This window comes from Scomber scombrus, chromosome 17 (assembly GCF_963691925.1).
Source record: "Scomber scombrus chromosome 17, fScoSco1.1, whole genome shotgun sequence".
NCBI lineage: Eukaryota > Metazoa > Chordata > Actinopteri > Scombriformes > Scombridae > Scomber > Scomber scombrus.
Genome location: NC_084986.1, coordinates 24,508,190 through 24,625,838, shown reverse-complemented (window position 1 = coordinate 24,625,838; position 117,649 = coordinate 24,508,190). Strand labels below are relative to the sequence as shown.

At 39.6% G+C, this 117,649-nt stretch overlaps 8 protein-coding genes across 8 annotated transcripts; 3 read left to right on the top strand and 5 right to left on the bottom strand.

Annotated features, from left to right (window-relative positions):
- The first annotated feature begins 14,127 nt into the window (after positions 1-14,127).
- On the top strand, positions 14,128-24,360 carry rmdn3 (regulator of microtubule dynamics 3). The gene is made up of 12 exons (XM_062436999.1): positions 14,128-14,689; positions 17,579-17,768; positions 18,008-18,148; positions 19,653-19,995; positions 21,235-21,337; positions 21,455-21,515; positions 21,604-21,679; positions 21,769-21,846; positions 22,416-22,514; positions 22,655-22,708; positions 22,791-22,871; positions 22,985-24,360. Exons 1-12 carry the CDS (start codon positions 14,488-14,490, stop codon positions 23,042-23,044), a joined length of 1,488 nt encoding a protein of 495 aa, XP_062292983.1. The 5' UTR covers positions 14,128-14,487; the 3' UTR covers positions 23,045-24,360.
- Positions 24,361-24,648: 288 nt separating this feature from the next.
- On the bottom strand, positions 24,649-28,814 carry rad51 (RAD51 recombinase). The gene is made up of 9 exons (XM_062437115.1): positions 28,731-28,814; positions 28,393-28,530; positions 27,821-27,938; positions 27,210-27,301; positions 26,832-26,926; positions 26,615-26,728; positions 26,370-26,499; positions 25,860-25,981; positions 24,649-25,401 (listed from the first exon to the last, which is right to left on the bottom strand). The coding sequence occupies exons 1-9, from the start codon at positions 28,812-28,814 to the stop codon at positions 25,278-25,280; spliced, it is 1,017 nt and encodes a 338-aa protein (XP_062293099.1). The 3' UTR covers positions 24,649-25,277.
- Positions 28,815-37,730: 8,916 nt separating this feature from the next.
- On the bottom strand, positions 37,731-57,817 carry cenpe (centromere protein E). The gene is made up of 54 exons (XM_062437715.1): positions 57,762-57,817; positions 56,935-57,038; positions 56,741-56,830; positions 56,526-56,644; positions 56,317-56,436; positions 55,300-55,381; positions 55,141-55,208; positions 54,996-55,070; positions 54,860-54,911; positions 54,648-54,735; positions 53,918-54,047; positions 53,661-53,780; positions 53,382-53,540; positions 53,151-53,289; positions 52,918-53,017; positions 52,052-52,364; positions 51,866-51,979; positions 51,695-51,751; positions 51,347-51,514; positions 51,171-51,245; positions 50,745-50,813; positions 50,348-50,479; positions 49,474-49,651; positions 49,192-49,346; positions 48,777-49,070; positions 48,106-48,240; positions 47,796-47,975; positions 47,463-47,579; positions 47,198-47,305; positions 46,924-47,073; positions 46,255-46,476; positions 46,068-46,160; positions 45,869-45,952; positions 45,630-45,746; positions 45,424-45,537; positions 45,141-45,314; positions 44,747-44,980; positions 44,334-44,567; positions 43,116-43,349; positions 42,739-42,960; positions 42,529-42,624; positions 42,212-42,292; positions 41,861-41,944; positions 41,571-41,768; positions 41,268-41,477; positions 40,950-41,162; positions 40,066-40,269; positions 39,797-39,973; positions 39,581-39,675; positions 39,372-39,469; positions 39,099-39,234; positions 38,845-39,006; positions 38,645-38,805; positions 37,731-37,849 (listed from the first exon to the last, which is right to left on the bottom strand). The coding sequence occupies exons 1-54, from the start codon at positions 57,815-57,817 to the stop codon at positions 37,773-37,775; spliced, it is 7,467 nt and encodes a 2,488-aa protein (XP_062293699.1). The 3' UTR covers positions 37,731-37,772.
- A 453-nt stretch (positions 57,818-58,270) lies between these two features.
- ddx51 (DEAD (Asp-Glu-Ala-Asp) box polypeptide 51) lies at positions 58,271-63,756 on the top strand. The gene is made up of 15 exons (XM_062437327.1): positions 58,271-58,409; positions 59,035-59,339; positions 59,956-60,134; positions 60,231-60,381; positions 60,528-60,673; positions 61,067-61,138; positions 61,350-61,456; positions 61,548-61,656; positions 61,754-61,893; positions 62,012-62,213; positions 62,337-62,452; positions 62,543-62,659; positions 62,863-62,964; positions 63,079-63,277; positions 63,659-63,756. Exons 1-15 carry the CDS (start codon positions 58,381-58,383, stop codon positions 63,674-63,676), a joined length of 1,992 nt encoding a protein of 663 aa, XP_062293311.1. The 5' UTR covers positions 58,271-58,380; the 3' UTR covers positions 63,677-63,756.
- Positions 63,757-64,672: 916 nt separating this feature from the next.
- Positions 64,673-66,790, bottom strand: smim8 (small integral membrane protein 8). Its single transcript, XM_062437495.1, has 2 exons — positions 66,528-66,790; positions 64,673-64,917 (listed from the first exon to the last, which is right to left on the bottom strand). The coding sequence occupies exons 1-2, from the start codon at positions 66,654-66,656 to the stop codon at positions 64,759-64,761; spliced, it is 288 nt and encodes a 95-aa protein (XP_062293479.1). The 5' UTR covers positions 66,657-66,790; the 3' UTR covers positions 64,673-64,758.
- Positions 66,791-73,748: 6,958 nt separating this feature from the next.
- gjb7 (gap junction protein beta 7) lies at positions 73,749-74,649 on the top strand. Its single transcript, XM_062437714.1, has one exon. The coding sequence runs from the start codon at positions 73,840-73,842 to the stop codon at positions 74,647-74,649; it is 810 nt and encodes a 269-aa protein (XP_062293698.1). The 5' UTR covers positions 73,749-73,839.
- A 2,018-nt stretch (positions 74,650-76,667) lies between these two features.
- Positions 76,668-101,346, bottom strand: znf292b (zinc finger protein 292b). The gene is made up of 8 exons (XM_062437401.1): positions 101,178-101,346; positions 90,283-90,437; positions 89,562-89,640; positions 89,166-89,301; positions 88,393-88,595; positions 87,232-87,368; positions 84,490-84,631; positions 76,668-83,903 (listed from the first exon to the last, which is right to left on the bottom strand). The coding sequence occupies exons 1-8, from the start codon at positions 101,340-101,342 to the stop codon at positions 77,109-77,111; spliced, it is 7,812 nt and encodes a 2,603-aa protein (XP_062293385.1). The 5' UTR covers positions 101,343-101,346; the 3' UTR covers positions 76,668-77,108.
- Positions 101,347-104,408: 3,062 nt separating this feature from the next.
- On the bottom strand, positions 104,409-105,542 carry LOC133997707 (5-hydroxytryptamine receptor 1E). The gene has a single exon (XM_062437399.1). It carries the CDS (start codon positions 105,540-105,542, stop codon positions 104,409-104,411), a length of 1,134 nt encoding a protein of 377 aa, XP_062293383.1.
- Between the last annotated feature and the right edge of the window lie 12,107 nt (positions 105,543-117,649).

Here is a 117,649-nt window from a genome sequence, read left to right as displayed (position 1 = left end):
TGAAGTTTGTCCTTCAGTCTCTCCAGATCCAGAACCCAGCGCTCCCTGGTCTGACTGTCCAGAGGCAGGATCTCTACCATCGTGTGGATCACATCTTCAGCACAGCGAACAAGTGCCTGATGAGGGGAGGGGGGGGGAGAGGATAATTAATCATTTTATCATAATAATAGATTTATTAACACACATGAGCTGCATCAGTACCATAGCAGGGGTGTGAATGGACGTCTCAAACTCCGACGCCAGCTTTCCCGCCTTTACAGCATCCTTGGCTATTTCTATGTTGTAAGGCTGGAGCTTCTCCTGAAGAAGAGTTTCAATCTGCTCAGTGATCTGGAAGCAGAAGAATACAGAGGAAACCTGATCACTGAAACATTGTTATCCTGTCATGAAGTCATTGCTATGCATATTAAAAGAGAAGCATGGTAAGTGTTAGAAATCCATGAAGGTCTCTGAGCAGGATAATCCGTCATTATAATAAATACTAAAGCTCTACAGTTGGATTTAAACTGAGCAGAACACTATGCCTTTAACAATGATACATCATTCAGACCCTGCTGACTCACCTGCAGCGCGTCCTCTCGCAGCTGGAACACCTGCAGCTGGAGACGAGCCTTACAGAAGGCCTGCTGCCACAGCAGCTCCACCTTTTCTACTGCTGCAGTTATCCTGAAAAACACACAGACTCTGCATCATCCCTTCATAGGTATCACTGAATCATTATGCCATTTTTTGCAGAGGTTTAGGCTGAATTTTTAATTATTATTAAAATGATGAATAATTGTGAATGCTGCGCTTGCTGCTGAAACATGACGTAGCATGCGGCGCAAACATAGAATTGAAGTGAATAGATCGGCCCCATTATCCGATACCCGATTTAGCTATTTAGTCAATATTGGGGCCAATATCAGATATTAATATTGGATTGGTACATCCCTGCTACAGTATGAACCACATGCAGGCAGGTGTGATTTTATATGATGGTGTTTGGTGAACAATTTCTGATTGGATACATTTTTGTATACGCCCATGAGCTCAAGATGAGACAAACTTATAAAAACGTTTACTGAAAGAAATCAAGAATTTTGATATAAAAATACTTTAAATGGGATTTTTTTCTCTCTCTCTCTCTCTATACCCCAACCGAGGCAGATGGTCGCCCACCCAGAGCCTGGTTCTGTTTCAGGTTACTTCCAGTTGAAGGGTTTTTTTCCCTTGCTGCTGTCACCAAGTGTTGCTCATGTGTGAATGTTGAGTCTCACCAAATTAAATAATAGAGTACAGTCTAGACCTGCTCTATGTATAAAGTGCCTTGGGATGACTTTTGTTGTGATTTGGCGCTATATAAATAAAGATTGACTCAATTTACTGTACAGTTCATTCTCAGTGTTTATACAGTAGAGGCTTTAAGTTTCCACATCACACTTGTGTAAGTAGAATATTGGATCAGGAGTCGTTTCCAAACTACTTGTGACATCACAAATCCTGCTTGTAGTGGTTGAGATTTAAAGTGAGAAAAAGGTTTAGAGAAATGTTGAATTACTCCTTTAAAAAGGCAGAGCACTATCACAGTCTCATTTGTTAGAGATTAGATAAATCACTCCCTCTTTAACTGTTCATCCTACAAAAATGTCATTGCTCTAAATTATATTCAGTGTTGATGACATTTGAAATGTTCTTTCAAGCCAATTCAACTTTACATCAAGACTATTCCAGAGCAGGCAGTACAAGAATGACAACATTTAAAAAGATTTAAGTAGCGTAATACGTTGGCAATAATCACAAAATCCCTACTGGTTAAACTCATGCTGGTATTGTGTAACAGATCGTTGCAACACTGCTGTATGGTATGCGTGGGAAGTGTTGAGTACAGAGGATTAAGATGAAAGTGCTTTATGTGAGCGAGCGGTGAGTACCTGCTGTGGTTGTGAAGCATGTCGAAGGCGGTGTTGGTGAAGAGGGCGGTGCCGGCCATCGCCTGGTAGCACGGCTCCTTCTCTGGGTACCGCAGCTTCTCCACCACGCTGTCACAGTGCCTCAGCAGCTCGTCCAGTCCCAGCTCCCTGCAACACACACACACACACACACAAAGTATGGTTTAGCAGGATAGACTCAGATGGACTGCAGCTAGACTGGATTCATGGTGAACCTAAACACTGCTCACTCAGGAAGTAGTCATTAGGAAAATTGGTTTCAGGTGTTTAGATTTTTCCATTTAGGAGGATCGGATCACTGGCTGCTGGAGAAAGAGTGTATTTTATGATTTCTAGTTTAACTTGTAGACATTTTTAAAAACTTTAATACCCTAAGCAACCTTAATTAATGCTAGTTCCAACAAATAGTGATTTTATTGAAAAAAGCACCAGTATAATAGTTTGATTCATACAAAGCAGAGGTGCATTTAGACAGACTAAGAGCAATGACCTCTTTGAAAAAAACTAAATAAACAATCAATATCTTAAGAAATAATCAAATGTATCATTTCACTGCAATCATACATGCCTGAAACTAAGAGGTGCACAGCATGATCTTGATTTCACTACATTTTTGGATTCTAAAATGACCACAATCAATAAATTGGTGCTGCAACTACAGTCATTATCCTGATCCTAATTAACCTGATCACTAGTTTCTTAATTAGGGAAAATCCCTGGTGCACTTTCCTTGAATCCAGTCTTCAAATTGTGATGATGTCTTTAAATTTGTGTTGTCTGGCAAACAGTCCAAAACCCCAAAATATGAAATGTATCATGATATAATTGGGAGAAGTAGTAAATCTTCACAAATGCATTTTCACTAAAAACACTAAACCAGAAACAAATCCTGCTCTTATAGAAGGAGGAGAAGAGAACAGTTGTCAGCCTGACCTCCTGAGCTGCTGGAACTTGGCTTCATTGGTGGAACAGAAGTGTTGGAGCTCGCTGAAGGTGTTGGGCAGCGGCAGCCTGGACAGAGCCTGCAGGGTGGAGATGCACGACGGCAGCCGCTGGACCACGGACAGGAACTGCTGGACGAATGCATCGATCTCCTGCAGAGACCAGCACAGAGCCACAGTCAGTCTAATGCCAAAGACTACCACAGTTATAAAGCCTGTTCATTTATCATTTATATTTACTTTTGTAATAAAATAAAAAATAAAAAATCACGTAGTACTTGTTAGGCTGCTCTAATCTAAGTTCAACTGAATTTTCTGTAATGTCTCAGCAACCACATACTAAATCTAAACCAGAGGGGGTAGGGTGGAATTTCATACACATGGGCATGCTGCCCAAGTAGAGACTATGTATGGGGAAAAACTGCTGAATGTAGGTCTACTGCAGACTGTGCTGTTGCATCCTTAATAGGGTTTCCTATAAGCAGAAATCTCCCTGGTTACAGAATACTGTCATCATGTGCCAAATGGCCCAGTTGAACATGACTGAATGTATAATCTAATAGAAAGAGGGGCTCCTTTCACTTGCTAATAAGGTCAGCTGATTACGCGAGGCATTTGCACAAGCCTCACCAAGGTAACAAACAATAGACACAGGCCGCTTGGACGGATTTCATGAATGGATTCACGAATGAAAACATCTCCTGACTGAATGAGCCGTTCGACAGCAGCGAGCTCTCCAACACAAAGAGCTCATATTTTAGTCGGAGTGAAGATTTTGTCTGCGTTCTGCCTTAAGTATTGTATGTCAGGTAAACAGCCTATATTTGGGTGCTACTTCAAAACCTTTGAATAACTGAGTGTGTGTATGTGTGTGTGTGCGTCATACACACACACACACACTCACACTCTCTACAGCTGCAGAGGATAGCAGGACAATGTTACTTTGTGTGAAGCCCTCAGTTTGTGCCATGACTGATCATAAGACTGCTTCATAAGAATCTGACTGTGAGAATTTTAGAGCTCAAAATAGTCCTTTGTCGATAAATATTGAGTTTTTTTAAACTTAAGAGAATACTGAATATTTGATAGATGTCACTAATCTGATTTTGTATGTATGTTGGACCTCATGAAAAATCATCATCATCATCATCATCATCATCATCAATATCATATTCTTATCTTCATTTTTGCAGGGTTGGACTGATGACTGCAGGGTAAGATTATTTTTATTCTACAGTACAGCATCTGTGCAGAGTTAATGCGAGCGATGATATCTGATGAATGAGCACCTTGTCATGAACAGGTGATATTCATCAAGTTGAAAAGAGCAATCGACCACAAAGTTTACCACAGATGTGTTGTACGCTCAAATAAACTAAGAACGACGTCAACAGGAATAAAATGAAGTGAAGTTCAGGAAAAAGAACACAGAAATGTTCCTCGCATGAGATGTGAGGTGTGTTTACAGCCGGAACAAACTACCTTAATGAAGGCGACCCAGCTCTGGTGACAGTAAATAAAGTATCCCCCCAGCGATGGCGTCAGCTGGCTTCGGTCGATGTAGTTGGAGAGCTCGGAGATTTCTTTCAGGAGGACTTTCTGCAAAAAAAAAAAAAAAAAAATGAAGATCAGGGTCATTCACTGAAGTCACATCTATAACCACGGTTCTGGGTGTTCAAGCGTGTGTTGTTGCATTTCACCTTGAAAGACACAGAGTAAGACTTTGATGGAGCCAGAATCTTCAGCAGCAGCTTCACAACATCCTTCTTCTTGGGCTGAAGAATGTACACCGTGTGGACGGTCTTCTTGTGCAGCTGCAAAGACGGGATGACAGAAACATCAGCGCTACCCTCAAATCATCTTTGTTATCAACAGTTAATTAAATGACTTGATATTGATGGATGAGAATTAAAGGGGTACTCTGGTCATTTCTAATATCAACTCCATAAGGTTGGGGGAGTTGTATGAGACACAATAAATAAAGTGACTAAAAAAGTAAGCAGCAGAGACTGAGATGTCCCTACTTCTAATCTCTAGTATGGGTTCATCTCCAAATACAATGGATCCTACATTTCCCATAATTCAACCAATAGCATGTGTTTGTTTGAGGCTCATGAAGGAACCTTAACTTCAGTTTTGTTCTGAGTTCTGAGTTCTATAATGACATTAGATATTTAACTACCACATAACTGAATTTTCTTTCCGGTGTGTTTTCATGTCAACATATTACAAACAAACCAAGAGGAGCAACTATGAAGTCATGTGTACTGGCAGGAACTCACTGATTGGGTACTTTAGGGAAACTCCTCCTGCATCATCAGCACCATGTGGGAAACACAAATTCCTCCAATTCCTTCCGAATTATGTAGCACATTACCGGGCCAGAGAAAATCCCCATGCTTGCATTCTGACGTACATATGATTATTATGATTATAGCATTACTATTACTAGAATGCCATTTTGGTAATGAAGTCTATTGCTTACACAGATTGCGAGATCAGTCTGAAACATTCATGATGGCGAATGGATTTATATTAGCAGTTCAGTAGCTTATGAATTCCTTAAAAAAAAAAAAAAAAAAAAAAAAAAATGTAAATCACATGTGCTATCACAGTCCTGTGGTTCGTCTGCTTTGCCCTCACACCACAAACTAAGTGCATCAGAGTCTGCTTGGAGACCAACCTCCTTCTCTGACAGTCTCAGCCTGCATGAATGAACCACACTAAATAAAAACACACAGATCTAAGCAAACTAATTAGGTGTGAAAGCATCCTAAGCTATCATCTACTCTTCAGCATCTCAGTTTTCACTACTCAGCAACAATTTATTCACTTTTTTGGGTGATGCTCTACATGCTGCACCAACTTGAACCTGAACTCTATCAGTTTTGATGTGTTAAAGAGAAAATGTGTATTTAAAAACTATCCTTAAGACAAATTCATTGATTCATATTTGGGGAAATGATGAGGACATCTGTGTCATGCATTCAGATAAAACAGAGTGGACATTATGAACTAGGATTTTCCTCATTACAGCAGTTTCTAATCACAAAAAAAATTGGGGGGAAAACATGTCGGTATTCATGCCGACCACCAACCCCCGACCGTAGAGACAATCATTTATTTTCCCTGAAACAACAAGATCTGGATGCAAAAAAATGTAACATCCCCAACATAATTGTGCTCATTTAATGTAATTTCACTGAGGCTTCTCTATTAAATAACCGAGCATGTGACCAGCCATGCATGTGACCTCTCGCCCCCCCTTTCTCCCCACACACACACACACACAGAGAAAGAGAAAGAGGAATTCCACTATGACCACCGCTGACATGACGCATTTGGTGTTGTAGCTCAGACTACAGCTCTTTAAATGCTGCATACATTTAAGCTGCAAGAAAGACTTCTACTAGTGAAGAAGGCATGTCACTGTACTGTGTGTGAGAGGACCGACTCTGACTCCTGCTCATGCATAATTCACATATAACCAACAGCAGAAATACCAAGCTGGCATTTCACAAAAGCTGCCCCTTACCTCGACTCGTGCAACATTTTAAAGATGCACCCCTGCTACAATATTACATACAAATACCAGACTTATCTTCTCTGTAGCAAAGAGGAATGCTTTCTCCAGTGACATTCTTCTCAGCTCAAATTAAAGGCTGGTGTTGGGATTTGTACTTCTCTCTTACCACAGGAAATCACATATCTAAAAAGTTGAGTTAAATCCAGCAGCGAGTGAGACATCCTTGTGTTCTGTGTGCATCATGCTGCATTTCTGGATATTAAAGTGAAGAATGTAGCAGGAACCAGCATGCAAGCTTACAGTCAAGTGCAGCTTTAAAAGAAAGGTTTCATCATTGATAACATTTAGGTTGATATGTGATGTTTTGGTGACCTATGGATTTATAATGCTGACCGTGTAATCGCAGAGTTGCATGCCATGCCCATCTCTCTCCCTTCATTTCCTGTCAGGTCTCTGCTGTCTGATTTAAAAAAAAAAGAAAAAAAAAAAAGAGCAAAAACTCCCCCTAAAATAACCTGTAATTTAACCCTTCCGTTGTCCTCGGGTCAATTTTGACCCAGGAGGACATTTAAATGAGGCCTACTGTTCAAAGTATGTATAAAACCTGGCTAAAAATGATCATTTATACCTTATGCTTTATAAACCGTCAAACTAGACCAGGTCAATTTTGACCCGTGAGCTCAAAAGTTGCACAGTCGATGAAAAGATGTAGATTCCATGTTGGTCTATCTTTTTTGGGGGAGAAGTGTCATTTATCTGCAATGTCCTCAATTTTTTTTATAGTTTTATTGTTTGAATTTTTGTCTTTATTTGACAGCAGGCAGCAAAGAGGCAGACAGGAAACAAGGGCAGAGAGAGAGAGAGAGAGAGAGAGAGAGAGAGAGAAAGAGAGAGAGAAGGGTATGACATGCAACAAAAGGTTCCTGGCTGGACTGGAACCAGGAACACTGGGGTTATGTAGCATGGTGCATGCGCACTGATCATTTGGCTACCGGGTTGCTCCGATAATCAGCAGCGTGACAGCATGTTCGCATACAGATCTAAAAACCTGGAGACTTGACAGGCTGCTATTCATGTGAACTGAAGCTCAAAAAAAACATGCCAGTGCTGACCAACACCACTGAGAGAGAGACTCAGAGAGCAGCCGGGCGTGAGGAAGCTGACAAAAGGTTCAACTGTATGCAAATGTCCTCAACAACAAATCTTCCTTGTGTGGATTCCTCAAGAAACCAAAGCAGAGGGAAACACTGACCGTCACTTTCTACATACTTCACATTTTCTCAGATAACAGTTTAATGAGCTGTACTTGAAGAAAATGCATCAAAAGACATCTGAGGAAATTAACTGTTACATCATGAGTCGGTATAGTTGCAATGGGAGACAATAACTGCCCAATAAGAGCCGAGTATTTAAATGCCATGCTCAACACAAGCGTGCCTGCTAGCTTCAGGCTCGTGACAGTGTATTAACTCCTTGTATCTGCATGAGTTAATACATCATTATCTCAGAGATAATACAGCAACAACACTGTAGGCTGTCCAGTTACAGAAGATACAAATCTACAGCAGTTTTTTTAATCTTTAAAGACAGAGGGACTAATGAGTTATTTTCTTTATGATATTATTACTTATTGGCTTTCCCATTGTTTGCATATTGCTGATTGCTGCAGATTTTTTGGGTCGATACTGATATCAGGGAGTAAAAAAAATTCCAATATCAACATATTGGCTGATAATCTTTTATGTACAGAATATATAGATAAACACATTTTTTGTAGTGATCCCAGTAATGTAATGAAGGTATGATATTTTACAGTTTAACAATAAACTTTACTGTATAAAATGACATCAGTGCACTGAAATAGTAAACTTCTGTGGGAATGCCATAATTAAAATTAACTATGAGTAAAAAAACAACACCACCACATACATATATTAGACTTGAATTAAGAAAAAGGATCAAATGTACTGCCTATGTAACTTTAAAAAATAAAAATATCGGCACATATCGGACGATGTATTCAACGATACCGATATATCTGTGATGGGTCAATATCGGCTGAGAATATCAGCTGACCGATTTATGGGTCGGGCTCTAATATTGAATTTCTTTACAGTGTAGAACAGAAGCTGCAGCGCCACCATCAGGACATGTCTTCCTGTCCCTAAACTGAATCATTCATTTTTAACTTCATGGAAAGTCCAAAATTTAAAAAAAAAAAACAAACACACTGTATTTAAAAGACTGTTGAGACAATTATTCATTTTACTGATTCATCTACAGGAATCAGTAAAATCTGAATTTGAAGTTGGTATCTTTGACTGTGGAAAAACAACATCTTCACTTCAATAATAATAGTAATCATAATAATAATAATAATACCTCCAGCAGCAGCAGAGTCTCAGCGATGAACCTGGTGATGGGAGGCGAGGCATCCCTCAGATCAGCAACCACTGACACCAAACTGTCTTTCTCCTGCTTCTTACTGTCAAGACAGAACAATTCAGCCATCAATCTATCTTATACTCTCACACACACACACATATATATATACACTATAATCCTGTTTAACTCCACATACTTCTGCAGGCATAGAAAGTAATTTATGAAGTCCACCACTTCTGCTTTGCTGAGTTGTGAGGGGAGTTTGGCTTGTCCATCCACTGGGAACACGATCAAAGGACAACCATGTTGATCAAAAGCACCTGTGGAGACAAATTAACTCAATATCAGAAGGTTCACTCTCAAAAAAAATGAAACATCTGGCATTTATTGGAAATGCCAGACGTTTATTGATAAACTTCAATAAAATTGTTTCAATCTCTTTTTTAAAATTCTTATCAATACAACCTGACAGTTAGATGATGACTTATGGACATGTTCAGAATTTTTCAGGTCTGTCTGGTTTTCTTCACTGTAATCATTCCTCCTGTTCATACTGACTATTAAAAGATCTCCTTCAAATGTGTTTTCCATGGAGGTGACCAGGGGCGGAGCTAAAGGGTGGCTTTTGGAGCTGAAGCCCAGAATGTTTTCTCAAAAAAAAAAATATATATTTTAAATTCTGGTTGAAGTCACTTTTTATGAACAGTGACTGAAACCAGTTGCTGACTGAATCTGAGTTTATAACAATTGTGATTAAATGTGAAATTTGAGACAGTGTTACAGAGTGAAAAGCAGTTAAAAATGAATGTAATATTTTTGATTCAATTCTTAATTGTTATTTATTTATTCATTTCTATATACTTAAGTCATACAAAGCAGAAAAATTAAACTTTACTCATGTAAAAAAAAAAATTGGCCCTGGCTCCTCAGATCTTGTCAAATCCTAAATCCGCCCCTGGAAGTGATGGAGGCCAAAATCCACAGTGTGTCCACACACAGTTATGTAGTGCAAAAAGATGCGTTTAAAACTTTATGTGTAGCTGAAGTTGTCCTCCATCACTTAACGTGCATTATGAAGCAAACTTCAAGTGATCAGTATGAACAGGAGGAATGATTACAACAAGAAAAACAGGTTTCAATGTTCATTTGAACACCTGTTTGTTTTAAGACAAACTGGAACAACTTGCGAACCCATCCTTTAACTTCTACTCATTGTCCAGCTGTAACACAATATGAGCCAATGTGTTGAAATATGCTTTGCGAGTTCAGAAACTCCACATTCCAGCTCAGTGACTGCAGTATAAAACACACACACACACACAGAGAGAGAGAGAGAGAGAGAGAGAGAGAGAGAGAGAGAGAGAGAGAGAAACATACAGACTAGTATTAGATGAATATCTACCAGGGAATAAAACAGCTCCGGAGTTGAGCACATGATCAGCAGGCAGCGGCGGGGAGGAGACACACTCCTGCACCGAGTCCTGGACGTCTGAAAGGTTTGGAGGGGAAATGATTATTTTTATTGAAAACACGCCAGGCAAGAATTTCCATCAGAGCCAGCTATATGACCACTGGAGGAACCGGCCCAGCAAATTCCTCACAGTCTTTCAAAAATAAAAAATAAAAGTTGTCTGATGGAGAGCAGCAGGCAGCAGCAGCAGGCAGGCAAGTGATGAACACGCCACTCTGTGTATGTTAGTGTGTGTAACATCCTCACTGTGGATCCTGCACTTGTTACCTGTGGCGTGTCGGCTCATCTTCTCCTCCTGTAGTTATGAAACAAACACTGCCTTCACGGTGCTACTGCAGTGTGTGGGAGAGCAGGACCGGGCGGACCAGCGTTGACTCTCTCCGCCATGTTTCGTCCGTTCAGCAGCGCCTGGCTGCCGGGGAAGCTGCTCCGCTCATTTATAAACTAGAGAGGGCGGAGAAAACACGGAGGAGGACGGACACAAAGTGTCCAGCCAGGTCGAATCATGAGCAGGGTCGTAGCCAGGGGTGGCTCAGTAGAGCACAAGTCCCCCCCCAAAAACAAGCAAGCACCACTATTGAAGTTTGACTAGATTTGACCACTTATTTTCAATCACTTCTATTGGTATATGATAAGAACTGGTGAGTTTTTTTAATTCAAATAAAAGTTAGTTTTTAGTGAAACTCTATTCTAAGTTTTAGAATTGATTTTAAGATTTCACTTTATGGTAATGTTTGGCAGTTTTATCTACTGAATTATTGCTTCCTCTTCCTGGTCCTGGCTCCAAAATATTTGCTCTCAGGCACTGGCCAGGGTAGCTCATTAGAGCGCAAGTCCCCCTTAAACAAGCAAGCACCACGCTGGAAAAGTTTGAAAAGATTTGACCAATTGTTTTCAATCACTTGTATTGGTTTATGAACAGGTGAGTCGATGTAATTCAAAGAACATCAACAGCAGTTAGAAGTTAGTTTTTAGTTAAACAGTAGCTTAAGTTTTAGAATTGATTTTAAGATTTCACCGTTGCCAGTTTTATCTGCTGAATTATTGCTTCCTCTTCCTGGTCCTGGCTCCAAATAATTTGCTGTCAGGGGCCCTCAGCTCTGGAACTCTCTCCCAGATGATATGTGTCTGTTAAATCATTTTAACAAGCATTTAATTAATGCATGCACACTGTTTTATTTCCAACATTCCTTACCTGTTTTATTATGATGATATTCAAATATTTGATCTTAAATTATTCTTTTTTTTTGGTATTCTTTTTACTTGTCTGGTTTTATTTACATCATTTCAGTCGTGAAATATTTGAATCCTGGTCCAATCATATAAAACTTTGCAAGTGCTATAAAGTAAATGTAACGTTTAATATTGTGACTTTATCTATTAGTTTTCAAAATACTGTATCTAAAACTAATGGAAGCAGACTATAAGATACCAACCAATTGTAAACTGTATAATGTGACTCCCCCATTAAAGCTAAAAGCTCTGAATTCCCAGAAAACAGTCTTCATCATTTCCAAAATATATCATGTTTGGATGTGTGAATGTTGTGTTGTCATCATCAGCAAAAAAAAGCAGTTATCATTCTTTTACGGAAAGTGCAAATGTCAAAACTGCACAAACCTCTCATAGTGACTGTGGGGCTCTAAGCAGACACTCAAGTCAATTATGCCTTCAAGCACTTCCTGTATGGGACCAGCTAAGGGTTGTTTATTCACTGGACAGGTCTGACTGCATTCCTCATGTGAATATCATTCTCAACCCAGAACCTTTCTTTAACTGAAATTCCCAATACTCAGTGTCAAAGTGTTCCCATTAGGCCACAGATAATCCCAAATGCAGGTGCTGACAAGGAAAAAACAAAGATTTTTTAGTTTCTGGACACTAAAGAGAAAGAGGAACATGACGAGGGAGATCGTTTCCATTGATATGGAGAGAATTCGATCATCCGAATCTGTTTTGTTGAACAGGAATCTTATGATTTATAAGGTCATCATGTTATTCAAATCAGGATGAGAGGCTGCATGCTATCTTATTATAAGACTGAGACATTTCATCCAACAGACCCTTTTTTATTGCAGTGAACACTTGGCTTCAGTGTGTCCAAACAATCTAGAGTAATATGGGTTCAAAATGTAATAAGACATACTATCATTTAACCTTAAATAGTAGATAATACACTTTACTATTTAATCCAACTTGATTATGTAACCAGATCATGTTGAGGAATATACAACTTATCATTCCAATCTTGAATGTAAGCTCCTCTTCCATTATTTGAGGATATTATCAGGCATCAAGTACATAGACATGTAAAATAATTTGGTCTGTTTCCCTTTAAATCATGTATGACGCCAAACTGATTAAACTATTCATTTTACATTTAATTATATATGCATGTTCCTCGAAAAGTATCTGGCATTTGTGTCCAATATGTTCACCTAAGCATCCATTTAATTGGATTTCTGGTAGGAGTGTAGGCTACAGTATTATCCTCATGTCTTACTGGGTGAGTGACATCATGAATATCGATGGTTACTCTGATTTATTGGAAACGATAAGAGATCCTTTATGTGTTGAGCTTTCATTTTCATTCTTTGGAACCAACAAATCAGCTTTGGGACTCACAGTTTACTCCCTGCAGGTGTCAGTCTGTCATGCCGACTGAAACTCTTCATCAATGACATTATTTTATCCGTTGGACACATTCTTGGCACGCTTCAGTTTCTGCAAATAAAAGTGATTCATTTTCATCCATTGTGTGTCTGTACATAGTATGTGGGTCAGGTTCACAGTGGAAACATGACTTAGCAGCTTTCTTCTAGAGGTTAACAGCCACTCCCAGGCATTAAGGGACATGAACTCCCTCCTGCGTATCATTTCCTCCTTGTTCATTGTGTTCATATCCAGTGGCTAACTTGTCTGTCAACTTCAAATGACTTCTGAAATATGAAATAACAAAAACATACTTTAACGCCAAAAGAAAAGAGCTATGAATACATAGCAGATAAAATGTGTCAGTAGAATTACCCACTAACTGTATTAGATTCACTAATAAAGTTGTAGAAACAGTGACTGTATTTATTTTTTTCATATCTGTGACTTTAAGAATAACATTGTTTGCTCTGTATTCCAACGACTCTGGTCTCTTTCATCTGGCAACTGACATCATTTACAAGTCATATTGATATGATGTAAATACTTTGATAAAGAGATGGACCAGTTACTGACATAACAAAGGGACTAACACACAGTATGCTCCCACAGTATTTACATGCAAGTTAATTTCATCGCTCACAGTTTGTAAAAGACAAAAAAAAATCCTCAAAGTCATTAGGATTAATCTGCTGGGAAAGTCTGTACCCACTTTTGTGCCGATCCATCCAGTGGATGAGGAAATATTTCATGAGAAGTGAAAACTTTGACCCACTGGTGGCCCTAGAGAAAAAGTCAGGGGATCACCAAAGTCAATAGGATTCACCCTCTGAAGGGCCATTAATATTTCAGTATTTAATTGTGCTTTAGTGGTGCGTATTACCAACCAAATTACCGTAATAACAGTAAATGCCACACAGACAATCTGGATGAAGCCAGCTCTGTGGGTCCTGAGCCCATTCAAAAATGAGAAATTAAGTCAAGTCAGAATGACTTACTAGCTCATCATTTTTAGTTTGTCATACATTAGCAGGTAAATGCTGACAGACTATTTCAAGTTATTATACTGATTTAGGTTATTTTATTTTCTTGACGGAAGTGCTGCCCGCTTGTCAACACGTCTTATTTTGAAAGTTTTAACCGGAAGTTATCAAGGTGATATTGATGTGACGCAGCTACGGTTTATGGTTTTATAGCATCATTGCAGCCAGTCGACTAACATCTGCAGTTCTTAGTATAACGCTAACATACTCTGCTAGCTTTAAAACGTGTCGACGAAATATATAGGAGAAGGTTCAAAAGGGACATTATAACAATTGCGTCAAGCTTTATTAAAAAAACGTCGTAGTTATTGGCTTAGTTATTAGCTGCTGAACGTCATATTAGCGGAGGGCTGATGACAGCAGGCTAACGTGCTAGCAGTAAACGTGCGTCGTGCTAACATTATTTTCTCTAATTAGTTAATTTATGGGACTTTACCATGTCGTTGGCATAATGAAAGTCAATACTAACAGTTATGTATAACGACATATAAAAGTGACGTAAGTAGCTCCGTTAAACGACGTGCGTGAGAGTGGAGACATGAACATGCCGCTCGGGAGGAACGGGTTCATAGGGCTCGCTGTGGGAGCTACAGCCGGCTTGGGTTTGATTGCCTTCATCATTTACAAAGAGATCAGCAAGAGAAGATGCCAGAGTTTGGTGATGGAGGCCAGGCCAGCCGCCTGCCTGTTTGACGGGGCTGATGGAGCCGCGCTGCTGCGGGAGACGCTGGGTGCAGAAGGTGGGTGGGTTGGCTGGATGTACTCAGCCTCACACACATGGAGGCTTGTCAGAAAGATGCATGTGTGTTTGAAACAGACAGAGAGAGAGAGAAAGAGAGAGGGGTATGACAGGTACTTTCCCTGTGTTAGTGAAGATGATGATGATGAAGCATGTGGACCCCATGGGACCTTCATAGAGGACGCTGAAGTTAGCTGGCAAATTGACAGTTTATTTGTACTTAAAAAAAAAAAAAAGTAAGAGTAAAATAGTAAAATAAAAGTAAAACTTGTGGGTGAGGTAGAACCAGGGGCGATTCTAGTATCAGACCTTCAGGGGGGCTCAGCTCCTAATGACAATGTTACATACAATGCCTTGCAAGTGTCCAAAACCCCCTGCTAAATTACTCATTTCACTGGATAACATTAATTAAATAAATAATACAATAAATATTAATACAAAGTAGAGTGGTCTACTATAATGTATAATAATTATAATGATGGTTCAGAATAAACAATCACAGATTTCTACAGAGAGGACACTGAGATAGTTAATGAACCCTCTGAGAATCACAGAACTATCCAAAGTACATTAAAGCTGTTAAAATGAAACCATTTGAACCTGTAGCATAAGCGTTTGTCCCATCTCTAACAGACGGGCTTGCAAAATAATTAAAGTTGTTTAAAATCATTTTTAGGAAAGAAAATACAATAGTAATTTATTTATTTTAGGGGTGCTTGAGCCTGACCTATACTGGATTTTTGGGGCTAATGCTGATACAGATATTAGGGAGTTAACAAATTCAGATATGATATATCGCCAAAATTCTTACAGTATATATACAAAGACAGTGTATATAAAAAGAACATTTTTGCAATGTGCTTATCAAATACTTGTGACAAAGATATGTAATGAAGGCATGATATTTTACAATGTAGCTATATTTATTGTATAAAATGACTGAAACACTAAACTTCACTGGGAATTTGATAATTATAACTGACTATAAATAATAAAACCCATACAACAAAAATATATGTATGTATTTAACTCGAATTAAGAAAAAGGATACATATACATAAAACGCTGCCTATATAATTTAGAAAGAATATTGGTGCATATCGGACAACATACACACTGATACTGATATATCTGAGAGAGGCCAACATGGGCCGATAATATCGGTTAATGATATATCAGTCTAGCTTTATTAATAATACATACAAACATTGCAAAATTAAATAAAGCAAAATAGCAAAAATAATAAGTAAAACATCTGGATTATGTACTAGAATCTTTTGTCAATAAAGCATTTTTGAGTTTCATTTTGTATCTAGGTAAAGACAGAGAATCAGATAGTAAGTGCACATTTCTATACCATCCATGCTATCTTATTGAATAGTGTCCTCCAGCTGTATGGTACATTTGTAGGAACAGGTTATTAATGTGTCTAGTTGAATAATAGTTTACCTGAGAATTACAGATACAAATGTTTTGAAACTTTCTGTTAAATCTGTACTCATGTATTTCAACTTCAAAATAAAGGTACATATTTGAAGAATATTAATATCAAAAATAGTTAGTAAATTATTCTTCCACAATGAAGTGAAACCAACGCTAAATAATGATATATAGCTGTGAATTCTGTGGTTTTCCACAACTTACACTTATGAAGAAGTGTTGACATTCTGATAAAAGCCTTAACGCTGTTCAAACCCCTTATTCAAACACAAAAAGCATGACTTCACTGATATTTCTCCATTCAGACCACATTAGACCAGGTCCAGATTAAAAACTACTCTAGTAAAATCTGGACTGGATTAACAAAGAGACTCCAGAGACTCATTAAAACCATTTAAAGATTTGTGAAACATTTATTCTATTTGCAAAATGCAAAAAAGGGTCCCCCCCCCATCCAGACCACATTATTCATTTTTAGTGGAGTCTCCTTGTTAATGTAGTCCACATTTGACATATCTTAATTTATTGGATTGTTGCCTACTGATTGGTTAGTTTTTCTGTTTTATTTGATTACTTCCTGTCATCTGTTTATTGTTATATTTCCCTAAATTGTGTTAGCCTTATTTTATGTTTTGTGTTATTTTTTCCTGTTTTGTTCTTGTTTATTTTTCTCCTTAAGTTGAGGACAGGTCTTCACCTCTCCTGTCACATCTTTACTTTTATTATCTGTATTTTATACTGTCTCATGTATGCAAATAAATCAACTGGCTGTATGTAAATGAGTGAAATGAGCCATCGGTCATCATGTCAGTGCTCCTGTCTCTGCTTAACACACTAAACCCTGACTGCTGAAATTATTGTTTTCAGTTTCAATTCATGTGCAGCAGAGAAGAGTGAAAAGTCCCCACCACAAATATCTGGTCCAAGATGATGTCATCAGATAGTGTAAGACATCAAAGGGCATCAAATTCTTAAATATGAGAGCTTAAAACTGTTAAATTTCTGCCTAAAAAGTGAGTTAAATGGTTAATAGCTTAACATAATTTTAGCACTCAATAAGAGTTGTTGAATAGCTCTTAATGTGACTCCTGGCCTGGCCTTGGATTACTGCTGGTAGGGTTGTATGGAAGTTGTTTCATTAGGATACTTCCTGTGGAGCTATTTTCTGGCATGTCCAACTGTTAGGAGACCACAGACAGACCCAGAGTTAGACCGGAGAGGTTATGTCTGTCCTGGGAACACCTAAGGACTCACCAGGAAGAGATGGAGTAGTTATCCATGTAGGTAGGGAGAAGTAAGGCTGGACTACAGATAAGCAGGAGAAAACAGATGAGTTCATGATTCTTTTAGGAGCTGGTTATGAGTATAGTTAGGCGTACAATATTGACTAAATTGCAAATAAGTCACAAACCACCTGTCTAACGTGTTGTCTCCATGGTTGGTTGTCCAGAGGCGGAGGCCCAGCAGCAGGCTCTGGCGGCGGTGGAGGCTGTGGTGCAGGGCCTGTCCCCGGAGCAGCAGCTGGAGCTCAGGAACCAGCTGGACCAGGTGCTGACCTGCGTGTCCTCGCTGCGCTCAGAGGTGGCCGAGCTGAGGGGGGGCCTGCAGGACATCGCCCTGCAGATCATCCAGGATGTCAAGTGAGTGGCACACACACACACACACACACATATCAAACGAATATATCAGGATTTCATCTTTGGTTCCACTTAACATGAAATTGGATGATTTTGAGGGGAACACACTTTTCTTTCTGAAAGTGTTCAGATGGATATTAATCTCATGTCTATGTGTTCAGTACAGCTGTTCAAAGTTCAAAAATATGTCTACTTGACCTGTTATTTGACTGACCTGTCTGTGTGTGTCTCCTTACATTCAGAAAGGGAGTAGAGGACAGCCAGCGGGTACGCAGGCGCCGTCACATCCATCGAGAACGCACCGACTCCAACAGCTCCAGCTCCATCTACTTCACTGCCAGCCAGGGTGTGGCCAGCGCGTATGAAGAGACCAGTGAAGGAGGGTATGTTACTGTGATTGTCTGTTGTCCAAAAACAATGGACCAACTTGTTCAGTTATATTTAGATAACTGTGTTTGTCTCACTTAAGAGGTGAAGAGTGAAGAATTGGTATTTTTGGAGTTTTAAAGATGTTTATTAATTTTATGCAACAGTTAAAATAATATAGGTCCATCAGAACATGACTTTTGTCATGAATGGCATGTGAGTGCAGTGGTGTTCTAACATTATAGACGGAGATAAGATCAGGCTGTGTTCCAGCTTTGATATAACAGTGTGTGTGTTTATGCTTCTTAACAAGATTCATCAGCTAGTTAGTGTTAATCTCTAAGATGATTACAGGTGGTTAAACTAATACTAAGTAACTGTCTCACTCACATTCATTCTGACTGTGTGTTCAGAATGAAAACAGCACTGCATTAAAAATACAAGGGACAGTGTGGTGGGGGGGATGTTGTTTCACTTACCAACAGGGTGATGTAATATAATCCATACCGGACTGTCTGGATTATATTACATTACTTTGAAATCTTATCAGTATCTGCTGAAACACTGCACAGAGGTTTTTAATGCTTTGACAACTCAGCAAAGTTATCATTTTATCCATCACTGGATGCTCATCAAATTAACAGAAATATGTCTTTACAAATAATCAACCAGGACTGAGTGTGTGTGTATGTGTGTTATCAGCCCTCACAGTGTGTTCTTTGGTGCTATTACATTGCAGCTTTTTTTGCTAAACAACCCAGAGTGTTTTTGCTGGAGTCTTTTGTGTTAACACTGCACAGAGCAAACACAGTGGACTCTTTGAAATGAATGAGGGGGGGGCTGTGATTCTCACAGAACATCACCCTCTTATTTTTAATCATCATAAAGCTAATCATTTTTAATACAACACACAATTATGTATTTTGGGTGAATATGATGTAATCTAGTGATGTAACCTGGGGTCATTGTGTTTTTTGGGTCTGTCAACATTGGATCCCAGCCCAAACTGTGCCCTAAATACTGTGATCTGTTTTTTTTTTTGTTTGTTTGTTTGCTTGTTTTTACCAAAGTAGTCCCTGTGAAAATGACTGTTACTGTTGCTGTTGGATTTTCAGTGCTATGAGCAACACAAACCAAACTCCATTCTCCTCCATTTTATTGGAGTAAAGGCAGAAGTCCTAGAGACAGATGGCTCTAAGCAAATAAAACTGAAAGTAACTGCATAGAGAGATGCCAAACTTTTTTGTTATTCAGATGAACTGACCCTTTATATGGCCAAACACAATTTTTCTCTAAATAATAAATCAATGTAATGTGAAATTCCAATTTAAGTAACTATAGTACATTAATAATAATAATAATAATAGTACTAATAATAATACTCTTTATTTATAGAGCTCTCAAAATCCAAGTTACAAATAGAATAGATAAACCATGCCGAAAAGAGATGAAAGCAATTCAAGGAAAAAGAAAACTCACCAAATCATTAAATAAAAGCGCATGTCGTGTGTGTGTCTTCAGGTACTCCACAGCCTACGCTGAGTCTGACTACACTGACCGAGACACTGACAAAGAGGAGGGAGAGAAAGAGCCTGAACAGGAGTCTGAGGAAGAGGAAGACCAGAGCTGCGCTACCGTCCTCACCCTCCGCCAGGAAGACTCCCAGGAAGAGGAGGTGGAGGAGGAGAGGGGGCTGGAAGAAGAGGATGAGGATGAGGATGAAGAGGAGGGGAGGCTGCAGCTGGTGACTGAAGTTCCCAGTGGGGAGCTGGCTCTCCTCCTGGCACAGAGTGACATCCTCCACACAGGAGACGCCAGCTTAAAAGCAGAGGGCTTTCAACTGCTGCTGGAAAACAGAGCAGAGGTGAGATACTACTCACTGATCACATGATGTCAAACCACCTGTCAGTTTAGATAACTGATCACTACATTCATTATGCTTGGACTGTTGATCAGAAAGAGTACGAACTGTGAAGAAATCTCCACAATCTGAGATCTGATGCATTTGTCATTATTTTTGTGTATTTTTTTATCAATAATGTAAAATATATATTCAGCCCTAGTTTAACTGTACTATCTCTCAGAGCTGCAATGATTAGTTGATTATTTGATTAAATGACAGAACGAACATGAATCTGCAATTATTTTGAATGCGAACATTGACCAATTCCAGCTTCTCTAATTGGACATTGATGCTGCATTTTAATCATTAAATAATCATCAGATCAATTGATAATGAAAGTAATCTTTAGTTGCAGGCAGCCCTAATGTCTGTTGACATGGCTTTTATTTTGAAAGATGAGTTATTCCACTGAGGAAGATAGCATGTAAACCTGTGAGCAGTGATAGTTTGTGGAGGGACCTGCAGACATGTTGTGCAGTTGTGTCGGTGTGCCTGTAGGTGTCAGTAAAGTGTCACTGAACTCTCAGTCAGTTAGAGGTTACTAGCACAATCAGAGGTTTCTGTAACTCAGCCCAAGCAGCTGTTACGGTTGTATTCCTTTTTAATGCATTATTAAAAAGCCCTTTTATTAGTAACAAAAGGACTGTTAGAGAGTAGCTGACACACACCCCAAATGTGTGTTTTATCCTGAGTTTCCAAAAGTGTTGTGTCCTCAAAACTCTTCATCAGTGCTGTGACAAAAACATGCTGACAGCAAAAAGACAAACAAGCTTCTATTTCAACACATTTTCTAACACTCACATCTGTATCAAACTGGAAACCAACACAAAATAACCAACTTATTACATCACTTCATTCATACTGTTGGTAGCACTGACAGAGGTGGACAGATGTTGCACTATGATGGTGCTCACTTTTGGATCTTAAGCACTTGTAATCCTGAAAATGTTCCACTCACACACATCCTCCCACTGCCCAGTTTTCTTTACTCTTAGCAACTGTTGCTAGGCAAAAGTTGACACTGCTAACACATACCTATATTTAATAATATGTATATATGTGCATGTAATAGTCAAAAACTACACCTGTTCTGTGTGTTGTTAAAAATGACTAATGTTTTACAGTACGTAGTGGGTTAGGTAATCTGATTACATTTAACAGTGATTCTTACCTGTTGGTTGCTTTGTGTTGTGTTCTCAGTATGGAGACAGCAGAGAGTTTCTATGGCGAATGGCTCGGGCCTACAGTGATATGTACGAGTCTGCAAAGGACAAACAAGAGAAGAAGAACTACGCACAACAAGGTAATGAACATTTTATTGGTACAGCGTTGTAGTCGGTGTGTTCAGTGTGACAGTAGAACAGAAGTGACCGACTGTATCTCCAGTACCTGTCAGTGAAGTGTGAGCTGGTGTTTGCAGGTCGAGAGGAGGCAGAGCTGGCCCTGAAGAAGAACGGCCTCAGCGCCGAGTGTCACAAATGGTAAGAAAGCCTGAAGCTGAACCCTGAGGAACACCACAGACTTACTGCTGACCTGCTGGTTATCACAGTCATATGTTTGTGTGTGCAGGTTCGCCGTGTTGACAGGACTGACCTCCCAGCATGACAGCATGCACAGCAAACTGAAGAGCAGCCACATTCTGAAGGTAACACAGCAACATTTACTACGAGTTTATTCTAATGTACAGAAGTTGTGAACAGAGGGTGATTTAAAGCTTCTTCTTCTCCCATTTAGGAACATCTGGACCGTGCCATCGCCCTCAGAGATGATGACCCCATGTGTTTCTACCTGCTGGGCAGATGGTGTTATGAGGTGAGACTGGAGATGTATTTTTTGATGAAAAGTGGCTGCATCACAATTAAAGTCACCCAATGTTGAATGCTTTTAATATGAAGCAGCAGCAGCACATGAAACATTATTATTAGCAGTAAGTTAGTACAGCTCTGAGGGAGCTCTCAGTCTGTAGGAGAGTGAACTATAAACTATGAGACTGATATCAGTGAGATCAGACACTGCTGAGTTACATGCTGCGTACTGTGAAGGGTAACAGCTTCAGCTCCTTTTTAGATGTGATTGGCTCACTCAGAAGTGGGTGTGGCATATTAAATAAACATTTGATGTTGGCCTCCACCCACACACCTCCCTCACCTATGTTGTATCAAGAGGAGGAAGGAGAGAAATTAGACCTCTACTACATTCTGTGGAGATAAATATATATTTATGTGTCATGTTTTACAGGAAAAGGAAACGGATGGATTTTTGTTACTTTAAAAAAATACTAAAATACATTTTTCACTGTCTTTAAGAAACTTTAAACATGATCATGACTGAAAGACGCGTGTGTTTCTTCACTATTAATTATTGTGCGTGTGTGTCTGCAGGTGACCACACTTGATTGGCTGGAGAAGAAGGCTGCTGCTGCTCTCTACCAGAGCCCCCCCAATTCTACCCTGCATGACGCCCTGGAGAACTTCCTCAAGGTACCACACATCCCTGCTGCTATACATTTACACTGTCAGAGCACTTTGAAAGGAAAAGCTGACTTATTATTTTTATATGTATTCTTCTAAGTGGACAAGTCATTTTCATATACTTTTTATGTGTTTGTGTGAATTTTCAGGCAGAAGAACTCAGTCCAGGTTTCTCCAAGACTGTAAGATTTTACATTGCAAAGGTAAGCAATAAGAGAGTCATTACATACAAAGAAAAGTGTATCAGTGTGTTTCCATTGTGTTACCATGTTGTTTGTCTCATAGTGTCATCAGGAGCTAGGGAACATCTCTGAGGCAACAAATTGGACGGAGCTGGCTCTGAAGATGCCCTCTAACACCAATGACGTAAGAACACACTTCACTCATCTCATTTAATCAAGCCAAACAATCATTTATGTTGCTCTCAGTACTATTATTTGCTCTTATTGTTGCCTTTTCTTTTCTTTTTTTCCCCCTAGGATGAAGAAACGAGAAAACTGGAGGCTCAGCTCCGCGTCTTAACTGGCAAAAAAATTTGAACTTATTTTCTAGTGGGATTCACGACGAAAGCACTCAGCCGATGCCACCGATTGGCCATGTCAATGCTGCCCATCTCTGATCATCCAATCAGACAAGTACTACAATTGTGGCACACTAATATCTTTTCCCTTCACTGGTGAATATCTTTGTTATACTGTCACTGTGAAATGATATTGAGTTTATTAATATTTATTTATTTTGCAGACTTTCAAATGGCTTAACTGAGTCACTAAGGAATATATATTGTATATCTAACTTTTTTTAATTGTTTGTTTGTCTTGAACTGATAATCAAGTCATTAAAACACAAGGTGGTTTTAGTTTTTCAGCACATTTGTCTTAATTGAACAGGCATATTTAAAGGGTCAGTTCAACCAAATAATTACACGTGGATTCTACTATAGTGTGTGGTTTTATTTGTGCAGGTTTCGCCTTCACCCTAAATACACTAGAGGTGGATGGGAATGAGTTTGTGCTATTTGAGTAATAGATATATTTCTACTCAGCTCTAATTGAGGCGGAGACAGATATCTCTGCGTCTAGAGAAAGATGGTAAGAGATGTGTTCATGGTCATTTGGGAGGATCAGTCCAGTTACTGTAATTAGTCGCACTGTCAGAAGAACATATCAATGAATTTAAGGGAGCAGAAGGTTGTCTAAGAGGAGATTCAACCTACAATGAGGGGGGGGTGGGACTTAGGAATTTTACATTGTGTGTGTAATGTTATTTATGCAGGAAATATGTTGGACTGTGTTGGAACGTGGAGCATGTAGTCCAGTTTGATCAGGAATGTGAGAAGAGCTTTAAGGGAGGTGAAAGAGGGAGTAGAGAACTTCACCTTCATTCTGCCGGAGATAAATGACGCTTCATTTGATGTAGATGTAGTGTTTTGATCAAAATAAGTCTTCAAATGTATTTATTTTTATTTAAAACTATAAATCATGTCATTTCCCCTATAGATTAGGAAACTGTAGTGGAGCACACACAGTACACTGACAATGTAAGGAGATTTCTGATTGGTTGTGACTGACGTGTTCAAATGTTCCTGTACTTTTTCCTTTGAGTGTGTTTTGCTGCCTTCTGATATTTGAGTGTTTTTACATTCCTGTTATTTTCTGAAGTGAAAGCTGAGATACAGTTTGTTAGATTACTTTAACGGCACTTTGTTTTCTCCATTTAATTTATTGTGTTGATTTTATTTGAGCTCACTGCTTTAAGATAAGTGTTCCTGTCAGTGGATATCATGTTTTATGAAAATGATGGCATTCCCTAATTATTCTGATCCTATGATGAAAAGTGAATATGCACTAAAGTGACACATGGATAACCTCGAATAAAACCTTTTTTCTATGTCTCTCTCTGCTTTTCAAAGTTATGTTGACATGTGACTATAAGACCAACAGCAGTTACACAGTATAAAATCACATTGATAGAAACAGAAGAGCTTTTTAATAGTAAAACAAATTGAATTTAAGCTTTGAAGCTAACAAAGACAAACAGAAAAGAGAGCAGACACTCAAACATGTCTAAACATTTGATACATTACATAAAAGAAAAGTTTTGTAAGTGTCTTAATTAGGAAAAAAATGTTTCATCCTCAGAAATCACTGAAAGATCCCAACAGTTAACAAAAAGATCTCTACCTATTTAAAACACTTTTTACATTTATATTTGTTGACCACTCAGTACATGAAACTCCTGAAGAGCACTCGCTGCACTCACCAAAGAAAAACTATGCTGACTGTTTAATTATGACTTCAATTATCATAATTCATTATAAGACAGTTTTAGTGACATGTTTAATAGTTTTTGTAACCATACAAATATTTATGAGACCTTTTTTTGAGATTGTGGATCTCATAATTATAAAGATGAATACTTTTTATAATTGTGACATACTAGGTTATAATTATGAGATAAGGATTTTATAATTATGACAAACTAAAGTCAGACCTGGAGCTTTTTTTCTTCTTTGGTGAGTGCAGTGTGCTTCTCTATGAAACGTTCCATCTTGCTGTTGAGCTCCAGGAGGTCAGATCATCTCATCCACTCTGCTTCAATCAGCATCAGTCCACATGGTGTAACTCATCACCTTCATGCCTGTGTGAACCGTCAGTCTGAGGCTTGTTTAGGGTGGAGGTGGCACATGCAGCGCTGGAGTCTGAAGGTTGAGTTATAGCAGGTGTGAAGCGAACATTTAGCACCACCTCGCTGCTTCCTGCCTCTGCTTGCTCAGTCCTTGGCGTCGCCCACTCCGTCAGCGTTAATGGCGAACATGGCTTCGGCCTCTGGCAGGCAGGGGGAGTCGTAGATTTTACAGATCCTCGTCTCTCCTCGGCCTTTCCTCAGGTACAGACTGCAAGGAAAACGCCCGTTTTAATCCTAAAGTTGTCTTGAGCGATCAAACCATGATGTCATCCACCTACAGCTGCTTTAACTCCTCACTCCCTGATCTAACTCTTACACCTGCAGTAACAGACATTTGGCCACTTGGGGGCATCAGAAACAAGCAGTAAACTCAACACTGACATATTTTCACCTTTGAAGTTGATATGTTGAACTTGTGAGAAAACAGCTGCTTTTTTTCACATCCACAAGTTACATTATCCTTCATTAGGAGTTGTGTTTCTGTCCACCTGCTGAATGTAAGTCTCATATTCACTGAAAACAACACTATGAGAGCACTGAGACTGAACCAAAACAGTAAAGTAGCAGCCGGACAGCTAAACAATGAACTGAAACTCACTGTAAAGCTCTGTGAAGTCGAGTGGAACTTCAGAGAGCACTGATATTGGACCGTGTTGTATCACTCACCGTGTAGTGGAGGCGTGAGCCAGAATGTTGCCACCGATTGGTTTCTTGGGATCTGCGGAGAACATGGCTGCCCCGTCCACCTGTGCTACCACCTGGTTGGATATCACCACGGCAACGCCAAACTGTTGTGGTAGAGGATTGAAACGAGGCAGACAAAAATGATGGTAAGAAAAAAATCAAACGCCCTGAATTATTTAGTACGAGCCACCAAAATGACATTGAATGTGACTAAATTTAAACAATGGGTCTTCATCTGGTTGCAGCTTATTAAATATGAATATTTTATGGGGTTTCTTTAGTCCTCTGACAGTAATCTGAATATATTCGTGTAATGGACGGTTGGTCAGGACAAAACAAGACATTTGAAGACATCACCTTGGACTTTGGCAACATTTCTCACCATCTTCTGACATTCCGTAGCCCAAACTATAAAACTATTAACAAATTCATCAATAATAAATATAAGTGGGAGCTTGTGACATCATCAGGCGTACAGGAGGAGTAACGTACCTCGTCTGCCAGTCTGAGCAGCATGCGCAGGAAACGTCCCAAGTGTCCCTGCCTGGCTGACAGCTCCCCTCTGCCTGAGTAGTCTGTTCTGTACAGAGCTGTGGCGCTGTCCACTATCAGCAGAGCATACCTGACACACACACACACACACACACACACACACACACAGTCAGTAGTAGTTGGGAACATGATAATTCCTCTTCATGTACTGTTTGGATGTATTTACAGTGTTTCTGCTGACTGACCTGGACTCAGCCATCATGGCGGAGGCTTGATACAGCAGCTGTGTCTGATGGTCTGTGTTGAAGGCTCGGGCGTAGGCCACATTGTCCAGAACATCGCTGCCTACCAACCCGTACCTGATAACACACACACACACAGGAAATCCAACATGTGCTGTTCAATCATCCACAGCAGTACAGGATGTGGGTGAATAAAAAAAGAAGTGCTGATCCTCCTCACCTCTCTGCCACAGCGAGGAGTCTCTCTGGTCTGAAGGTTCCCTCTGTGTCAATGTACATGGCTTTACCTTCTCCACCCCCCTGATCAATGGGTAACTGTGGACACAAGACACAGTGGAGTCTACTGAGTGTGATAATTATACATACAACCTCTTTAACTCCACAGCCACAGATATTTTTCACTTTCAAACTTTCAGACATTTTGTTCTGATCAACAGTCAACAAACCAAAGATCATCAGTTTACGGTCAGATAAAATAAATTAACTAAAACATATTCACAGAGAAGAAGCTGGACTCAGACAATTTGGACAATAATTAATCATCGAAACAGTTGGTGATTCATCTTTTGTCCATCGACGAAGTCAGTGTGGTGTGTACCTGACAAGTGACAGCCAGTGTGTGGCACAGCTGGGTCTTCCCCGTCCGAAACTCTCCAAACATCTCTGTGATGGAGCCCGTCTCGATCCCACCTGCAGGACAGACAGGAAGTCACAACCGCTCTGTCACTCCTCTGTGTAATGACTTTGTTCTCTCATTATTTGACTGGAGCTTATACAGTCAGAAACAGGAACTTTGCTTCAGTTGGTTCAGTGTGTTTCCGATGCTGTTTTTTTTCCCACAAATGAAATGAAACATACATTCATCGGCCAATTTATTAGGTACACCTGTGCAATCTAATGCAATCAAGTGATGGTGGTGTACTGAGGTGCATTATATTGAATTGTGTTCCTAATATTTTGCCCCCCTCATGTATGTTAATGGAGTGGACAAAATATTAGGAACAATAATACACCACCATCACCCACTTTGACCTCAATCATAACCATAAAGTAAAATTATCACCTTCTTAACAATGTTAACAAAAACAGATAATGTATAAACTTCATAAATGTAAAAATTATAGCAGAGCTGTTATATTGGATTACATTAGATTGCACAGGTGAACCTAATGAAGAGGCCAGCGAGTGTATATGAGTGAGTTTACGAACCCTGCAGGAGTTTGTCGAGCTCTTTGGAGCCTGTAGAGATCTGAATGATTTCGGCTCTCCTCTGGTGGAACTCTGTAGCTGTAGTGAAACCCATCGGCACCAGCTTGGCAGCTTCAGTCTGATAGAAGAAGACATCGTTTAAAACATAAAAATATATAACAGGTCATGAGAATATTGGTCTTGCTCATGTTGTAACTATTCCACCTCACATGTAGTGAGACATTTTTTAATTCTAATCATTACACATAGAATATCATCCAGGGCTCAGTTGGACGTTGTTCTCTTCTCTATGCAGAATGATGTATGAACAGTTTGTTTTCACATTATCTGCTGAAGGAGGAAAGCTTCTCTAAGCTCAGTGAAAGTCTCAGTTTCTGACATGTAGCTATGAACAGGATTTGTGACATCACAACTAGTTTGGAGCCAGTCATGGTCCAGTATGCAACTTCTACAAGTGTGATGAAGAAACTTGAACTGAGAATGCACTTCATGTTGTCCATTATTCTCCTCACAGGACCAGCAGAAGCACTTAACAGTGCATCAGAAGTGTTGAATAGCTGTTTGTCTCTCACCAGGATTTTATCAGCTTTGGCCTCACTGATGCCTTTGATGTTGAGCAGCTCCTTCTTGGGTGCGTAGGCCACCGCTTCGATAGTGTGGAAACCTGCATCCTCCAGTTTCTTGATGTCACTGGCACTGATTCCACATTGCTGCATGTGGGAAAAGAGAAAGAAAAACAGACACATATGGTGTAAGTTCAGTGGGAGAGAGGAACGCAAGATTTTTCACCTTTCAGATATTGTAGGTGTCTGTGTCATATCATTAAATATTTACAACCAGATGTGTGACAGGGAAAAAACACATGAAGTCTGATTAAAGCTGCGGGATGACTGCTTTCAGGAATACACACCTCTAGTCTGCACAAAGGCTGTGGCCCAAAGTTTTCTTCCTCCTCTACCTCTGCCTCCACTCTGGCCTCGCTCCTCATCGCCATGATCTGAGTGTAGATGACAGAGAGCAGCACATATGAAACATAGAATATGGAGAGTCAAATATTACAGTAAAAATGGACAAAACCAAATGAGCTTTTATCACCATGTTGTAGGTCAGCATAGAGCTCAGACTCTGTATCTCAGTCTGATGCTTGAATTCATGACTTTTTATGCTGAAAATTGAACTTTAGATGTATAAGATGCAACATCCACTGAAGTTATTTATTTCATAGCAAGAAAATAAAGTATTTTTAAATAGTATATAGTTTCAGTTTTTTACTACACAACAGTCTGTATATGTTGGGATTACTGTTTAAAGACCTTTCGGGAAACATATATTGACACTTTGAAAATTTAAAGGAGGAGTAAAAAAATTCTGATATTTATATATCACCAATTAATTCTATATATAAAGAATATATACATAAACATACATTTTTTTGGCAAAAAAAACAAACAAACAACAAAAAAAAACAGGCAAAGATATGTAATGAAGGCCATGATATTTTACCATTTGACAATACACTTTATTATAAAATGACAGTGGACTGAAACAGTAAACTACACTGGGAATTTAATCAATATAAATAAGTATGTATTAATAACCAAAAAACATGTAGAATTATAATGAAACTGAATTCAGAAAAAGGATCAAATATGCATTAATCAATATTGCCTAACCAATATATCAGTCGAGTTTTACTAAGTATACTTATAGTAATGGCAGAAACTTAGATAATAATAATAATAAATAGTGATCTGAAAAAAGACATGAGCTCAGATTTTAGATCCGTAAAAAAAGGACAATTCATATTAAAATGTGATAAGTTTGACATGACCTAAGCAAAGTGACTCATGTTACAGAGCAGCAGTAAGAACTTAATCAAACAGTGTTACACATCCTCAACACAAACACTGCTATCTTAGCTAGCTATCGTCAGCTGTTGTCAGGTTAGCCGTATCAAGGTAACGCCGCTGCTTCACACTGACGTTATTTTATCAACGGCGATTAGTTTTAATACACACTGACTGAAACTAACAACTTCCCAGTACGCTGATAAACCAACTCTGGTAACATTTACACAACGAACTCCGCTGATAACTATTAACAATGGCAACAAGCTTCACTGCCAGCATAGCTGCTCTGAAGCAACCGCTAACATTCAGTTAATAAACCGATGCAGCTGTTAGCTCCTTAGCATTAGCCCTGTTTACACGTCCGTTCACTATATTTCAGTTACTTCCCAACTAGCTGACAACTGCTCCATGGAAGACAGCAAGCTAACAAGTTCAATACGAGTTAATATGTTTGTCTTACTCATATACTCACATCATTTGCAAACAAAAAGTAGATATTATTACGTGACACAGTTACAGATGGAGTCTAACTTACCTGCACACTTCTTGTTTCCACAAATGTTTGATAACCAAAGCTCCCGCGTATTCTACTGATGACACGTAATGACGCTGTACGTAACGACAAGAGTCCGCCGTCCCCTGTGATTGGTCAGATTATAGATCTGTGTAAAGTAACAGTTTTTCTTAGGCTAATGGTTACGCGGACACATCAAATGATACAGCTGAGACTGACCCCACTATTAATTCAAGGAACTTTCATTCTGGACAAGAAATGCAATAATTATTGTATTAGAAAATGTTTTACAGAAAAATCATTCTCTGGACGACAAAATAAAATGATATATTAAATAAATTTGATAACATTTCAGTCACTAAACTTTGTACTATGTATATTAAATTCCCTATAGGGAGACCAGGGTTGGTTGTCACACTTTTTACTCCTGTGAGAATTGCTGATCATCAAAACATCTTTAAATCATCTTTCCTACATCAAGTGGAAGCTTCAGGTCTTCACTTTCACTTGTACAACTTATTGTAACAAGAAGTAATTAACCATCTAAGACACTCTGACACATTGTGACAACCAACCCCATCACTGTTGGTTGTCATAAGATAAGGGGTTGGTTGTCTCTATAGTTATCAATGGGGTCTCAGTAAAAAGGTTTGTTAATATTATTATTATTATTATTATTATTATTATTATTATTATTATTATTATTATTATTATTATTATTATTATTATTATCTAGTATAGGTTTTCATGCTCCATGGAAACACAGTGCTTTTTTATAGTGATTTATGGTTTTTTATGAGATAAAAAAATGGTAAGAGATGGATGATTCGATTTTGTGTTGAATAATTGACATGTGATGTTACTTTGTGATCCAATGAAAATGTCCATCAGTACATTGAAGGCTGAAAGCTTCATTTAACTGGAGGAAATATGGAGTAGAGGGTAATCTTATGTACTGTTTTAACCCTTACACACCGTTCAGGTTCAAATTTGAACCCTTTTACATGTGGGAGCTATACAGCCTATAAACATTTCTTTAAGGCAGACTTTTCCTAATGTGACCTTTAATATACAAAAAATTCATCATAATTGTATTTTTGTGCAGCTGATACACATTGTTGTATGCAAATCCGACCTGTGTTTATTTAAAAAAAAAAAAAAAAAAAAAAAAAAAAAATCAAAAATCAGCATTCCAACATGTTGTTGTATTCTTCTTTTTCTACAAAATGTTCTCCTGGACCAAAATATAGTGATTGTGAATGTCTTTTTTTCCATAGATAAACACTCTGACAGCTTCATTAAGGACTAATCAAACATGTATTAATGACTGATGGGGAATTTATGAATGTGAATTGGTGTAGAGACTAATTATGAGTCAGAATATGAACAGTGTGTGAGGGTTAACCTCTGATCATTATTGTCTTCAGGCGTCAGTATCACTACTGTTCTGTACATACTAGCATTCAACTGACACATGTTTCTGTTGATGAACTTATTATTTGAATCAAACTGTGAGTGAGTTCTCAGTCTTGTAATAAGTGTTTTTTGTCTGTAGTTTTATTGTAAACATGCTGTAGATGATCATGGAGGTCTCTACACAGTGATGAGGACATATGCACAACCTCTTCAAACTTTATTCACTGTTATTACATAGCTGCCCCCCCCCCCCCTCCTCCCCCCAGCATTACATCACTGATATTGTTTTGTTGTGTGCTTTATTTCACTGCTTCATTCAGCTGCCGTCGTCCTAAATGACTCTTACTATGTTCAGTTCAAAGATTATTTACAACCAGTGTTTTTTTATTTTATTTTTTTTAAGTTGCAAGGACAGGGAAGAAAAGAAAAAGACAAGACAAGACAAAGGAAGCTATGGAAGTATATTGCTGCCACGCCAGAAAAAGAAAAATCAGTATCAGTAAACATCAATTTTACATCAATAACTTGTGTTTTAAAGTGAAAAGTTCATTGTTATAATAATAATGATTATTATCATTATCATTATTATTATCATTATAATTATCATTATCATTTTTATCATTATCATTATCATTATCATTATCATTATTATTATAACAATATACTATTTATGTCATTAAAAATAACTTATATAGTTGTGTATAGTATTCTCATCTGGACTGTAAACTACATGCAGCAGCACAGAAGGATGAGATAAATAAATAGTATATTGTTATAATGTTGTAATAACATCAAATTAAGATTTTGTTATAACAATAAACTTTTAACGTTGTGAGGTCATGCTGATCTGTTTTTCTTTTTCTGGCGTGGCAGCAATACGTTTCCATAGCAACAGAAAAAGAAACTAGAAAAAGAAAAGACAAACATACAGAGGCGGCAACTTCTTCTCCTCCTCCTCCTCCTCCTCATTGTCTCTCGGCCTCTTTGAGCGAGCTGTTGTTGTTGCTCGTCTCCGACCTCCTCTACACACTCCTCCTCCTCCTCCTCCTCTTCATCTTTGAGCGAGCTGTTGTTGTTGCTCGTCTCCGACCTCCTCTACACACTCCTCCTCTAAAGACTCCTCCTCCTCCTCTACATACTCCTCCTCCTCCTCCTCCTCCTCCTCCTCTTCATCTTTGAGCGAGCTGTTGTTGTTGCTCGTCTCCGACCTCCTCTACACACTCCTCCTCCTCCTCTACACACTCCTCCTCCTCCTCCTCACAGGACAGCACATGAAGTTTCTTAAAACCTTCATGCACCTCCTAAAAACCTCCCCACACATGTTGTTGGCAGCAGGAGGAGGAAGAGAAGAAGTCAATTCTTTCTCTTCAACATTTTTTTCTCTCTGTCTTCTTCCGTTTGGTCCTCTTCTCCTCCTCAGGCAAATCCTCCTCTTCCACGTACACCTTCTTCTTTTCTTCATCCTCCTCCACTTCTTTCTCTCGCTCCTCCTCCTCGGTGTCGCTCTGCGTCTTTGCTGTCGCTCCTCCTGAGGGTCCTCCTTCTTCTCCTCACTGGACTCCTCCTCCTCAAAGCCTTCATCTGGTTCCTGTTCATCAAAACACTCATTAAACTTACCTTCATAATAGTTAAACTCCTGCTCCTCCTGCTCCTCTTCCTCCTCCTCGTCCTCCTCCACCAGTCTGGTCACCACGATCTGGTTGAAGGCGATTGGAGCAGACAGATGTTCCGGGCTGCTGTAAACCTGCAGTTTCAAGAGAAAAGCATCAAAATGATTATTTTCTTGTGTGTATTTGGTAGAGAGAAATGGATTTACAGTGTCAAACAGCAGCTGGATTTATAAAGTGTACCTCAGTGAAGCGGTGGGCCACCGAGCAGAGGTACGGCAGCTCCACAGTTGGTTCCTCGTCACCCTCGTCCTCCTGGCACTGCTGGTCTGCGTTGGCTTTAGAAACCACAGCAACAACCATCATGCATTAAGTTAAAGAAAAGGAGAAAAAAAGTGTGTGTGTGTGTGTGTGTTGGCACTTACAATTAAAATAGCTGGTGTCCTCCTCAGTCCTCAGCTGGGGGATGAATGGAGGCTCTTCGTCCATAAGGAACCTCCAGCAGAGACCTCTAAAAAACAGGTGAGCCTTCAACTCTCCGGCTCCTCCTGGAGAACAAGTGAGACAAACAGACGTTGTAAATCCACACAAAAAATAGTGAATGTGAGGAAACAACAAGTTTCCTATCAGCTCCCATCCTGTCTCTATCCACGTCTTCATCATTAGTGAATGTGATACTAACCTGTCCCCAGACGTATGTTCGCTTTCTTCTGAAGGAGAAGGCTGATCAGGTCCTGGGCGTCAGTTGCTAGGGCTGCTTCCCCCTCCGGCCAGACGATGTCATCTGAGAAACAACAAAAAGCACATATCAGTAATCCAATAACAGAATTCAAAGTTTAGCTCCATCATTAAAAAAAACTGAATGAAAAACATCTTAAAACAAGTTTAAAGTAAAAGAAACAAGAAATTCAACCACATGTTGCTAGATTTTCAAAGTAGGATAATGCACATTTTGAATCATCTTTTAAAATCATTTAGATCTGTTAGCTTAACTTAAATATAGAAGGGTCAATGACCTTTCCACCTTCCATGTGGTTTAGTCAAATTTAAAGTGGCTAAAATTTGAAAATAAACATGAATAACTTGCACACATTCTTTTAGGCATGATCTAACATGATAACTTTTTATATTAAATAAAGGTAATGGAATACAATTGTTCTAAATATCACATTTAATCATGTCAATCAGGAACCATCACATTTCTTAAATGAAGTCATTATTAGTATAAATCCACTTAAATACACTGTAGGTGGATAAAATATGTAATATGTATCATTCTTTTGTGGTTACACCATTTGACATTTTCAGGAGCATTCAACCTCACTTTTGGTAATAAATGGTGCAAATGTCATTTCAAATGATATAAAACCAACAAAAATACAAAATGTACATTTGAACAAACCTGATGCTGCTTTTTAAACTATTTTCAACATATTTTTTTTTGCACATCTTGACAACCCTTATTTGTCACCGACCCAGAAAGAGATGAACTGAAGTAAAGATTCTTACCTTCAATCACGTGTTGGAAGAGGTCGTCATAGTCGATTCCATCAAATGGAATATCACCCACCAGAAACTCAAAGAGGATGATGCCTAGGGCCCACCAGTCCACAGGCTTTCCATACCCCGACTCTAGTATGATCTCTGGGGCCATATAAGGAGCAGTGCCCACTGTCTGAAGGTAGGAAACACAAAATGATTAGAACAACCATCCAGGTTGGAGCTCTAATAAGCAGAGAAGAGAACGATCAAAGACTTACCTCTTTGTCCGTGAACTCCTTCACGATCCTGTTTACCGGTGCTTTCGGAACATCTTGGGCTATGTTCAGTGGACCTATTTTGGAGAGGCCAAAATCGGTCACCTTGATGTGGCCGGTGGAAGTGATCAACATGCTACAACAGAGGAAAGCAGAAACATGTCTCATGTTAGATTACACACCAAACTCTAACTCTACATGTCAGATTGATGGGACAGATTGATGATTCACTTAGCAGGTTTCAGGTCCCTGTGTATGATCCCAAAGCTGTGGAGGTATTCCAGAGCCATGGTGGTTTCTGCGATGTACATTCTGCTCATCTTCGAGGAAAAGCGCTTCCGGTTCTCCAGCAAGGAGGCACAATCCCCACCTAGAAGGACAGGAGGAGACATGTTCTCATTGTGTGTTGGGTGGGTAGCATGGATGGGATCCATAGATAATAGAGGAAAGTCAGTTTAAAGCTCATTTATCTGTTCTATCCCTGTCTAAACAAACAACCTTCTTACCTGCTACGTACTCCATGACAACACGGAGGTCTCTCTGAGTCTCAAATGCACAAAGCATTGAGACAATATAATTGTTTTCTGTATAGGAGAGGATGGCTCTCTCCACCAACACCTGCTGAATATCATCCTCCGTTCTCAGGTTCTGCCAGTTGATGACTTTCATGGCAAAAGCCTGACTTGTTTCCCTGTGGCGCACAAGGTTTACAGATCTGCACAAGAAGGAAAAGGAAACATGAGCAGCTTCTACTACTGAACATCAGCTCTGATTTAACAAGAAACTACAAGATTCTTCAGTATGACGTTTCTCTGTGTTTGGACTGAACTCTCTGTGGAGTCCAAACAGGCTGTTAGAATGTAAAGAAGTCTTACTCACCCAAAGCTGCCACTGCTGAATTGCTTAATTGTGACAAAGTCGCCCTCCTCTGGTTTTCTGGGTGGAGGGCAACACACTGAGCGGGTCTAAATCAAACACACAAAAGACACAAAATCTCTGTTATAAATGAGACAACTAAATATAATAAAGTATTCACTATAAACAAAGGGATGTGTGTGTTTCTTAAAATCAGTTTGGAAAAAAGGAACATGGTTGAAATTAAAACACCTACTTCATGGAGGAGTTTCTCCAGTTTATCCTGGAGCTCCATGAAGAACTGAGGACAGACCAGTTCTTTCTGGACAGTAGTCTCGCATTGTATAGAGAGCTCCACCAGCTGCCTCTGAATGAACTTCAGCGCATACGAAGCCTGGAGCAGTCCGCTATCACTGAACTCTGCTACTGTGTTCATTTTCACTGAGGAAGAAAGAATTTAAAATCAGGATCATTATTTCTGTTTAAAGCACCAGTTAAAAATGAAAGACTGTAAAAGTTACATGAGACGATTTGATTGGAATGAGAGCAAATTTGAAGGATTAAGCATGAAACAGAGTTTTCACGATATTAAATAAGTGAGAATGTCGCTGTTACTAAATCTGAAAATGATGATCAATAAAATACAACATGTTGGATTTAGTTAGTACAGGGTCCTTAAAACGTCTGAAAATGTTTTAAGTTTAGTTTTTGATATTCAAGGTCTAAAAATGTCTTAAAATGTCTGAAATTGTAGGAATTAAGGCATTACATTTGATTTGAGCGTAATTATATTTGTTCAGTTTACGTTATTTATCATCAATATAATTATTTTCTGATTATTTTACATAAAGAAATAAAGAAAGAAATACTTACTGCTTAAGTTTGTTATTCCAAAGAAAAGAAAATCACTAAAGTTTGTCTTTTTCAGATGTTAATTCCCTGCTACTGAACACAAACCTGACTGTCTTCTGTGGTTCAATAACTGGAATGAAGAATCATTTCAGTCGTCTGCTTACTGAAAGTTCCAAGATTCTATTATGTCATGCATTATACTGTGATGTCATGAAGGTCATTTACATATAAAGCCAGCTCATTAGCATATTTTAGAACACACACACACACACACACACACACACTAACCTTTACATTAACTTCAACTATTGACCCAAAAATCCACGTTTTACTACTGAGACACGACTTTTGACTCCAAATACACAAGCTGACCCCAATCAACTGGTCTTAAGTGTGTTTTGTGTCCCTTCAAGTAAATGAGGTCATAGCCAGCAACACATGTTACCTACTGCTGATAGAAACATGCCTTTAGCTAACGTTAATTGGACATTTTAAACAATATATATATAAAGTACTGTGCAAAACTCTTAAACCACCACTAGCTTTGTTGTTTCAGCAAAGTTTTAATGAGCATCCATATTTATGTTCAGTCTCTTTATTAAGATACAAACAGAAAATGTGTCTATGATCTTTAGCATTTTGAACGTTTTATACATATTAGCAAGCTTCCAATGAGTTAAATAACTAAAAATGTAATTGTGTAATTTGTAAATGTGTTTCAGGACTGGTAAAAGTGTTACACTGCTTGTAAATTTGACTCAGTGCTTGGTTCATGTCATTTTGTTTTATGATATGTAAAATGTTTTACAGAATGTAAATTTGGCTCATTTTGTAATGTTGTTTTGCACTTCCTGGCCACCGTACTGAACTGAGGAAAAGTTTTGTAAAACTTTGATTCATGCAAATCTACTGTAGTGGAGTCCCAGAGGACAGGAAATCACTGGTGGAAACAAAGTATCTGGACTACAGCATAAATGAAACAACAGTCAATCATTTTCTTATTACAAGCTTTATTTTTCAAACTACAACATAACATTGATAATTAAACACACTGAAAAAGACAAAAGACATATATATATAATATTGCACATGTGGAAGTCTTCACTGTTGTTTACACATTTCCTGTTGGTTTGGAGACTGAGGCCACCACTCCTGTCTGTCTCCACCCGCAGCTGCATCTGTAACACACATAAGACACTTCCATAAGACAAACAGTTTTCAAGTCAAATATAAAATATGTACAATCAGAAGAATAACAATCCCCAGCCTCAGTGGTCTACATCTCTCAGTGGCTGTGAGCTTCATTAACCAACCCGGTTTTTTCTTTTTCGTTTGCCAGTGTTAAGAAATAGTGCTTGTAATTAAGTCACATCCCAGTGTGTGTGTGTGTGTGTGTGTGTTCATTTTCACTTAGTAAAATCAGATTAACAGTATCTCAGGGAAATATTGTCATCAGCTGTGTTGTTACTTTAAAAAAAGTTCCCAGTTCATTTGTTTAGACTTCATACCTTATTATTTCAAAACTTTTTACATCTTTTAAAACCTGAATTATGACTTAGTCACTGATCATTTTGATCAATCAGCCAAGACTGTGAGTAACCACAAGCTTTTAAATATTAAAGCCAGTTTTTTGTTATATTACAAAAGATATATATATGTATACATACATACATATATGTAGAGGGAGATATAATACCTGGCCTGCACAAATTCAATTCTATTCAAATGAAAGCTCAGTGAATGGACTACTCAGTACAATGTGAAGTCAGTGGAAGAACAGTAAAGTGTCAGTACACCCATGCAGCTGTTATTAACCCCTCAGTGATTGTCTAAACACAGCAGTTACCCGTCTCTGGCTGTGTGCTATCAGGAACACAGGAAACCTCTGGTAAAAAACAAACAGCTCAGTCTTTACAGTGTTCACTATATCAAAACTACAGTTCAAAGGGGGTCAAGCTTTAGATGTAGCTCACCTGGAATGGTCCCTAGGTTGGAGTTATCAAAGAACTGTTTGGGATAGCTTCTGGACAGCAGCTCCGAGCTTCCACCTATATCAAAGAATCTGCTTTTGGGAGAGTCTTGCAGAGAGACCTTGGGAGAATCCAGCAGCTTCCTGGGAGAGTCCAGGACCTTCCTGGGAGAGTCCAGGACCTTCTTGGGAGTAACCAGAAACTTTTTGGGTGAGTTGAGGAAGTTGGAGGAGTCTGAGGTCATGGGCAAGCCCCTCTTGGTGGGTGTACAGGGTGATGGAGGCTTGTCCAGCTTGGTCTTGGTCTTCAGCTTGAAGGCTCTGCTCTTCCACTTGTTGATCTCTGCGTGCTGACTGGACACCAAGCTGCGGAGAAGGGAGCACAAGGTGTGAAGAGAAGCTCTAAATGATGCAGTTCATCACATGGACTAACAGCATTTCTACAGGTTGATGTTTACCTCTCCAGCTCGCTTATCTTCAGTTGAAGCTGTCTGACTTCATCTTCCAGTTTGGTCTTCTCCAGGTGAACGCTGCTCTTGATCAGCAGACCTCTGGGGTTAGTCAGCCTGGCATGAATGTCTTCACCCTGTAGGACTGGAGTCAACATCATGACACGGTTAATCACCATGTCCATCATTGAAAGATTCATCTCAAATATTTAAAGCACTTTTAATTTGCATCTTCTCACATGTCTATATGTAATCGTCTCAAAACACACACTGCTGACTTACTTGAGTCCTCTCCCTGCTGCTGTGACTTCCTCAGGGTTTCCTTCAGCTTCCTCAGTGACTCTTCCTTTTCATTGAGCACCGTGGTCATCCTCTGGATCCTGAGAGGGACAAACATCTGGTAAGAAAACAGCTGGAAGGCACCCACTCGTATATTTTTACCTGACTGAGGCAGCTGAAAATGTCAAAGAAACAAACACAAAGGTTCTTACTCTTGTTTGTATTGATCAGATGATGAACTCAGCTCCATCTCCATTTTGAACAGTTTAGTCCGCAGTTTTTCCAGCTCAATACTGGATGGAGTTGTCTACAGGAGGAAAAGACACAGAGTTTAACTGTTTATACTAAAAACACAGTGACGTGTTGAGTTATCGGAACATGCTCACGTGTGTGTGGTAAAGAGCGGAAAATGAGACGTTGAGACAAACCTCAGATTCTCTCAGTTTGCTCTTGAGGCATTGGATTGTGGTTTCATGCTCTTCAACTTGTGCGCGGCTGTCCTGCAGTTCAGTCTGCAGCAACTGGGTGGCCTGTTTGTGGTTGGACACTCTGCTGTTGGCTTTGATCTCAGCCTCCTCCAGCTGCTCATTCTGTGCACACAGAGCCTGGAAACATGTCATAGAGATTAAATGAGATCTGCTCAGAGATATGGATTATAACAATGATACTGATACTACAGATAATGAGTCAGACATACTTTAACTTTCTCCTCAGCTTGTTGGAGCTGCAGAGCGAGTTGCTGGTTGTCTTTGAGCAGGGACAGCTCAGTCTTCCGTGGAGCTCCCTGCAGAGCCGGCTGCAGAGTGAAGCTCTTGCTCCTCTCCTCTCTCAGCTGAGACTCAGCCTGAGCCTCCAGCTGCTCCAGCTCCTCACACAGACCCTGCTGCTCATCTATGACGCTCTTTAGAGTCAGACGGATACACACTCGTTAATTTTCAAATAACACAACAACACATTTTAAGACGTCACTTTGAGCTGTGGAAAATTACAACAAGCATGTTTTAATATTATCTGACATTTTATAAACTACACAATTAAAAGAGGCAAATTCATTGATACTGAAAATAATTTTTAATTGCAGCCCAAACTTACTTTTGTTATCACAGACATATTAAGGGTAAATCTCAAAACTAATAAACTTGAAGTAAAGTAAGTAAAAATATCAAATTCTTTCCAAATCTGAGCTCCATCAGTATTAAATGGCAGTTAAATTGAATAACTTTTATCTGGCTTGTTATTGCAGTGTATGGTAGTATTTATTCATTTGTACCATTTTGGTATGAGACTGGGGGCCATGTATCTACACATGAAATGAATTGTCTGGCAGGGAAATATATACAACCCTAGTACTGAAGTATACAGTGAGCACTAGTTGAAGAGAAAAGTTTACAGCAAGACTTTTGCAAAACTAAACATTCCTCTCAAAATAACTTGATATGGATTCACATCAAAAGCGAATCATTTCAGTCTCTTTCCACAACGCTTCATTTGAGCCAGTCCAGTGTTTGATATATCCTGCTTCCACTCACACAAAACACAATTTTAGCAGAGATAATAAGAAAAGTGCATTATCAACAGTACCTGCAGAGTCATCTTCCAGCGCTGGGCCACTGCAGTTCTGCGGTTCAGATAACAGCTCAGGATGTTGTCCAGGCTGCTGAAGCTGATTGGCTGCTTGGTGCACACTGCCTGGAACTGCTCCTTGAACTTCTCCTCCTCTTTGATCTCAGCTAACAGCTCAGGGGGGTAAGAAGCTATGCTTGCCCAGAGCTTCTCCAGAATGCTGCTCATTTTCTACAAAGTCAACAGAGGGGTCATTGAGTTTAAAGCAGTAATGTTGGAGAGATAGAAACACAGAGAGGAATAAGACACGAAGCTTATACAAGTTGTCAGACTCACCTGTAGGTAGTCCCGTCTCTTCTCCAGCAGCTCAGTCAGTCTGTGTTCCCACATTGTGCTGAAACCTTCATCTTTGATGGAGGAGCTGGGGGCCTGAGCTCTGCACTGCAGCACATCCTGCAGACACCTCTCCTCAAACACAGCCAAGTCTTTCTTCACCAGCCCCTCAAACAGATTCTTGTAGCCCTGAGCACGCATCTGCAGGTGCTCCTGAGGAGGCAAACCACACATTCTGGTTATTATCGGATGATAAAAATGAGATCATTATCATATTTCAAATGGAAATAAAGTATGGATATTTACCCAAATATTTCCCAGAATCTCAGCAGTTTGCAGTTTCAGCTGACCGACGGCCCTGTAGGTGTTCATGGTGTGTTTAGGAAGGAAGGTTTCTTCTTCTTGAGGCTTCAGGGAGCGCTGCACTGTCAGAGCTCTGTCCAGAGAACCGGAGTAATTCTTGGAGCAGATGTCTTTAAAGTGCTGGAATCTCTTGAAGGACTCCTGCAATGATATCAGTACAGTGGTATCAGAGTTATATTAAAGATGATTGATGCCTCAGCTGTTCGTGTATTCATATTGAGTGGTGATGTTACCTGGAGCTGCAGATCGGAATCCTGCAGCCGTGATGACGTTCTCTCTTTGATGGATGTGACGGTTGTGTTCACATCACTGAGCGACTGAAATGAGAAGAGAAAAATAAAACCTCACACACATAATATAGAACACATAACTCTATCTCACATCTTCCTGCCATCCATACATATAATAGTGCAGAAACTGAAGTTGTTCAGGCTTATAAATATGAGGGAATTTGGTTAGATAGCAGTCTAACTCTAAACCTGGGTTTAAAGCAACTGAACATATCCTGCAGCTTATTCCACCTTAAAACAACTTGTTGCATTTTACCTGATAAACCAGAAAAAAAAGACTCCAGTAAGACAAACCTGCTGTGAGGCATATGCTTCAGCTTCATCGAGGGTTTGCTTCTCTCTGAATGTCTTCAGCTTTTCTTCGAGCTGCTGCACCTGACAACACAGAAACAGTGACAGTTCAGTCAGAACAGGCTTCATGGATAACACTGACCTCTGAATGAAGCCTTCTCAGCCTCATCTCTTTGATCATTTACACAGAAAACATCAACCGGAATATAAATGAAGACATTTAAAGCACAGTGTTTCAGTAAATGTATGTCTGCACGTTTAGATAGAAAACTGGATAACACAGCTCCTTTAAACTGTGGCAGTTGATGATTTGGACCTACTTCCTGTTGAAGCCTGCTCTCTCGTTTTCCTCTCTCGGCCTGCTGCTGAACATTTATCTGCTCCTGCTCGCTCAGCTTCTCCTGGATGGCAACGGTCTGTTGGTGGAGGAGACAATGACAATAAATGATAATATAAAATAGCTTTGAAGTAAGTCTACTTTAAGTTACCTCCTTTAGATTACCAATGACTTAATAATAGCACAAATGTACCGTGTTCATGTTGTCCTCCAGCTCTGCTCTGAGCTGCTTCTTCTCCTCTCTCAGTCCCTCCAGTATCTCCTGCAGCTGATCTCTCTCCTCACTGAGAGAAGTCACTCTACTCAGCAGCTCCTTCATCTCTTCTGTGGATGTTGGAGAAGTGGCCTCTTTCTCAGAGAGCAGACTGTCTCTCTCTGCTTCCACACTCTGCAGTCTGTCTGTTAAAGTCCTCATCTGAGAAGAAAGGGGCAGTTAGATTAATTATAAGAGTGTTTCTCCAACCTTAATCGTGCTTCATAACAGCTTAAAATCAAAATATCCTTTTACAACTGTATGTACTTCATGTACTTTAACATCATCATATAATAGCAAAAGTATCCAACACAAACCTCAGTTTGTAGTGTGTCCATCCTGTCCTCCAGCTCTGCTTTGAGCTGCTTCTTCTCCTCTCTCAGTCCCTCCAGTATCTCCTGCAGCTGATCTCTCTCCTCACTGAGAGAAGTCACTCTGCTCAGCAGCTCCTTCATCTCCTCTGTGGATGTCTGACAGCTGGATTCCTTCTCAGAGAGCAGACTGTCTCTCTCTGTTTCCACTCTCTGCAGTTTGTCTGTTAAAGTCCTCATCTGAGAAGGATAGAAGTTAGATGAATTAGCCTACAGTGAGAAGGCTAGTTATAACATGTGAGGTATAAAACACCAACCTGTTGGTCTAAATGACACTCCTTCTCCTGACTCAGTCTCACCAGGTCAGAGTTCATCTGCTTCTGTTCACTCAGCTCCTCCTGGACTGACTTTAAAAGGTTTTGAGTTGTGGAAGCCTACAAATAAAATGTTAACTAATGTTAATCAAATAAACAAACATGTCATCAAGAGTAGAAAATGCATGAAAGGAGTGGATTAAAAATATCCAGTACATGAAATCCACATAATAAATTAAACTAATCTGACAAAACTCACAAACTATTATGAATATAGCTGCCAGAATGTGCTTGATTAAACGTAAACCGTGAGCTGGACTTCTTCATGTTGAGGAGTTCACTCACCATGTCCATGTTGTGCTGCAGATCATCTTCCAGCTGTCTCTTGTGCTCAGTAACAGTCTGAAGAGATGTGTTCAGCTGTACAATCTGTTGAAGCAAACATGGGAAATTAATTCAAAGTTTAAATTCAAACTAAACTAATTAAACTACAGTCTACTACACAAAATAAATACACATCTTTATGATCTATGATGCATTCTATGTGATTATGTTATAAAATAATTGTACTGAAATGTTGCTCAGATGATAGGGGTGCAGTATTGGTGCAGTAATAGTGATACAATGGACTGATATTTCAGAGTAGATTTTAAAGTTAAGAATCTATGTGTAGTTGGCTGCAGCTTTATACTACTTTACACATAGAAGAATTATCTTAATCACACAGAAATCTTTGTGATAATGATAGCACTGATATTGGATCTCAGTACTTAGGTACCTGTGGTGGCAATGGGAGAGATAATATCAGTCATGTTCTTTTGTTTTAAATCAAGCCCAATAAACACATGAAAATGATGTGCTTAAAAGAAAAAAATGCAGCTTATAGAAGTAAAACTGTCTAAAAACAAACCTCAGTTTGTAGTGTGTCCATCCTGTCCTCCAGCTGTGCTCTGAGCTGCTTCTTCTCCTCTCTCAGTCCCTCCAGTATCTCCTGCAGCTGATCTCTTTCCTCACTGAGAGAAGTCACTCTGCTCAGCAGATCCTTCATCTCCTCTGTGGATGTTGGAGAAGTGGCCTCTTTCTCAGAGAGCAGACTGTCTCTCTCTGCTTCCACACTCTGCAGTCTGTCTGTTAAAGTCCTCATCTGAGAGAGAATGGGCAGTTAGATTAATTGTGAAAGTGTTTTTAACCTCAACTAAGGATCATAACAGCATAGAAACAAAATGTTCTATTGGAAATATATAGACTTCATTTGCCTTAAAATAATCGTACAATAATTAAACTAGCAGTAAATGTAAAACAGTAAAACTATTCAACACAAACCTCAGTTTGTAGTGTGTCCATCCTGTCCTCCAGCTCTGCTCTGAGCTGCTTCTTCTCCTCTCTCAGTCCCTCCAGCATCTCCTGCAGCTGATCTCTCTCCTCACTGAGAGAAGTCACTCTGCTCAGCAGCTCCTTCATCTCCTCTGTGGATGTCTGACAGCTGGATTCCTTCTCAGAGAGCAGACTGTCTCTCTCCTCTTCCACACTCTGCAGTCTGTCTGTTAAAGTCCTCATCTGAGAAGAAAGGGGCAGTTAGATTAATTATAAGAGTGTTTCTCCAACCTTAATCGTGCTTCATAACAGCTTAAAATCAAAATATCCTTCCTATTTTCAACTGTATGTACTTCATGTACTTTAACATCATCATATAATAGCAAAAGTATCCAACACAAACCTCAGTTTGTAGTGTGTCCATCCTGTCCTCCAGCTCTGCTCTGAGCTGCTTCTTCTCCTTTCTCAGCCCCTCCAGCATCTCCTCTGTGGATGTTGAACAGCTGGATTCCTTCTCAAACAACAGGGAATTCCTCTCAGCTCGAACACTTTCAAGCTCTTCAGTTAGAGTCTTCATCTGTTTAAATGGGACAGTTTTCAACAGTCATAACCTTAACAATGGAAAACTGCTACATGAAAAACAAACAAACAACAAAAAACACTTCTTCAGTAACATTTGAACTTACATGTTGCTCTAAATCGCATTCCTTCTGCTTGAGTTCCACCAGATCAGAGTTCTTTTGCTTTTGCTCTTGGAGCTCCTCTTGGAGAGAATGTAGAAGACTTTGAGTCTCTGCAGCCTGAAAACAATAAAAGGAACACTTTGTTATTCCACGATACTTTTGAAAAGTGACATCAATCTGTCCTGGTTTATATGTTATGAAGAACAAACCTGTTGTTGTAGCTGAGCTTGCTGCTCTTGACCTAATCTTTCCAATTCGAGGTTTCTTTCACTCTCCACCCGGAGCTGCTCTTGAAGTGAATGTAGAAGGGTCTGAGTCACTGCAGCCTAAAGATGAGGAAAACAATTGCACTTTTTCTTTTCATCCACACATAAAGACACAATTTGAGCCTTATAACTTAATGACTTGCAATGTGACAACACCAGGTTGACCACAAACAGCCCCTCACCATCTCTATGTTACGCTGTAGTTCAGCCTCCACCTGGCTCTTCTGCTCACTGACGGCCTGTAGAGTAGCTTGGAGTTTCTCTATCTGGGTAAGAAAATAGCCACATTCAGTAATCCAAGTATTTGTACATTTCAATAAGAATTTTTATTTATTTTATTTTATTTTTTGCAGCCTTGTCCTTTAACTTAACCTCTGTTACCTCTTGCTGAAGTTGTGTTGCTGTCTCATCTTGTGCTTGCAGTTCTGAGCTCAGCATTTCTGGCTGGTTGAAGCCAGTGTGGGATTGTACAACCTGCGATAGAAAAACATCACTCGTTTCATTTTCTCATTGTGGGCAGACGGATATGAACATGAACAAGAGTTATAAAGAAACTATGTTAACATACCATGTCCATCCTGTCCTCCAGCTCTGCTTTGAGCTGCTTCTTCTCCTCTCTCAGTCCCTCCAGTATCTCCTGCAGCTGATCTCTCTCCTCACTGAGAGAAGTCACTCTGCTCAGCAGCTCCTTCATCTGGTCTCTGTCAGTCTGAGGGTCAGCTGTCCTCTCACACTGCAGACTGTCTCTGTCTGCTCGCACACTCTCAAGCTCCTCAGTCAGCCTCTGATTCTGTCAAAGTAGTGGCATATTTAAGCCCTCAGTCTAACTCAACTTTTTGTATTGAGATTACAATCAATTTACATATTTACAAGGCCTGCAAATCAACCTTAATTCTCTTTTGTAATCAAATGAAATGTGTCTGCAGCATGGAATATGAGGGTTTTGGAACTACTTTTCTTCTCTGAATTCCCATTTCACTTTTAACAAAAAAATCTCCTCAATGTTACTCAACACAGAAACATGACTCCAGGATAATATAACAACCCTACAGGTTTATATTATAGCTCCAGATTTGAATTATTTCTAGTTTGTTTCTGTTTGTCCAACCCTTTTTTTACACAGTACCAAAGTTGCCAAATTCATCCAAAATTGAATTGATCTCAGATGCATTAAGTCTCATGTAAGATTCCATTCTGTACAAAGAGGCCCAGTTTCCTGATGCGTTGATAGACTCACATGTGTTTGCAGCTCCAGTAGTTCGACACTCATGTCACTGGGAGGTACATCTGAGCTGGATGCTTGTGCAGTCACCAGCTGTTTGATCTGCGCCTTCTGCTCCTGATTCTTCTCCAGGGCTGCCCTCAGCTCCTCCTGAATCTCAATCATCTGTTTGACACACAGTTATTATATTTTGGACTATTATAAATTGAAATGAGCACATACAGAGCAAAAAACAAACAGCAAAGGCTCAAAACAAGTTGACAGAAATGAAAGGCACATGGCGACTGACCATTTCCACATTCTCCTGGAGGTCCTCCTTGAGCTGGTCTCTCTCTTCAGTGAGAGATGTGACTGTAGAGAGAAGCTCCGTCTCCTCTGCTGAGCTCTGAACACCGGCCTCTGGGACAGTCTCCTCCTCATCCTGCATGTTCTGTAGCTCATCTGATAGACTCAGCATCTGTTTAGATGGAAAGATTTCCATCAAACAGTCAGAACATTGACAATGAAGTTAAAAAATGTTAAAACAAAACCCGCTTCAGGGACATTTCACACACATTTCTCTCGGCACTGTGTTCCTTCTCCTCGTGGAGTTTTAACAGATCTGCATTCTTCTGCTTCTGCTCTTGAAGTTCTTCTTGAAGAGATTGGAAAAGACCTTGAGTCTCTGCAGCCTGAAAAGAAAAGAACATATTGTAAATCAAAAGACAACAAAGGGGCTTCAGTCCTTTTAAACAGGGAAACTAAACAGTTGCCCTTCACAAAATAATTAGCAACAGTATTTATTTTTGATTAATATTTTGTTTAATAATATATATAAAGATAGGTTGAAACCATTGTTGGGTTAACATGAAATGTGTAAGACATATTGCCAGATGTGTGTGACTCACCATCTCCACATTTTCCTGTAACTGCCTGTTGAGCTGGTCTCTTTCTGCAGTGAGAGATGTGACTGTAGAGAACAGCTTCTCTGTCTCCTCTGCTGAGCTCTGAACTCCCACACTCTGCTCAGACAGGAGAGCGTCTTTCTCTGCTCGCACACACTGAAGCTCTTCAGTCAGCTGGCTCAGCTGGAAATATCCAAACAGATAAGAGAGATAAGAAAGGGGACATGTAGAAGCATTCAAGAAAAGCCAGCGATGACAAATTATTTCAGCCTCATTTAATAAAAAGCATTTATGTATGTAGAGCATGGCACACCTGTTCTTGGAGTTCTTTACTGATCTCCTCCTCTGTGGCTCTGGAAGCTTCACTGTCAGCAAGCTTCTCCTCCATATCCTTCACCAGCTGCAGTTCCTCCTCCAGTGATGCTCTGTGTTGCTCGCTCTCCTCCAGCTGAAATGAAAGGATGGCCTTTAGGTTTCATGATGGCAGCAGAGGAATGTGTTCTATTATTCAGCAGGATTGAATGATAAATGAAAGCTGTATCAACAAATACTACTTAAATAAAAAAATAAAATCATCATTTCAGAGCTGTCTAATCTTCCTGTAATATCGTTGTAGTCACTTATATCTGATATATTGTCTGATACACTGAAGTGAGTTTAATATACCTGGATCCTTATATGTTGTTTCAAATCACATCATCATATTTTAAAAATAGTCATTTTATCCACATTTGTCATAGTGTAAATGATCATATAGTGATGTATATTCTGTTGAAGCTACTCAACAGTGAGTTTATTTTTATTTTTTCTTACATCAACTAGGGTATTATTATAATATTATTGTGTCTTTGTGTCCTATCCAGAGGCTCTCACAGCTGGGGAAGGAAGAATATTTAAAAACCTAAAAAACTCAATCATCAAAAGATTCAAAATAATAGATTGGTACTTGATCAAAAGCATCTCTATTTATGATCTATATCTTACTTTCAAGTCTGTTTCTTTGTTAGTAGCCATGAGCTGGTTCTTCTCCTCATCAGAGTGCTCCAGGTGTGAGCGAAGTGCTTCCAGCTGCTGTGTGGCATCAGCAAACTGCTGGCTCAGCTCATGTGCCCTCTGTGCAGCGGCACTGAGATCTGCTTGGATTCTTAAAATCTCATCCTGAGATGTCTGCAGGGAGTCTCTGAGCTGCTGAGCCTCTTCCTGGCCTCCAGCTTGGGCAGACAGCAGGTCATCCCTCTGACTCTGAACAGCACACAGCTCCTCAGTCAGCTCACACACCTGCAGTAACAGAAATGATTCATCCCTGTAAAATACTTCTCCCAATTTAAAATAGTAACTTTCATTAAATGTGATCGTGTTATGTGACGCTGCTGTTGGAGGATTGTTTGGGAGGACTCACCTGCTTCATCAGGTTGTCCACTTTATTAGGAAGAGCCTGAAGTGAAGCCAGCTCCTCCAGCTGAGCTCTGAGGGCTCCCTCTGCTTCACGAGATGCTGCCAGCTCTTTATTCAGGTTGCTCACTGTTCTCTCAAGATCCACACTATCTATGAGATCTGGAGACAGAGAACATCTTACACTTGATTTCACTGATCATTTGTCTACATTGTCCAAATTCATAGGCAGACTGTGCTGATCAAGTTTTGAGCTCTGAGCATCCAATCTGTGTAACTAGTGACTTACTTTTGGGGACTTTGCCATCTAGTAGAGTGGTCAGCTTGGTGTTCTCGTCAAATGCAACGTTCAGCTCTTTCTGGAGATCAGTCTGCATTTTCTGGTAGCGTGATTTCTCTGTTGCAAGTTGAGAGCGCAGGCTGTTCACCTCGGACTCCATCTTGTCGTGGTTGGCAGCCAGAGTCCCCTGTAGAGGAGATTGTGACAAAAACAAGCCGGTGAGACAAAGTGCATGATGTTCATGTAAACCCCCTACAGCCCCCCCCAAAAAAAACCCAAAACCTTTAAACCTCTCATGACAATAAACATAGAAACACATAGTATGAAGACGCCAAAATGCTCCAAACAGCAGGCAGTCTACTAAATGCTGCTACTATCTCACAGATTCTAATCTCATGTAGGCATCATTCTGATATATACACATTTTGTTTAGGCTGGTGTGGACGCTGTTAATCACATTTTGGTGAGGACTGAACACAGATGTCACCTCGGTCTGCTTCCAATAAAATTCCGGTTCTTTTTCAGTTTAAGCCTAATAAGAATCCAAAAGCTAAGCTACTATTAAATTTACTCAATCCGTTTTCTGATTGTGCAAACTTGTCACGGAAGAGGTTAATATAATGATGAAAGTTGATTTATTGACACGAAACCAGAAAGTGAAAAGTAGTCAAACAGAGGGGTGTTCAGCTTGTTTATACTTTTTTTTTTAAATTTTTTTTAATATTACCCTAACCCTAACCCTGCTTGGTCTAAATGCATGACTTAATCTTTGTCATCATAAGGTCTATTCTATGATCACAGAGATAATTAATTAAAGGTAAGTTTTTCTGAGTACATTTTCAGATTTCACAAGTGTGTGTGTGTGTGTGTAGATTCCACTTACATTCATCTCCTCCAGAGCGATGTTCTGGCTGCGCAGGTGGGCCCACTCTTTCTTTGTGTCTCTGCTGACACCTTCTGCGTCATCCAAGGAGCGACGAAGCTTCGCCACCTCCTGTACCAAGTCCTTACCGTTCTGGAAGCAGGTCACATGACACCGTTAGTCTACTAATGACAGAGTTCACGTGCCTAATCATTTCATTGCTTCAACTACATTCAGCTGCCAAACCTCTCAAACCAGTTGACTTGACTACGAGGGATTGCTCATCTGGATTCTGAGTTTAGTAGTACTGTGAGCTTTGTCTAACTCAAAGCTGTGCTCATGTAGAGACACATTTCATGGACTGGCTTTATGTTGGATGAATATGATAAAAAAAACTGAATAAGTCAAGCAAACATACCATACTCTGAAGATCTTCTGCAAATTGAGTTTTCTTCTTCAGCTCCTCAGACACAGTTTCTAGTTTTTTCTTGAAAAAACAAAAATAAAGAATGAAAACAGAACAACACTTCTATAATGGTAAGGTCACATTCACTTTTCCCTCAATATCTTAACATTAACTAAAAGAACATTCTGGCCAGTGATTTTCATTGAAGTCCACTTCACTTTACACCTTAAAGCTCAGATCAGCGATTTGGGTCCAGACCTATTTAAACTATATATTCTGCTACAGTATGTACTTTGTTAGTCATGTAGCCGAATGCTGGGGTGGTAAAGATGCAGTGAAGATTCAGATGAAGGATATTTTCTTTGTACTGTAACTGAACTTTAACACACAAAAAGCTCATTGATATACTTTTCCAAAGTCTTCGACATGTTATCTTACCTGCAGCTGTAAGCACTGGAGCTCAGAGGATTCCAAAGCCTTCTTCGTGCTGGATATTTCATTTTGCAATTCCGTCTGTGAGATCACGTAAACAAAATTAGCACAGTCTAAACAAATAAATAGATGACAATTAAAATCTCTGTCCAAATAGTGTGGGATGAAATAAATAACATCACCTCTTGCTCTTGCCTGAAGTCCTCTTCCAGAGATTTGAACTCCTCCATCTCTCTCTTCTCCTCCAGCTCATGTGACAGAGCGTTTTTCTCTTTCTCCAGGCTGTCAGTCTGCTCTATGAACATCCCCAGTTCCTGCTTGAGATAATCTCGCTCAGTGGCCACCACGTCCTGGAAACAATTTCATAAAGATCGGTGACTTTTTCCACTGAAACTGCATTGTTTTGAATGAGTGTGTTCAGATGATACGTCATACAACACAGTTCATACACACATACTAAACTCTTAACATCCAGGCTTGCAGACCTGATGAGAGTTATAAGAACTTCCTAGAGCTCCGTCAAGGATTACCTTCTCTGCAGCAAGAGTCTCACAAAGCCGGATGGTCTCTTCAAATTCTTTTCTCATCTAGAAAACAAGGTTCTGATGGTTAGTACAAAAAACAGCTAACACACAAACAAGCTCTATCAATAAAAAATGAATAGTGCATAAAAGGTGCTTTATTTTTCTGTTATACCATACCTCTTTATCAGCTTCACTCTTCAGGCGAGTCTGCTCTTCCAGTTGTCTCTCCAGGTCTGCCACTCTTAACTCCAACATCTCCACATTCTCTAAGGCCTCCTGTGTCTGCTGAACCTCTGTTCTGAGGTGGAGGTCGAGCTCTGCTGTTGTCTGTATGTTCTCCACGGTGTCTTGTTTCTGCGGAGCTTCGGCTTGTAGCTGGAGGTTGAGCTCTGCCGCTCTCTGTTCTGATATCTGCATTTTCTCTAAGGCCTCCTGTTTCTGCTGAGCCTCTGCTTGTAGCTGGAGGTCGAGCTCTGCCGCTCTCTGTTCTGATATCTGCATTTTCTCTAAGGCCTCCTGTTTCTGCTGAGCCTCTGCTTGTAGCTGCTGCTCCAGTTCCGCCACTCTGCAGTTTAATGTCTCTTTCTGCTGATTTTCCATTTCCAGCTGCACCTCCAGGTTGGACACTTTACCTGAAAGCTCACGCATCCGGTCAGGAGTTACGGAGTCGTGGGGACTGGAAAAAAAACCCAAAAAAATATTTAACCACGCAAACTATAGAAATACAGTATGTAAGCCACACAGTGAAGTGACACACATCAGCTGCAGAGTTTAGAGCACTATCAAGGAGTTCTTGAGGTTGAATCCACTAACAGTGACATGTGCCAAAGATTAAGGGGCAGATAAATTGGTCTAAAATAGATGAAGACATGACTGGATACACACATGGCTTTATTGATACTCTACTGGGTTCGGTGTGTACATACATGTGCAGTCTGCACAGTCAAATTTTGCGCTGTGAGCAGATGATGAAATTTACATCAGACAGACCCTTGTGACCATGAGGATGCTGAAAGTATAATTCTGTCTTTTACAGTGTGAGGAAAATTTCACATACTACAATACTAGTCTGTGAGGTAAACATTTCAATAAGTTAAAACAAATGCCATAATTAGGATTTTGAAAAAAATGATTTCGCCTATTTTAAAATGCGACTAATTTCATGTGACTCTGTGTAATGAAGGCTTAAAAATGTCCCAAAAGTATAGATGAATGAGAAAAAGGTTCACCTGTCTCCAAAGCTACGAGTAGTAACAGAGCTCTGACTCATCTCCATGTCATCTGACGGCTCATCAGGAATCCCCCAGTGAGTATCAAAGTCCTCATTGTCTGTGAAAACATACCACGTATACATTTAACTAATCATCACATACTGTAATTCATACATGCATGAACAGGGAACTATAGAGTGAATTATAATTTAGAATGTGTGTATGTTTAATGTGTTTTATGGGCTCCTTACCTTCAGTCAGCTCCATTAAACAGGAGCGGTCTGCCTTCCTCTTCTTATAGAAAGGTTCTGCAAAGCTGAGGTCAGACCCTTTGAAGGCAGCCAGCCTGGCGACCTGTAGCATGTTCCCTGGACAGGTGGCCCTGCGATTCTCCATCTTAACGCAGGATGAGAGTCATTAGGACTGTGATAATGAGGAGAAGGCTGTACTCTACCCGTGACTAGGTTTTGTGTTGTAATTACCGTTTTCTTTTTTATAAGAACCACGTTGGAGCTGGTGACGATCAGTTTGGTGAGGTTTTTGATTCTGTCCTCTTGTTCTCTCTGCAGCTGATCCTTCTCCTGGAGCAGCTGGGAGAGAACCTCCTTCTCTGTCGCTGTGGTCTGTGTGACCGAAGAAACCTGCAGCAGTGTGGAGATCATACACGAGTCAGTTAGGTAGAGCATGCTGCTGTAATGAAACTCACACAGATGAGCTCTATTTGTTAGTGGGAAAAAAAAAGAAAAAAAGATCACACTTGCCTCGTGAAGGCGCCGCTTGAGGTCTACGATTTCATTACGGTATCTTTTGAGTAGAGCGCCGTCATCAGACACCTCTGTGACATGAGGATCGTTCTTCATTTTCTTTGCAGTGCTGGCAAACTGAGAGTGATTGTATTGCGTGTTGGGAGCAGATTCAATCATAAAATCTTATTAAAAAAGCATTATACCATTTAGTATGTGTAATATAATGTATAACAAATGGTAGTTAAAAGGTAAAATCTGCATATTCCACCAACCTGCAGAGTGCTGAGTGTCTCATCTAGCGTAACAGGAGTGATGGTGCAGATGATGACTGTTTTAGCATTCCCGCCCAATGAGTTCTGCAGGATGCGGGTTAGTTTACTGTCTCTGTAGTTTGTAAAACCCCTGTTGAAAGACAATGACATTTAGCTCATATCTGCACTTGTAAACATGTACGGATCACTCTCAAATCCTCAGAACTAGAGTGTGAAAGTATTTTTTATGTGATAGTATTCAGGTCTGGGGCCATTTCAAATCTCTGAGGCAGGCTATTTATGGTCACTTTTCAACGGATTACACTTGTCAGAAGCCACATTAAAGGAACAGTTCAACACTTTGGGAAAAACTCTCATTCACTCTTTCTGAGAATTAAGGTTAACTCTGTCCACATCTCAGAAATACATCCACCAACATAATCGTGCTGTTTGTTTGTGTGCAGCTTTCTGATATCTTGCCATTGTGTTGAGGTTGCCAGGTTTGGTACAATCACATCTGGCAGGATATACTAGGTAAATGGATACACTTTTGTTTTTCAATACGTTGTCCCAGATTCTAATTTGGATCTGGAACAGTAAGAATCATGCTGGCATTATCCCAGTGATGCAAAACAAACATTAACTGGATATGTTAATGCTATAACTCAGAGTAGAGATTAGAATATTTTAGCCACAGTAACACAGGTGGAAAGGTTACATTAAGTGCACTGCATGTCTATTTTTTACCCACTTCTGGTTTTCATCAGTTAGTTTCTTGATCACTTGTCCGAGTGTGAACAGACTGCGATTGATGTTGCAGCCTTCTTTGAAACGTGCACCTACAACATCAAGAGAGATGGATTACAGTGAAGTCAGTACACTCTGTAATGTATGCTCAGGAAAAGGAAACTAACACGACATCAGGCCTAGTATACATTTTATACTAATTCCAACCCTCCTTACCTTCAGCTCCTGTCTGGCTTGCTCTCTCAGAACCAGCAAGATCAACTAGATTCTGGTGGAAAAGGCAAAATTGCTGGTCATCCAATAATCGTAACCACACAAACTAAATCAGTAGAGAGATAGAAAGTAAACTTACCAGATGGGACACAATAATGGCTCCATCCGCATTTTCACCTGATGCTGGGTCGCTCCTCTCTCGGCTCTCCAGGATCTGAGGAAAACCCAATCATGAGAAAAGTCCAGATTCTCCTACACGTTACTATATGTTGTGCACTGCTTACCATTCGGAAAATGGTGTGTGAGCGGCTGCTCCTCTGGTTCATTTTAGTCTTTCCGTAGTGACGATTCTCTGTGCAGAAAACACACATATGTAGTTAAACACTGCAGTTGACACACTGTGAGCATTGTTCCTGATGACCTGTAATAACCCCAAATCTTACTTTCTCCTTTAAGAATCCAGGCCAGAGCTTGTGCAGGAGAAGTTACCAATTCCTCAGTCAGGTCAGCTACATAGATGTTTTTCTGCACACAGTAGTTGTTAACATAATTACACTGATTATTAAAACTGGAAAATGCATCTTTGTAAGGGTTTTGCTTTTCAGTGCTCCTAGACTTTGGACTGATGTTCCTCAGGAGCTTAGGCCCATAACAATAATAATAATGGTAATAATAATAATAATCTAAATAACCCCTTAAGAAAGTGCACACTAGTGATTTATTGCACTTTGATAAAGTTATGGGACGTTGAAGACATTAAAAAACACAATGATGTGATGCAACCCAGTGTCCAGCTGGTGTAACCAGTATTTTTTCATAAAAATCTGATTATATACAGGAAAATCCACTTTTGCTACGCAACACGATGTTTTGTAACATATTTTACATAATTTGTCAAAACTTGTTTTTAGGATATGTCCTGCTCAATATTGACAAAATGCTTTAAAGTGTAGAATACTTCATTTGATGATTAAAAATGAAGTGTGGTTACACCATTTGACATTTTCAGGAGCATTCAGTCTTACTTTTCTTAAAAAATGGTACAAATGTCATTTCAAATGACATAAAACCAACAAAAATACAATATGTACATTTTAACAAACCTGATGCTGCTTTTAAAACTAGTTTTTCCAACCCTTATTTGTCACTGACCCATATCCTGACATGTAGTCCCTTGTATTGGTCAAGCTCCAAAAACACTGGATCAAACATGTTAATTTACATGTAATGCTGCTTATCTCATTATAAGGTAATAGCAGGTTAGGAAAACTAATAAGGTTGCCACTAAAATCAGTTTCTGCATTCTCAGCTGACAAAATCTTATTACAGATCTAAATTCTGTGTTTTAGTCATGCTTAAAAATAGCCATCTCTAAAGGATTCCTTGATATGAAGATTCAATAATGTATTAACATTCAATAAAACGCAATTAAACCCAATTTTACTAAATGACCCACTTACATTGATAGCCTCTCGGACTTCCAGGGGTTTTCTCTTCCAGCTGTCAACAAGCAGATCAGTCACAGTCTCGTTGTAGATTTCCATGTAAGACACCCGGAGAAGGAACTCCTTATTTGGACGCTGCAGCCAAAAGAGAAGCCATTAGTTACAATAAGCAGTAATTACACAACAAACTGCACTATGGTTCAAACATGTGACACAACTCTTACATTTTTAATGGTTTGGAAGACGTCATCAACAGCTAGAGGTATCACTCCTGGAATATCTTTACTCCCCATCATGGTGAAAGTCTTTCCAGAGGACGTCTGCCCGTAAGCAAATATGGTTCCTGTGGATCAAACACACAATAGATATTTACACCACACAGCTACAGTGAGTGGGCTGGAACAAGATGGGTTTCATTTATTCAGTTTCCATTACATACCATTGTATCCCTCGACTGCTGAAACAACCAAAGGCTTTGCAATGCCCTGGTACAGCTGTTTGGTTGTTTCCTCAGCAATGAACACTCTGTCTGTGGAACAAAACAGAGGAAAGTAAGTGTATAGTACATTTTTGTTACGAAGTTTTAACACAACATAAAAGAACCATAACAAAACCATATGTGGCAAAACTTACCAAAACTAAAGCTTTTGGTCGAGTTCCCATCATCAATCTGATGAATTGATTTCTTATCAGCTTTCCAAAACAGCTGGACAGGCTTGGCCTCCTCCGATGCAGCACTTTCCTCCCTGTAACAAGAACACACATTCAAGATATGTGTGCAAAAACATGAATAGACAAGAGACACAAGTTTAACACTTGACTTGTTTTTTGCAATCATCAACTAACACAAAATGTTATATTTGAAGGGGGAAATCTAGCATTCAGCCCACACATTAATTATGTAGTAAAAAGGCTTATGTATGTCAATAACATCAGTTTAGGGTCTTAATTCATGAAAGTGATATGATAACAGCAGCAATTAGGCCACATTTTATTATTACAGACTAAATCCTGACTGTTAATTTTGTGACAGATAGGCACACTGGGTACATATATTCCTCATTACATAATTACACAGGCATGATGTTGAAAAAAAAACATGAAACAATGTCAGGTCATCTATTAGAGGCACAATGTATGTCAATGAATTTCCTGTCTGTGATACAATATCTGTGAATATGAGATCGAAGTGTAACATTAGTTATTTATTTGCTATTTAAAAGATGTAAATGTTGTGAAACTGAAGGCGGCATGAAGGTATTAGTGTATAAACAGTCATATACATGTTCAATACTCATATAACCATTTAGGATACTGTTGGAACCTTGTTTTGTGTCTGCACCACTGGAAGTTTATGGAGGACATTTTTCTATCCTTTGTTACTTTCTAGTAAAGTTAACGGTTAGCATTTTAGCAGTAGGTAGCTACTAACTTCTACCGGTCGTTGGCTCACAACTCACCTCTCAATAAGCGGACGGACTCGAACACAGACTTTAACAGCGGACTCTTCAGTCATTTTGTCTTTTTCTGGTAGTCACGCACATAAAAAAATCCCATGCAAACTAAAAATACATTTTCCATAAACGATAATAAAGCGAATGAGTTGTCAACTGACGCGAGCGCACTGTAAGCGACTCCCTAAAGTTCAAATTCTAACACTTTGTTTTGATTGGTCAACGTCATCGGTTGGACGGGTCCATCTGCGAGTAGGGGTTAACAAAACGGAGAGGTTACGCTTTTGATACGATTGCACGTAACTAAATATATTTTAACATTTTTTTTATAGTCAGCGTATGAAATAATAGATCATGTAACAAGATTTAGTTAGGTTAGAGTTTACTATTACATTTTACAGTTTAAAAATCAAATATAGCCGCGCCCGACTCGTGACGAAATCAACGCGACTGTTGTAGTGACGGCTTTAAACAGCGCCTGGGACAGTATGGAAAACACATGAGAGGAATAGTCCACATTTGTAGTTCAGTACAAGTGTTTAAAATAGGAATAAAACTGGCTTAATTGATATTCAGTGTTAATATTTTCCTAATGCAGGTTAGCTGAGAAGGATATCATCTCAGTATGGACGCGTCTCTGTTTCTGGTGAACAGGTAGGCTTTATTGCTGTGCTTGTTTGCATATCGTTCCGTTTTAAATAGGCTTTTCAGATTAAACTCTCTTAACTTTAAATTCATATCTTTAAACATACAAAATTATGCCCATAAGAAAATAGGAAGCACAGCATTCTTTAATGGTGTTCCAAAGTGATTGAATAGTCCACCCAAAGCTTTAAGAGATGTGAGCTCTGAGCTGAAAACATATTTTTTATTATATATATTTAATTAGGCTTTTAATTAATGCCATTTTAACTTATTTTTACTGAATGTCTCTTTTTTAAACTGTCTAATTTGACTAAATGTCTCTTTTTTTATTCTGTTTTATTTGCTGTTGTATTATTGTATTTTCATCTGTAAAACACTTTGAGCTATATGCCTTGTATGAAAAGTGCTCTATAAATAAAGTGTATTATTATTGTTATTATTGTTGTAGTTATTAATACCGACACACACCAACCCAGTTAGGAGCGTTGTATAGTTAGTATCAGATCACTAAAATGTAATGTCATGGTAACATAACACATTTTTGACCAAAAGATAAAAGCTTATATTTCTCACACACTCCTGATCTGTGATTGTCTGAAGAGTATCTAACATGTATTACATCCTTTAATCACAGGTATCTTGGAGATGAAGAAGATGGGAGCGTCTCAAAGGAGTCTCGGTCTCAGGCGTTGCTGGCTAAACTGCAGCAGAAGGCGAAAGAGAAGCAGAAACAGAGTGTGACAGAAGAACTGAGACAACACACAGAAAGTCTACGTGTCAAAAAGAAAAGAAAAGCTGACAACGATCAAGAGAAACAACAACACAAAAAAAAGAAATTGGACATTTTGGACACTGATAACCACGATGAGCCTGTCCAGGAGAAAAAGAAAAAGAAGAAGAAAGAAAGAAATGAGAAACAGAAGAAGAAGGATCAGTCAGGTGTGTGCTGCATTATTGATTATTCTCATTATTATCAATTAAATTGCTAATTGTGTTTACAAGAGTGAGATAAGTTTTTTGGCCACATGGGGCAGCAGAGCAAGCAGCAAAACACAACATTGACTTATTGTCTCCAATAAAAGAAACTAATATAAAAAGAAAAAAGAAAAATATTTGCCTCTGTAGCTGCTATATGCTCCATTATGGACCTGCACCAGGTTGAACCAAAACAGTAACCAAAAAAATGAGCTGGAAGAGTCTAAAACAGCTGTGTAGAGATGAGAAGATGTTCAGAGTGATGATCCAATCCTCTCTAATCTTCACTGTTATCTTTATGAGCGAGGCTAAGCTTATTACTCATAAATATACATTATATACATAAACATATTTGGCTTTTTAAAAAATGTTTTAAGTATGCTTTAGCAGATACAAGCTTCTTTAATATCATTCAAAGAGCCAATCAGTGATCTGCTGCTACTCAGATGACACTCTAACAAGTCTCAGATGATTTTGAAGTATCATCAGTTAATTAGCGCCACTAAATGACAGCCAGCACTTTAAAGGAAATCTTTGTCTACTGTGTGATTGATCATGTCGGTGTTTGTTTGGATTTCAGGTGGTGAAGGTGAAGATCTTACACACACTCCTGTGACTGCAGGAGATGGACAAGAAGACACAGGAGCAGAGGACAAGGCGGAGACAGAAAATGACAAACCAGAAGAACCCACAGAGAAGACTCCTGCTCCCACTGGGTTCACTGTTCTGGGAGGATTTGAGAACAAACCCATCCAGAAGGTGTGGTGATGTGTTTATTGATAGCACTAAAGAGAAGGTCAGAGGTCACCAGTATCAACAGAGTGTAAGTGTGTATGTGTGTTGTTGTGTTCACAGGTGCACAGAGTGCTGCCTCAGTGGTTGGCTCAGCCTGATGTCATTCACAGAGACATCAAAAGCAACCTGGTCCCGGTCTGTGACGTCACAGGCCTGTGTCCCCCGCTGCTGAAGAAACTACAGCATCATGGAATCCAGCACGTCTTTCCAGGTGAATACACACACACACACACACACACACACACACACACACACACACACACACACACACACACACACACTGAGCTAACTGGCCTTTCTGAATATACACCTGAGGAACAGTAACAGTGGTTAATAGTTACCGTCCTCTGTCCACAGTGCAGGCAGAGGTCATCCCGGCCATCTTGGAGAGCGGTCAGCAGGGGCTGCTGATTGGACGAGGAGGCTACAAGCCCAGAGATATTTGTGTTTCTGCTCCAACAGGCAGCGGCAAAACTCTGGCATTTGTCTTACCTGTCATACAGGTGAGCTGCCTGCTACCTCTTTTAATTATATTATAACAAGATGCATAGAATATATACACTCACTGGTCTCTTTATTAGGAACACCTGTGCAATCTAATTCAATCCAATACAACAGCTCTGCTTTAAATTCTACTTTATGAAGTTTATACATTTTCAGTTTTTGTTAACATTGTCATGAAGGTGATAATTCTACTTTATGTTTATTACTGAAAATGTATAAACTTCATAAATGTGGAGTTTATAGCAGAGCTGTAGTATTGGATTGAATTAGATTACACAGGTGTAGCTAATAAAGAGGCCAGTGAGTGTATAGGGACTATTCAGTGTGCATAAAGACAGTTAATATGTGCAGGTCGACTCTCCAGACTGAATTTGGATGTCTTCTACCTGCAGGTGCTGATGCAGCGGGTGGTGTGTGAAGTCCGGGCTTTGGCTGTGTTACCAACCAAAGAGCTCGCCCAGCAGGTCAGACACTTTACAAAACTGGAACACAAAGTCTTTTATATTTATTTGGAGCACCAAAAACATTCATTCCTTTGGTGGCTCAGCAGCTCCAGCCTGCTGTGATATGATGTGATATGATTGAGGCATGAATATGAAGTAGCATAGTTCACTCTGTCCTGTCCAGTCTTTATTCCAGTGATGTAGAGACTGTAAATCTTACTCTCGTGTGCAGGTTTGTAAAGTGTTCACATCGTACGCTGAGGGAACCTCTCTGAAGGTGGTGATGCTGGCAGGTCAAAGGTCATTCGCAGCAGAGCAGGCGTCACTGTCTGAACTCAGGTGAGGATAAATAGTGAAGCTTGATGCGAGACAGAATGAAACACCTTTCTGCTGCTCTTACAAAAGGCTTTTTTTAAATGTTTGATTCCAGAGGAGGCGCGAGACGCAGTTTAGCCGATATCGTCGTGGCAACGCCGGGTCGACTGGTCGATCACATCAACAAGAATTCAGGTTTATCTCTGGAACATCTCAGGTTCCTGGTGAGTTCTTTAAATCCCCCAATAAAGAAGACCAAATTTATACCACTATACCTTTAAAACAATCACTTATTTGTTTATGCGTTTGCTTCCATCTCAGATTATAGACGAGGCCGACAGGATGATTGACAGCATGCACCAGTCGTGGCTCAGTCAGGTAATGAAGGCGGTGTACAAATCTGGACCAGAGGACAAGTCCATCTTCAGGAGGACTCAGCCGGCTCACATCACAGCAGCGAGGTCAGTCTGTGTGTGCGTGTGTGCGTGTGTGTGTGTGTTGAAGCATGGAGTCGAACAAAGCACAGGTGCGCTTACATGAAATCATATTAAAGTTGACCCATTTGTGTCTCCTGTGCAGTCTGTCTCCTCCTCACATGCCGCTGCAGAAGCTGCTGTTCTCTGCCACGCTCACACAGAACCCAGAGAAGCTGCAGCAGCTGGGCCTCCACCAGCCCCGCCTCTTCAGCTCCATCCACAGCTGCTCCAACAACAACAACAACACCTCCACACCGTCAGCCGCCCAGAAACACGACCGCTTCGACTTCCCGCAAGGCCTGACGGTAAGACGTGACCTCTGACCTTCAGGAGAAGAGACAAAGTGCAGAGAAGAGAGCTGACGATTCAGATCCATCACTCACTCTGCGTTTCTCTCTGTGAATAACTGGAGCTCTGTGTGTTTTCAGGAGTTTTACGTTCCTTGTACGCTGAGCAAAAAGCCTCTCCTCATCCTCCACTTCATCCTGCGCTTGAAGCTCAACCCCATCCTCTGTTTCACCAACTCCAGAGAGACAGCTCACAGGTTTGGAGAAAAACACCACTTTAAATGCATTTCACATACTTTCAACTTGTTTACACTCATTCAACACACTTCTACTGTTGTCTCTGTCAGACTTTACCTGCTGGTGAAGCTCTTCGGAGGAGTTCAGGCTGCTGAGTTCTCATCCCGACTCTCTCCTGGAGAGAGGAAGAAGACGCTGAAGGAGTTTGAACAGGGGAAGATCCAACTGTGAGTCTGTGTGTGTGTGTGTGTGTGTGTGTGTGTGTGTGTGTGTGTGTGTGTGTGTGTGTGTGTGTGTGTGTGTGTGTGTGTGTGTGTGTGTGTATCTGTCTGTTGTACTGACATGATGTAAATGTATTTGTTTCCTCTGACATTGATAAATTCATGCAGTGTGAGCTTTAAAGGAACTGTAACGTGTGTGTCGTGTGAAGGTTGATCAGCACCGATGCAGCCGCCAGAGGCATCGACATCGACGGAGTCAAATGCGTCGTGAACTACGACGCGCCGCAGTACATCAGGACCTACATTCACAGGTGAGCTCACCATCACAATGAGGATTTATGAGGATTCATAAGGCGTAGTAATGCTTCATCCCGTTGTGTTGCGGCTGAGACTACTATCTGGATTCTCTCTCTTTTGTATTTCAGGATCGGTAGAACGGCGAGAGCGGGGAAAGCAGGCCTGGCCTTCACCTTTCTGCTGGGGGTGCAGGAGAAGAACTTCCGTCAGATGGTGGTGGAAGCGGGAAGCCCCGGAATCCAGAAGCAGATCATCAAACCCGACAACCTGAAGAGTTTGGAAGAGCGATACGGACACACGCTGCAGGAGCTGGCTAACGTCATCAAGGTAACATCACGAAAAGCTTTACTGTGGTGCACTGGAGGTGTAATGGTTGAAGCACGTAACACATGGCTGCAATGGGACCCTTGTTGCATGTCTCACACACACACTACACTGACTCTCTAATAAAGGCAGAATGTACAAAAAATTATCTGAATGTTGAAATATATAAAAATTCAGCATATGTGTTAATTAAAGAAAAATAATGCCATTGTATGAAACTGACTCTACTTTAACTTAATGGCTACTTTAAAACATTCTGCATGAGTTGAAATTATTGATACATTATTTTCTGTCTCCTTACAGTTGTGCCTTATATAAAAAAAAAAGACTATAATTACTGCTCGCCTGCAAATACTCAACAATGCCTTTTGTTTCTGTCCACAGGATGAAAAAGCAAAGTAAGCTGTGAGCTGACCTCTGTGCCTCATGAAGATCACATTTAACTGTTGAGTTATTTGTTTTTCAATAAAACATAAACTCTACGACTCTGTGTGGTGCTGTTGCATTATTAGAACATGTTTGAGACATAGAAAAAACAAATGTGGTGCTGCGATCATTAGTTGATTAATGTGCAATGATCCTGATAATTGATTGTTAGTCATTCATTTATAAAAATGCTCTTTGAAAACAGTCTTTGGTGACAGTTTTTCTACTTCACTGTGCTTTATATCACTGTAAACTCCGTCTCATTTGAAGATGTGATGTCACTATTGTTAAGCATTTTTATGGGCTAAATGATTCATTTAAGAATAACCTACGTGAATACTGTTATTTCATCATTTCTACATATTTGACACTTGAGGTGCAGTGTGTCATGACTAGTGATGGAGTCATGTCAGCATAATGTCAATGATAAACAGACTGTACTTATATATCACTTTTCTAGTCTTTTGACCTCTCAAAGTGCTTTTCCACTATGTCACATGCATACACCGTTGGCTCAGCCATTGGGAGCAATTTGGGGTTAAGTATCTTGCCCAAGTATACATCAACATGTGGACTGGAGGAGCCGGGAATTGAACCGCCAATCTTCCAATTAATGGATGACCACTGAGCTCCACCAGTATTAAAAAACCCTACACCTGTCACATATTAGAGCAACAGTCCAAAATCCACATTTAGTTCACAATAATATAAATATGCACCCAATTCTCCCATTTGAGAAGTTTTGTATTGTTGCTTGATGAATAATTTAAACAAATGTTCTGTTATTTCAATAACCAATCAACACCTATGTGACTATCACAGTATAATAACCATTAAAGTGATAAAAAAGAGCAATAAAGTTCAGTGTGATGGAAGACCAACACAAATGGTGATGCATAACAACTACTGACACTTTTAACTTGTATCTTCTTGAGACCAGAGAAAGAAAAAGAAGCATTTAGAAAAAAAATATGCCCTTATTTCAGTCCAGTCAGGTTTTAATTCACTCTGTCATCACGAACATAAACACACTCAGTCTATAACACAACACTCTGCCATCAGTCCCATTTAGAAGTCCTCCTCCTCGTGTATCTCTCTCCTTCACTGTCGATGGCCTCGTAAATCTGCTGGTCGTTCTCTTTCATTGCGTGCATGTAGCCCAGGTAACCCACGCACAAGGTGATGGTGATCAGTCCAAACGCCATCATTGGTTTATTCTGTAAAAAAAAAAGAAAGACACAACTTACTGTTATAATGACTGAAGATGAGTCACTTGCCAGTCACACAGTCATTTAAAAGTAGATGAGAAGCTTCTATTGAGCTTCAGCAGTGTGAGTTAGTCATATCAAGTGATATCTGACACATTTACAGTCTATTAGCATTAAATTCCCTCTTAGTGTTTCCCTGTTGAGCTGTGGTGGTAGTATAGTAACAGAAAGACTAAAAACACTGTAACGTTGAAACATAGAAGACTTGATATGAATCATTTGGTCAATTAAAGTTTCATATTAGCTTCAGATCAACTTTTAAATACATGTTTACACAGAAGGAGGACTGTGGATTTTAGTCCTCCATCACTTCCATTGTAAGTGCATTATGAAGAGATCTTCTAATGGTCAGTATGGACAGGCGGAATGATTACAGCAAGAAAAAACAGGCCTTAATGTTCAAATAGAGACAGGACTTTTGTAACTGGGTCAAAAAACGAAATTTGACCCTCAAACAAGAGGGCATCACTTTTTCTAGACGATAAAGGTAACTATCCAGGTATGAATTATAAATGCACCTGAATTAAATAAAACGATCTGCTGTTCTGTTTTGTGCGCTTTTTCATTATTTAGTTTGGTTCACTGTCTAAATGTCTTTGATTAGGATAGGTGTCTTTAACTGACAGTTATATATTACAACAGGAATAACTAAAGCTTAAATGAAGATCTAATCAAAGTCTGTGCTTAAATTCATTTAAATGTATTCATCATTTAAAGACAAGAGTTATAAAATGATTTAAACATTTTGATACATCTGTCCTTGGCTCATTTTCAAGCACGTTTAAATGTGACTGTTTTCCTCATGAAAGAATAAATAAAGTGGGTGTACTGTGCTGTAATGTGTTGTACTGTCCTGTAATGTAATGTGATATACTGTGCTGTAATGTAATGTAATGTGATATACTGTGCTGTAATGTTTTGTACTTTCCTGTAATGTAATGTGATATACTGTGCTGTAATGTAATGCACTGTGCTGTAATGTAATGTTATATACTGTGCTGTAATGTAATGTAATGTTATATACTGTGCTGTAATGTAATGTACTGTACACTGTGCAGTAATGTAATGTAATATGATGTACTGTGCTGTAATGTAATGTGATGTAATGTACTCTCCTGTAATATAATGTACTCTCCTGTAATGTAATGTACTGTACTATACTGTAATATAATATACTGTACTGCAATGTACTGTACTGTAATATACTGTACTGTACTGTAATATAATATACTGTACTGCAATGTACTGTACTGTAATATACTGTACTGTACTGTAATGTACTGTACTATACTGTAATATAATATACTGTACTGCAATGTACTGTACTGTAATGTAATGTACTGTACTATACTGTAATATAATATACTGTACTGCAATATACTGTACTGTACTGTACTGTACTGTACTATACTGTAATATAATATACTGTACTGCAATGTACTGTACTGTAATGTAATGTACTGTACTATACTGTAATATAATATACTGTACTGCAATGTACTGTACTGTAATATACTGTACTGTACTGTACTGTACTGTAATGTACTGTACTGTCTTACAGGCTTGATGAAGAGTTCAGGGTTGACAGCTCTGAACAGAGTGGTAGTCTGTGCGCCTCTCAGCCCGGGAGTCCTGTAGCCTTTCTCTGCTGGAGCCTCGCTCGCTTTACCGGCTTCCTTATCTGACATGTCCGCTCAATTCTATAAACCACAGTCCTCTGAGAAAATATAGGATAATGAGACAGGAAATGTCCTCAGAGCACACCTTCAGACTGCAGTGGCTGTGTTTACAACAGCAGCAGCAGCCATGTTTCAAAGTCAACGGTAACTGAAAGACTGAAGAAGAAGAAAGTGAAGACTGTGCTGTCACAGCGCCCCCAGCGGCTCAGCTGTCCTGTTGCTATCAAATCTGCTGCTATCAAATCTGCTGCTATCAAATCTGCTGCTATCAAATCTGTTGCTATCAAATCTGCTGCTATCAAATCTGCTGCTATCAAATCTGCTGCTATCAAATCTGTTGCTATCAAATCTGCTGCTATCAAATCTGCTGCTATCAAATCTGCTGCTATCAAATCTGTTGCTATCAAATCTGCTGATTTCCATATCACAATGAAAAAGAGGAGAAGAATTACATTTGGGCAAAGTGTTTCTGTTAGGAGGGCATTCCTACCCGGAGTAAAAAGGAGTAGTAAAAATATAATACTTCCTTCAACACTTTATCATGTTTTTTGCTCCCTTTTTTTCTCAATCATTAAAATATTAAAAAATAAATGAGACAATTACACACAGGTTTCATTAATTTAGCTTCAGTTCACAAAATATTACTTTAATCACAGCATAACCGTCTATCACATATGACTCATTAGTTCAAAGCTGATTAACCCTCACAGTCATACTGGTGGTTCAAAGTCAGTCATTTCAAGACTTTCTCGAGGAATCGTTAAGAGAGGAACTTCCACAAGCTATATTAAAGAAAAATGGGAGAAAGAATTACATGAGAAAATAAAACATCAATATAGGGAGAATATACAGTATGTTATAAGAATTTAATGGTGGGGACTGGATTCGAAATAACAGCGTTTAAGTTGAATGTACAAGTGGAGCGTTTACCAATGCAACAGACAGAGTTGCATGAAAAGGCTCCTCGTGGAGCGTTGTCAGAGAGGTTTTATACTGTTCTTTCCTTGGAGGGTCCCAGCCCCCTCTCACGACTGACAGACATAGGTAGCACGTAACGGTTTCTCAGTTCCCGTCATCAGTAGACAGGCAGAAGTTCCCCTCGCTGACCTCTCTACTGACCTTCTCGCACACCCGAGTCGAACTTCTCCTTCTGCTAATTTCAGTTATCCAATGAAACAAGGAGTATCAGGTATCAAGAACAGTCATGTAAAAATAGGAACACACACCGCATGATTCAATAGATCTGAATTACATTATAATCCTAATTTTTATAACACAGTACTGTGCAAAAGTCTTAGGGAAATAAAGAAATATATACACAACATTTAACAAAAACTTTAAATTTAACTTTTGCACAGTACTGTATGTGAGAATGTGTGTTCTCTGTCTCTGTCTCTCTCTCTCTCTCACACACACACACACACACACACACACACACACACACACACACACACACACACACACACACACACACACACACACACACACACACACACACACACAGATGCATGCATGGTAAACCCTGCGGACAATATGTGGGTGGGTGATTGTGCACACCATACAAAGTCATACAAAGTCCCATATTTACTCTGAACAAGCTGATTGTCACACACACACACACACACACACACACACACACACACACACACACACACACACACACACACACACACACACACACACACACACACACACACACACACACACACACACACACACACACACACACACACACACACCGTCTCTATTTAAAACGTTAATCTGTTAAGTAGCAGTAATTCAAAACTGGAATAACAAGTTAAGTTCAAGAACAAACACATACTCATATGCATGTGTACTTTCCTTTTGTCAAATACCCAGGATAATCTTCAAACACTTCAAAGACAGGAAATAGAAAATAAGTGAAGAAGTGTGTTACTGTTATGTAAGAAAAAATAAGTAGTACATGTCAGATACATGTTGTGGGTAAAATAGGGCCTGTTTCCATTCCACCAGTGGCTGGAATAAAATATAGTTTCCACACATGAATTCATGACTTTTACCAACTTCAGAATTGCTTTTTAAACGTTTCTTTTAATGCTTAAAGTCCCTCACAATGAAAGTGGAAGCTTTACTCATAACAGTACAGTAGGGAGTGTCGCAGTTTACCTGACCTCACCCAGGTGAACTATTTAAATCATTGCTCTTTCACAAGCTGGCAGAATTACTTTCACTTTCCATTAATGACGTATTAAAAGCGTATTTAGTCTGCGCAGAACAAATAAGTCAGGTGGATTGATTCTGATATATTAAAAGAACATCTCATGACTTTCTTTTCATGGAAACCAGCCTGTTTTGTTTAATCTGCAGTCGTTGCTATTTGTTTCACAGTGATGCCTGGTGATGAATTCATTAAATAGAATGTAAACTGATCTTTCTTTCACTCAGCAGGCTACCAAGTTGTTATTTATTCAGGAGACAATACGTTTTGAGAAGCATAGGGAGAGAGTGAATGAGGGTGGATAAAACAGTCCTGTGGTCCTGGTGATACTGCCACTATCATTCTGCATGCTGTTAAGGTTAAGTTCACAGATGCTTTAGGAATAATCATATTGCAATGGCACAGACATGTCTATATGGTTCAGTGACAAATGAGGGTTGGCAAGATGAGAAATTCAAAAATATAAAATACATTTATTGTATTTTTGTTGGTTTTATGTCATTTGAAATGACATTTACACCATTTTTAAAAAAAACCAAAAATAAGACTGAATGCTCCTGAAAATGTCAAATGGTGTAACCACAAAAGAATGATAAATATTACATATTTTATCCACCTACAGTGTATTTAAGTGTATATTATGTTTTATCATAAAGAATATGTAAATGGTTCCTGATTGATGGTTTTAAGCAAGTTGAATTATTTGGAAGTTTTTATGGTTACACCACTAAGACATGTTTGCCATAATCCTCTAATACTGTATATTCTCTCAAAATGAATTAAAAGCAGAATTTTATGCTGAGTCAAATAAAAAGTATGTGTGCAAGTTATTCATAGGTTTATTTTCACATTGTAACCCCTTTAAATTTTACGACAGAGTATTATTATTATTATTATTATTATTATTATTATTATTATTATTATTATTATTATTATTATTATTATTATTATTATTATTATTATTAATAAAATAAATAAATAAATAAATGAATACAATTTAGGAAATTACTAGAATAAAGTCGTAATATTACGAGAAAATGAGTCTTACTAGAACAAAGTCGTATGAATGACACGTGGGAAGACTTCTGGTTTACAGGAATTGACAGTAAGGTTTGCAAGTCAAGACAAAAGGAGTCTGGGTGGTAAAGGTGCACCAATGTGAAACTGAGCAGGCAGCAGAGGACACACAACACAAAGGTCCTGTGAAACAGAGGAAACTCCCGGGCACTGCCGGTAAGTTCTCCGCTCTCACGACTATATTTTATAAAAGTTCACACAGTTTTTTTAGAATTAATTACTAATAATTAGTAATAATAATAATAATAATCAGCTGCCTATGATGTGCACATCACAGCTATACAAACACAGTGAGTCATGGTTTATAATGTAGGGGGAGAACGGGGTTGGTACTGTAGTCACACCTGTCTACTTTCTTTTGAATTCCTCATAAACGGTATACTGAATAAATTCTCTTTTAATTTGTAATGAAAGGCTAAAGTGCCCCCCCCCCCACAATGGGGATGGTTGTCACACACTATGGGGTTGGTTGTCCCTGTGTTATTTTAATGGAGAAAAATTAAAGATTGTTGACAATCTTAAAAAAGTATTTAAAATGTTTAGTTTCATTGAAATCAAACAGATCTCCTGCACCAAGTGAACATAAACAGGAAAGATCATTCCTTAACATGCATTTTTTGTCCTTCTATAATAATATTATGCATTTTCACCTCTCTGACTGTCCTGAGCATCACATCTGGAGGAGTCTGGCTCTTGTTTGTCTTCCTGACAAAGTTCCTGCTCATTTTGTTATCTTAAAAGAAAGAAAGAACTAGATATATGACACTATATATGTATATGCCAACATGTGACAAACATCCCCAACTGGGATTTGTTGCTACCAGCAAAGCTACCAACCACATGTTTTGGCGTAACTAAGAAAAAAAAACCTCCCTAACTATCGCTCTCTCTTCATACTTTTTAGTGGTAATAATTGTTTTATTATAAACTCAATGTGTAAAAGCCCAGAAGAGAAACACTGAAGAGTTGGATATTTACATTTTCACATGAAAAACACTAAACGTCCTCTCACCTCAAGTTAGATGTTGTAAGAGTATATCTGCACCCTTTCTAGTGACAAACGGGGTCCGATAAGCTGGAATTGTGTCACCTGTTCTATTCAATATGTAAATAGATGATCTTTCTAAATATGGTGTTAAAGTGTTTGACTGGCTCTATAGTGGGGAGTTTTCTTATTAATCATCTGGTATATGCTGATGAATTAGTCGTCCTGTCTTCTTATACAGCTGGATTACAACAGCTGCTCACAATTTCTGCTTGAGTTATGGTGTGCAGTATGACATCACATTCGATCCTTAAAAAGAGTGATGTCATGATTGTTAAAAACAACCTAGGAGCATCAGAAGCAAAACTTTCCTTCCCTTCTTTTGGCAGATCAAGTGTTAAATGTAGTGTGCAGAGTAAAATATTTGGGTCACATAATCAGGGATGATCTATGTTGTTGTTGATGATGATGATGATGATGATGATGATGATGATGATGATGATGATGATGATGATGATGATGATGATAATGTGCATGCAGCGTCAATGTTGCAGAATGTGTGCATGAACTACTGTCTTGTCCTTCTATAGTCTTATGTTTTATTTTTATTCTAAGTTATCCATTATTTTATTGATATGTTTGATTATAGTTTCTTCTTCTTCTTCTTCTATTGGAGAAGGCAAACCACACGCAGCGCTTTTCACATCAAAACAAGTATGGCTACATGTTCTTATCAAGATAACAACAAGGAACAATAGTTGGCCAGACAGAAAACAAATGTTTAAAGTGATCTTATCAATGCCTTCATGTAGATAAAATAGGTAAAATAACTGTATTAGATAGAAAAAACTAAATTAATGTTCTTAAAAAAAAAAAGTAATGCACAGTAGGTGTTTCTAACCTGATGCACGGCAGATTAACACGTCGAAAAACAGACACAATACTTGACTTGGACTCATGACCAAAGTGTTTAAAATGACTTAAAACACAAAGCAACAATGATAGTATATGAGCTGAAGTGTAAAATAACAGAAATACCAGTTTACACTAGAGTACACTTCTGTCTTTTTCTTTAGGATTCATGATAGAATGTAGAAAACTAAAACCTGTAACAGACACATGCCTGAGGCTACATGTATTATTCACTCACAGTGTAATCCTATCTGATTCTCATCAAAGTTACATGGATCAGTAATGGGCCATAGAAGAGGGAATTCAAATGATGCTGTTTTAAAGGTTATTTTAGTGTTTTCCTCCCCCACACCGAGTATGAAACATGACCCGAAGCAGATATTATTTGCATTCGTCAGCTCCATGGTGATGATGTCTATGTACACACACACACACATTACATGAACACACACACACATACACACACTACGATACCTACAACAGGTGAGCTGCGGGGGAAGACTTCTGGTTTACAGTAATTTACAGTATAAAGTTTGCAGTCAAAACAAAACAGAAAGTGTGGGTTTGATCTCATGGCATCATAGCCTCAGAGGTATTTGAAGGAGTCTGGGTGTTAAAGGTGTTCAAATGTGAAACTGAGCAGGCAGCAGAGGACACACAACACAAAGGTCCTATCAAACAGAGGAAACTCCCGGGCACTGCCGGTAAGTTCTCCGCTCTCACGACTATATTTTATAAAAGTTCACACAGTTTTTTAGAATTAATTTGATCTACTAATACAACGAGATATCAGCTGTCTATGATGTGCACATCACAGCTATACAAACACAGTGAGTCATGGTTTATAATATATATTTTTATTTGACTTGAAATTGGTTTCTATGTTCATGTATAAGCTACTATAAGAATACATGGATAGAATTCATATGATTATATTATAAGAATATAATCATTAGACTAATATATACCCAACATTCATACTGTAATATACTACACAGCTGTGGCAGATTTCTTTTGTTATCATTTGGTATAATTCAGGCTACTGTAATGAATATGTGGGAATATTATTGTTGTATTTTCATCTTTAACATCACAGAATATGAGAATGAGCTGCCTGTCTGCTGCGGTCGCTCTCATCTGTGTCGACACTGCAAACATTTTTATAGCAGGTGTGACTTCAATGGTGCCGACATTGTATTTATGTCACATTGTGATGGCTGTAAAAGACAAAATCATGCAGGGTCATAGTTGGAATATGTTTGATAGCAGATCGTTGTCAAAACTAAAAACTAGTATGTGCCGTGTTAATGTCTTTTACATAACGTATGAGTACAAGACTGTCAGACAATCACTGTGGCTGGATCAGCAGCAGGGAGAAGCTGACTGTCTCAATGTTGGCTTCTAGTCATTTGACTATATTTGCAATTTTTTATTTTTTTTTTTTAAATTTGCAGCACTGAAGAGTAGAGAGTAACAATGATGACCTTATAGTAGTCAACAAATCTATCATATTCCTCTCTACCACAGAGCTGACAATGTTATCCAAAAACATATTAGAAACCTTTCAGTGAGTCACACTGTTGTACACACACACACACACACACTAGATCACAAAACGTGGATTCATCCGCCACTGAGAAAACGCACTATTTCATCCCATTTGATTAACATTTGTGCTAAAAAAAACCAAACAAACAAAAAACTCAAGTGAGCAACTTTTATTAAAAATGAAACAATATATTTGTAAGCCAATTTTTAATCTATGTCTTTAGCTGGAATCTGTGGAGAATGGAGAAGTCAGAAAATATTGACACCTTATTGGTTTGGTACGTTTATTCGTTGACAGTACTAATAAAAAATATGAAATAACACCTGTGTAATTCTTTGGATTTAAACTGGAATGACTTCACATCCTCCCCAAAGACAGAGAATGATGTCATAAAGGTGTTTTAGCCTGGTGTGATTATTTTAAGTTCATACAACACTCCCGACTTTCCCCTCACAGGTGACAGAGGAAAATGAACTGGGGCTTCTTGGAGAACATCCTCAGCGGTGTGAACAAGTATTCCACTGGCATCGGGCGGATCTGGCTCACTGTGGTCTTCCTCTTCAGGATCTTGGTGTACGTGGCGGCGGCTGAGCAGGTATGGAAGGACGAGCAGAGGGACTTTATCTGCAACACCCGGCAGCCTGGATGTGTGAACGCCTGCTTCGACCACTTCTTCCCCATCTCCCAGGTGCGCCTCTGGGCTCTGCAGCTCATCATGGTGTCCACTCCGTCCCTGCTGGTGGCCCTGCATGTGGCCTACAGGGAGCACCGCGAAGCCAAGCACAAGTGTAAACTGTATAAAGACAAAGGCAGCATTGATGGAGGCCTCTTCGCCACCTACGTCATCAGCCTGTTGTTTAAGACGGCTTTTGAGGTGGGCTTCCTGCTGGTTTTCTACTATGTATACAACGGCTTTGACGTGCCCATACTGTACCGCTGCAGCGAGAGTCCCTGTCCCAACACGGTGGACTGCTTCATCTCCAAAGCCACCGAGAAGAAGATCTTCCTCTACATCATGGGCTGCACCTCTGTCCTGTGCATCGTTCTCAATTTGGTGGAGATGGTTTACATCATTTGGAAACAGTTGTGGAAGTGTTTCTCCAAGCGGTACGTCTCCGTGGAGATGGAGGAGAGGGCCTATAGCCGCAGCAGCAGCAGCAGGCCACCTGTTTCCATTGTCAACAAGTTTGCTTCCACTGAACTGACGGCAAACACAGACATACACAGCACACGTGGTGAAAACCAGCCTGTCCGGTCTCACAGGGCAGGGACGGAGTGAGAGCTCGTGTTCGTATCTCTGCTGAAATCACCTTTGTTTACCTGACAAGCTGACATGGGGAGAAAGAGAGAGAGAGAGAGAGAGAGAGGGAGAGAGAGAGAGAGAGAGAGAGAGAGAGAGAGAGAGGGAGCGGTGGCAAGCTGTCATATCATCATTTTCCATTCTATATTCTATCTATTCATGAAAAATTGGCAGCTCCATTTTAATTACAAATGTTTTTATTACTTTAATGACTAACTGTAATTCAACACCTGTTCATTTTAGTTAACCCTCACATACTGTTCCTATTCTGACTCATAATTAGTCTCTGTACCAATTCACATTTATAAAATCCCCATGAGTCATTCAGAAATGGTTTATAAAAAAAACATTCACAATCACTGTTTAACCCTTTATCAGGGGAATAACTATATTTGGTAACTTCGGTAAACATCCAAAATAGCCTCCCCATGTCTCTCTGTGAGCTTGTAGAACCATGTGGAGACTTTTTGGAAAATGTTTTACCCTAGACCTGCGAGAAACCATATATGGTAACTTCATTAACCTTGATTTGCAACATAAACATTAAACATTTTGAAAAAAGTCAGCAAAAAAAAGTCATGGAATATTTCCCAATAATTCTCTAGGGTGAATTTCCATGTATTTCAATGAGTGCTCTATAAAGGGTTAATGGTCCAGGAGCCTTCACAACAAAGTGGTTTGGATATTTTAAGAGCAGTTTTGACCACACAGATCTCCATCTTCTGAGCAGTACGGAGAGCCAATTGGTTCAATATTATATAAATAAATAAGATGATATGAAATGAATCATCAGACATATAAATACAGATAAAACTCAATCACAGTTAACATTTTGAAATGATATCACAATAATCAGCTGACTTTTAAAAATCTATTGGACTTGCACAATTCCATTGTGACATTAAGTATGTTGCATCATGATGATCTATTCTAAATGTCTTATGATATTATTAATAATAATATTGTTGCTTTTATTCTAACATGATGTTGAGTTTCAGTGCTTCACATCCACACAGCAGGTTCATTCTCAGGTAGAGGTACAAGTGCAGCTGTCTACAGTCTTATTACTTTACAAGCTCTTTCCAGTTAACTTCTTTGTAATATGTTAATTTTCTTCATGAATAATTTTTAATAAACAGCAGATGAATGATTGTAATTTTGGATTAGTAATAAAAAAAAAAGGAATATCTTCAGTTTATAGATATTTTTAATATGGGAATGGAAGTCAAATGAAACAATTTTGTGTAAAACAGACTACAAATACTACAGTATGTCACTCAGCTGTTCTTTGAGCCTCTCTGTCACCGTGGTAACAGTCGGGTCCAGAGGAACAGTGTGTGTTATGTGTGTATTCTCAATCAGCTGTTGCACAGAATGAAAGCTGGCCCATGTTTCACTCTGTACGTTCTACCGTTCTTTCTATGATTGGAGCAACAGTCACTGAAACAATGAACTGACTTCAACAGACAATTAGCACTGATCAGACTGTGTGTTAATTAACTAATCATATCTGTAGCAGCATAATGAAACCAATATTTTTTTTTTATATTATGTTTCTGTATTGATCTACATATTTTTACATTCATAACTTGGTATATGTGCAATCACTATTAAGAACTGCATCTTTATTTTGGAATACAAATGATTGTGTTTATATATATATATGTGAAGTGCAATAATACCAGAAATGATTAATAATTACAACTGGAAATAAAACCTGTTTTTCTTTGTCAGCTACACAGCACACTGACACATTGTTAAATGAAGCAGAAGAGGTTAAGAAGTGTCTCTTTGGTTATTCTCACCATTAAAAAGCAGCATTCGGCTCAACAAGCCCTATAAGATAGCCAGTGGTTAAAGGAGTAGTTTGACATTTTAGGAAATTTACTAATTTTCTTTTTTTGTCCCTAAAAGAAGATCAACAATGTTTGAAAACATTCCTAAACTGCATCCTAATCAAACAGAAATGGAAAATGCTGATGAAAAATAAGTCAAAATGGTTGTAAAAAATTGTTTATTCAATAATAGTAAGACTGCTGGTGGCAGTGGGTGATTTTAAACTATATACACAACGCACAATAATCAACATCTTCAAATCACAAACTACGCACAACACAATCCATTTCAAAGTCCATTTGTCTGCAAGTCCCACAGGGATAATTAAGACACCAGTAGCTGATGTCACATTTCAATTTTCACAACATTTTTCATAAAAGTTGTGACTGTAGTCCATAAATAAAAACATGCTATACACTTCTATTAAAAAAAAGCACAAATCTTACAGATATTATTACAGTATATTTCAAAACAGCTGTTTTTTTTTTTAATAACTGGATGTGTAAAAAACATTTTTTAGGGCACCAGTCTGCAGCAGATTTGACTTATTCTAGTCCTGAGATTCTGCTTACAAAAAAAACAAAAAAACAATAAAAGAGAAGTTAGTCATTTTTTTCCAACACCACTGTAGGATGCTTATCCTGCAGCTGCTTCAACATGACGTCAGTAACACCTGAAAAGGCTTTGTCTATTATTATTTTGACCTTACTGAGGGATTTCAGATTCTGACGGTTGCTGAACCTGACACATGTGTCTCTGATGTTCACACTGGCTGTTTTTCTCCACATCTCTGCCATGTCAACCTTCTTCGCCGGGGGATGATCGGATTTATTGGACTGTTCCAGGAATTTTAGGAAAGACATTTCAAATCCCATGGGTTTAAACGAGGCCAGAGGAGGAGTCTGTTTAGTCCCGTCGTCCTGCAGCACCGCAGGGCAGGAGGTGTCTGATTCGTAGTCCTTGCTGTAAACTACGTCTACCTTGGTCGTGCGTGGGATTTTCTTACGTTTTACAATATTGGGTATCAGTTTTCGTGGCCGCCCTCGTTTGCGTTTGAGCACCACAGAGCCGTCAGAGCTTTCGTCATTTAATAGTTTGCTGTCAAACAAAGCAGCAGGAATCCCCCCTGACGAGCTCCTTTTGCGTAGGACAGGTTTTGAGTATCCATATTCGCCTCCTTCCATGACGGTGTCTGCTGGGAGCTCGGTGTCCGACAGGTCTGAGGCATTGTCCGATTTGGAATCTTCGCTCCTGATGGAGCGGTACTTCTGCCTGGGGACTTTTTTACAGAATATAAAGTGACTCCTCTGCTGTTCCAGGTACTTCTCTGCAAGTCCGTGTCCCATGTAATGTTTTAAAATGCTTCGCTCTGATTTCATGACTGACTCGCAACCTTTGATCATACAGGGGTATTGTAGAGGGAAACTTTTAGTACACATGGAAGATGCTTCTACTTTAGATTTCAACGATGGTTTTCCATATTTAGTCCAGTGATTGTGTTTTGCCTTACTGACTCTTTTTGTGTACTTTGCCCTCTGTAGGATCTTTTTATTGCTCTCAATGTTTTCCTTCCCATTACTCGTCTTGGTGATTTGGTAATGCAAAGTGTTAGAATTCTGTTTCATCCCGTCCTCTTTCATCTGCTTCATCTGCTCTTTCCCTTCTTCTTTTATCAGTTGATTGTTGAGCTTAGGCTCGTAAAGCTCCTGATGCTTTTTCATGGCATGTCGGAGCAGGTTTGACTTTGTGGCGTATGAACGGTCACAACCTTCAATTTCACACTTGAACGAGCCATTTAATTGTTCGGGTTTGCCCAGCTTTATTTCTTTATGCCATTCTCTGACGTGACCAATATACTTCCAGAAGGCAGTGAAGGTCGATGTGCATCCTTGGTGGCTGCAGGCAAACTTGCCGAGTGTGATGCAAGACAAGAGCTTGCCAACGTTTTCCAGACTGAATTCATGGAGCTGAAGATAATGCTGCAAAAGGTTGGGAACCTCTTGGAAAACTCGGGAGCAGTCTTTGACTTGGCATCTGAATTCAGAAATTTGGGGCAACTCTGCGTCTGGTTCCTCGTCCTCTTGGTCCATGTCTTCGTCCAGTCCATCGCTGTGGTCCTGCTCTTTGTTCACCTCCAGTGCTGACAGGGCCGACTGGTGAACAGCCCTGTAGTGGAGGATCAGATTTTGCTGGATGGTGAAGGCTGCCACACAGCCTTGATGAACACAGCGATATGGTCTGTATGGACTCATGGAATTACCTGAGTTGGACTTCTTCTCTTTTGTCTTAACTATAGGCTGCCTGTTGATCATTGGTGGTTTGTCTGGAGATTGAGGTGTATTAGCACCGGAGGGGATGGGGAAAGCCTGGCTGGGAGGCGGTGACAAATGGGCTCTTACTTGATGATCACTTGCGTATTGAGTGGAAAGCTCGGGCAAATTTCTTTGGTGTCCATGTGACCACTGTTTGGTCACTGGTCCTGCTTGTACTGACTGAAAGGCTGACATGGAGGTCTGAGCCTCTCCTTGGTGGGTCAATGCTTGGTTGGGCATTGGAGTTGTTTGTAAGGGATGAATGACTGTGGAGCGACTGTCTTCTTGAAATTTCTGACTAGTCATGTCCATGTTAGTATGAGGTATAAATGTCTGTGGGGGGTATTCACGTTTTACTGCATCCTGGAGTGAATGCAGATGTGTTCTTCTCTCTATTGATGAATGAGCAGCTGTGGGGGTTTGAGCTTCAGACTGGTTTTTAGAAGTAGAAGCAGCAGCTTTGGCCAGCCTCCGCTGCGTATCTAGATCTGCAATTTCGTCAACTGTTAATTTGTGAGCTGACTGGTAGTGAGTGCGAAGGTTTGAGTTACGTGTGAACGTTTTGCAACATTTTTGACACTTGAAAGGAGCATATTGGCCATATCTTTTTTTAACCACATTTACCATGTCCTGTGTGTAATCGTGAGTTTTGGTTAGGTGTTTCCAAAGTGCTTCGCTCCCCATGGAGCTAAATGTACAGTTCTCATACTCACAAACAAACGGTTTGATAGAGGTCATTGTTGTCGGCATGCTATGTGAAACAACCTTTGCTGATAACGTCTGGCTGTTGATATTATTGTCTTTTTTTTGTATGGATGATGCTATCTGACCAGACATTTCTCTGACCAAGTCCAGCCTTTTGAATGCACTATCAATTTCTGTCATCCACTGTAGCTGACTGGCTGATAACTGAGTGGGCTCAAGGTCCGCATCAGTTGCCATAGTACCTATAGGACTCAGTACCTCCTGCTTTAATGTAGCGATTTCTCTGAAAGAAGTAAAGCTCTGTGTATTAAGTAGTTGTTCAATTTCACCAAAAGATCCAGGTACTATTGAAGAATTTTCTTGTTCTTGATTAGCTGGTTCACTCTTTACATGATGAGACATTTGATCAAGCCCATAATTTTTGGAAGGACTGCACATTGGGTCAAAAAACATTGGACTCTTTGCGTTGGCGTTAGTGTCCATGCTGCCTGAATGACATATGCTGTGTCTACGTTGAAAGTCTCCAGCTAAGATCTGCTCCCTCAGTCTCTTTTTAACATGTTGCTCAGTGGCCTTCCTTTGAGTCTCATCTTGCTTTGCGCTTGTCGTTGCTGGACTGAGCTGACTATCAGGCAACAGCGTTTGTTTCACTGGGTTCAAATCTGGATTTGGTGTCTGAATGGGCGTCTCGGAGTGATACCCTTCACCGAGGATGTCACCAGAAGTCCCGTGGTTTGAAGGAACGCTGTCATGAGCAGTAGCGGAAGGGTTTTCTGTGAGGATCTGAGAAAGAAGCGGATCAGAGAATTCACTTCCGCCATATGTGTCAACGCTCGGATGAGGGTAACATGCGATACTGTAAGAGCTGTCCTCTTGCTTTATCTGGACATTTTCTGTGTGCTGTATTACGGAGCTCCCTGGCAAACGCTCAGTGGCTCTATAGGGAACCCCGGGGTTAGGGTTCTGAAACATTGACTGGGGAGCAGGTGCCGGCACAAAAAGGTCGGCCATATTGGACTCGGCCATGATTTGTTTAAGAATGTCATCATTTGACTCACTGTTCCCATATTCTGGCAAATTATCTTGAGGATAATTATGAGTGGGGTACTCTTTTGCAGCCATTGAACCACTTGATACTGACTGATGAGGCTTCTCCTGATAGACTGCAGGAGGAGGATTATAAGACAGCTGTGGCTGCTGAGTGATGCCTACTGTCTGCTCTGAATTGAGGAGATCGAGAAATGATGAAGGCAGGTCTGTGTTCAGTTCAGACTCGTCGTACGGTTTGCAGATTGTACGCTTAGACAAATGGCCTCCGAGGGATTTGGGACAATTAAATTGTCTAAAACATCTGCAGCAAACAAATTTACCATCCCTCAGAATGGCAGGCCACTTTGTCCTTCTGTTTCTGCTGGTTCTCTTTTGAATTTCAGGATTGTTTTCAGTGATGACCGAGCCGTTCTGACGCTTGTCGATACTGCTTTTTTGGCACATGGTGTCATGATGCTGATAACTGGACTGCACATGCTTTTGCATTGTTTGTGTTTTATCTGGTTCTCGGGGACCAGGGACGTTCATGCTTTGCATCTGTGATGTATATGGCGGAAGAAGGTTTTCTGCTTGTTGAGATGCTTCCCTTTCCATGTACGAGGTCAAAACTGACTGGGACCTATTTTCCATATGTGAAGGCTGTATGGACTGTGCCTGTCCGTTCATCGTGGATCCCATCATAGAGCATGATGGGACACTGGTGGGAAGTGGCAGCACTGCACCGCTAGATTCCATTTGCGGCATCCCTTGCATGTTCGATGGATAGACTTGGGAAGAGCCAGAGTTTTCCATTTGATCACTTCTGGAGGCTGAGTGCCAATTTAGACCACCTGCAACCTGGGACTGTGTGTTTATCAGATTTGTATCACTTCCTAACTGAGAGACAACAATGGGATTTAAAACGTTTTCCATCAGGAGTGAAGCATTCTGGTTGGGTGCAGGTGCTGACTGATGGGAGGGTACGTTGTAATAGATAACATTCTTCCTCTGAGCTGCTGCATTACCTTGCTGGTTCTGAGGTGAAGTGATCAAACTAGGATTGACGACACATGGTTTTGACGGCGCTGGGGCATACGTTATCATGAGTTTAGTTCGGTTGAGTTTCCAGTGCTCGTAGAATTCTGGGTGAACTGCTTTCATGTGCTTGGTGACGCTTTTGTGGGAGCTGTAGTGCCTTGTGCATGTTTCCAAGGCGCAGTGAAATCGCTCTCGCTGGCCTGGAGGGGGACCTGTGCTGGTTGAGGAGGACACTGCATTCTCCGGTCTGTTCCCGGTGAGTGGCTGTGGGATGACGGTTGGGGGAAGTGGTTGTGACATTGCTGGTTCTAGGGAGTTCTGGGGCGGTGCCCCTGGGAACAGGTTGCTACTACACACCGTTCCTAGCTGTTCTGGCCGTGTTAAGTTGCAGTCAGAGTGGTAACCCATAGGTCCGGTATTTACATTACTAGAGAACATTTGTGGCTGTCCTTGTACTACATTTGTATTACAGTTATGTGTTATATTACTTAAATTAGCTTCAAATGGAGGTATTGCTTGACTCTGTTGAGGTGGTCTCATGTATTCAAAAGAATGACCATGTGAACCATCTCTGTGTCTATAAGAATCAGATAGGTGGGGATTGACGGGCTGAATGACAGAATGATTTGAACTCTGGCTCTGACTAGCAAAGAAATGCATATTTTCTGGTTCTTGTTTGACTCTGTACTGACCCATCGTCTCCACAGGTGACTGTGACGAATTCAACAAACTCTCAATGGATTCTGGCAGTCTTCTGTGATCTGGACTGACAGCCTTCTCAGTGTTACAGTTCTCTTGGTAACTCTCTTGTTTGATGGGAGTGGGACTGGAAAGCATTTGTTCGATGAGTGATGGGCCGGGCTTCATATTTGGCGAGGTCTGTTCGGTAGGTGGACTTTCTTCTTGAGTGGTGTGCTTCTCCTGGTGCAAATCAAGCTGCTCTTGTGTATGGAAAACTTTCCCACAGTCTGAAACTTTACAGGTGAACGTTTTATAATGATGGGCCTCGTGGTCGTACAGTTTGAAGGCCTCGTTGAAAATCACTCCGCAATTTGGAAACATGCACCTAGCTTTAAAGACGGGGTGTGTTTTCCTGTGTACGAGGAGTTCAGTGTTGGACAGGAAACTGGCCTTGCAGTTGAGCTGTATACAGATGTAAGGCTTTACACCGCAGTGGACCTGCAAATGATCGTTAAGATGGGTGACGTTGATAAATTGGCGGCGGCAGTACTGGCACACGACTTTCTTTCTCTGCATTTCGAGGAAATTTGTGGCTTCCTCATTGTCCCCGTGAGCTTTAACGTGTGCTATTAGGTTTTTGAAATATTTGAAGCTCCTTCTGCATTTCCCAACAGGGCACACATTGTTCTCAAAACTCTCCATCAGACTACGAGCAACTCTGGCCTGAGCGTTATGAGGCAACCCCCCGTTACGCCCTTGTGAATCACCATTTTCATAAACTTTATTTTCAGTCTTGGATTTTAAGGCTGCGATAACAGGGGCAGCTGTTTTAGGATTTGTTAACTTCTTGCTTGTTTTCATTGCACTCAGCCTTTCTTTGCACGACTGTTTAACGTGGGATTTTACATGAGGGATCAATGAGTCTTTTGAGGTAAAAGTTTGAGCACATATTGGGCAGCTGTACACTCCGCCGCTCAGATGAGTCTGTGCGTGACGTACAATCCTGTGGCCCAGAAACTCTTTGTCACACAGCATACAGTACTGCATGTACGCCTGCCAGTTTCTGAACCTAGCAGAGATGAAACCCTTTTCTCTCAGCTTCTTCATCTCTCTATTTTTCTGTCTCTTGTCTGTTATGTCGTTCAGTTCATAGGTGCCGCTCACTAAGTGTTCTGGGTCCTTAAACCCTCCCTGACTGAGGATATCGTCCTCTTCTTCGGGGTCCTCAGTGTCATTCAGTAAGTCAATGGATGAAACTATTGAAGCCTCTTCACCCATTAGTGCTAGACAATGACGCTTCAGTGTTTTCCAGTCCCAGAACTCCGGGTCAAAAGGCCACTGGGTTTTAAAAACCAGCAGGAGCTCACAGTGCAGTGAGTTGGGAACAGGCATGTTCGCCTCGTCCAGCTTTTGATCTGGTTCATTGTAGAGAGTTTCCACAGCGTAGTAAGAATCCACTGTGGGCTCCAGGAGAAACTCCGTCAGCTGGCAGGCTCGCTTCACTTCCAGGTCAGTGGGAAGCAAGCAGGAAATTGTTTTACACACAGTAGCTTTGGTGTTTCCATCATTTGCTTCCATCCGCAGAGCCCTGATGCACATTTCAACGCACGTGTGCAATCCAACGCTGTCAATCTAGGAAAAAGAGGAAGATAAATCATTTAAGTGGCTTAACACATAGAACACAAAATCCACACAATAAAACACTGTTGCACTTTTTATATCCTAACAAATGTGCAGGTTCACGCAGCACATCGTCTAAAAGGTGGCTATAAAACATTTGCAGGTCAGTTGGAGTCAAATTCATGTTGTTCAAAACGGTCATAGAATATTCTGAAAGCATTCCTGCTGCATTGTCCATGTCTTTGGCATCCATTTGTGGGGTCATTATGTTCCAAATATTTAAGAAATACACTACTGTGCCTTGAGATTTTTAGGTTTTTGGTGAAAAGTACCTAAAAATTCAACATTGTGCAAGTGATCAGTGAAAAGGTGATTATGTTGCAATTGTAGACACTTTTTTAAGTCACAAGTTTTAAATCATGAGGCCACCCTTCAAGTTAACAGACACTGAGTATTTGATTTAAACATTATGAATGTGGGTAAATGCAGCCTAAAAACTATGTAGGAAGTTTGATAACACATGACAGCTGCAGGTTGAAGAGGGATGACAATTTCTGCTTTTCGGCGTATGCACTGAACCAGCTGACTGTTTACTGACCTCCGACTGGATGACCTTGATGAGGAACAGGATGTGGTACACCGTTTTAGAGAGTAAGGACATCTGGCGGCATCTGTCGAGGAAGGCCTGCTCTGACGGCTCCAAACGCTTCAGCAGCTTGCTCCAAAACAGAGTGAGCTCCCTGGTTTGAACACAGAGAAATCAGTCAGTATTTATTTATTCAAGCAAATCTCACACACACTAGGGTTGGGCCAACACAAACATTTAAAAAACAGTTTTATATTAAAATGCATACTATGCAGGAATTCCTAAAAAACAAAACAATGTATAGACTCATATCAGAGTAATCCCTCTATCATTAGCAGGTGTGAGGTCAGGACTCTGCTCTCTTTCTCTGGGTCATGGATGAATAAAGAGCTGCAGGTCTGTGAGCTGCTGACTGTGGGTGGGGCTGAGCTACACACACAGAGCCACAACAAGATAAAGCTCTGCATTGACACAAAATCCAGCAGAAGTATGGATGTCCTAAATAGTACTTTACAATGTAACTGCTCTGAAACAATCAGTATATTTTATTGATCTGATTCACTGCTTTATTCTTTATTCTTCTTTATTCTCTCTATGGTGTCAGTCTGGTGGAGGAGGGACCAACTCTCATTGCTGTGTGTTTACGAATATCAACCAACAAACATACATAGTATAGCACTGACAGGTAATACCAGATTTTACCACTAGGCGTCACACTTGACTCAGATACTCTTGAGTTGAACATAATGGGAGCCAATGAATCATAATGTGGTTTAGTTATTATTGTTGCAGCCCATCAAGCTCCAGTAACACCAGCAGACACTTCCTGCTCAGCTCTACCAAAATATACAGAAACACATTTTCTATGGCCTAATTTAAAGACTTTTAAGGACCTGGAGGCACCCTGTTATTCCACTTTTTATGTACTTTATGTATGTATGTGTGTATGTATGTAAATAGTTGTAAAGAGCACTGTCAATGAAATAAATGTATTAAATAAACAATTACTTTATTGTCCATTTTCTCTCTGCAGCTTCACCACACCAACCTGACTGTACTGAGACTAAATCATCTCAACTCAAAGCTCCACTTTTTTCACACAAAAAACTCCAACCTTGGGCCAACAACCAACTGACAGAGATGCAGTAAAAGATGTTATTCAGTCTGTAATGTAGCCGTAATAAGAAACCAAACTTTGATGTAGCTTAATAAAAAACCGAGATTTAGCACTGTTGTTCTGTCCTGTAAAAACATGAAACTTCACTTTACTAGACAATTCAGACAAACTAGTGTGTCACCTACAATTATTAGATTTCACCTGTGAGACCAACATTTATCTTCCAAAAGGAATTATAACATATTTAAATGCTGCAGTCTGATGTTTCATTTGGACTGAACATACATGAGGTGAGTTGGGTCATTAGGGATCCATCCATTGCATTAATTCAGGCCTTCAAAATGTGACAGCCTTGGTTGCATCACTGTGATGCATTCAGTCTTCAAATGCAGCCCCTAAACTGACACACAGCTACTGTATTTTTATTTCTCACAACAACTATTACAGTACAACTATACTTTTCTTCTTGTGCTCAGGTGCTGAGTGCAGTCACAATGTTTGATTGTTAAACTGGAAACACCACATGGCACGGCTATGCTAATGATGCAGGCTGGTAAAATTAATGACCATGGCATCACTTTGTATATGCAGGTTGTTCTCAAAACACAAGCTGCTCTCAGACTGCTGGAAGACGTGAACCGCCTGGTCGGTTTATCCAGGTCATCGTGAGATCTGCACCGTTAGCCTGGGTCAGCCTAACTCCTCTAGCTCCTTCTTTGGTGTCCAGCTGGGTGGACAGCAGCAGCTGGTCCTGTCAGTGGAGCCTCCGTGTGAGGTGCTAACACATCTCATCATGTCACATACCGGTTCAGTCAGTTAGCACAAAAATCATACCGGTTTAAGCTCGTACACCGGATTGAAAAAAACAAACAAACTGAGCCAAACTTCACACTGTTATTGATAAAAGTACCTACAGGCCCTGTGCCTTAAAGCACTTGGGTGGCTCTTTCATACCATCAGCCATCAGACTGTACAACACCACAGCTCCCACTCCCACTAAAAAGACTGAGGCTGTCCTTACTGTTTATTCCCAGGAACATTGCATATTATTTTACAGATTGTCGACTGTAGATAGTATTCAGAGATAGATTTCTGTCTATAGTATTCTATTTCATTTTAAGAATACAAGAATACTGTTGTGCCAATTTTGAATTTCCCCCTAGGGGATCAATAAAGTTTCCCCTTACCCTTACCGTACCTTATTAAACATCAACCAAAATGAACATTTAAGTACTGCTTACACATTAATGCATCAATATTAACCACTGATACAGACCATGTGTATGAGTACTTTTCATGTTTTACTTGCACATTCTATCACTCAACTTTTTGCTGCCTAAATGTGAATTATATGAGAACTACATTCACTACTGCTCTGATAAAGGAAGGATAAATGAACAGCAGTAAAACTACATACTGATTTATTTAAAGTGATTGATTGTGTGCTCTGTTGGACTGAATAAACATTATGACACCAAACAAAATCAAGTACACATACATACATATTTACGAGTGTGATGAAAATGTAGTTGTGTGTACTACTTTGTGAATTACTCTGTTATCAGATCACATGGGTCCTCACTACTCAGACAGGTAAATGTTATGTAAATCAAACAGGGTGGCTTATGTTTCCTTACCAAGCACAGTATGTGTCTCCCTGGAGAAGCTGTCGGGTGAGGAAGGCTGAACACAAGCTGAAAGCTGCCCTCTCATCTCCGTCTGACTCCAGGTTGCAGATCATCTCTAAAGCATCGCGGCAGTCCACCTTTGACAGCTGTAAATAACATTTTTAAAAAAGTTTGTGGTGGACGTGCACATCCAGAAAAGACGAATAGAGCAGGTGCTGGACCAAAATAACAAATGAAAAACAAGAGGAAAGTGAATGTGTTTATTTGGATATCACCAGCGTGACTTAGTCTAAAGAAGATTATTTTGCTTGAAACATCACGCTGGGAATATCCAAATAATGACCTGCATTGGGAGCTGCAGTGTGCAGACATGTTCTTGTTTTTCAACTGTAAACAGATGACATGTAGGTGACTTTCACTACACAAAAGTATACACTGCTACTTCTACTACTACAAAGCTGAGGAAACACCCAAGAGTTGAAATTCATCATTCAATATTTTTAAGAAGGTAGCCGATACTGTTCTAAATGCCTCCAACAATGCTGAGTTTATCTAAAACTGTTGAAAGTAGTCTGCCATCTTCTGGATGAAGACCTAATTACAGCAAAAAGGATAAAAACCTCTTCATCTTCTGTGTGTTAAACACATAAAAACTGTACAATCAACTATTAGTTCTTTTCCGCCACAGGAACTTGAGCTGTAACCTGGAGCTTCAAAAAACTCAGTGTGCAAGAACCTGTAAAATCAAGGTTCTACCTGGTTCTACTATGTTTAACAATCAACAAGATATTGTATATACATCACTGAAAAGATGTGGTTTATATGCACTGTTTGGTAGGCGAGTGTGGTGAGTAGGAGGTGGACAGAATGGAGCGAAAACAGTACACAAGAATGGAACCAGACCAGCAGAATCTGTGATAATGGCTAAACCTTGAAGGACCGCTTGCTGTAAATTAAAGTATGAAGAACTGTTCAGTTCTACTATCATGTGTTTTGCAGCACTGAGTCAGGGTGTGTGTGAGTGTGTGACTTTGGGACAGACAGCTGCTGACTGCCCAGAGCTCTGGACCAGTGAGCTGGAGCAGAGGAACAACTATAAGCTACAAAATGTTATTAAAAAATGTATTATGTTCCTGTAGTGGAAAAGCCCTAAAAGAAAGCAGGACTCACCTCTTCCATCAGCTGATCCTGTTCTGAGGTAGCACAGAGGCAGACGAGGTACATCTGTTTGAAAGGGGCCTTGTCTTGGAAGGCAGGGGACTCGGAGCATGTCTTTGCCAGCAGTGCAGCCTTCCCCAGCTTGTTTTCCTTCATCAGCTGCTTCACTCTCATCCCCAACAGGATCGGTCCCTCCTGCGCCAGGAACTTCTCAACTGAAAACCAGAGGACCAAAAAACAACTCAATCAATTTGACATGTGACCACAAAAAAAACAATAACCAAAAACGACGATCTAAATTTGCTGCATTGCCACGCCCATCAGTTATAACAGACACAGACTTTTCATCTCCAAGGTCTTAAGATGACACTGAGTAAATGTGAGGTTGGTTGTGTTAAATCTCTAGGAGGAGTCTGTTAAAGTATGAGGTGTACAAATGGCAAAAACAGTGCCAAAATTGCAAATTTGAATCAAAATAGCCAGTTTCCTGTTGGACTTAGGGTATGGCTCAAAGAGACGTTTTTGTGCCTCTTTACATGATATATGCCCATACTGAATTTTGTTTGCCTAAATCAATCTGGAGATAGGGGCTTCAAATGTTAAGCTGTCCTAGGGGCTGCTGTAGAGCCATTTTGCCCCGCCCATTTCCACAACCTATAAAATATCTAACTTTTAACCACTTCTGGCACATGTGTAGAGTTTCAAGTCAGTTTGAACACATTAAGGCCCTCAAAAATGCGTTTTCAAGCCCTAAAAAAGCCACTAAAACTTGTGCCGGGACTCACCTTGTTCCGCTTGCATGTTCTCATTGGACAGAAGACCTTGTAATACCCTGTCGGACCAAACGGCGTCGTACTGGCACAAAGCAGCCAGCAGAGACAGCTGAGTGATTCCATTCTCCTGAAGCTTACTGTGGGCAAACTGCACACAACACAAAGACCACATCACAGAGAAAATATAACACGTCTGACTCCATTTAGTCAAAAAATTTGAGTTGCAAATGAAGCTTAAAGACATTTTTAGTGCATATGACAGCCACTTTAGAAGTATTTGCTTACTTGAATCAGAGGATCTAACAACATGGAAATTGTGACAGAAGAGGTATTTTAATGTATTCACTTTTTTAAGGGATGTGTTTGCATTCTGTCGTGTGTGTGTGTGTGTGTGTGTGTTCACCCTACCTGGATCGATGACTTGAAATCTTCCCATAAGCCATCTGGAACATTCTCCTTCAGCGAGAGCAGAAGCTCTACAAAACTCCTGCATGACAAACAACAAACATGACACAGATCTTTACCGGCATTTAAACAACAGTGTCCCATAAAAGCACTCATTTCACTTACTGGGTTGCACTCAGCATAGTTATTAAGGGGGTGAAACTAGAGCTGGGCGATAAAACAATAACAACAATTACCTTGATGTAATTTTCCTCAATAGAAATATAACAAATGTTGGATAAATGTGTGTAATATAATTAAGGTGAGAGGCTGGGTCGGCTCACTCTTTCTAACTACAGCAGCCCATGATTGGATTTCCATGCTGCAGAGCTGTGAGCCTCGCCTCCATCACAGCAAATAAACTACATCCATAAAGGAGGCAGAGAGAGAGAGAGAGAGAGAGAGGGGGAATCCATCTCTAGCTGCTGAACTGAATTAACTAGCAGATCTGAATCGCTTGTAAACAACTGTGGGATTAGTGAGAATGACTAAAAGAGAAAGAGAGCTATAAGTATTTTCACCATAAGTAGTTTAGGGATAAATGCACAGAAGGCTGTAATGAAGAAAACGGTTAAATTGGCTGGTTTTAGAGCAGCAGAAACTAGCATTAGCCTGCATATAAGGCATACAGGAACCGCAGTAAAGTGCTCTGGTTGATCAGATTTTTTTTTTAAATGGTACTTACAGTGAGAGCCTCTCAACCACATGGGGAACATTTTCACACTGCAGGGAGAGGTAAGGAGAGGCCTGGGCGTAACTCAGCAGGGCGACTATGTACACTTCCACCAGTGGTAAAGGCTCTTCCTCTATCCTCCAACGGCCTGCGTACTCCAGCAGCGTCTGCAGAAAGGGAACAGCAGTCACAGTCACTCACAATGTAGCAATACACGGTGACAATGTTTGCTCTAACAACCTCTACCAGCAGAGGAAGTCAGGAACTGAAACAGAAAATCCAAGACAAGGCATCACGAGCACTTATAAGGTAGAAAAAAAAACATGTTCTTTAGTTGTATAATTATTTTTACCCCTGCCAAACCCCATTCTGGCTACATGACCATTTGAATAAATGATAACAATACAAGTATCTTTTTCCTCCAGGAGAGTACTGTTCAAGTGTATTTAAGAATTTGACCTTTAAACAGCCTGAGTCTGTTTTTATTCTTGTGTTTAATGATTGGGATTATTTTAAACAGTCAGCCTTGTTTTCATAGTTTAATCCAACATTACCAACATTGTTATTTATTTGAACTGTGTTGTCTGACCACTTGCCCCAATGCAATCTGTTGTATTACTGAGTCTGTGCCTCAGGTTACTGAAATGTTACCAACACCTGTAAAAATGATGGGCAACCATGAAGTAAAGATCCAAGTTCTAAATATAGGTTTGACTGACTCTGCTGCAGCTGTAAAAATGTAAAAAAAAAAAGGATCAGGATCAGAGGCAGAAAACCTCCCTGCTTCTATAAGTAAACAACATTCTGCACGATTCAAAGACGAGTTTACCTTCCTGGTTTAACATACCAAAAAAAAAAAAAAATGCTATCAAACCTCCCTTCAAACTGATTCATTCTTCTGAGAAAAGCAACTCCTACCACCGCATAAATTAGAAGTGTCCATGCTGACCTTGATCAGAGAGAGAAATGCACCCTTATCAAGCTGAATACCTGCAGAGGAGAGCGAGCCTGAGGAGAAGGGACCCGAGCCAAGAGCAAATACTGCTCCGTTTACACAGCGCGCCCTCTGCTTCTCAGATGACTTAACTTAAGCCTACACGCTCATGATCTTCCGCCCACACCATCTCACCCTGAGCACTGACTCTACTGCCTCTTAAAACACTATACAACCCAAAAAAAGTGACTAAACATTCGATTTTAGGCTACTTGAAATGATAAAAGAACATTTATTTACATTCAGATGACTTATTATTTAGAACATTTGCATATAAAAGAGGGTTTCATGTTTTTGGTGGATGTACTCATACACTGATGCTAACTTTTGTGCAAACCTTGCTCAATATATTAATGGTGAGGCAAGCCAAGGCAGCTGTATTTATACAGTGTGTTTCATACACAGGGGAAACTCAATGCAATCTAAATATCAGGGGATGATTAAACAGTAAAAGTGGAAAAAAAGAAAACCAGATAATAATAAAAAGAAAAGTACAGAAAAATAGAAAGAAGGAAAGGTAGAAAGAAAACAAAAAGCTAGACTACACTGCAGCATAAAATAATGATTTGCTTTAAAATGATGAAAAGAACATAGTGCAAATGAGAGAATACAATTTAAAGTGCTTTAAAAGAGCACATGGAAAGATGATTTGATGTGTTTTTACTCAAGTGAAACTCTGGAGGCTTCTCCTCATGTCAACATATTTGACTCAGTTGTCACATGTCAGGCACTTTTGGATTTTGGACTCTGTGTCTCTTGCTTCAGAGGACATGGCTCTGTCCACTGTGTTGGAAAATTGACTGATGGAACTATCGGCAGACAGCAGCCTGAAGCTCACACAAGTTGGCGTTGCTTCATTCTGGATACTAGCTGCCAGTAAACATCCTCTGTGTCCAAACATGCAGATTTCTGTTTATGAGAGTCACTTTTCCCATTGTGACTGTAACCGAATCAAAAGGGAAAGGAACAAAGTAAACGACTCCGAATGCTCTCTGTGTGTCAGCCTTTCACACATCTCACCGTGACTCGATCTCATTATTTTACAGGAACGAGCCGAGCCGTCTCGCCGAGGGTAAGCAGAGTGTTTATTTTGGTCGTTACAGCTGACAGTGGCGTAACTCATATTTACAGCCCAGATTATTCTTTCTCCGACATGTTTTTTTCTCATTTATGTGGCAACAGGGTTTTCAGGATTTGGTTTAGGGCTTGAAGTTACTAAAGCTTGAGGAGCCCTGTATTAGACCAACTTATCGGACCATAAGAAATGTGGGAGAGAACCACAGCTGCCTCTGTTGATAAGAAGTTTTAGGTAAACCTGACATTTGAAGTGAATTGTATGACAGAAAGGCACTTTGGCTTTGTAATTCCTGAGATTTGTGTCATTTTAACGTGTAATTAACTTATTACTGAGTTCCTAGATACTGAGGATGTGTTTTATGCAAATAAATTCATCCTATAAAAACAAACTAAGGTCATATCATGTCAATGGGTCAAACTGTCATAGTAGTATATAATCTTAAAGGGATATTTTCCTGTACTGGTCTGTTTGTGGATGACACAGGTACTAAAAAAAATCAAGCTTCTCCATTTTTTCTCACAGCTGCTTACAGTTAAGGTGATATACTCCTGCTCAACTGGTGACTGCATTTACTAATATTTAAATCTATATAATAAAAAGAATTGCATGGCTGCTATTTGCACATTAGGATTTGCCAAACTGAACTTAGTCAAAACTGAATAGAAACCCACTGACATTTTTTCCAATGGGGTAACAAGCATGTATTTCTCTTTAATTATACCTACATGGTCTACATTTGTTTACATGACTCTTTAAACCTGAGATGCTACCTAAATAATAGCTGCTGGCATTTTTACTGCACGTCTTTTTTTCCTCATTCCTCTTCACTTTAAAGTCATGTCTCAGAACTCAGCTGAGGTGTTATTGAAGCTTTAGGGTAGGAAATTTGAATCATGGATTTATATGATTTGAATCACTCAAGTAACAGTTACAGCCTCAGTGCAACTCTTTTGTTACTGTTGAACATCTGTTAGCACCTAATAATAAAAATGAAGGGAAAACCCTGAATGTGATACTTAGTTGTGCACAGTCAAGCATCTGATCCTCCAGGATGAAGCCGGAACAAACAATGAGTGTTGAGTTCTCCCTCGACATCAGTGGAGCTGCGCTGTCACTGTCAAACTCAGGATGAAAAAACATCTCCTGATGAATAAAAAGCTGTGCCTTCAGTTAAATGAAACGACCCCCTGGAGCTCTCAGTGTTGTATTGACTATGATTGGGCTGCTGTGACACCATTTGATCAGTCTGCCTCTGGGTAAATCTTCTAGGATGTAACATTAAGTTTTAGCTCTGACTGGCAGGCTGGAGACCAGTCGTCTGCTGTTGTTTAATGAAGTTCACGTAATGCTTATTATATTTTAACCATTTATAATTATATAACAAAATAAAAATATAACTTCTGAAATCAGTCACATATATACTGTTCATTACAGACACATTAAACTTGTACAAATGAAATGGATTTCTCTAAAAACAAGTAGCACACCTACACTATTCATGTAAAATAGTAATAATTAGAGCTGGGTGGTGTACTTCATTTTAAGGTATACTGGTACCGATTCATATTATGGTTACAGGTGTGAATCTTTGGGTATGTCACAATTTGATTATTGGGATGTCTGACTGGATTCAGAATGGGTCCTCTATTGAATGAATAGAGAGGGTGCACTATTTTCAGTATACTAAAGTACACTAAACCCTAACCCTAACCCGGCTGTGTGTGTTGGTCGGCTGCTCTTATTTGTTAGTGCTGGAGTCTGCTGCTTCACACTCATCTCACTGGGGTTATTATTATTAAGCCATTAAATCACTACAATGTTTGCAACCGCTGCCCCTTTGAAAATGAAATACAAGTGGTTCATTTTCTACTACTACCCCTCATGGAACAGGATATAGGATGACAGAACTTCAAATTTCCTTTTTTATTCATAAAACAAACAAAAAAAAACACCTCTTTGGCAAGGGTGTATTGTGTGTTGTTTTTTTGTTTATCTGAATCCAATCAGACACCCATGAGTGCAAATTCTAGTAACAGAAATAAGTATTGACAAAAATGTACATGCCATGATTGCCATTACCAGTACTGATTGAATAGAATTGGAAGCTTTATTTTAATGTTGTTGATCTGCAAACTTGTGAACACCTGACTTTTTCTTCACAGCTTGCAAGTTATGAGATAAAACTAAATCATTAAGCATGGTCTGTGATTGCCTTACAGCAAAATAAACCACACTTGTTTGGCTGACTCATATTTGGGAGTATGTCATTATGTCATCTATCACACTTTCTAACCTGGGCCTCTTTGAAATGGTTGAACAGGTTGACATATCTGGGTGTTGTGGTGACTCAGCTACGTGATCATATCAATGTCATATTTCCCCTCTATGTGTTTGCTTTGTCAACAAGCTGTGAACAGTCAGCGGGAGCGCTGGTTCCTGCAGCCAGGCCTGTCGCTCTGTCACCCATGAAAGCTGCAGCGTGCATGAGAGAGAAAGAAAAAACCACAGTTGGCACGCCTCACTGTGCCTACACACGCACACGCATGCACGCACACACATGCAACTAATAGCAAATACCTCTCTCGTCAAAAACACGCTCATTCTTAAAAGTCTTCCTAGAATATGGAGAAATGTCCGCTCCTCTAACGAAGGGATGAATTTTTGTAATATCTTTACCAAACAAGGTGATCTAAACTCAACATATTTTCAAACAAAAGAAGCACAATTAATTTGATTATAAAGTAAAATTAAAAAGGTACGTATATAGGTATATTACTGTTAATCCCTACATTCTGTTCATATTCTGACTCATAATCAGTCTCTACTCTAATTCACATGTATTAATTCCCCCCTCACTCATTAATACATGTTCGATTAATCCTCCCTAATCATTATTTTATGGTCCAGGAGAATATTTGATAGAATATGAAGAATTCAACACGTTTGAATGCTGATAAAAAAACATTTGCATGCACAAATATAAAAAAACTATGCATTTTAATTTCATTTTTGTATATTCTTGGTCACATTAGGAACGCTCCAGCTAATGAAAACATGTATTGGGTGTTTTTACAGCTCTCAAGTGTGAAAATGGGTCAAATTTGACCCTGAACTGTATGTAAGGGTTAATAATGGTGATTGCAATTACTGCAAAGTAAAGTGACCTTTTCTATATGTGCACACATTAATGAGCGTACATGTGAGAAATGTGTTAAAATGCAGAGTCAAGTAGGCTGCACTGTCATTTCTATGCTGAAGTACATGAAATACATTCAGTTATAGAACTCAAGTAGGCTTTAGTGTGAATGTGTTCATACATTTGCCAAATGTGACAGACTTTTAGTTTGGATATCTTCACTTGAGCATAACTGCTGTGTGTGTGGAGTATCTGGAGCAAATCGACCGTATCAAGAAATGTGTGATGAGCTGTCATCTGCTCGTGGTGAAAGTGAAAAATGTCCACCGCAAACTCACGCAGCTGTTGCTATGTTCCACAGTAACTCACACAGCTACTACGCCCACTATTTACAAAGCATATCGCTATTTATCTAAATCAGCTGAGGAGGATGAACGTGGCTTGTCACATAGGTCGGGAAACGGTCGCTCTACTGCTAAAGGTTAATTATCACTGGGAATTATTCTGCAGTGACTGTGTTGTAGTTTTGCTGCTAACACCATGTCATGTGTCATGTTGCTTACATTAAGCCACTGAGACATAAATCCATGTGTGGGACCTGCATTGGACTCATTGCTGTGAGGCAGCTGTTACCCTGCTTCTTACTGGAGACTCTACTGTCATCAAAACTAGCCAGCCTCTAATTCATGTAGAACCCTGGTTGGGAGGAAAGGTTGTAAAGGAGGGTCACATAAACCTCTATTGTGTCAAAGCTTTCTAGTGTTTGTAGATGGGTCTAGTTATGGCTGGGCCACGTGGTCCTCACTCTACATGTGAAATTCTTGCCCATTAAATAGTTGTCATCTATGTTGGAGCTTTATATTTTATGAAGACACTGACTGACAGTGGATGCAATTATATTTTTCACACTGATCAATCTGTTCTAACGTCAAAGTTAAAACAAACCTCTACAAATATAAAATGACCTACATGTTTACAATGTTAAATGACTCCCTGTCAAGCTGTATCACAATGATGAAATAATGTTGTAAACTATCCACAAGATTTGTTCATACTTCCTGAATATTGTCAATTTGTTTTTAGTTTCACATTCAAGATTGTGGGTGACCAGTGTAATCAAAAAATTCACTGAGTCACTGCGGTAAGGAAATAAAACATAAAAGTGTGAATGAGGGGGGTGGGGGGGGGGGGGGGAATTATTCTTTTAGATGCTGTTAGATGCTTTCTGTGAATGAGCCTTTAAAATCCAGGTAAACACAAAGCACAAACCACAGAGACTTTTTAGAGACCTCCTACAATAAACAGTAGTAGGGGTGTAAAGACACATCGATTCAATCATCCACGAGCCAATGGCATAGACGCAACATGAAGACATCAATCAGACAAACATCCCCTGGCATGTCGGTCTCCGCCCAAGCCCACCTCCACACAAAATGTAAAGGATAAATGTACTTAGTCTTCTGATCACTCAAAGTGCTTTTACACTACATGTCACATTCACACACATTCATACACTGATGGCAGGGGCTACCACACAGGGTGCCAACCTGCTCATTAGGAGGAAACTAACCATTCACGTTCATTCATACACTGTGCAGCCATCGGGGGCAATTTGGGGTTAAGTATCTTGCCCAAAGACACATCGAATTGAACTGATCATCTGATTGGTGGACGACCCACTCTACCTCTTGAGCGACAGCCGGCCCTAAATGCAAATGCAAGCGACACCATGGCAAGAGCCACGAAACTAAACCACAACTCTAAAAGTGTGAAAAGTATCACTGCTGTGATTTCACATGTCAGCAGCCAGCAACACTTCCACAGCCAGACTAGAGACGAGCCTAGCATCAAATGCTTCAGACAGACTATAAGCTATAAAGCACACAGAAAGACCTGATATGCACTGGTGTTACACGTCTTTTGGTCAAAGTGAGGTGGGTCGTTTTGAAAGAGAAGCAAAAATCCTGTTTTAATGTTTAAAAACAGAAACTTAATCTTCTTTCAGTTTTATTTTACAAGATTTGAAAATTGTATAGCTCAACATATCAAAATGTGGCACTTTATAGTGAGCAGGTCTATTTTTATTATAAAAGAATATTGTTTTTGGGTTTAAATGTGTGGTTGAGCTCAGAAATAAAAATGTTAAATGATATTTTAGTTGCTTTTTGTGATTTGATATGATTGCATGTGACTGTTAAATCAGCTGTGATATCTCATATCGATGACTGCCTCATGAATTGAATTGAAATTGTATCGTGGCAGATTTGTGATATTTGCAAACATCAAATGGTTGTTCATTGAATCGATATATCGTATTGTAAAGAAACTTTGATTTACACTCCTACAGAGTAGTGCTTGGAGGAGAAAACAGAAGCAGGAGAAAGGCTTCCCAAATGCTGAGTTGCAAGTCAAGTGCTACATGTGACTGGAGGAAAATCACACTCCTCCTAAACGTCCATGATTCATATAATCAAACTGAAACACCCTGAGCTGAATGTCAGTTGAATTGCTATATTTTTTTTTATTTCCGTCCCAATGTAATGCAGGTGACAGCATGACAGCCTGTAAACTTTTACACAGTGTTGTCTCTAAATGACCTAAATACACTCACTGTGATGGAAACAGAGAATGGTGGAAGCATGACTCTGACACTCCCAGCTCTGGTGTTGAAGGCAGGGAGGTCAGCTTAAATAATACTGAGCCAGATGCAAACAACCTCCTTTACTGTCCAGTGTGATGGACTATCAGCTGACAGCGCTGTCAGCAGCCGGTGTGGACAGATGCTCTGTGCTGTGCTAGAATTTCAGGCTGGCTGTGCACTTTTTGAAATAGAATTTAATGCTTTTTAAGACCTGAACAAAGAAAATGTAATACCAGGGCTGAGCATCATGTTTGAAATCAACATGTTAGTAGGGAAGTTATTTTTCTGAATAATTCTGTATCTCCATATAACAACCATATGTAAAAAAAAATCACATAATATAATCAAATACACTACAAACTGCATCCTACTGTTACACTTTACTTTACTTTAGATAAAGCTCTATTAAATAAAGAATTTCAATTTAAAATTTCAGTTACAATTTTGCTTGAATTGTTCATTTTGACTGTTCTGGTCTTTCTTGCATCCACAGAGTCCACTGTGGTTAATTGTCCCCCTCAGACGCCAACCTGCTATCACCTACCATCTGTAAACTCTGAATTTCACACTATAACACATATTAACATTACAGTATATCTACCTTTCATTCACTTTAACTGTCCATTGAGTCTATAAACTATAGCTCAGTGGTCGCCAAATTAAAAGCCTGCTCTTCTGTTTCCGCTCTGCACCACAGACATTATTATCCAGATTGTAGGAACTATCAGAAATAATAAACCCTGACCGACTGTCCTCAGCTGAGCGTCATCTGTACTGTTTTATGTACTTCTTTAATCCTGTTACCTTCATCAGAGCAGAAGGCCTATGGAGAACCAATGGAAAAATTACCAGAGAAAGATAAAGTAAGGCCTGGAGTGAGTCGCCACTCAACACAAATGATGCCAGGTCACATTAACCAGAGAGCTGAACACATAATAAAATAGCAGGCTGCATTTCCAAACACCTGCAAATCAGAAGGTTGCTCCACAAAAATGATCACCTCTGTGACCTTTTAAGTCCTCTTCTCCTCCTGTCTTACTTGGAACAGCTCCTTTACTCAGTCTTAACGGTTATTACTCCAAGATTATTGGAGTCCAGCAGAGAGACTTGTGCTCCCTCTGGCAGAAACATGTAATCCAGAAAGCAAAAGACAGCCTGATCACATCCTCTCTAGTGATTTCACTTTCACACCCTTGGGGCGGCGCTACATAGGTCCTCTGAGGAAAACAAATCACTGCTCTCATTCCTTTATTCCTTCTGCTACCAGGCTGTTAAATATTGTCTACAGTCATTTTAAATAGGTGCTTTTTCCTCAATGAATGTCCTTAACTCAGGTATATTATCACTAAACATCAGTATTACTTATTTACTTTTGTATATAATGCTACTATTATTTACTATATATTTTTTTCTACTATTGTTTTTTTACTGCTTTTGTACTTATGTATTATTCTTTATTCTTTTGATTGACATTTTTTTGCTGCTGCAATATTGTAAATGTCCTTATTGTGGGACTAACAAAGGAATATCTTATATTAATATGAACACCTTATTTGTTTCTTAACCAAAATAGTTGATTTATATCATCTTTTACTTACTCAAGTAATTATTACCTATTAATGCTTTGAATGTCTACTTTGCTTGCCTGATTCTTGTGTGAGTCAGTATGCACTGGCCACACACAGTGTCAATCATGCACATCTGTTCTTATCTGTTGTCTCTGACACCGCCCACTACACCTGTCACTTTGTGTGTGTGTGTGTGTATGTTTTTGTTTCTGTTTAGTAGAAGGTGTGGGTACACTGTAAAAACTCAATTGCCCTCTGGAATAAATCAAGTCATTTGACAGTGAATCTACTCAGCAGGTGTCCAGATTTTTTGTAGACGAATTTATTCCAAGAATTACGACCAATCGGATTGATAAGAAGCTTAGAGAATGCTTCGCTATAAATTACATAAATTAGGGTGTCTTAAGCCCTCTACATGACCCCTACTCTTTGTGGCACGCTGCCATAGAGCAGAGCAGTCTTTCTCTTCTGCAGACAGTGGATACATTTCATTGAGCTACACACTTCTGCATGGAGCAAATCCACCCTCCCTGCACATCCTGCTTGCACACACAACCCCCATCGACACAAATCGATCTTTAGCCACTGAAATGTGCACACCGCTGAGTAACAAGCGACGAAAAAGACCACAAAGGCAGGGACCTGGCATTTAAACTGGACTGTTATTGTATGCAACTGTGGTGCAAAACGACGTGCCCGATCTGCAAAAACAGCGTACGTTCCAGTCTGCACGTACACACACACACACGAAAAGCACAGCGGGAAAATCCTTTAAAATCATCCCATTATTATCAACTGGCGTGTTATTCCAAGCAGCGTAGCTCATTTTAACGGTGAGTTACACTACGCTGCAAAACAATAGCTACACAGCTGATCCTGCTTGTTTTACTAGAATGAGAGCTAATTAATAATTAATCAGCGTCACCATCACTGACAATTACTGTGATTACCATCATCACGTGCACGCGCATGCAGCCAAACATACAAGGCTAAAAAGCTAACGTTAAAGCTAACTGCAGATAGAGCTGGGAGGCTGATATGCTAACGTATAACTTTGAATTGACACCCATTTTTAATCATTTTAAAAACAGGCTGATATCGGTCTGTTGCAACCAGTCTACCAATAACAACTAGACACACGTCCTAGCATATTATATCACCAGTAACATAAAGGTGAACTAACTTAACTCCTGCAGACATAGCTAGCGTGTGCTAGCTGCTAACTGAGCTAGTCATATCAGTGGTCAGTCGGGAGTTGTATTTGGTTGTTAAAGGTCTACGACAATTCAACCGTTGGCTCGAGTTTAACCACTGCACTGGCTTCTACTCTTTTATGGACAGAGGGCGAAACACTGACAACAAATTAAACACCCGTTTAAGCATGCCTCGTCTTTGGAATCAAGTGTTTTCCCTGGATTATCAGGAACGTACCGTTATCTGTGTGCTAGCTGGCTAGCTTTGTGGAGAACTATGTGAGGACGGCAACTCACCCTGCAGAGCTCCTGGCAGTAGTCAGAGGAGGACTGGACTGGGGACTCTTCACTCTCTCGAACCACGATTTCATGCAGTTCTTGTAACCGTTGTCTGAGCTCCCGTATCGTTTCAGTCATTCCGTTCTCAGGACAGCGGTCCTGTTCGGCCTCCTCGTCCGCCATCTTCACACCCAGCTCCGGCGCGTAGCACTATCGCGTAGCTACGTACGCAGCGACGACCGGTGGTGTTATTCTCCGTAGTCTTTCGTTGTTTATCGGCAGTTGCCAAACAGTTTTTTAAGCTCCTTACTGCCACCTTCCGGATTGGAATGTGTATTAAAACTGTTACAATATACTTAACTGTCCTATTCATTTCTGTTTTCATTCAACATTTCTTTAATACAGCGTGTCATGTTATTCCTTTGGAGTGTAATTTTCTCTCTTTTTGATCAATCAATCAAACTTTTTTAGTAGAGCAGCTTTCATACAGGCTAGTGTGGAGTTCAAACTGCTTTACAGCAGATTGACAAGCTGATAATTAGACAGAACAAGTGAACATAAAGAAAAGGAATACAAATAAAAGAGAGAACAAAAATAAAATTAAAAGCCAGAGACCAGTGTAGGCAAGAGAAAATAAGGTTGGTAGAATGTTTAGAAAATGTAAGTAAAATAAATAAATAAATAGAAATAAGACAGAATAAGGTTAATTAAAGGTGAGCATAAAAACTACATTAAAATAGATTAAAAAGACAAAACAAAAGTAAAATAAAAGTGATGACCTTTAGAATAAAAGCTAGACTAAAATTAGATTAAAAAGAGATTAAAAGGACAAAGGAAACATGAATAAAACTGATAAGAAGATAGAATGTATAGAATGATAATAATAAAATAACATTAAATAAAGTAGAACAAAATTTCAAAAACGAATAAAATAAAAATAGAATATAAAGACTATAAATCTTCCTGAATTCAAAGCCAGGCTGAACAGGTAGGTTTTGAGTCAACTTTTAAAAATGTCAACACTTTTTGTAGACAAATTGAAAGACCTTTGATAGTATGAAAATACATGCTCCATGATATCTTATTCCACACACATGCTGACACGTGTCACAAAAAGAAAGAAAAGGATTCATTTTGAAAATTGATGATTGAAATGACTTTAATGTAATAATCTGCTCTTTACCCTAAATAATCTTTCTATCAACTGAAGCATAGACAGTTACACTCAATCAAATTAGCAATTAAGCTTTGTAATTGACTCAACTGTATTGATTAGGTCAACTTGAGGTTAGGGTTAGGTAACAGATGCACACAAGCTGCATAATCACTTCTATTCATAATTATATCAAGTCAGTGCTGTGTCAAAGTATGTTCCCCCATTGACATGCGTTTCCCTTTACATTAACCTGTATCCGTGGCACTATCCATCCACTATGTACCCAACCTTGTCATTAACCCCAACCAGTTGTCTTTTGTGTTACTTACCTGACCCCAAGCTTATCTTAACCCCAACTAGTTATCTGTGCTAAGCCAAACCTAAGCCCTGACCCTAACTGTGGAGGTGGTCCTGAGGATAACATCATTGTAATAGAAGGGCAACATTACTAGAGGGGGGAACACACTTTGACACAACACCAGCTTGGAGGTGTCACTTTTGTTTGTTAATGTCGACAGGCCTGATGACAAGGCATCTGTATTTTTTTTTATGGTGGATCATAGTGTAACAAAGTACACAGAATGTATTTTTTAAATAAGACACAGGCACTAATTGTTGTACTAGACATTTTATTGTTAAAAGTGTTTAGCGAGGAAAACCAGTTGTCTGTAAGCTGTTTCTCCTCTGCTGTACTTGCGCTGCTCTGTTTAGATCTGAAACTGTTGAGTCTTGACAGGGAAGTAGGCTACCGTTGGTATATAAACCTTCAACATTCATCCTACCAACATATTTAACATATCTGAACTAATGACAGATTATTTATTACTTCGGGAAGTTAGAGTTAAATTTGCATATTGTGTAAAACCAAAATGTCAGGTCATTGACAGAGCACATGAGGAAATCTGTGTCTGCTCCATCTGTGTCCAACTCCTTCACAATGACCAATAGAGTACCCCTACCACACTAATCGTGTGTGATGCTTTAAATTAGGACCCATGGCAAACATGAACTCTATAAATAGTTAGAAAAAGTTTTCCATCTCCAATAGGCAGAATTGGGACCTTTTGGGAGCCCCTAGGAACTCCAATGCATTTTTTTTAAAAAGCACAGATTATAGCAGAAAGAGAAAAGAATGATATGGTAAATGGCCTGTACTTATATAACACTTTTCTAGTCTTTTTGACCACTCAAAGTACTTTTACACTACATGTCACATTCACCAATTCACACGTATTCATACACTGATGACAGGAGCATTCATGCAGGGTGCCAACCTGCTCACCAGATGGAGACTAACCATTTGGCACATTCATTCACCGTTGGTGCAGCCATCAGGAGCAGTTCAGGGATCAGTATTTTGCCCAAGGACACATCAACATGTGGACTGGAGGAGCCGGGAATCGAGCCGCAGATCTTCTGATTGGTGGACGACCGCTCTACTACAGCCACAGCTAGAATAAATCAATTGACTAAGTCATAAAAAATTATAAAGATAAAATAAAGCATCTGTGAGATGATGAAAAGTATACCTCCCAGGGCCTGTGGGGACCCATATCGGTAGGATTAGAGTTATAGAAGGTTCCCGGGGGAAGGAAGGTGGCAAGTATGATAGAGCTGGAGTGTGTTTATTTGTTTGTCAATGAGCAATGCTATTTTAATTGTCATTTGAATACGTAATTGCCTAAAATGTGTTTTAGTACGTTCTGTAATTCACTTTTAAATGTTTGGATATTTTGTGGACCAGGTGTTCTTCTATGAATTGAGCAGCTGATGGGTAAAACTTTTACCTTCTTAAAACCATAAAAATAAAATTACCTCTAAAAATGTAGCATAATAAAAATGTTGTTTAAAGCTGAAAAAAAATGTCCATGAGAGAGCTTCCGGCAAACTGACATACACAACACAGAAGCATGTGCTGGTAATCAACAAGGAATGGTAATTTATAAGTATTTTATTGAGAAAAACAAGCAATACATTGTTGAGTTGTAACTTTTTTTTTGCTTGAAAAACACAGCATCACACTCCATATTGCCAACGAGAGACAGACTGTAACTAAAGGTGCATACATTCCCCTCGGTGTTGTACCCTCCGGTCTATGCATGCTCTTTTCGTTTGAGAATCTTTTTAAAAGCCAGCTTGAAATCGTCATTAAAGCTCGTGTACAACAGGGGGTTGATGAGAGAATTGATGTAACCTAGCCAAGTCAGGAAGTCCGACGTAAACTGAGACGGCTGTAAAACCTGCAGACCCACCAGGACCTCCTTTAAAAAGAAAGGAAGCCAGCAGACGATGAAGGCCCCGAGGATGAGGCCGAGGATTTTCGCTGCTTTCCTCTCGCGTGAGGTACATATCTGGTTCTTCTCATCCTGCCCGTCCAGGTCTGTCTCGAAGGACGGCATGCGGATGGTGGCGTTGAGTTTGTCGGTGGTTAGGTCTGAGTTGGACAAGTCTGAAACGCAAAATGTGTGGGACACCCGGCAACGGTCTACAGAGTTCTGACTCCCCATGCTGCGACTGCTGAGGTGCCGCGAGGAACCACGTTTTTGATAAAGAGTCTTGGCAGCGTTGTAAATCCTGTAGTATAAGATGAGGATGATGATCATGGGGATGTAAAATGCCCCCATAGTTGAATAGATAGTGTAGCCCAGGTGGTCATGCTCTATGATGCATTGCTGGTTGCTGCTGTTGCTGCTAGGCCTCTGTCTCCAGAATAAGGGTGGCATGGATATCAAAATTGAGATGACCCACACTATTCCGACCATGATGGCGGCGCGACGGGGCGACCTCTTTCGGGCATACTCGATAGCTTTGGTGATGGCCCAGTACCGGTCCAGGGCGATGACGCACAGGTGCAAGATGGAACAAGTGCAGCAGGTCATGTCGACGCTCAACCACAACTCACACACCACCTGACCCAGGGACCACGACTCCAAGGAGATGTAGAGGATGCTGATGGGCATCACGAGAATCGCCACCAGGAAGTCAGTGACGGCCAGGGAGCAGATGAGGTAGTTGGCGGGCAGGTGGAGCTTCTTGGTGGTGCAGATGGCGATGATCACGGCACCGTTGACGAGCACGGTGAGGAGGGTGAGGAGACCGAGAACCACCACCACCACTGCCATCCCGTCTGTGAAGTGGACCGCCTGGAGGCTGCTGGTTGGTGAGTCTGTGCAGTTTGTGATGTTGGGTCCCGCAGTGCTCTCCCATAGGTACCTCTCCATGTCCATCCCTGTCAAGACTTGGCCCCTTCCTCCCTGGAATCGCTCCCAGGGAGACAGCGCTCTTTTGAGGGTCAAAGCTCAGTCTGAAACACACAAAACAGGAAAACAGTACATCAGGAACCAAATAAAGACTTAAAGTGCACTTAAAGTAGGAAACAAGTGTAATAACTTGCAAAGAAAGCAAAAAAGTAGTGGTGGGAGAAGCTTGTATTTGGCCCTTTATTCTATTAATGATTTTCTACATACAAATGAATCGTCAGTCATGCTTTTCCCCTTAAGCTTTGAAGACGACCCAATGTTGACCAAATGGTGGCTCATGGAATAAAGTCTACAACACATCTGACATTCTTAAGCGCTCCTGCAATCTTTGAAAGTTATGAAACCCATTGTCTACCTAGTATGCCAAGACATCTGATGTGGTGGTGCACACATCCCCTATAGGTTTTAATAATCTAGACATTAGACACACTGGACACTCAAAATGTACTGCACTTTTGATTCCTGCCAGGGTCCTGTGCATGTCATACACCTCTTAAAAAAAACAAAAACAGATCACAAATACAGTATTCCCTCATCGCTGTCTCGCCTGGCGATAACACCAACCCTTTTCATTTCAGTCCATCTCTCCTCTATTAACGGGTGTAATGAACATAGTAGTCTCAGTGATTAGACATTAATAAGCAAGCCACACAGTCATTGGTGCATTGTGTTTTCCTCAGGCATTTTTTTTAGAGTCACGTTAGTCCCATAGGTGTTCAAGGTAAAACATGTCAGTCCTTGTTCTCTGATTAAGAGACCGATTTGATTAATGAGTCTTATAAACTACGTCACTGAGGTGTTATATGTGTCATTACGGAGCAGTTAGTTGATTCATTCCATGAGTTAATGCAATGTTACCGTACATAATTGATTACTATTTTTTTCCGAGAACATTAATGTATTTTTCAAGGAGAATAAACTCAAGCATTTATCCCATAATGACGTGTTGACTACAAAGGCAACACAACACAATAAAACATGTAAACCACATGATGCTTTTAGTGAATGGGTTAAAACATGCAAAAGCACTTATATATAGTATAGTTCTTGAGGATATACACCCTATAGTCCATGATTAGAAATGCAACACTTAAATCCAGTTGTGCCTTTGCAAGAAAGAGCCCAGCTGGATTACTGAGACGTTGCTCTCTCAAAAAGAGACTCATTATGAAGAACAGATGACATTCTTTTGATAGATATGATCAACTGATTTAATGCACATTACATAATCACTGAAAACAAAGACAATATTCATAATCTGCTTTAAAGTGAACAGGTGAAGAACCAGTGTTGGAAGGTAACTAGTTACAGTTACAGTTACAGTTACTGAGAATTTCTTTTCTTCATTAAATTACTAAATTAAATTAAATGACATATATTGCTGTTTTTAATTCTTGGAAATCAATATTTTTTTTATATTTAGTAAATAAATCATGATGTGGGCTTATTTGGAACACACATGGACTTAAATGGTGTCACAGTACCAATTAAGCTCATGACAGACTTTTAACTTTTTTCATCAAATATCTTTATTTTATATTCTAAAATCTACATGAACTAATGAATACATTTTACAATGAGAGATACATTTTGCATAATAAGAAATGATCTCTCTTATAAATCATGTCAGTATCCATGAAAAACAGCTGAACTGAAATAAATTGATTCCCCTGTGAGGAATTAATCAGGACAAAATCAAGCTATGTTGCATTAAGGTTGACTTTAAGGAAGACTGATGTACAGTCACTGCATGTCATATATTGACCTTCAATGTTCATTCTTGACCTTAGAATCATCCCCCTGACAAAAACATTCTCACCATAAGGTTAAAATTATTATTTCCACAGCTGTCAACCAAATCTCATTACCTTCCTATATGCGGATGAAAATTGCTTAAGTGTCATGGTGACGGTTTAGTTGTTATAGAGGTTAAGATCTGCCTGTATATGATAATTTGATTTTATACACGTGACAATAACTAAAAGGCTAATATGTGTTGGAAAGCTTCGGAAACATTAAGTTATTTAGACTTAGTGTTGATAACGTTTCATATCTTGGTTTGCATAATGTAGAGACATTGATAAAGGCTTTTATTTCATTTTCTGCAGCAACAAAGAGGTGAGATGATTCGAATAGATAGTAATGGCTGTTCTCCAGGTGTTATATTATGCTGTTATTTTATATAAATTGTATTTTATTCAAGCTTTTTTGCTCTAGTCTAGTTGAAGCCTTAATATCCTCTTCATTTGGTGCCACTATCAACCTGTGGATAAGGAGCACTTTGCTTTTCAGACTCGATGAGTGCTTCCCCAATTGTATTTCACAGTAATGTCAGGGATTGAGCTGATTGATTTTTAGCTGAAAACACACACATGCTGATATGAGCTTTGGTGAGCTGTGAGTTACTGCTGAAACACTGCTGAAAGGAAAAGCTCGATAAGGCTGGCGGTTGAGTCGGAGCGGCTAATTGGTGACCGTCACTTACAACAGCAGCTCAGTGGCAGCTGTCACTGTTGACATGGTTGGCTGCCCGCCCCTGTACAATCTCTCAACATACATCAGCTGAACCAATAATCACTGACAGGTGGGCAAGAGCAGTGGCATGCTGTGAATACAGCTGGGGTCACCATGGGAAAAGTACACTGATTAGAGACCCATTTAGGCACAGATACCTGCAATGAACTCTTTCACTGAGTTATCTTTTAAACCTGAAATATCAGGCTGTCTCTAATAAGTCATCCTTTATGAAAGGTTTATAGGTTGCAACTAATTACGTTTGCAAGGCTGCAACAAGCAATTATTTCTATTATTGATTAATTTGAAGATTTTGTTGTTATTGCTGAAATTGTGTGATAAAAAAAGCCATAGAAGATAAATAAGGTAGACATGATAGATAGACAAAGAGACGATAACATAAAGCAGTTATGATGATGTGTGTGATGATACGATAAGAGTCCAGGAGTAGAAATTAGATCAAGTAGAGTATGTGTCGGTAATGTGTGTGTGCAGATGTTGGGTTGTTTGTATCAGAGGCTGTGATATGTCATATCATGTTTTGTGATCCTGTACCAGTTGGTGTATGGAGTAAGGAGTATGGTATGCCATTATGATCATCATTATATACACAAAATATAATGTAATAATAACTATTATAATAATTAACCCTTTCATGCATTTTTATTTCTCTTTAGGCATGAAAAAAATATTTGAACTTCTTTTTTTTTCATCAAATGACATTATATAAATAAAGTGATTTACAACCCAAAAAATGACTGCAGATGAAGCGGTAGTGTATGGGATGATGCACTAGTGTCCACTGTGGTGGCTGAAGTACAACTATACCATCAAAATCCATGCATATATAAGAAAACGGCTTTTGAATAGCTGTCAAATGTAGTGACCACTATGCGGGAAAGGGTTAATAGTTAATTTATAAAACAATGAAGAGTGAGGCCAGCCTGGTGTGCTGCAGAGGCGAGTGAATATCTTTATTTCCAGAAAAATGAGTTTTGTATTTGTTTGTTGATTTCTGAAGTGTCTCCTAGCAGATCTCTGTGGATGGAGGGATTCTGTCTGTTTTTTGCCAGTATTACTTTGGAGGATTTTGTATTGAATTTGCTGCACATTAATTGATTAAATCAAAAAAAGGTTCGTCCAGAAAAAGAATGAAAGCAGGTGCTGGACCAAAAAAAACAAAAGTGTGCAAGCAAGTAATGAAAAAGTCAGCCCACTGTCTGAAGAACGTGGAGCTTGAAAGGTCACACTGGTGATATCCTAATAAATCTACTTACATTGGGAGCTGCAGTGTGCTGACTTTTTTCTTTCTTACTTGCACAAAAAAAAAATCTATAATTATTTAATTGTAAAATATAATGAATGAAAAAATATGATTTTCCATATAGCCCAAGATGTGGTCTTCATTTATCTTGTTTTGTGTGACCAACACTCCAAAACTCAAAGATATTCAGTTTAGAATGATATAAAACAGAAAAGTTGGAACGAGAGAAGCTTTCTTGTTCCTGCCTGAAGAATCACTTAATTATTCTTATTTTGATTAATTAATTGATGAACCAACTAATCATTTTGGCTCTCGACATTTGGTTAATAAATCATTTACTAATGCTTTAGAGCTGTTCATTAATCAGAACAGCAGAGCGTAACGAACACCTCTCTTGAGGTTGAGTACATAGTCAAGTCAACAATTAAATAGGTAATAAGGTGTAATAAGTGTCTCACTTTCTAATAAGCCATAACCTCTGCAGGTATAAATGTTAACAATCTTTAATCACAAGGGTCACAGGTCTCTCACTCTGACATGAAGCACTTTTTCCTGATAAGAGCTGAAAAGACAAAACAAGTGTTTTCTCTTCTGCTGGAGATTAACAACAGCTAGAGAGATTCTTCATAACCCGGCAACCCAAATGTTGTTCCTATCTACATCTTGTAAATTATCTACAAAATCCAATCCAATATCCATCCATCCATTTATCCAGTTACTGCTGCTTATCCTGGGCTGGGTTGCGTTGGCATTTGGCTGAGCAATGAAGCCCAGACATCCCTCTCCCCACCAATGCTCATCAGCTCTTCCTTTGGGATTCCAAGGAGAGATATGTAATCCCTCCGGCGTGTTCTGGGTCTGTCCTGGGGTCTCCTCCCAATTGGACGTACCTGTAACACCTCTACAGGGAGATGTCCAGGAGGGATCCTGACCAGGTGCCCAAACCACCTCAGCTGGCTCCTTTTGATGTGAAGGAGCAGCGCCTCTACTGCTAACCTCCCCCTGACATCTGAGTTTCTGACTCTATTTCTAGGCTGCAAAAGTGGTGCAAAAGTGATGTAAAAATGAACCATTAATAACAGTATTAATTGCAACTTCCAAACTCTTTAGAAAGGGTGAATTATTATAAAATGGTACCAATCAGTTTAGTCTTAAGCTAACAAACATACATCAACTTTGAACTGGCAGTTTAAAAACTTTAATTGCAGTAATTTAGTATTTCACTTCCAAGAAAGAGATGATAAAAAAGAAATCGTTAAATAAAAGAGGCACGGGAAAAGCACAAAGGAAACATTTTTAATCTTGCCTCCATTATATTAAATCCACTTAAATGCTGTTAGGTTGTTTTAAAGCTATCTCTGGCATACACCCCCTCATTCTCTGTGTAATGTGTTGCTCGATCGAGGCCCCTGGTTTTGCTATCAGGTGTCCTGGTTTTAGACAGTGTTGACACTACAGTTGAGTGAATGCCTTCCAGCAATGTCTCACTTTTTGTGTGGATACTCTTCTCATTGCAATGTGATAGTATTTTTCACTGGACCCTCCCTGAATGGTACAGCTACATCTTTCCAACCTCCACAACTCCAGGTTGTAATGCAAGCTTCTCCTCTTACCAGTTGTGGTCTCCAGGCCAAGATGACATCAGCTGGGCTTTTTTCTGAGACTTGACAAGCTCCTCCATAGCCAGGGTTAGGGTTAGGGATACCAGCTAGACTTTAACACATCTGTGTGGTCGTCATGGCTGGTGGAGTGCTCCTTTCAAAAAGACATATTCTACCATTTATATAAATTTAATGACAGAGATAATTCCAAAATGGTCAACTCTCTGTAATCACCCCCTCCCCATTGTAACCAATTGTAATATTTACCTCTACAGTTTCCAACTTTGACACACTTAGAAGGTTTTCTAATTTCCCCAACATTGTGATGTGCTGCTCTGATTATTTATTGTAAGGTGAACATACTAGCAGCAGTTGGTTTTCCCTTAGTTCCTTGCACAGAACCCTTAACTGAACCTCTTCCAACACCATTAGGATGAACTGGAACACCAACTGTGAGCCACAACCTATCACCCAATATCAGTATTGGACCTCATTAGTACTGTTGTGGCTGAATGGGAGCAAATTCCTGCTGCCGGGTTTCAACATCTACTGGAAAGTGGAGGCTGTTATAGAAGCAGATTAATGGCCATGGTGTGGAATGATAGGTTGTACTATTACATTTGGGTGTGATGTCCATGTATTTTTAGCCATATATCAAAGAAGCTACAACAGGGATTGCAAAGAGTGACCTTCCTCTTCTTGTTCAGTTTATGTTCAATGACAAGCAGATGAGGTGATCCAGCCGCTTGAGTAAAGGTAAAGGAATACAAAGCTGGCTCAGGAATGTATCAGCTTGGTGTCAGTCACTCTGTATGATAACATAGTAAAAGGGTTTAATATTGTCATCCATAAAGAAGTTCAGCAGTGAGCCACTGTTCATCTTCTATTTAGTCTCTGAGTGATTCCCCTGGTTAATATGTGTCTTTATCACATTCATTATCCAGAAAAGATAGCTTTCATTTGCAGATATGAGGTCCTATCATTCTTATATGCTTTTCTCAATATACAAATGCAACACTAACTGTGTCATCAGTTCATCAAACCTGAGGCTGGATTACCAACCTGTCAAAGCAGATGATTACCCCCGGGGCCCAGGAGCCTCAAGGGCCTCCAAAGACTCCAGGCTTACAGCAAGTCAACTGGTTTGTACAAGGGCTGGGTACCAATCTTAAAGGTTGGATAATCATACCTTTAAGGTATCAACTGAAATTAATTGATACCAAGTAGTATCAAAACGTCTCCCGTCAAACGATACCTGCAATCAATCCTTTTTGCAACCAGAGCTATGTGTATGGACTTGCTCACAGTCAATCACAGCAAGCGTTCTTCGATTTATTGCGACATGACTGAAAGTCTTAATAATTTGAAGACTTTCAAAATGCATTTGTGTAAAAATCAAATTATTTAGATGTGGAGGAGTGGTGGCATTTAATCCAATGTAATGCTTCTATTCACATGATGGTATCAAATGAAGTATTCAATTGGTATCGGTATCACTTTATGGGTACTTGGATTGGTACTGTCATCGTCATTTTTTAATGATTCCCAGCCCTAGTTTGTACTAATTTCTCTGAATGTTTGTTAGGTAATATGCAGCCCTAAAGAACAATTATATGATGCATGTCTCTAAACCTGGGGCTATTGATAGTATTTCAGTGTATAGTGTGAGGGGCATGGGGTTAATATGCTCCATATGGCTATGATTACACTCCTAAATCGCCTCCTGCACTAAATGATTCCTGATGTAAATGAGCAGAATTTGCACTGGAGAGTAAATTTACCTGATGTCTATGAGGAGTGTGGTTTTGGTCAGACCAAGTGTTGCTAGTGTTGGTACTATTTTGAGTGTGAAACTTGACAGAACTGGGCCCTTGATTACGGGTGGATAGAACATCATAATGACAACAGTGGTGATATTGGGTCTTGAAAGTTGTCCCCTTACAGAGACTGGTGTCCTTTGATGTCAGTGTGCAGTTGAACAAAAATTCCCAATGAGGAAGAGGTGAAGGTCATTTGACAGCTGCTAGTACCAGACCATGGCTAGCACAATAGATGCAACCACAAGTTGGATCAAATCATCCAATTACTGAGTTTCATGTGAAGAGGGGATTTATTTTTTCTTAAACTGAATTTAAGGAACATCCCTGGAGTCATTGCACTGCTCCAACATCAGAGCTTCATCCAGCAGATCAATAACAAGGTAAGCTGCCGTCCTGAGATGCATGAATTAATGTGAAGGCGGATTGAAGACCACAATGAATAGAAAACCTGCTCAGATAGACCAGTATCTTAATTAAAAATGATCATAATTGTTACCTATAGTTACAAGCACAAGATAAAAGAAAAGTCATTGAGATAGGATGAAGGGAATGAGGAAGAGAGAAGGTAGAGGAGGAAAGAAGTTGATAGAGTATATGAAAAAATATATCAGACATTCTGACATGTATCCATATAAATGTGACTATATATATATATATATATATATATATGTAGCATGCTTTCCACTGCATCCGTGCATTGCTTGGCAACCGTTCTGCTAAATGTTGCTGAAGAAAATTGCTTGGAGGATTAATGATTACTTACCCACAAGACTGTGGTTTGCAGTGACTTTAGAACAGCTAAGGGGCATTGTTAAGCATGAAGTGGAGCCCCTTAAAATCATTGTAAACCACAGCTTTGTGGGGCTTATTGCTTTAGTTTAAGGCTAAAGGATGTGGTGATGTTTAAAAAATCAACAACATAACATTTTGAAGAATCATCTCAATTAATAATAAAATCACCACAAAGAACAATTCTATCATATTTTAAAACAAGTACAGATAAAAATAAGACCTAGTTTAAACAGGAGAACTTAAAAGGCAAAAAATTCGTTAACTGATGGTATTTGAGAAGGTTCCTATAGGCGCTCACAAGGCCACCACTGTGACACTGTAACAATCTGCTTTGGTTCAACTGCATCGCTGTTACTTTGCAATCTTTTTTACATGAATATTTGTAAAAAACTGATTGGAAACCAGATTAACTGAATAAATGGCCAGGAAATCTGCTTTCTCCAGGAGAATCTGGGCACTATGAATAATTTACCAAAATTTGCCAATCCTTTCAGTGGATATGGAAATATTTTATTGGATAATTGAAAATCAAGGGGGTTCCAAATGTCTTTGGCAATCTTTCATATTTCTGTTGAGATATTTTACTCTAGACAAACGTGGTGGACTGACTAGCATAGTTAACAAGTTATTGACTACAAAACAATATGAGAGATTTATGTTGCCTCCATTTAGACCTGTTCCTCACAACATAATTGAATAGACTAAAGCAATGTTCCCTCTTTCTGTCCATCACTCTCTTTTAAATCATGGAATAATATTTATCGTGTACATGAATGGTAAAATGTCATTTAATCAATTTATCTGTTTTCCTGAAAACCACTGCTACCCTCAAGTAAAGCAGGCTTAATATTACATGCTACATGTGTACTCTCCCTGCTCAAGGCCAGGCCATAACCTTCTCCTCTGTCTTGGACATGGCTAATCCCATGTGACAACCAGTGCTCCAGAAAGCACACATCCTGAGGGGAAGAGATATACAGTAGTGGGTCTACATCTGGACCACTCATCTCCCTCGGGAACCAGACAGAGAATGAGACTATGAGACTGACTGACATCAAAAAGAATGGTTTAAAGCAGAATATACGATTGCCTTATCTTGCCCCCTGCTTAAGATAAAGTCCTGATTCGAGCCAAAGTGCCAAAAGGCTCTTGTTAAGAGGGGGGGGGTTGGAGTGTAAAGGCCCTCTATTCTGCCTCTTTAGATCCCTTTAACACCGCAGGATTTTAGGCTGTACCAGTCAAAAGTTGACAACTGTGAGAGAAATGTGGTGAAATCTTTGGTTTTCAATCTAAAATATTGGTCTTTGATCACACTATCCACACATCCACAGATATACTTTGACAACCAAAGACAGCCCGTGTTACAGTGTTGATGTGTTGGAAATTTAAGGCCAAATGTCACTGTTGCTTTCACTGTTGGTACAAACCAACCAATCACAATACAGCATGAAATGACAGAATACACTGGCTGACGTCAGGGATGCATTGAGAAAAACTGGATACTGTGTTGCCAGATGGCACCCCTTACATTTCCATCAAAGTAGCACACTGGGTGCAAGCACTGAATAAGTTCAGACGTCTGTGTTTTTAAGCCTATAGAGCATTCTCACTAGAGTCTATCCATGGCTGGTTGAGTGCATTCACATTAGAGACTTCCTCTGGCTGGTGATGGGGTGCTGAAATGAGTGCTTTGCTAAAGTGCATTTCTAATGTATCTTTAAACTTGCATTTATCTTTCTGTCTCTCATTCTCACTGTTCCAGCCCTGCAAGTCTCTCTTCCTCTGTGAGTGTCTGACACAGTGCCACAGACTTCACATATGCTTTTCCCAGATGTTCAATTTCAGACGCAATTTCCTGTCGCAGTGGTCAGTCTGCACTGATAAATCATATGCAGCAGATATTGATATAAATCGTCATTCCCTTCTCTCATATTCTACACTTCTAAACAGGAACAGCTTAAAATACAGTATATTTTGCATGAGACCAAACATGCAATTTTAATTTTCTTTCATTTTAGCAGCACAAAACATCAGTGCTGCCCTTTAGTAAATAAGGGAAAATGCAATTCGGCTGCTTATTGCTTACAGAGGGATTGCAAATCTTTAGTCTTGTTTCTTTCAACTTACATCAGTGCCCATTGATTCACTGCTATTCATCCCATAATGTGACATGGTTCAAAAGGGATATTGTTCAATGACACAAGCATGCACCGGCTTTATAAGACCCATATCTAGAAAAGTGACATGCATTGAACCTACGTGTTTGCTGTTACTGTATAGGGAGGAGTGTGCATTCATGTCCTGTAGCTGTGATGTGATGCTTTACAGAATAACTTGATTGTAACCTTCTCTCATGCCCACACTTTCAGCTCAAGGAAAAGATGCTCAGAAAGCATGAATATTCATCACTGGATTGACCTTGATCCAGGCTTATTTGTGTTTTTTTGGGCAAACACAGTTGGGGAGAAACATTACGAAGGTCGGACTCTCACGTCAAAAAGGCAACGTTTGAGGTGACAAGAGATGTCCCACCATTATTTCCCCAACCTCACCCCCCAACCCCCATGCTAGCACAGCTGCACCATCCAACTCAAGCACAGTGTTGCCTTGCAGAGATTCTGACAGTAACACTGAACACATCTATTTTCCAACACTTATCTGGCAAAATGTGCAACTATGTGCACAGGAAATTAGACCAATTGCAGTAAATGCATGTAAAAGCCTGAAGGAGTGGAAACTAAAACTGGATACAAATATCGTGGGTCACGACCCTGCTTTTCTAAAAGTTGATATTATTTCCCATAGAAACAGATACAAGCTAAAGGCTATAACACCAGGCTTCTGAGCAGTAGTTGATTTATTATTATTATGTATTAATGTTTTAATTAAATATATGCAGCCTACACATCTCATATGTTCATATGTTGCTGCTGGTTGCCTGCTTTCACCCACAAGAGAGAATATAAAACAACCCCCTTAAACAACGAATATCAGAGCACAAAACTGCAATCCATACAGGCATTATGCAGTCACAAAACATTATGCTGAAACAAATCACAGTTCAACCTCTTCATTGAAATTCTGTAGGACTGAGAAAGTCATGATGAATTACTCCCTCAAAGCATCAGCGGTAGTATCTGCTGTGGCAGACGGCGATGCACACCACTGCAACCCAGCAAAACACGACATTTTCAGCAGGTGTTCATGTCTTAAAGTCTTTATATACTTTCATATACCGAGTTTCCAAGTTGTGACAGTAACTGAGAACAGAGCGCTTGAATGCAAGTAAAATTGGAAGCTCATTCCATCAGTGTCAGAAGTGCACTTGAAAGCGTTATCATTCTCTGAAGGTTACCGAGCCCAAAACTCCCCTTTCAGCTTCTGTTTCAGTCCACCTACAACAACACAGAACATTAACATGTCCAACCAAACTCTGTTGCAGTTTACAGCATTATAAAGCAGTGCACCATCTGCTTTTAAGCTATTTGTTAGTGAAAAGGGATTTTTTTTTTGTCAGTTTAAAAGAATTGACCTTTTATGGTATTTTCTTAGTGAGTCAGTAATGCTATTGGCTGGTTTCACCCTTTAAGCAAGCAAAAAAACAAAAAAAAACCCAAACACAGAGCACAGACCGAAAACACATTTAAAATTGCGATTCAAAAAATTACCCTCCATTACCTGTACATTTATGGTATTTTGTAAAGAGCATAGGTCACAGCAGGTTTTTTCCACTTCATATTTACCCTGCCACTTAGTTACAAAAATAGCTGTGTGTCACTCCAATTAATCTACAAGTAAATCACTGCAGACAAATTACTAATCAGCTCTGTCACTGTTAATAAACCATATATCCCCAGGTTCATTTAAATCAATTAAGACATATTTCATCAGTTTAAAGCGAGTCTCCCTATCACATTTCTGTGTAATTTATTGCCACAAGAAGGGAGATTATTTAGAACACTTTAATAAACCGAGTGTCTCGATAACATCAAATATCAACGGCCGTCCCGAAAATAAAAAGATGCTGCTTGAGAAGAATGTGATCATCTCCGCTGGGTATGCGGCAGCAGATGTCTGTAATTC

Excerpts from the sequence above, each read along its gene's own strand:
- smim8 (XM_062437495.1), bottom strand. The coding sequence starts at position 66,656 with ATGTCAGATAAGGAAGCCGGTAAAGCGAGCGAGGCTCCAGCAGAGAAA. Across the intron at positions 64,918-66,527 it reads CTGAACTCTTCATCAAGCCT|AATAAACCAATGATGGCGTT; the intron begins GTAAGACAGTAC and ends TTTTTTTTACAG.
- rad51 (XM_062437115.1), bottom strand. The coding sequence starts at position 28,814 with ATGGCGATGAGGAGCGAGGCCAGAGTGGAGGCAGAGGTAGAGGAGGAA. Across the intron at positions 27,939-28,392 it reads CCAAAGCTGATAAAATCCTG|ACTGAAGCTGCCAAGCTGGT; the intron begins GTGAGAGACAAA and ends TTCTTCTATCAG. Across the intron at positions 26,927-27,209 it reads CACTGGCTGTCACTTGTCAG|TTACCCATTGATCAGGGGGG; the intron begins GTACACACCACA and ends TTGTGTCCACAG.
- ddx51 (XM_062437327.1), top strand. The coding sequence starts at position 58,381 with ATGGACGCGTCTCTGTTTCTGGTGAACAG. Across the intron at positions 59,340-59,955 it reads GAAGAAGAAGGATCAGTCAG|GTGGTGAAGGTGAAGATCTT; the intron begins GTGTGTGCTGCA and ends TTTGGATTTCAG. Across the intron at positions 61,657-61,753 it reads TGGAACATCTCAGGTTCCTG|ATTATAGACGAGGCCGACAG; the intron begins GTGAGTTCTTTA and ends CTTCCATCTCAG.
- cenpe (XM_062437715.1), bottom strand. The coding sequence starts at position 57,817 with ATGACTGAAGAGTCCGCTGTTAAAGTCTGTGTTCGAGTCCGTCCGCTT. Across the intron at positions 55,382-56,316 it reads AAGTCCGAGAGGCTATCAAT|AAAAACATCTATGTAGCTGA; the intron begins GTAAGTGGGTCA and ends TACTGTGTGCAG. Across the intron at positions 45,315-45,423 it reads AATGCGATTTAGAGCAACAT|ATGAAGACTCTAACTGAAGA; the intron begins GTAAGTTCAAAT and ends CCATTTAAACAG.
- znf292b (XM_062437401.1), bottom strand. The coding sequence starts at position 101,342 with ATGGCGGACGAGGAGGCCGAACAGGACCGCTGTCCTGAGAACGGAATG. Across the intron at positions 84,632-87,231 it reads GGAGACACATACTGTGCTTG|GGAGCTCACTCTGTTTTGGA; the intron begins GTAAGGAAACAT and ends TGTTCAAACCAG. Across the intron at positions 83,904-84,489 it reads TCAAGGTCATCCAGTCGGAG|ATTGACAGCGTTGGATTGCA; the intron begins GTCAGTAAACAG and ends TCTTTTTCCTAG.
- rmdn3 (XM_062436999.1), top strand. The coding sequence starts at position 14,488 with ATGAACATGCCGCTCGGGAGGAACGGGTTCATAGGGCTCGCTGTGGGA. Across the intron at positions 18,149-19,652 it reads GAAGAGACCAGTGAAGGAGG|GTACTCCACAGCCTACGCTG; the intron begins GTATGTTACTGT and ends GTGTGTCTTCAG. Across the intron at positions 19,996-21,234 it reads TGCTGGAAAACAGAGCAGAG|TATGGAGACAGCAGAGAGTT; the intron begins GTGAGATACTAC and ends TTGTGTTCTCAG.
- LOC133997707 (XM_062437399.1), bottom strand. The coding sequence starts at position 105,542 with ATGGACATGGAGAGGTACCTATGGGAGAGCACTGCGGGACCCAACATC.
- gjb7 (XM_062437714.1), top strand. The coding sequence starts at position 73,840 with ATGAACTGGGGCTTCTTGGAGAACATCCTCAGCGGTGTGAACAAGTAT.